The 144,179-nt window shown below is 48.7% G+C and overlaps 1 protein-coding gene across 1 annotated transcript; it reads right to left on the minus strand.

The window, feature by feature from the left end:
* Nucleotides 1-2,319: 2,319 nt before the first annotated feature.
* CTIF (cap binding complex dependent translation initiation factor) lies at nt 2,320-118,716 on the minus strand. Its single transcript, XM_059833637.1, has 11 exons — nt 118,537-118,716; nt 113,317-113,400; nt 98,237-98,310; nt 97,253-97,357; nt 93,516-93,591; nt 66,867-66,943; nt 42,569-43,010; nt 40,198-40,497; nt 19,720-19,875; nt 4,601-4,654; nt 2,320-2,565 (listed from the first exon to the last, which is right to left on the minus strand). The coding sequence occupies exons 1-11, from the start codon at nt 118,714-118,716 to the stop codon at nt 2,350-2,352; spliced, it is 1,764 nt and encodes a 587-aa protein (XP_059689620.1). The 3' UTR covers nt 2,320-2,349.
* Nucleotides 118,717-144,179: the final 25,463 nt, after the last annotated feature.

Here is a 144,179-nt window from a genome sequence, read left to right on the forward strand (position 1 = left end):
GCACGCTGCAACGGGTGTTAACCCCCTTCTCCTCCACTCCCTGAGAAATCAGGGAGCAGGAAAAGCCAAGAGCAACGGGCGCAACCCTGAGCCTTATAATACTGATGGGCTTTGCCGCCTTAATCAAGTTCAGCTGCTCATTAATACTATCAAACCCCATTGCTACTAACGAAGCTGACCCAACGCAAGGCGCCGTCACCAGGTGAAGCTCCCGGGCTTGAATCCATGAAGCAGAACCAAATTCTTCCAGATAAGTCCAGCGCACCCAGCAATAATTTTGCTGCTTTCTGGGTAGACAGGAAAATTGAAGCTCCTGTTTCCAGCTCGCTCCTCTTGCTCCATGTGCGGATTAGAAACTGCATCAGCAAACAACCAGATGAAAAGCCAAATAATATTGAACCGCAGCATCAGGACTCTCATCTCCTGCAATGCATTTTCTGCTGAAAATTTCTGCCCTTTAAATTTTGCAGCAATAGCTTCCTCCCCATCGCGGACAGACCAACACATTCATAAGGCACCCGAGAACATACTGCACATCCAAAGAGGTTGGGGTGAAATCTCTCTTCTCTACAAGCCATCAGAAATTCAGTGTTTTGCTTGGAGAAATGCATTTGAGCTGCTGAGTTCAGACCCAGCCTGCCTGGTCTGGGTTCTGTGCATGCCGGCGCCACGGCATAAACTCTCTTCTTATCACCGGGAAAGGAAAGTAAATTGAATAATGGGAAGAAAACGGGATGGGCTGCCAGCATCATGCCTTCCTTGGCTCCTCTTCCACTGCGCAGATGGGACAGGGCAGCTCGCACCCCCATTAGGCTTCACCGAAATAAGCACCTGAAGTGATTTAGTAAGTCAAAGCATCACTAGACAAGCAAATAAGGAGACCACCAAGTCTTGTTCATGATTCGAGAAGCAATGCAACGGCGTGGCACGTCCCTCCGTACCAGCCTCCTTGTCCTCCGGACATTTCCCTGCCCAGACGGCATCACCCCCCGCAGCTGCCCTCTCCCTTGTGATGCTCCAGCAGGGAGCAATCCGGGGAGCCCCGAGCAAACTCTCCCCCTCCGAACACATCACCCATCCTTCGAGGACACGGTGCCACTTATACCGACCACAGGACAGAGCCGTTCCTGTACACCACGCACCTAGAAACACTGGATCGCAAATTCAGCTAGTTAGAAGCCAGGCTCAAAACCTCTACTTTTGGCTTTTCCTATTCTTTCCTCTTCTTTGTATCTCCTTTTTGCTATTCACATCTTGTCTTCTCTTTCCCAGTCACCAAAGAACATCATCAAACCTTCATTTCTCCCTTGCCCTATACATTATTAGGCCCGACTACAACAGGCCTGGATTTCAATGTATAATTACAACCATGACAGTAATTACAATAAAGCACTCCTTCAATGGAAACAAAAAAAATTATTACAAAAAAAATAAATGGGTTATAGTGGCTGAGGGATAACGGCGACTTGAACAGCAAGAGCCGCAGAATCCCCTGTTTCTTAGAGCTCCCAGCTCAGAGCACACGTTTCTCAATCCACCGAGGAGGTTACTGGCAAGACGACGGTGGCTACGTTACTTCTGCAGTGGCTTTTGGACTCCTTTAAAATACTCCTTCTGCTTCAGCATCTTCACGTAAACCGTTAGTCAGCTCGCGGGAAGGCATTGCTTTCCCTGTCCCCGAGCTGCTCGCAATTGTCCGTTCAACGATACAATAAAATAAGAACAAAATACAAATGCTCGAGAAAAAGAAAACCCAGTGCAAATAAGAAAGTCATCCCGCTCTCCGATCCACTTCTGAAGGGCTGGTGAGTAGCGGGGGGGACACACAGAAAGTCAAAGACAAGAGGAAGGGGGGGGGGAAAAAACCTAACGCAAGCCCCACTCGACAAAAGCCATCAATTATGAGCGTCTGGTGTAGTGTGTGTCTGGCTTTGTCCTCCCGAGACATCTGCTGCCTGCTGTCTCCTGCCAGTTGGCCGGGGCAAGGCAGGAGGACGGCATGAAAACAATACTAGCCCCCACTTGGATTCATGTTTTTTTTTTTTTCTTTCCAAATTCTCTGTCTTCTTTCGAAAGCCAAACAATAACCCGGCGGGATGCGTTGCTGCTGCTTGAGCCATGAGTTCAGAAAAAGAAACCCCTAAAACAAAACCACGGCAGGGAAGAGGGGTGGCACTTGGCGACGCGGCTGAAAAAGAAACATGCTTCTCCCTCCCCACCCCACGAACGTATTCTCGAGCATGCTGGGGTTTGGTCTGCTGGGGGATTTAAATCGGAAAAGCTCTTGCCGGATCCCGTCAAGGTGCATGTCTTCTTCTCGTCCCTTCCCACCCCACCTTGCCCTGCCCCTCAAGCCGTCAGTTTTTGGATGGTCTTGTTGTAGTACTGCGTGATGGTGGGCGTCAGGGGGTTCCAGTTGTTGGCGTGCAGCTCGATGACCTCCAGCAGCAGGGACCGCGTCAGCATAGACTCGGAGGGACACAGCATCTTGTCACGTGCTATCGCCAACAGCTCCGTCATCATCTCGGGCAGCTGCTCCTCCAGCAGCCGGCCGGTGCTCTGCAGCTGTCAGGAGAAGAAGAGGTCAACCATGGCATATTGATCCTTAGGGGTCCCTTCCAACTTGAGATATTCTATGATTCTATGATATTAAAACACCGTGCTGGCTTTTGTAGACACCCTCCACCCTTCCAGTCCTCCCCTGCTCAGTGCAGCGGGGCGAACAGGCAAGGTTAAAGGCGTCGTGGCTTTTGGAAACCAAAACCACCCGGCAGCAGGCTCCAAGAGCCGAACGTGAAGGGCGAGGTTTTCAAAAGCATCCGCGCGGGGCTGTTGGAGGAGTGAATGCTGCAGCTCCCACTGACTTCAAAGGCGGCAACACTGGATTGCTTTTGAAAAAAAATTAAAAAAAAAATCCCACCTAAAAATCATGCTATTGTCAAAACAAAGTGCAGGCTGTGATGTGGTATTCCTGCCTTCTACCTGGCCCTTCATTTACGCGCTGATTCACAGCTGTCAGTGACTCCCAGTCATTAATCGGAATAAGCAGAGCCCTCCTGTATGCATAACAAATCCTGCCCTGCCGAGATCTGCATTTCTACCCGTCATGCCACTTCTCTGAGGACAGCCAAGGGTTTTTTAAAACAATTACTCCTTGGAGAGCCTCCATGGAGCAGCATAAGCCCTGGTTGGTCCCACAGTGGAGAAGGTCCAAGCTTGGAGTGGACAGCAATGAGTCCACCATCGCGGAAGGCTCGTGGGGCTTGAACGCAGCGCTCCCCAAAGTCCTAACCTTAAAAATGCGAGCTCTCCTCCTCTGCTGCCTGTCGCTTTGCTGAATTTCAGCCATCCAGGCTGCAATTTCAACTGCTGTCTGCAAGGAAAGCATCCATCCCCACAGGCCAATCAATTCCCAAAAGCAAAGTTAATGTAACTCTGCTATACTTCACAGAATCACTAAGGTTGTAAAGGACCTGTAAGATCATGAAGTCCAACCATCACCCCAACCCCACCATGCCCACTAAACCATGTCCCGCAGTGCCACGTCCACATGTTCCTTGAACACCTCCAGTGATGGTGACTCCACCACCTCCCTGGGCAGCCTCTTCCAGTGCTTCACCACTCTCTCAGTAAAGAAATTTTTCCTAATATCCAGCCTGAACCTCCCCTGGCACAACTTGAGGCCATTTCCTCTTGTACCAGCATTTCTCTGTAAAGCTGCTGCTGAGCAGAGCAAACCTCTCCGTGTGAGCCACTGGGCAGCTTTTGCTCCAATACAGGTGATTTTTGCGCTTAAAAAATAAATGCAGGGTGAGATTTGAAGGAACCAGGATGATACAATTTTGTGATGGGACTCCAGCTACCAAACTTTTTGCATCCATTTACATGTATCAAAAGTCCAGTGATAAGAGTCTCAAGGGCCATCTCTTATCTCAAAGTGATGTCTTTTATCTACTCCACTCTGGTGAGACCCCACCTGCAGTACTGCCTCCAGCTCTGGAGTCCTCAGCACAAGACAGACATGGACCTGTTGGAGCGGGTCCAGAGGAGACCACAGAAATGATCCGAGGGCTGGAACACCTCTGCTGTGAGGACAGGCTGAGAGAGTTGGGGTTGTTCAGCCGGGAGAAGAGAAGGCTCCGGGGAGACCTTCTTGTGGCCTTTCAAGACTTAAAGGGGACTTAGAAGGAAGATGGGGATGGACTTTTTAGTAGGGCCTGTAGCGATAGGACAAGGGGGAATGGTTTTAAACTAAAAGAAAGGAGATTCAGACTAGATAGAAGGAAGGAATTGTTCATGACAAGGGTGGTGAGACACTGGAGCAGGTTGCCCAGAGAGGTGGTAGATGCCCCATCCCTGGAAACCTTCCAGGTCAGGTTGGACGGGGCTCTGAGCAACCTGATGTGGTTGAAGATGTCCCTGCTCACTGCAGGGGGGTTGGACTAGATGGCCTTTAAAGGTCCCTTCCAGCCCAAACCATTCTATGAATCTATGACTCTATAATGCAAAGAGGCAACACGGCTGCTTGGCACTTGCATAGCCAAGGACACAAGGGGCAAAGCAATGAGGACCGGGGTGGGTGGTGCAGGTACTTCCCTACCTCCATGGAGCAGCAAAGCACAGCGTCTTCCTTCACATCCTGAGATTGCAACAACTGCAAAAGAAAGAAAACAGAGGCGGTGAGAAATGCCTGACCTCCTCCTCCCTTACGACCTTTCTTCCATCTCTTCGTCCAGCTTGGCTTTTGACACTTCCAGGAGGAAAGGACAGAAAATCAGAAAGAGGGGAGGAAAGAGATTACCAAAACAAAAAATTTAGATAAACAGTGACAAAACACAGGCTAAAGGGTATCACCAGCGTATCCGCTGGTGAGAGCCAGCAAGCGGGGCAGAATATAGAAAATCTAGATTAACAGCTTTCAGAATAAATTTTAGTTAGGTTACATTGCTTTTTTTATCCCACAGCAGGCAATGAGAAAATGCAATGAGAAACGAGTCGTTTCACATACACAGCAACTAAATACAGCCATCAGATGACAACGTTCAAGCAGCACAGCCCTGGGAGCGGCTGTTTGGAAGGGAAGGGCTCTGCCTGACAGGCAGCCACCCACCACCGAACCTCTCCGTCCCTGTGGGGACACTTCTAACAGCCACAAAATTACCTGATGGGAAAGCGTTTCATCCAATACACCGTAATTAATACGGCTCCTTCTAGACTGATTATATAGTGGTGCAAGTGCAATGGGTTGCAGCGAAACTATGGTGTCTTAGGTGCACCAACTCCAACCCTGCTCTGCTCTCCGTGAACTTTGTACTACAAACACGAGCTTGTAAGCATGAGCAACTTTCAAGAGAGACCCAAAACGTTGCTGTGCATGGCATGGGACGGTGAAGGAAGATGCTCGCCACTCTCGGTTCAGACTCAGGGCGCGCAGGGAGGGTCAACGGCTCTACTTGGCAATGGCAAAGCGTAGGAGCTCAGCACGTCTCACACCACAAATCTTGAAACCATGAGCAAGGACCCTTGAAATCAGATCAAAAATACACATTTTTCTTTGTTTTCATCTGTACGACCTTTTTTCACGCACACAAAGATGCAGTTTCAGGTATTTTGCTAAAACCACAAGAGAAAGCACAGTTGTTCTAGTCGTGTTTCAAGTAGATAAAATACTGAGATTCTCAATCAGCCAACAAAGATAGATGGAGAGTTATGAAAAACACTGCACCATGAGGTGGCTGATAAAATTACAAGTGCTGGCAACACTTGAAGCTATGCCCACTTCCACTCCATCACTTTGGGTTGAACAAGCCCTGCTGGCCCTGACCTAATCCCTGCATAGAGCAGGGAGCTGAGTGCATGCACTAAACACTGAGAAAAATGAGAAAAAATGGGAAAACTTGGGCTTCATAAGTATCTGAAATTCATCAGAGAAAAGCAAACTTTGGAAAAGTGGTTGGACTAATTAAAACTGCCCATATAAAAACGGCTCAGTGTAACTTAACATGCTCCAAAGTCACATCCTTTAGTTCAAATCACAATTCTGATTCTCAGCCTTATCATCTCTCCTTCCCACTCTCATTTTTTCCTGTTTCCTTTGCTTTACAAATAAACGCCTATTTGTTTACCAGCTCCACAACTGCTGGAAAATAGCTAGGAAAAAAAAGAGGTAATTCAAGGAATTATCATTGCTCTCAAAGTTTTGTCTTCACCCTCTCCTCTTTTCGGCAGACAGCAGTTTGTTTGCTTTGAAGATGATGTTTACAGCATCTCGATGAGCATGCGGTCCATCAGTTTTTATCTCACATTAGCCAAAGGTTCAGCCAGAGTTTTGAAGACACGCAACAGTTCTCCCCCCAGTTTATCTTTCTGCTGAGTTGTTTGGAAAATGTTAGTTAAGCCCAAGCCACATGCTCTGAGATAAGTTCTCACAAACAGTTCACAGATTCTTCGCAAAAAAACATGAGATTATTTTAAACCCAACAAAAACAAGGAAAAAAATATCAATTAGGGACAAATACAAACAGGCACTAGTCCAGAAATTCACTCCTGGGGTATTTAGCTTGTGAGCATGGCATGAAGCGGGGCTGCAAATTAAATATATATTCACCTTCCCTATTTTTGCTGTTCTTTAGTAAAGAACATAACATGAAAATAAAAGCAAGAAAAGTTACGATTGATTAGGAAGGATCTATGGTGGCCCAATTCCAGCCCTTCCTCTGCCATGGTCTCCTCGATGATCCTGTTCTCTGCCAGGGATACGTGATCAGGGGAACGTTGCAACTTCACCTGGGCTTTCCTCACCCAGCTTCCCACCCCCAGAGTTGGGACACACTTCCCTGCTTCAAAAGGTGGTTGTGAAGGTGAATATGTCACTGTCAAGTGCTCAGATATTTGGCTAATGAGGAATAGTCTTACCTGCCTATGATGAAACAGAGACTATATCCTACCCCTAGATTTGGGCAGGCACCCTCTACCTTCACGCTGCCCTCCTGGACCTCATCTGTCGTGACTTGACTGAACAAGGAGAATGCATGTGCTCCATCTTGTCCATCAGGGCACCATGTGCTCCACCTTGTCCACTGAGACACCATGTCCTCCACCTCGTCCATCCAGGCACCATGTGCTCCACCTCATTCACTGAGACACCATGTGCTCCACCACATCCATGCAAGCACCACGTGCTCCACTGCTCCATCGAGGCACCATGTGCCCCACATCATCCATCCCGGCACCACATGCTCCACTCCTCCATCGAGGTACTAAAAGACACCAGTTTCAAGGGCCACAGTTCAACCTCTGCGTGTGATATGTGGGTTGGGGAAGCCCACAACGTGCCCACCAAACCCAGGCACGGCCCTGCACAGCACAGCAGGACCCAGCAAGCAGATCTGCTGGTGCTCTGGGAACCAGAGTGCAAGTCCATGCCCACAGACGGTTGTCAGCCACCTGCATCAGTGCAAGGGTCTGAAGCCAGGAGGATCAGAAAGATGTCACTGTTTCTCTACATATTCCCAATCATAACTGTGTTTCTAGAATGCTGGAGTGGGGCTCTGGAGCTTCCCTGGGGTGTAGGCACCAGCTATCTGCTGCTGACCCCCGTATGCGGGGACAGGAGGAGATCAAAGAGCCCAGTTTGCTCTCCCTAGCCTGGCACGGGCACTGAACTGCTGCTGAAGGCAGACAGCAAGGGTTCCACTGCAAGGACCATGCTGTCTGGGGTCCTGCCATCGATGTCCTCACCCACTAGTGACGCCTTGCATGCATTTCTCAAAGGGTGCTTTGTCCCCACCCACGGCTGCCTCATGTGAGCACCAGGCACCCCAAAGCAGCGGGGTGGTTGCTTTAGCAAAAGCACAGCGATTCCCAAAGCTCTTTGACCCCCATGTCAGCGCTGATGACACTGCAAGAAAAAATGGTGGAAACGCTTGGAGACGTCCAGGGAAATCACAACCCTGAAGTACCGGCACTTGCGTGACCATAAACCTGAACCCAACCAATTGCATTCATCATTTGCAATCTAATTCATATTTACTTAAAATATCTTAACGTAAACACGCTATACCCATTAAATTAGCACTCCCACATTGGAATTATTATTTATTTAGCTATTTATAACTGCTCCTCCCTGCTGCGTGCATCTGCCCAAATCCCACCATGGGCACCATCCCATCCCTCTCCACCAGGTTCCCACATGGTTCAAACCGGTTGATGAATGTGGACGAGGGAGTCAAAAAAGGAGCGCAAGGCAGACAACAGGGCAGGTGAGCCGAGACTCACACGCTTCTCGGTTTAACCTGTAATCATCCCCCGGAGGCTGGGGCTGTCTGCGAGAAAAACTTCCCTTTGCTCTCCAGCCGGTTTCCCCCGTATTGGGCGAAGCCAGGCAATGAAAGCAGCAGTTCCTGCTGGAAAGCAGACAAAGAGTCTGCTTGATTTCCTAAGAGAAGAGGCTGCATGCCAGAATCTGCCCGGCCAGTCATATAATACCCAACCTCGGTTGCGAAAGGCTTCTCACTTTTGTTTCTGGTGCTGGACTAGCAGCTTTGCAGCCTGGTGGAAGGTATTGGTCTCCTCCTATTCCAAATGTCTGCGTCTTGCTGAGAGATGGAGCACTGGGCAAGGTCCTCTGTGAGGCCAGCATGCCCGGGTGGGCTCCAGGTGCTAAGTATTTTCATAAGCAACCCAAAATAAATTGTAGGGTCTGCTCCTGGAAGTGCTGCGTGTGGTGGGGGAGCTGCAGTGCCTTGCAGGGTGGCTTTGGAGTGCAACTGGTTTCCGTGGCATGCTACTGGTACCAGTAGCCTCCGTGGCCCCAAAACCTGCTCTTTACATCTTTGCAATAGTAAGCATCATAAGCCCCATGAGGTGGGCATACAATGGCGGTTGACAGAGCAAAGAGCCCCCAAAACCACAGCTGTGCTTCATCACGGAGAGAACCAGCTTGGTCTTCCTGAACAGCAATGGATGCACACGCATGCGGTGCGGACCACCACGAGCAAACCAGAGAGCTAAGCTGATGGGATTCACATACCCATGAATATTTGGGTTTATTATCTGCTTTCTGAGATCATCTGGGCTGCTGAGAAGCTAAAGTGCTTACCTGGTATTCTCAGGGGTGCCCACGCCACAAGCAGGACCGGAGAACCTGCCCCACCGTCCCTTATCACCCAACCACGCAGGTTTAATTGTGTTCTTCAGCAATTCTCCCCAGGAGATGGAGTGGGAGCAGCCCAACGCATACATTACCCTTTGCAGCTGCAATGATGTATCTCCTGCAAGGCACAGTACTAATTATTGTGTATGATATCGCTTGCAAAATGACATATAAGCAACGCTTGCCACAAACTACCTCTTAGCATGCAGTGTTTTCTGATGCTTTGGTGATGACTCCGGTGTGAAAGCACAGAAAGATTGAAAATACCCACCCAGAGCCATGGAGAGGTTGGGATGTCTTTGAGACCCAGTGAAAGCTGGACTGACCGCAGCCCACGCACCGCTTGCCCTGTCTCCCCGACGGGCATCTCGGGTTCATCCATCCAGGTGGCAACACGCATGGACATCCAGACAGCCTCGGGCATGAAGCTCCAGCCTCGCAACCGCTCTGTGGTCCCTGCCCACAGGTATGCTTTTCATCTAATGCGTAGGTCACGAGGAGGTGCCTGCCGGTATTCCCCCTGGGGAGCATGGACCACGACCGCAAAGGAACCAATGCCTTGCAAATGCATCATCCAGGAGTAGCAACCAGCTCACTGGTGTAAAACGAGGCAATGGGTGAAAACGGAGACATGTTTCGATTAGGAAGAAGGAAAAAAACAGCTGTTTGTGCCACTCGGAGCTTAAGCAGAATGAACATACTGTACTCGAAAGGGTGCAGGAGAGATGGTGCTTCCCAGTCCTGTTTTTAACCAGAGGAGCCCTTCGGAAGGGCCGTGGTGGACTTTGTCCTCAATAAGATGGATCTGTTCCAGCTCTGCGGTTGGGGTTGTCATAGAGACCCCCTTGTAAGCGGGCTTAGAAGAAAGATGGGGATCGACTTTTTAGTAGGGCCTGTAGCAACAGGACAAGGGGGAATGGTTTTGAACTAAAAGAGGGGAGATTCAGACTAGATAGAAGGAAGAAATTCTTTACGATGAGGGTGGTGAGACGCTGGCACAGGTTGCCCAGAGAGGTGGGAGATGCCCCATCCCTGGAAACATTCCAGGTCAGGTTGGACGGGGCTCTGAGCAACCTGATGTGGTTGAAGATGTCCCTGCTCGTTGCAGGGGGGTTGGACTAGATGGCCTTTAAAGGTCCCTTCCAACCCAAACCATTCTGTCATTCTATGATTCTATTATCATCCCCTACAACCAGGAGCGCTGTTAAGGCGCAGGGTGTGCTGTCCTGCTGACACGGCTCTGCAGGCACTCTTGGTGGTCTAATGGATCACAGTTGGGGAACTCCTGCCCCAAAAACCTCCTGGAAGCCCTGCGATCTGCTAGACAGGTCCTCCTGGGAGCACAAGCCAGTTCTGCTGCACTTCACAGGCTCTCCGCAGAAAGACATCAATAGCAATTTTCTGTTTTTCCAGCAGCCCCTTATCGACCTACTGTCGCAAGTGTTCAAGGAAGATGCCCTAGATAAGATCCATGGGCTGCTTGGCTGCTCTGCATGGTGAGAGTCACGCACTTCTCTGAGCTACAAGGAATTGCTACAATTCCACTTTTCTTATTGTCACAAGGCACGGGGTGGTGAAAACAGCCAAGACTGGGGCAAATGCAAAGTACAAACGAGGGTGTGGGGGATGAGTAATTACAAAACACTCCACCAGCAAGGCCAGTTTCAGTATTTCTACAATCTGCTCCCATTAGAAGCATCAGCTCCTTGACCCAGGGCATCAGAAGGTCAGCTGGGCTGATCCTGCACCCACCAACAAGCTGTGCCAGTGCCACCCTCTCTAAAGGGGTACCAAATCCCTCTCAGGGCATACCCTGGGAGCTAGGGAAATCAGGTGAGACCTTTCCCTAGAGAAGAAACAAGTGAGCACTTGGAAACAGAAGCCCTTTAGAAGTCCACAGGCATAAGTGGCATCTTCTCTGCTCAGCCATTTGATGCTGAGGTTGCCCAGCCACCAAGTTTTGGGGCAAACCTTTCCCTTATGGAGCTGCCTGTGCTGATCTCTGCACGAGGCACAGGCTCTGCCATGCTCCAAAACATTATTTGTTGGGCTCCAAAAGCCCAGCTGAGCTGGGAGAGGCAGGCTGCGTCAGGCTGCATCCTCTAGTAAGGGTGTTTCTCTCTGCAGGGCCTTCGGCTCACGCCTCTCTGGGGATCTGGTGAAGTCTTCAAGCCCACTTGAAGATGCCCAAGATGCCACCAGCCCATACATCTCATGGAGTGGTCCGTCTTCCCAGTTCCCTGACTGGGGGGGGGCTTGGTCTCCGCCTGGGTGAGAACATGCTGACAGTAACTCGTGCTGCTCCGTTAGGAAGAGGCCAGCAGCATGGGTCACTGCTGGTCCCACAAGCAGCTGCCCAGAGGAGGTGGCACAGGGCGGGCAGGAGCTCTGGGCTGGAGCTGCTCGTGCCGGCACAGCTGTGTCGAGAGCTGTGTCCATAGGAAGCACTTTCCCTAACATATTTTGGACAACTTGAAGGAGTTTGTTTGGTGGCACCTACTCCTTTTACAGTGACGTGCTGCTCTGAGCTGAGGAGGAGACTTCTGTTCTCCTATTACCCAACCAGGACTTCCTGGGAGGATGGTAAGAAGAGATTAGTTTGTTTATTGCGTCGAGTAAACCAAAATGTTGGTTATCCTCCTTGTCAGGCTCCTGAGGAACTCAGAGATACTTAACAGCAAATTGAATTAAGGCCAGAGGAATAAAACCCTGTACCCAGTCGTGGGAAACTCCTCCTACTCCTTTCCACTGTAGACAAGGGAAACCATGAAACATGACCCTCTCTCCCCGGGTCTGCAACAGCAGAAGGGATTCCTGTGAAGATGGAAACCATTAAGAGGTAATTACTGGAGACAATCATGAAGAAAATCTGGTCACTCATCAACCCCGACAGTGAAATCCAACAGTAGCCTGGTGGTTACACATCCCCTGGCTGGAGGTGGACCTTCAGGACCCGAAGGTGGGTGAGACAGATGGACAGAGCCACCCAGTCTGTGTGCACAAGGAGACCGAGCCACCCAGACGGCCAGCTTCATCCTGCCCGGCCGAAGACATAATAACCCTGGGAGAGGAGGATGTGATCTCATCCCAAGGGTCCCGGGGAAACACAAAACATGGAAAGAAACAGTGGTGAGGCCATCGCGCTTGATTGCGACGGGCTCCACCCTGGCTCGCCGGACGCTCTCCGCTTTCCTGGCTCTGCGGAGGGAGAGAGCGCATGGCGGCAGACGCAAATAGTTGTGTTTACATCCCATTGAAAGGGTTTTTGGGAACTAACAATGCCTGGTACGGAGGGCGAAGGAGAAAAACAAAGCCACGCGAGGAGGAGGGACCATCCTGTGAGATGGTATCTAGTTTCGTTTCTTTATCTGCCCTAATTGCTTCCTCTGCCTTCTTCTTGGGTCGCAGAGAAACAAGGATGGCATTTCCCCTCCCCTATTTAAAATACGCCATTATGGTTTTAATGCTGGGACTAAAGGAGTCCCGTAGATTTCCAAGAATATATGTTCCTGCACATAAAATACTCAACAGACCAGCTGGGCTCAAAGGCATGGCGCAGCCCTCCTCATTTTGGTCTGTCCTCATCCACTCCCAAATAACACCTGATCTCCTTCACCTTAACTCTGCCCTTTGACCAAAATGATGGCGATTAAAGGGAATTTTTTTTTTCCCATACAGCTGGGTTCACAGGAGGGTTTTTGCCAGTGCAGCTACAAGGGGGTCTGCATGTGCAGGAGCTTTTTGCCTGGCTATTTATTTGTTTATCGCACGACAGGCACGGAGGCACGGGGACATCCACCCCTGCCGGGAGCGTGGTCCTACAGACACGTGCCCATCCCTCTTCTTTGCAGACCCCTGCTCCTGCATGCTACCTCCTGCCACGGCTCCCAAGGTCCACATCACCCCACGCATCAGTGTACCCCGCTTGCTCCAAATCCCAGACTCTTCTCCAGCTCTTCCAGGTCTTCAATCCTCCTCTTCTGGATTCCCAGGACATTTCCCCATGCGTTTGCTCTCCCCATTCCTCCTTTCTTCCCGTGTCCCTGACCCCCAGTCTCCTCTTTCTCCTTCCTTCCCTGGCATCCCTTCCCTCCCATGCCCATATCCCTCATCCCTCCTCCATCCTTTCCCCTTACAAACCACTTCCCAGTTTGTCCCAGTCCCGCTGGACTGGAGACCAAACCACTGATTTTTGCAGAACCAGATGGGGGGACCAGAAAGGGACTTTTATGAGGAAATAGGTCCTCTTCTTCCTAGCAGACTTATTTTCTCCAGTCAGATCTGGCCTCATGGAGATACCTGGGTGGAAGGGTGGTGCAGGGTCAGGATCTGGCCCCCTTGGTGCCTTTGCTCATTCGATAAAGGAAAAATTCTGTCTCATTCTCTGACTAGGAGAATAATCTTAAAAATCCTAGCATCTCATTATACTGTCAAAGATCCCTTTTTGTCTCAAAAGGTTGATGTTTTTTAAAAAGTGAGAGTGATTAAGAAAAAAACCCCAACTCGTTAAAAGATACAATTTTCTTTTCCAAACAGCACCACCCTCCTCGCTCATCTGACTGCAGCCGGGAAGGCTTTCCTCTCTCTTCCTCTGAAGGAGACAGTGAAAAGGCAGTGCCCTCTTGAAGTTCAGACGTTAATTACCGTGTTAGAATATTTTGCTAAATTACACAGCATGGCCCCAGGAGATAACAGGCACTAAGAGAAGGGAGGGGAGTGGATACCCGTCTACATGCTGCACCGCAGACTCAGACGTGGGGGAAAGGCAATTAGACGGGGAGTATTTATCCTCCCTGCACCACCACCCCGAGGCTTTCAGTTAGCAGCGTGTACCAAGGCAGGGAAGCGATGGGAGCGTGCCAAGATTTTAAACGATGCTGAAATGGGACCGTCTCTGCCAACCAGACTGGAGGTAGGAGACAACTCCTGCAGAGGAGCAACTGTCCTGCCGGCTGCCAGCCTGCTGGGTCTGCTCCCCACTGCCTCTGTGGGGCTGATTGACCGCTCGCGAGTGCTGCCCTCAGTCCCCAGGGATGGTAATAAGACCATAAAAGCATCTGTCTTGGGTCAGGTCAATGTCTACATCTCCCTTACTGGTGGTGATGCTCTGGGTGATACCCCCAGGGTACCCACCCAGCCCCAGCAGCAATAATTGGTGAATTGGTCCTGCAGCCACAGCCTCCTGCACGAAGGAGTTTTGCAGTTTAATTAGTCTCTCTGTGATGAGCTGCTTCCCGGGGTTTGCTCTGAACCTGTCCCAACAGCCCCGTTCGATGCACCTGTGGGTGCTGAGAGTGGGTCGGTGCCACAGCAAGTCTGCTCCCTGTCACCCCTGCACTCCAATCCCCTTGTATCCCAGGTAGGACATCATGGGTGGACAACCAGACATCTAAAAAAAACGGTTGGATATTTGGGCTCAGAGGGCTGTAACTATTGGGTTACAACCCAACTCTGCCTGGAAGCCAGCGATGAGGAGTACTGAGGCATCTATCCTGGGACCTGCCCTGTTTAGCATCCTTACCCATGACCTGGAGGAGGTGAGGAACACGCTCTTGTGAAGTTTGTAGATGATACCAAGTTTGGGGGACCACTCAATGTGCTCGAGGAGCAGCCATCCAGAGGGACCTCAGCGGGCTGGAGGAAGGAGTCAAGAGGAACCTTAAACATTCAACAAGAAACAAGCCCTGCGCAGAAGAGCACAGGGGCATGGGTAAGGGGTGGGAGAGAGTTATTTTAGGGGGTGAGAGGGGGCAGAGCCCACCCTGTGTTGCTTGCCCTTGTGGGTCCCCAGTCGGCGAGATGCCTCGAGGGGACCACAGTGACATCGCCACCTGGCATCTTCTCCAGCTTTAGGTCCCGCAAGCCAGTTTTTCCACCTCCTCGGTCTGCTGCCGTAGGCAACTGCTCAGGTTACCTGGCTGTAAAGCCAGGTCTGACTGCTGAATGGCGTCATAAAAATAAACAAATGCATCCAAAGCAGCACTCGACACCAACCACCTTGGCTGGAAGCGGCTCCTCCTGGCAGAGGGCTGGCAGGAAGGTGGCAGCTCCCAGGCCCAGAGGCACCTCCTGGGTTGGCGTCCCAACAACATCCGCTGAAGATGAGATCGAGACACAAGAGGAGCCAAACCTCCCAACACCACTCCTCTGTCCTGGCTTCTGCGGAGCACGACTGTGGCTCCGAGCTGGCTACGATCCTTCCTTCCCTGCAGACCTCAGCCATCACCAAAAGCCAGGCCAGGTCCCTCAGGACCCAGTCCTAATGCTTCTCCTCCCCAGCAGCACCACGGGATGAAGGAGGGAGGGCAGCAAGCTGGGCTGGCCCATGTCACCCCCGCCGAGACACACGCAGCCGTGGGCAGCACAGAGCTGGATGAAGAACAGCCAGCTCAACCATGCTTAGGAAAGAGTTAGGAAAGGCAAAAGTGGTGATAATCAGTGAACAATCGATGGCAAATAATATTATTTATTATCCCTACGTCTTCAGTAGCCACAGGGCACTTGCTGCACCAGGTACAGGGCTCCTGCCCCACTGATGGTTCAACTGACATTCGCTGGTCCCTGGTCTTAACCCATTTTCTACATTTTGCTGGCTCTGCCGAAGGCCACAGAAAAGAAATATGGCCAGGCTGCAAGAACCAACGTCCCTTGGTTGTTGTCCTGGTTTTAGTTGGTTTTGGGAGACGTGCAACGTGAAGTATTGTTGGAGCGGGGCTGAATGTGGTTCTCGTGTTTGGGCACGGGGCAGAGGCTTTGGGCAGTAACAATGTCAGCACATTTGCTCCCCACCATCCTGGAGGGGCAGAAGGAGATGTACAGGGACAAATTTGGCATGGTTTTGGGAAATAAAGTGAGGCCAGAGTTGAGAGCACATGGGCTGTAGGGTTGGGAGAAGACACAGAGACATCCCTCTTGCTTAGACCATCAAGCGCAGGAGCCAGAAAAACTTCCTAAAATTGCTAGAAGTGTTTTCATTGAGCCAGATAAAAGACTCATGGAGGGACGTGGTCATGGAAGATGCCACCACTGGTCCCATGTGAGGACAGCCAAGGATGGAAACAGGCAAGGGCCAAGCCCGCGGTGCCCTGGCTGCAGCACAACTATACCCGGGGAAAGCCTTTCCCCGGGAACAATGCCGTCCTCCAGCTCGCCCTCGATTCCCCGAAGCACCAAGGGAAGAATAGGAGGAAAGCTCTTTCTTTTATTTCTATTTAACTTCTCTGCTTTGTTATTCTTTTCCCAAGCTCCCCAGATTTGATGGCTGCAGTAGTCCTGGGGTTTTCATCTGCAAAGGGGGTCTCCTCTGCTCACCGTAAAAACGCCTCCTTACCCCCGACCATCTTCAATGCCGATCTTTGGGCTGGGCTTGGGCATCCCATTTCCCTTCTCCAACTTAAACTAGGCACTATTCCAAGCAGCAAAACATGTTTCAATCTAAAGTACCACCCAAACTCACCGTGCTCCAACAAACCATTTTAACGAGAGCTGAACCCACCTTTTACTTCTCTTGGCAAACCATCTCTTTGCCTAAAATCCCAACGTTGACCTCACCAGACCTTGCTGTGAAGACACCCTCTGTCTGCACAAATCTCACCCCAAACCCTCAGAAATTAAACTTTTTGATTCCTTGAGGATCCGGCTCCTGGGAGAGGCAGTCACCATGTCAGACATAGACCCTTCCTTCTTCCCCCACCCTATTTTCCAGCAGGCAGCTCAGGCGATGGGCACAGAGGAGGATGCGGCAGAGCCCCCCGGGACGGGTACTCAGCATGGACCACGTTTGTGCCAAGAGGCACAGCCACTCCCTTGGCTCCCAAAACGCTGCCCGGGTGAGGCGGCAGCTCTGACCCAAATTTCCTTTGCCGTGATTAAACACCCATTCCTGTGGCTGACATCAAAACGCAGCGGTCTGCCTGCTTCCCCAAGGATGGTGATGAACACTGGTTCGATTAACCAGCAAACCCCAGCATTTATCACTCCAGCCTCGCCTGAAATGAACTTCTCTTTTGATTTTTTTTTTTTCCCCAGCCCACAAAACCAACCCATCCACACCGCTCAATAAATAACACTGGTGTTGCCACTCGATGCCCCAGCCACGTCCCCAGATCCTCCTCACAGGACTGCCCAGCACTGATGTCCTCGCTGCCATCCTCGCTTCCTCCCACCCGGCCCAGCTCCACAACTGATGACGGTGTTAATAAGCTTTTATTTGGGGGGAAAGGAAAGGAGCTGGAGAGAGGAAGCTTTGCAGGGGGAAGGGAAGAGACATTCCTGCCTCAGTCATCAGGCAACTTTCCCCTTCCTCTTGCTCACTCCCTCGCTGACCTTTGGCTGAGTCTACCAAAGCTATAAAGGAAAAGGGAAAAAGTTAAAAAAAAAAGAAAAGAGACAGAGAAACTAAAAAGCAAGAGGAGCTGAAAGGACAGGCAGAGGCAGAGATGTTATCTTGCCTCTGGTAATGATTTATCCGTCAAAGGATGGGTGGATGGAGGCAGAGGGAGCTAAGCATGATTGTGGGCAGCACGGAGGGGCTTTGCTGGGGTATGCCCAAGGGGGAAGGAGTTAGGGGCGAGGGGCTGAGCTTGTACACGGGGACATATGTGCTGATCAGCAGGAAGGGGAAAAAACCCATGATGAGCGCTACGACACCTTGTGAACCTGTCCCAAGGCAAGCGGAGGTCCCAAACCCTATAGGCCATGGTGACACCCCCTCCTGCCCTGGGACACCAGCCCATGTGCTTCATGAAGCTCACCAAGGGATGAGCACTCTGCATAATTAGGGAGTTTCCAACATCTCACGGAGCACCTGGCAGGGCCAGGCATCCCTGTCCTCTCCTGGGTGCAGCTGGAAGAGCTCACCGCCACCTCCTCAGCTGCGTCTACAGCCTGGCTTTGGCTCTGGCAACCATCTCAGAGCCTGGCACCCTATCACTGCTGATAAATAGGTGCTCCTGTTCTCCTGGGTTGGCCCTGTGTGTCAGGATTAGCTGACGGCAGCAAAAAACAGTGGCAAGATGAAAACCCACCCCAGAGCCATGGAAGAGGAACAGCGTGAGTCAAGGTCACAACCCTGCAGAGCGAGCAGTCAGAGATCAACCATTTTGGGGCAGGAGAGCTGGAAGACTCAGGCTCACCCATGGCAGCTAAGCTAAGAGTCTTCTCTGACAAATGACACCATGGGGACAGAGCTGCCCTGCTAAGGAACAGAGAGATGTATTTTTAAGAAGCAAATTTATGCATGACGTCTTGATGTAATTAGTAAAGGCTTTTTATGGAGCTGCCCTGTAGCAAAAAATATCTGATACGAGAAAAAAATATCCCTGATACGTGAAATTCACGTCCTTCCGCGCACCTCTAGATCACCACTGTGTCCCCACATACTGGCAAGGCAACAAGAGGGACCATGATGGCACGGTGAGGGCAGACAGGAGTGGGCAGGGAAAAATCCTGGCAGAATCAGGGCTGGGCTGTGTCATGACTGTGATGGGAAGTGGAGGGGAACAGGGACTTTGCTAGACGCCGGGATCTTCCCCATAAGGTGACACATACTGCTGTGGGCAGAGATTTTGGGGAAGTTAGGCTATTCTTAGCATCCCTCTCCCACCTCCTCCTCTGGATATGTATGCGTCGTCACGATGCCTGGACTCTTTCTCACTGCTACAGTCACCGTCTGTGAACCCTACCCACCATATTACTGCGAAGACAAAATGTTTATGATGTGTTTGCATTCAGAGAAAACTTCCCATACGTGTAAAAAAGTCATTGCTGGCAGTTTCTTTATCCTCCTCTTGCCCAAGGACTAGCGGAGAACTTACATTACAGCGAGTTATTTATGGCCCGACAGAAGCACTACTGACAATTTGAGATTCACAGCTCCAACCCCGGGCAACGAGGCAGATTTTTCTGAGAAAGTCTTCTACAGATAGCAGCAGGAGACAAAACCATCTTTAAAACAGGGTGGGGGGAAAGCCCTCTCCTGCTCTACTGAACATTAACGCTTGAGTTGCCTTTTCTGTTTGCCCTCACCGAGGTTCCTGCCACCACCCCGAACCATGGGGAGCTCAGGCTCTGAAATGAGCTCATCAGGAGCTCAGGTTCTGAAATGTCCCCAACCCTGGTGGCAGGGCTGGGTGTCTGCTGCACTAGGTGGGGACATATGGGACCTCACCTCTCTCCCTCTTTCCTCCCCTCAGTCTGTCTCATCTATGCAGGCCGCTTCACCTGCTTTTAAGAAGCTTTTTAAGCCCCTTCGGTGGGGATTTTTGCAACATTGGGATTTGCAAACTCAAACGTTGGGTTTGCAATCCCAACTGTTGGGCTTTGCAGACCCTTGGACAAAGGGGTCTTGCTTGGAGCATGTGCTTTTAATTAGCAGAAACACAATATGCAGGAAAAGCCAAGCATCACCTCCAGAAGTAGGTACTTTTGGGGTCAGAAGTGTTGATGCTGGCAAAACAAACCTCTAGGAATCAGAGAGCAAACATCCACGAATCATGGGCACCTCAGCACTGCCACGCAACAGCCTGGCCCGCAGGTAGAGAAGGGCAAACTCTGAAGGCATTTACCTCCCTGAGGCAGGTATAAATGGGGCAGACAAGGACTCGAAAGGGCTCTCCGGTGCTGCTCCTCATGGTGCCGAAGACTTCGCAGAGAAAGGTGATGAACCCCAGCCAGCGCTCCACGTCCCGCTGCTGCAACTCCTCCCGCATGGTGAAATCCTTCTGCAAGAGGGACAGAGACAACAGGCTGCATCAGCAAAACCGCATCGCCATGGGAGAGGCAACGGCTGTCTAGAGGGAGAATTAGGAGGAAATTGAAACTCAGGGTGGGGGGAGGAAGACAGACAGACTGCCTCTTTAGTAACAGCGGGGAGATTACTCAACGCACGCGGAGTGGCTGGAATTTCAACACAGCAAAGCCACCAGAAAGCAGGTACTGTAGAAATATCACCAACCCCTGCAATAACTGTCACGGCTTGCGCTAGAGACGGCGTCCCCCGTGCCCTGCCCTCCCCCTCAGACAGACACAGGGACTCTTTTCCCTATGCACAACCAAGATCGACTAAAAGCAGCAACAAAGAGGTTAAATGAAACGCAGGGGAAACGCAATGATTGCTGGTGGCCATGCCAGGCTTGGTGGTCCAGGTGGACCTGCCCAGCCCATTCATTCCAGTATCTTCAGCAGACACAGTGTCCGGCCGGGGGCATTCTACTGGCCTGGCTGCTCCCTGGGGTCTCGCTAAATTACAGCGGAGACTGGCTCCCTGCCCGACCAGAAGAAGATCAGGGCAGCCTGGGCTTGGCATTAAAAGGTCACCCTGCTCCTGAGCTGATGGTTGCCATGACCAAGGATTATCCGAATGACGTGATTTATGGAGCAACATCAGGAGGAAGCGTGCAGGGAGATAGCTGCCTCCCCATCAGTCCTCCAGCTGGGGAGAAAAAAAGGGGTTTGCCCGAAGGCAGGATGTGAAAAGGGACGTGTGTGTTGGGAGTGTGTGGCAAAGAGCAAGGGGGCAACACGTAAAAGCAAATAAAAACTTTTCTAGAGGATGGCACAAGAGAGTGCATCACACTCAGAGCCAAGAGGGCTTCCCTGGGCTCTCAGCAATGCTGCAGAGCTTCTTGCAAGATGTCCCACGCGACTCTGCTTGTCTGTCTCCATAGTGACCTTTCCTCGGTATTAAAAATCAGTAGGCACTAAGTAGGGGAAAATTAAAGAACAGGACAAGTTCGTTCTCAACACCGTGTCTTCCCAGTGCGGGTTGCACAACATTTAAAATCCAGCAACTAAATAAATTATCTTCGATCTTTTTCATCTCGGTTTATTCCTGCTACCTGAGACAAAGGGCTTTGCTGCTGCAAATGCTTCAACCTGCAGCTGCACTCTGCAAAGCCAGGGAGATATAAAAGCCACCACACCAAAGATCGCTCTCATGCCCCGGACAACACACGGGAGATAGATCTTTTGAAACAAAGGTAAGTAAAGCAGCTGCTACAGAAAGCCAGGCAAAAGCATGATGATTATTTTCATGACACAACCGTATGCATACAAGATCCAAGACAGGAGCTATTTATATGTTTCATTACAAAAGGAAAAAAAAATAATATATTTGCATATGCAGGAAAAAGAATTGTAAAATAACCGAGGCACTTATTAACCAAACAGTGATGACTAATTCCTCTCTACACCCATTTCTATAAGGCAATTGCCCAACTGTGTCTGCGACTCCGAAGTCAACCTGCAGCCAAATCCTGTTGGGTCTTTTCAGACTCTCCGGGGGAGTTTGCAGAGTTTGTCCTTTCATTACCCAGCCAGTCCCAGGGCGGTGACGGAGGAGAGAGTTATTTGCCAGCTCAGTTTATCACCCCAGGGTTACCGAATTACTCGTTCTGGAGTTTTCACTCGAATTTTAATAAAAAAAAAAGTCAAAGAGAAATGACCTCTTGACTTTTGAGAAATTAAAAAACCAAGCGAAAGCATCGCGTGCCCCTCGTCTGTACCAACAGGGACCTCCACCCTCGCCTACCCGTAAGGTCACCCACTGGCCACCTCCGCCCTGGGACAGAAAGCACCCTTTGAACCCTGGAGCTCTTCCTTGATGCCCCAAGACCTCTCCATCCGCTGGCACTGAGCTGCCTCCTGCATCTCACGCAGCATCCCACCTGGCTCCGGCCCCTGAGCCATCCTCCCCCTCCCAGGCTGGATGCCCCCCAGCAGCCCCCCTGGCCTGCCCGGGAAGGTCCACACTGATGAGCCCAGGGAGCCGGGCCATATTTCAGGATCCCTGGGGCACACTGGGAAATTCCTAGCAGCTTGGGATAACCGTGTGGGCTCTGCGGTCCCAGATTACTGGGAAAGAATAAAAACCACCACAGGAAACTCTCCTCCTTATCGTTCCTGCTTCAAACACATCGCCCCACTCCACAGCCTTGCAAGAGAGAAAACTGAAACTTCAATATTTTCTGTTTAAAAAAAATATTTTCTGTAAAAAAATCCACCAAACCAACCAACCAATTTCCATAAAACAACCATCAAACCAAACCAAACTCATCAGGCCTGGGATGGGAGCTGGGCAGGAAGAGATGCCACCACCCAGCACCCTCTTTTTTTCATCCTACAGCACCCGGTGGGTGATGCCACCCAGCAGCAACATCAATGAACACTCTGCCCCCAACTTTGCAGCTGAAGAAGACGACCCTTGCAAAAGAAAAGGGACTGGGGTCCTCTTCTCAGCCCCCCAAGTCACCAAAAAGTTTGTGCAGACTTTGATGGACGCCCATGAAGGACAGGAGTGGGGGACAGAAAATGGGATGGATGCAGAGGTCACCGTGAACATTTTGACCCAGAACGTGATACCGCAGTGGGAATAATTTTGCTCTGTTTGCAGCCTCAGTTTGGGCCAAATTTTGCTGGTACCCACGGAGCAACTCCCTGGGAGCAAAAGGAGATTGTTTGCATGTACTCTGCAAAAGGGGGGGCTGATACTGATTCCTTCGACAAAGTAGGAAAAGCACCTTGCCAGAGGTAGGAATTATGGTTTTTGGACCGTGCCTGCCTACAGGCAAGAGTTGGGCTTACCAGCAGCTGAATCTCCACTGTAGCTGGACTTCCAGTGCCAGAGCTGTCCTGAAGCATCCTGAGATACACATCTGCTTTGACCCCGCAGCGTGGTGCTACACCAGTGTCACGGTGGGCAGGAGGAAGGTGGCACAGGGAGCTTTGTCCTTAAATTTGGCCTTCAGACAGCAGGTTTGACCAGTACCACGGCACACGCAAACAGGCAAGCCCACATGAATGCCACCCATGCAGAGGTGTCCCACCTCCCTTGGGGTGTCCATGTTTGAGGAGACCACTGCTGTCATCTAGGTAATTTGGTCAACGGAGTTACAGGTGCGATTCATCTGGCTGCACGTTGGCTGTGCTCCCAGCAGGACCCATGACCCATCACGCTGGGCATGGAGAATGTGGAGAGCAACTCAATTGCTTCTTTAAAGGGTTTGCAATCAAAACAGATGAGCCAGGCCAAGAGCGTGGGAGAGGTGAAGACCTTCCCGGCAGCGAAGAGCGGCTCAATGGAGAACAAACCCCATGTCCCGTGTGCCCGGGGCACATCCGATGGAGCCGTGCCCTGACCCGCAGCCCTCCACACTACCAATGAGAAGCCCTGAGGAGGCTGAAAAGCGCTGAAACCGGACGGCCGGGTCTCTGCCCTGCCCAGTGAACTTTATTTGCTCTGGAAATGCCTCACAGAGTTATATAAAAATAACCTGTGGATTGGCTTGCCCCATGCTTAGATGGTGATGTCAGGGCAGTAAGAAAATTATCTTTCATCAGTTTGGCTGTATTTTTAAACACAAATTGTATTACTAATTTGGGGGTGCCCTGGCCTGCAGATAATCTGGGTGCGTTTACTGGATGACCTTCCTCCAGCGCTTATAGTTTAAAATAACATGTATTTATACCAGGTAGCAGGGTTGACCTCCCTTCTCTGCCTGGTTTGGGAGAGCAGTTCATTGGGAAACCATGCAGCAAGTGGGGAGATGCCAAGAAGACCTCTGAAGAAGTTTCACACAGGACAAAAGTTTGGGGCATAAACCAGAAGATTAAGCATCTTCATCATGTTGGGCCTCACCATGTGCGATGGGTAGGTCAGGGGTGTTCACGGACAGGCACAGGCAAGCATGCCACAGCTCAGCCCACCCTCTGACATCCCCCGTTGGAACCCTTCTAAGCATGGCAAAGACTCCTTGAGCTGAAGCTCCTGCTGAGCTTCTGCCAGCAATGGAAATAGAAAATGCCTTTGTCTTGGGGCTCTCCACTCTTGCAGCCAAGTCAAAGCCCACTCCTCATCTCCGTGTAGATGCAGCTCACGCAATGCTATCCATTCTTGGCGCAGACATGAGATCTCTCCAAAACCAAGATCAAGCCAGAAGAACCAAGAAGACTGGCCACTCGATGGGAGAAGAGGAAAATCCCTCCTCTACCATTTTTGGTGGGCAGCAGAGTCAGGCAGGACAAGAAGCAGCATTCTGCCATCAGATCTAAGCCCTCGCTCCAGCCCAGACAGCTGCAGCTGAAAATTCATCCCTCGGGGGTTTGCCACACTTTTTTTTAAGATGAGTCCCAAATTACTCTGCCCCAGATCCGGGCCCACCAACTCATGGCTGGCTCTCTCAGCAGCAAGTTAGAGGGCAAGAGTTTAGCATGAGATAAAAATGAGTGTTAATTTAAGCGTCGCCACCTTCTGATGGAAAAAAAAAAGACACATTTGGGCTTGTTGCTCTGTAAACACAGGGCTCTTCCTCTGGCAGCTCTGCTGTTTACTCAGTCATTGTCAAGGAGGCAGGAAATACTGAGTCAGAAATACTGCACAAAAAGAAATATATAACGCTTAGGTATCAGTGCTAGGCTCTATATAAAAAGCTGAGAGAGGCTGTGCTAAATACTTGATCTTACTGGCAGTGTGCTACAAAAGGTTGGAGCCTTAAATGGCTCTTTGGAAAGGGCCTGAGATAAATAAAACAGGTTGGAGGAGGGAGCTGGTGAGTTGGGGCTGCGACTGCATCCGTCCCTTGTCACTGTCCTGGAGAAGCACACGCTCCGCCTGCTCCCTCCCCAAACCCTCCTAGAAAGGGCTCCGATAAATGACATTTTGCACACTTAACATTGCTGCATTATTCCCTGTTTATAATTTAAACAATACTTTTATTTAGGTCCTGGCTTGGAGGAGGCTCTGGAGCGTAGCTTTGCTTCCTGGGGAGTATAACCCAGTGAGATGAGTAGTTTATAGCACCGGCGTTCAGAAGCAGCTCAGGAGGTGCTGGAGAAATCTGTGGCAGCACCAGGGAGTGATCGAACACCTCCACCCATGGATGCTCAGGGTCTCACCGAGCTCCTCCAAAGCAGAGCTGTCACCCACAGCTTCATCGGGAACATCTCACTCCACATGGACACCACTACACAAGCTCCTGTGCTGTACTAAACCACCAGAGATGGTGGGACACCAGGTGGGACCATCAGCTCTTCCATGGGCTCTGCTCTTCTTCCAAGCACATGCAGCAACACTCCAGGCCTCTCTGCCTGCACCCCGCTGACACTCCCTGAAGACCAAACCATACCAAGATCCCACCGCACAACCCCCCCATGCTACTGCCAGCCTGGGGACAATAAGACAAAGCAGAGGAAGACGATGATAGAAAACCTGCTTTGAGCCAACAGCTTCCATGCAGGACTGGGAACCAGCAGCACAGGAGACTGAGATTTATTTCCAGACCTGTGTGGGCTCCCATCACCTCTGTACCCTTATTTCCCAGCTTGCAACGGGAACGATTTACTCATCTTCCTCCACAAAGTGCTTTGGGGCGTGTGACCGAGACATGCAAATCACGGCAATTATTATTACTCCAACAAAGGAGCTATTGACAATTAAAGCAGATAAAACTTTTAAATTACAGATGACACCCTGTGCCCAGCCTCGCAAAGGTCCCGGCTTCACCCAGCCATGAGGCATTTCACTCCCACAGACTTTCATCATGCCATTTCCTCCAAGATGGATCTGCACCAGATGAATGTGCACCGGCTTCTTCTCGGGGTGTTCTGGCCACTTTGGGAAGAGTAGCAAATCCTACCAGTGGCCTTCAGCATGGACCTGGTTTCATGATGGCCATAGTTCTTTGAACATTTCTAATCACAGAGGTCTCCAAAATGCATCGCATGGCAAAGGTCCAGGTTACCAGGACTGCGACCACCACCCCGCAGGCACCTACCACTCATCAGCCGACCACCAGACAATATATACCTTGCATTAAATGACACCAACCAATTCTACAAGAACAACTCACCAAAGATCCTGCAGCCAGCGGACAGACACAAATAGTGCTTACTCCTCTCAAAAGGATTTGGGCAGGAAGGGGAAAGTAAGGTCAGAAAACTCCTGGCTCTTCTAAAGAAGATGCTAAGCAAACTCCCAGGATCAGGAACACCCATGAATTTAAAATTCCTCAGGTTTGGATAATCGAGGCAGCTGCTAACCAGAGCCAACAGGAGCTGTGGGTACTTCCCATGTCTCCAAACACCCTGAGGTGACCAAGTGGGTGGTCACTTGAACCTCCTGCCCCCAGTCTTGCCATGACCTCTCCGTCTGGCTCCAAATCCGGGATCAACGGCAATTACCCACCTGACGTGGGCGTCTCATGGCTTGTCTCTGTCAGCGATGTCTCTGAGGTCCTTGGGGGCCGCAGAGGTGCAAGCAGTTAATTATTGATTCAGTTGAGGTTTAAATCACCCAGGTGGGAACGTAATAATGGATGTGCAAACAGAAAAGCATTGCTGTTAATGAGCACTTGCTAGAGATGTTGGAGCACTGTCTCAGTGGACACTCCGAGGTGACCAAGAGAGGGAATTAGCATGGTCTGCACACCATGACCAGCAAACACCATTTTGTCCTGGTGTGAAAATCTTCCTTAATGACCCAGAAAAAGCAGAACGGGGAGAAGGGGCAGCCCAAAGGAAATCCCCTGCTCTCCTGTTATTGCCACCTTCTCTCTTGCAGAGGGAAAAAAATTCAGAATTGAGATGTGGCCATGTCCTGGGAAGACACCGCGTCCCACGGGTCAGCAGAGCTTACCGCTGAACTGGAGCAAATCTCATTTCCACCAGAACACATTCGCCTCTCTGCTGAATTACCAAGGCTTATACCATGTTATCGCAGGAGTGTTTCTCCAAATAGTTTTCAAGTGGGATAATGCACAGAGGAGAAATAGTCTGGAAAAGAGAGTGGGATGCTCTGGGAGCCCTGGTTGCTTCACCAGAGGATGTTTGCCAGCACCTCCTCCAGCGGTACCCAGGTGACAGAGTTGTCTTCCTTGTTACTTAATTTTTATTGCCACCCTTCCTTCCTAGCACCTTTCTGGTTTCCCAAACACATGCCAGGCTATCAGCTCAGCTGGATAACAGCAGTTTATCACTGCTTTAAAGCCCTGTTATCCCATGAACCTGGACACAAACACACAGCAAAATGGCAGCACCTGCCCCAGCCAGACCTTACAGCGAGCAGACGGACATGGACGCACGGACATAGGGAACCAACGATACCTTTGAAAGCCAGAAGCCAACCTCTCAGTCCTGTGGAGAGGGACTGGTGGGGAGACAAGGGATTGCAAAGAAATACAAACAAATTTCCTTGCTGGGTTGTTGTCAGAGCAGTCAGGACGCCCGTTTGACCCAACCCTGCAGACACCCCATGGCTGTAACGCCCGGAGGAGGCAGCTCCCGCTTGGCAGGCTTGCTCCTCTGGAGCGTTGCAGAAGATCCTCGTTATGTTCGTTTAAGTCCCAGTGCTGCAGGAAACCTGAGGCAGCGACGTGCCCTTTGCCTTTGCAAGCATGCGTGGGAAAACCTTGGGTTACCTTTGGATGGTGGGAGACACTGCGAGTCCTCTCCTGGGCAGCCATTCCCTGAGATGGGAACAAAGCATCCTTGTCACCAAGAGCATCCCGTCCCTGGGCCAGCAATCCCCTCCCTGTTACACGGAGGTGGCAGAAAGAGAGAGGATCAAGCACAGCGGATCCCTGCCCATCCCAGCATCTGCAGCAGCACTGGCACCCCCACTGCATGGAAAAATATCTTAATATAAATCTCCCAGCCCACAGGCAGCGTTCCTCAAAGCGTGAGCTCAGTGTAAAACCATTCTGGTTTGAAGAAATCCCCCAAGCAAGTGTATAGGGGCTATTTTATATGGGTGGGGATGGTTTGATGGACACTTTTCAAGCCCTTTCCTGCATCAGGGCAAAGTCTGAGCCCCAACACCATCCCCAGCATCTGCTCAGAGGCCACTTCTGTGCCTGAAAAAACACCCATCCCACACCCAATGCCAACGTGGGGCGATGACTGGGACCTCAACAGAGGCTGATGGATGGATCCCGCTTGCAAATGCCGCAGCTGGAGATGCCCAGCCTTGCAGCCCCGGGGGATGCACCAGGGACAAGCTGGATTTTACCAGCAGGCTGCATTCTTATTTTAAGCTCTGCACATGCAATGTGTCCTCTTTATAAGGCAGAGGTGCTGAGGGGTCTATGGGGATGGGCCAAGTTTGCAAAGAGGGATATAAGAGGAGGAAAAGTGGCTGTGGAAGTAGGTGCTGCTTCATCCAGGCACCGTGGTTAGAGAAATGCAGCTTGCATTCGAAATGAAGCTGCGCCCATTGAAATTCCAGCCAGCCCGCAGATGAATGAAACCAGGCAGGGGAAAAAAGCAGACAGCTAATCCCGTTTGCCGTCAGGAGCTTTTCTACACAGGCGCTCCTGGTTTACACCAGCTCAATCCTAGGAGGGATTTTCCTGGCTGCCAGGGAGCTGGCAGCAGGATGCTTTCCCTGCGGGATGCTAAGACCTTTCTAGTGAGTACGTGCTTGGTGGTCCTTCACCATGGGGTGGGACCATCGATCTGCTGAGCTGGCTGTGGAGTGCAAGACACTGATGCTCAACCTTGTCTTCTCTGCAAGCCAGGACTGATGGAAGAATGAAGCCCCTGTGATGGAAATCCCCGAGCTGGGCAGCACAGGGAAGCAGATAACCTTGGGATGGACCTCAATACACACAGATGGCCACACACAGGTCCAAGAGGCATGGGGCATTATAGAATCCTCATAGATTCATAGAATGGTTTGGGTGGGAAGGGACCTTTGAAGGCCATCTAGTCCAACCCCCTGCAATGAGCAGGGACATCTTCAACCAGATCAGGTTGCTCAGAGCCCCATCCAACCTGACCTGGAAGGTTTCCAGGGATGGGGCATCTACCACCTCTCTGGGCAACCTGTCCCAGTGTCTCACCACCCTCATCGTAAACAATTCCTTCCTTCTATCTAGTCTGAATCTCCCCTCTTTTACTTTAAAACCATTCCCCCTTGTCCTATTGCTACAGGCCCTACTAAAAAGTCCATCCCCATCTTCCTTCTAAGCCCCCTTTAAGTACTGAAAGGCCACAATAAGGTCTCCCCGGAGCCTTCTCTTCTCCCGGCTGAACCACCCCAACTCTCTCAGCCTGTCCTCACAGCAGAGGTGTTCCAGCCCTTGGATCATTTCTGTGGCCTCCTCTGGACCTGCTCCAACAGGTCCATGTCTGTCTTGTGCTGAGGACCCCAGAGCTCCATTATGGCCAGAAATCTTGGCTTTCTCCTTTAAAAGAAAGCAAAAAATAAGAAAGATGGATGCGCGAAAATGTGGCGGGTGGGAGAGCACCAGGGGTCCTGCAGGCAGCCGGCCAGATTCATGGTGGGATGGGTTTTCCCTTCATCTGCCCAGAGAGCGAACTGCACGGACAAGTAGGGAACCGGAGGAGTTAACAGACTCCCAGCCAGAGATATTCGTGGCACCCAGAGTTCGTGTAAAGTTTCATACCGGGACCCTTTTCTAAATTCTTTCAGTCATGGGAGAAAACATTGCAACTGTTTAGTCTGCAGGGAGGTGGTGGCTCTGGCCCAGCACTCAACGTCGCTGAGCAAACACGCTGGAAAGCAAAGGGGCTGACAACCCTCTTATCTCCTCCGCCTGCTTTTCACCCTGTCTCTCCCACCGCCGTGGCCAAGCATCTGACGGGCATCGGGTACTGGTGCCGGAGCTCCTGGTTGGAAATGCAGCTCCAGGCTCCCTGCGATGGGGACAAACGACAACCGAAAGCTGGGACTTGGAGCTGAAGTACCAGTCCGCTAAAAAATGTTACGTAGACAAAAGAGCTCAGAAGATCTTTCTCAGGGGCTAATATTTACAAATCCTATGAAGCCAGGGAGCTTCTGCTATAGCAAATGTTGTATTTTGGTATTTTTTTTTTAAATGGATATAAAAGATGCATTAATCTTTTCTGCTCAGCCCCTGAAGCATGAAGGTATGGAGCACCCTACAACACCTCCGAAGCTGCCCATCCATGCTGGAAAAGCTGAGCTTACAGAAAAGAGCTGCAGAAAACAACATTAACCTGCAAAACCCCTCGATCCCTCCAATCTTTCTGTCTCTAAAGGGATGCTCATGATTACCATGGCATATTTTGCAGCATATTGGCAGAGCCGCTGACTGTGAGCATCACCGTGTAAGACCACCGGACGGCATGGGCTGGAATATTAAAGGGATGCAGGGAAAAACACCTTACTCTTATTAAGGAAGCAGAAATGGAAAAGGTTTTGTTTTTCCAGCCTGACACTATTTCCTTAGCCGGCGCATGCTTTGCCCTCAGTTCCTGCTGCTCCTGGACTGGAAGGGATATCGCTGGGTTTGGGTTCCCAGTGCTGCCAGAGATGTTCCTCCCACACCCTCTATTAAAAAATAATATGCAGAGCAGTAGTAACTAAAAGAAAGAAAGAAAAGTGGAGGAATTTATCACTGGGAAGGGAAAAGGAAGCACTGGTTTCGGATGCTGGGCAAGGGTGGGACCCCAGGGGTGGCAGCACTGCTGATGAGAGCAGACGACATGTCACGATGGGGTGGCATCGTCCAGCCACACTTCGTTTGCTCCTGTCCTCAAGACTCGGATGCTGTGTTTCGCATCGGAATCAGCCCTGTTTGCTGGCCAGGCGTGGGACAGGGACCTGAAACACTCCTCCTGCCTCTCATTTCTCACGCGCTGCGTATCCTCCAGCTCCTCCACTCCTGGGACTCTTCCCACCAAAGCCACTTCACGTTATCATTTTGCATTTGCTTGTTTAAATGCCAGCAGCAGGAAAAGATGAGGATGTGCAAAATGATACCGACGAGGGAGGTAAAGGGGATGCAGACCTCACAGCAGCATTGATTCTCCAAATCCAGATTCTGACAGGTAGGTACACATGAAAACATCCAGCAGTGAAAAAACTGAGCCTAAGCCTGGCCAGGGGATGCTGAGGATGCCCACATTGCAACACCCACGCTGCAGGTCCCACCGGACCGTCCCTCCGGGGTGCCACCGCAGCAGGCCAGCTGTAAAACCCAGCCAAAATCCGCTTGGGGCAGCCTGTGCTTGAGCACGTCAATCAAGCCCACTCAGCTAGAAACTGAATTTGCTACAAATTCTTGTGGCTCAGCTAGAGATCCTTAAAAAAAAAAAAAGAGATTTCCTGCTGGCGAGCACAAGAGCATCCCCCTTATCTCACGTGCCCGCGGCTGAGCGATGCCAGGGATGGGCAAAACACAAGCTATCCCATTTTCCCCCCTTCCCAGGAAAGAAAAAGAGGTGCTGCCCTCTCCAACATCCTTCTACCCAAACCCCAGCTCTGGGCTGATGCTGGGACCTGCGTCTGCTCTGGCCTTGGCTTAGGAGGTGACGTCCCTGGCACCTGCATCTCCAGCGTGCTCTTCATCCCCTAGCAAAGCGAGTGGGGGACGTGGGGGTTTGCAGGATGGGTCCCAGGCAGAGCCAAGCACCGCAAGGTCCCAGTGAGCCTCCGAAACTCCTGTCCCCAGGTGAGGCGAAGGGAACCAGCTAAGAGCAGGGCTGGGGATAGCAGGGCGGCTGCAGGTACTGGCAGAGGGGATCTTCCAACCCCGCAGCATCCCGAAATCCCCACCTTGGGGCAGCTGCAGCAGCCTGAGCCGGATTTATGCTGGAGCAGGCAGGAGCAGATGGTCCGGCAGTAGGGTGCCTTAGGCTGGCTGAGTCCCTGGGCTGGCAGGAGCGTGCTCCCGCATCCCAGGGTTGGATTTGAGCCTTTCAGGAGAAAACGGAGAGCCGGAGCTGATGCCGGTCCAGCCCGGTCTGAGGGGATCTCAACGCTTAAGCAAACCCCCTGCCTGGAAGGTAGTGGGTGGATGGGGCTCCTCGGGCATTTATTCACCTCTCAGCCAATGGATAAATGGCTTTTGAGGGTTGTTTTTTTTTGCTGCCTCTCTAACCAAAGCCCCAGAGGGACCCTGCATGGCCCCGAGCAGCCTCACCCACCAGCAATGGCTGGGAGCAGCTAGAAGCCCACCCCAGCGGTAGCCCGCTGCCTGGATCTGGCCCAGGGCTGCAGGCAGGCTGCAGGCAGGCTGCAGTCTCCACCTAGAGCCCGGCGCAGCCTCTGCTCCCCGCTGCAGCCCACGAACAAGGGTGCGCACAGGTCCCACCACCCAAAGCCCCCCGGGGTTGAACTTGGCTGGGCTTTGAGCGGGCAGCGGCAGCAGCAGCTCAGCCAGGGACGCTCCCGACGTTGCTCACCGCCAGCCTGCGGGACCAAGAGGAACCTCCGCTGAGTCCCACCACCACTGGGAGATGCCCAGATAGGTCAGTGGAGGTGACCGAGTGCCAGCCCTGAGGTGACGCCACACGCCGGAGCAGGGGCTGGACCCACCGGGCAGCCTCGGCCCCTCCAGGGTGAACAGGAGCCAGGAGAAACCACACACACCTTATTTACGGAGTAAAGGCGATGGCTATTTTTTCACAACACGCCTGAGCACTGCAATATAAAATCTTACCAGCACATTGAATTCATGTCAGATATGCCACTCTTTAAACCCTAAGGCTTTTTTTTTTTTTTTTTTTTTTTTGCAACTTAGCCTTGCTTCCCATCAATCTCTCACCTGCATGATGCCCTGCTACTCAAAACTAAACACCTTCCCTGTGCAGAGCCATGAGCGTGGCTGCGTCGGATGGACTCCAGCCCCTGGCTACCTGCAGAGCAATGGGGATGACCCCCCGGCAGCCCCTGTGATGCCCACTGGTACATCAGTAGCCCTGTGGCCACCTCCAGCTGCGACTCAACTCCCCGAGGGGCTGCAAGCCCCAACCCCATCCCTGGGCTCACGCTAAGGACTGATGTGCAGTGCAACCCCACAGCCAATTTAATTCGGGGCCCGGCTCAGCTATTCCCAACTCGGAGGCTTGTGGGTCACAACTTCTGTCGCCATCCCCTCCTTCCTGTCAGTGGGAAATTGTTGCCTTTTTTTTACCTTCCATTAAAACCCCAGATTTTGGGTTAAACCCCTCTTTGTGCTCCATTAAAGCCCCCCTCATCTCACCATCAGCCTCTGAGGAGGTGACGCCCAGCGCTCCCTCGCCTCTGCCCCGTTCCCCCGTCATCGAAAGGCTGCGAAGGAGCCGGACGGCTCCTACAGCCACTGCTCCGCTTGGGAAAAGCGGCAAGTTTAAAGCACGCAGCTTGATATTTAATCCGGAGCTCTCCAATAACTCACAGACCCACACGGGACCTGTCTGCCAGCGGCTCCCGTAACCTCGACGGCAAAGCCGAGCGAGCGTTATTACTACGGGCAGACGATGATGGCTTGGCCAGACTCACGGGTAACGAAGGGGCCAGCTCTAATTGATGCCCGGCTCTGCCCTTCACCTGCCAGTGCGGGCAGGGTGCCAGCCCTCCCCCCTGGCTCCCTCTCCTGCCCGCTGCCGCCACTTGCACGGGTGACGTTTGGCCCCGGATGACTATGCAAAATAATAAAAAAGTAATAATAAAATAATAAAAATATAAAATTATTAAAAAGAATAAATGAAGAAATAATAAATAACAGAAATATAAAATCATAAAATAATAAATAGTAATAAAAATAAAGCAATAAATTCTGTTACAGAACTACAGAGCATCTTCAGAGACACAACTGGGGGCAAACGAGAGGGAACGTGTCTCCTTCCCAATCCTGGGCGTATAGAAAATAAACCCCATCTGCAAAGCTGCACTCCGCTGGTGAGTCCCACCACGGTTTACAAAACCAGGACAGCACTGTCAACATCAGCCCAGAAATCTAAGGAAAAAGGTTTCCAAGCTCTGCGAGTTTCTGCGAGACCCCAGACGAAGGTGTTTATGCCAGGGCAGCATCATTTGCTATTTCCCTGGCAAGGAGAGCCCATGACGGCAAAGCCCATGGGCATCAACTCTGAGGTTCACCACCAAGATGTCCCTCAGCCTCCCAGAAGATCCGTGGCAAGCAGCTTGAGCCGAGGAGGCTTTCCCCATTGAATCACCACCTCACCTTGGGAAGAGCTCATCGAACTCTTCTGGAAGAGAAACCAAAGGCAGTGACGTTGAGCTCGTGCACAGATCAGAGATGGATGTGGTGCTGCTCCGTGGAGCTGAGCGTGCAAACCCTCCCCGCTGCGGCACTCAAGACACACATTTTTCTGGCCTTGGGGTTTGCTCCAGGGACCTTGGGACTTTTCTTTTCCCCTTAAATGCTTCCTGTCTTTCAGTGAAACAACCTCTCTGATGCCTCCTGGGCAACGTCTTTTCCGAGACAAGTGGTACCACTGTGTTTTCTGTGCACCAACTGGATCATCTGTAATTAAATTAAATTAAAAACAGCCACAGAGAGAGGACCGATGGGTTTTGCAGTCAATGCTGGACATGGCATACAGGTCAGATGCTCTCCAGCCGCCCTCGGATCCTCCTGCCTCCACCTCTGTCAAACCACAAATTGTTCCCCACCAAAGACCCAGACCTTAATCATGACAAGGAGGAAAAAAAATCCACCTTTCAGCATTAACCATGTGTATTACTTCCATGTCCTAATTCCCACAGTATCGACTTGTGTTACCATCCTCGGTGTCTTCATCCTCAGAACCCCTACGATGCAGGAAGGGCTGCTATCACTGGGAGGCTAAATCATTTGCTCAAATAAAGCAGCAGCCTGTGGGAAAGGAAGGAATTCAGCTCATTCCTCCCAAATCCTCATGCCTAGCACGGTAAACACTTCCCTTTGCACCCCTGTTGATTCTCCAGGACCTAATGCCGCAACATCTACATCCCAAGAAGGGATCCAACCTAAATTTTCCTCTTCCATCCTCCGCTTGGGCTGACAACAACAGGTTTTTGACCACCTTCCTGGTTAAGCCCCTCCAGAAGTGGTCACACCGACCACCTCACACCCAGCCGAGTCCACCGAAACTCAAGCGCGACCTCTGCCAAAAGCCATGGGATTCGACTCAAGTTTCTACAATCAGAGCGAAGCACAGCACCGAACCAAGGAAGGGCCATTCCTGGGGCACCGAGAGATTAAACTAAGATGAAGAAACCCTGCATGGGTATGCGATAGGGTATGCAATAAGGTACGCCATAGGGTATGAATTAGGGTGTGCTGTAGGGTAAGCAACAGGCTATGTATTAGGGCATGCAACAGGCTATGTATTAGGGTGTGCAATCAATAGGGTATGCCATAGGGTATGCATTAGGGCATGCAACAGGGTATGCTGTAGGATATGCATTAGGGTACGCAATAAGGTATGCAACAAATAGCCCTTCTCCACTTGCACCAAGGCATTTCCAACCGCAGGGACGCGCCAGGCGCTGGCTCTGGCTGCACGCCGGCGTGCGCTCTGCAGCGGGCTCTGCTGCTCTGTGTCGAAATGTGCATTTCGTGGTGATTTTTTTTTTTTTATTAAAAGAAGGTATCAGCCTTCTGTTTGATGTGTTGTTGGCTGCGGTTGCTAAGGGGAGCAGGGTACAATTACAGCCCCAGTGATGTCCCCTCTAATAATACACTTGGCTCTGCATAGCTCAGATGCAGACACAGCTCTGCTATAAAGAGCACGGCCATTTCAACAGAGGAATACTCCAACTTATGTTACATGTGAAGGGTTTGTGGCACATTGCTTAACACCCCCCCACCAAAAAAAAGCCCCCCCACAGCCTGGACATGCCAGTGAGTGAAACTATGACAAGCAAAAACCTCTTGCAGGAGACTTACTTTCAATTTATTAATTAAGAAGGTATTTCCGTAAGGGTGAAGAAACCATACATGTGTCCACCAAGATCTTCTTGCATGCCTCCATCCGCCCAAGCTCCCCAGGCCCAATTTGGCCATGTCCAACCCAAGGGCTTGTGCAGCCCAAAATCTCTCCTTGTACCAAGCACCAAACCAAACTCAATGAGCAGAAAATCAAACACAATTGACCCCCCCCCCCCAGTGCCGAGCCCTCAAAACGGCAGCATCTCCCCAAGCTCAACCAGCCGCCCACCCCATGACTCCCCTTTATGCCTCTCCCTACAGCATCCCGCAAGGTTCGCAGCACCCAAATTCAAGACTCAGCCAAGATTTGGGACCAAAACACAGAGTGAGGGAGAGATTCAAACCAGAGTTTGCCCGATACATCCCCTTAGAGCCTGAAATGGTGCAACGCCAGCCGGGGGGATGCTCTGTAGAGGAGCTGCCGGCAGGGAGGGGGATGGCGTGACAGCATTCCCATGCTGCGGCACTGGCATCTGTTTTGGGATCAAAACAAGTCCCCTGAGATAAGCTGCGAACATGTGCAGCCCCCCGAGCACGAGCACCTTGTCAACAGCTGAAAATATAAGAGGAGCCAGGTTAGAAAGACAGTTTATTCAGTTTATTGCCTGCTCTGTGGGAAAACCACTTGCTGCTTGCTTTAAGGTCCGGCGGGGTATAGGGATGCTCTCTATAGGTACCGGGATAGTGGTAGGGCGGCTCAACGGGTTAATGCATTCATTTATGAGATCCTCCGGTGGGGCTGAGCCGTTGCCATCACAGTCCTGAGAGAAAGGGACAAACAAGGCCCTACAAAACAGAAGCATCTGCTGGGAGCAGATGGGGGGGCGAGCGATCCAGCCCCAGGCGCCAGCAGTGCTGGGGGGGATCACATTGATCCCGATTTATCACACCCCGGCAGAGTAATTCCCCAGCTCGCCGGTGCCCGGCGAGCCGAGCTCCTTACGTCCGGGGATCAGATTAGTCTGAAAGGTGCTAGAGAGACACAAATCCAGCTCTGGAGCAAGCATTTTATTAAAGTGGGGATTTTTAAAATTAACGGTAAATTATCTACAATGGCTGATGGAAAATACCTGACGGTGGAGGGGCCAGGACTGGAGCTGGGCAATGTTACATCGTCAACCATATATCAATATATCATATTGATATATCAATGTTATACCATCAACCATATATTAATATATCAAATGGATACATCACTGTTATATCATCAACCATATATCAATAGATCATATTGATATTGATATATCAATGTTATACCAACCATATATCAATATATCCTATTGATATTGATAATATATCATATATCAATACCATCAACCCCTTTATTTCACATCAATGCAGCTGCAATGAGTCCTTAGCGCTTCATATCTGGGTCTGTCTCCAGCCAGGGCTATCAAGCCTGAATCCATCACAAAATTTCCCAGTTTAGGGCTGGGCCAAAGTATTTCATGAATCATGTGAATGCATCCAATTATTTTGGTTGGAAAAACCCCCTGTGCTTGGAGAAAGTCAAAATCCTTTACGATCAGAAAGGAAATGTTAGATTACTTAATTTCACACGGCTCTTTGCTTTTGACCTGTAGTGATCTGTCACCTTTTGCCCCATCAAGACATTTTTAAAAGATGCGCAGTTTGGGGACAAGCAAATCCCTTTGGCTTATTTTTCTGTGCTCTTGTGCATGAAATCAGTCACCCGCACACCCTGCTCACCCTTTACATTTAATTTCTTCCCAGCTTTCCACAACGGACATTACACTCCCATCACACCGAGACTGGCTACATGTTCCTGGAAAGCACTTGGGAACGCTCTGGAGATATGAGGTATATTATTTACCCTGCATTCATGCTATGAAGAGCTTAATATGAAGCCAGTTATTATTGCAGATGACATTGGAGTATAAATCAGTCTACTGGGTCTGTTGGTAGGGGTGGAAATGCTGGGCCAAGAGAAGAAAGCAAGTTGCAAAAGTCCTCCCTAACCCAGACGGACTGCCATCATCCTCAATTTTTAAATAATAGCCTGATGCTCCCTGGCCATCCTTCCTGAACCTTATTTTGGATTTCTTAGCATCACTCAGCCAAATGGGGGAAGACACAAGAGTGACCTGGCATGGGAGGAGTGAGATGCTCGGGTGGGTTAGAGCCCTCTCCAGCCCATTGCTGCTAAACCTGGGACTGATGTTGACCACAATTTGTCTCCCACTGCTTTGTAATTGCTTTGGAAATAAATGAATCGGGAAAAAATCACCGCCTGGTACACACGATGGGCAGATGTGTGCTGTGCCCAAGGGCTTTGCAGTGGAGAGCGGAGAAGGAGTGGGCACGGGGAGAGATGCTTGGTTTGATATGCACCCAGGGCAATGAGAAAAAGCAAAACCGGACCAGTGACTTTGCAGAATTTTCCTAGTTTATGTTAAATATTAATTTTCATTATTTTATTTCACTCCTTATATCCCTGTTTCCCATGTTACTGAACATTATAATTATCCAATGGAAAAACCACGCGGATCCAGTCCGGCGCAGCTGCTGTAGCTGTTTGCTGAGCATCTCCTGGCTGTTTCAATCACAAAAAAAGCCCAAACAACGCAAGGACAGACTGAATCTCAGGTCTGCTCTGCCATTTCTAACACCTCTCTGGGCAGGTACCTCCTCCCAGCCGTCCTTGGGGCTTTGCCCTGCCTGTGTGCAACGTGCCGGCACAAAGCTCTGATTTTGGTTGGGATTGTATCTCCTTGGACCTAGGCTAGGCCAGATCCAGGTGGACTTTCTAAACCTGGCTCTAACATTACAGCTACACCTTGGTTTGCTCCAGCCTCCTGCACACCTCTGCACGTAGCCCTGGCATGTGGACATCTCCCTGCCACGGCATCGCGAGGGGCTGAAGCAGAGGGAGACGGGAAGACGTGCCCAAGGTGAAAGGCTGATTGCTCGCACAGCAAACCTAAAAGCCCTGAATCTGGTAGATACCCAAGCCTACCAGACAACTGGCTATCACCTTCCCTCTCATTTCCATAGGAAAATCCATTGCCAGAAACATTTTCCTGAAAATATGTATTTCTACGCCAAGTTTCCATTTCAATCAATTGCCATTTTCTGGGGAAAAAAAAAAAAAAAATCCAATTCCCAATATTCCCAGCGAGGACTGCTATTCTGGATGCTGCTGCCCACAGACAGCAACGTTGGAGGTGGCAGAAGAAGACAGTTTCTTCTGTCCCATCCCTGCAAATACGAGCGGCAGCCCTTCGCCTGCTGAACGGACATGAGAAGGTGTCTGGAGAGCAGGAAGAAACAACAATCTCACTGCAAGACTTCCTCCACCGCAGGACCAGAAGCATGGGTGATGACCACATGTGGCTTGCCAAAAAGGTGACTTGGCCCACACAAGGCACAGCATCCAAGGGAGAGGACTGGCAAGAGCAACAAAGTCAAGCAGATGTGCCAAAAACTGGAGTGGTGCTGGGCACCGAACACGCGCAGAGAACAGAGAGACAAAACAAGAGCTTTGTATGTGCTGCAGATGACACATGAGGGAATGGCCAAACAGAAACGCAAATTGAACTGATGGAAATTCATGGTTTCAGCTCTACGTGTCCCGTCTCCAAAGAGGAAGAAAGGCGGAGGTCCATATGACACCGTCACCAGACAGCAACCCCCCTTGCATGGCTGCGGTACAGTAAAAGACGCTCCCCCCAGCAGATCACGGGCAGGTGAGGACAGTCCTATTTCCCCATCATACACCATTATCATGGACCAGTTATGAAAGCCACTGCTTTTTTCTCTCCACTAACTTTGCGGTCGCTGATGGTTTTGAAGCAGAACAATCAACCAGTACTTCGTATACCAATAAACAAATCCCTCAGAATAATTAGCACACACACAAATTATTTCTGTCTGGATTGCAATCAGAAAGCAGGAGTCAGCCCTTCAGCCAGGCGATGCAACCAACAGCCTACTCAGGGACCATGACTTAACTCGATATCTCTGGTGCTGAGATGGACTACAGCCGAAAAGAGCGGCAAAGACCCTCCACTGTAAGACCCTCCAAGTTGACATCTCTTCACGCCATGGGGCTGCTGCCATAAGCAACCCACTCATTTCACAGACGGGCCCTGGTGTGAGATACCGTAATTCCACATACAGCTCATTACATGGGAATGAAGAGCAACTTGACAATGCCCTCAGTGCCACGTTATCTACGGTAACCATTAAAGACGTGCACACACAAAATTGCAGGTATGCTTCTGTTCTCCCCTTATCAACTGGCTTCAAAAGGAATTTGCTAAGAGCTCAGCTCCTGTCAAATGCATGGTAAGATCAGGTGGAGTGAAGTTGCAGGCATCTAACCAACTAATTTTATCTCATTACCTGCAACATGTTGAGGAGCAGACTCCGGAATTTGGTTCCTTCCACCATGAAGAGGGCCATTTTGTCACAGAGCTTGGCTGCTGTGGAAGCAAAGCTGCGGTCCGTCACTGCTTTCTGGTAGATGGTTTTGACTATCTCCCCCAGCATCTCCTCAGAGTTGGTAGAGTTCTGCGCTTCCTCCATGAAGGTGGTGAGCTTGGAGTCAACATCACTGCTGTTGTTTCTCATGCTGTTGAGGATTTCAATTAATTTGTCCATTTTGTTCTTTTCAGGATTGGTGGTTTCCACCGTGACTTCGTCCTGGTCCGTGAAAAGGGAAAGACAAGGCATCTGTTACACAAGGAAAAAACAGACATATCAGCCCTTGTCCTTCCACAAACAGCAAAGGGGAAAGGGGATTGGGGAGATATAAACAGACATAGAAAAATCAAAGCATCTTTTAGAGGCACAATGGTCTCATTTCAGCATTGAAAACCACAAATGAATGAGTTCTGACCCAGAAATGTTCTCTTTCCCCATTTCCTGCAATACTCAATCCCAGAATCCTCCCCCTCGGCTCAGGCAGAACATGTGCTCGAGGGTCCTGAGCCAGGATGCCAAGGTCACACAGAATCACATAGAATCACACAGAATGACAGGGGTTGGAAGGGGCCTCTGGAGATTATCTAGTCCAACCCCCCACCAGAGCAGGGTCACCTGGAGCAGGTTGCACAGGAATGTGTCCAGGCGAGTTTGGAATATCTCCAGAGAAGGAGACTCCACAGCCCCTCTGGGCAGCCTCTTCCAGTGCTCTGCCACCCCCAAAGGAAAGAAGTTCCTCCTCAGGTTTAGGTGGAACTTCCTGTGACCAAGTTTGTGCCCGTTGTGCTCTTGTCCTGTCGCTGGGCACCACTGAAAAGCTCTGACCACCTTCGGCATCTTGGACAGGTTTCTGGGGGTGTCTGGAACATGGTGATAATGGACATTTTTTTGCCTGTATTTTGAAAGTGCACTGACGTTTGCAAAATGCTCAGATAACAATTCTACAAAAATAGCTACCTTTTAATATATATTTAACGATCTGAATTGAGATAAAATATGTCACCTGATCCTAGCATTAGAAAAACTCTTAACTTTTCCATCTCTTGGCTGTTAAACTTTTCACATCGTGTCATTACCATAGAATTTATTCCTTCTGTTCAACATTTAATTATGCATTCGCCCCTTTCCCCCAGTGTACGGCATGCATCCTGCTTGCTCTGGTCTGCTCCCTTCACCTCCTCTAGTTCAGTCTTAAAACACGCTATTCAATACAAACCCGTAGCAATTTTTCAGACAACCCCAATGCCAATCAGCAGTTGGAGTTGTCCAAAACTCCCATCGGGAGGCCAGTTGTGTTGACAACACCCACCCAAGAGTGGGTACTTATGTGATGTGTTTCTTACAAGACTATAAATTCGCAGGGAGAGCATTAAAAGTAATACTCTGAAAGTCTCTGCTATACTCCCATTGCTTAAAGAACATAAAAATAACTAACAAAATCTATTCCTCCCCCTCATGCCACATACATAAATAGTAAATGCACATGCATTCAAAGGTATACATTTCCAACATGCACTCCCGTGGAATTGTATATGTTCAGGTTATTTTTGCTATGTGCTTTGGAAATCTCATTGGAGATATCCCCACAGACGCATTTTCCAGTCTGACAAAAGAATCTCAAGAGAAAGAATCTGCATTTCACAGGGGGCAAATGCAGATATCATCTCTGAATTCCTCAGAAATCTGCGGCTGAATATTGTTTCCAAAAAGGACTTCTCCGTCACTTGTATGCAATAGTTTTGTTATTGTTGGGTTGTTGAAAGGAAGGGGGAAAGATAAGGGTGTTTCAATTCATTGCCGAGATAAATGGATATCAACTTTTAAGTAGCTGACTCCAACTGTTCAGCACTTAAAAGTCAAAGCTCTGTAATTGTGGAGACAAATTGCAATTTTTAGACCTGTTTGCAAAGCAGATGAGCTCTGCAGACTGGGAGGCAGTCAGCTGGGATCAGCTGCTGGGGAAGGAGCCCTGACGCTGCAGCTCACGTGTGTACCAGCCTTCCCCAAAGGTCTTTGTGTGGGTAGAGGGAGAGTTCCCAGTCCTTCTTGGAGAACTCAAGCTAGTAGCAACCTCAACCAGGAAGTCAAACTAAAAGCCTTAGCTTTGTGTCAATAAAAGGCCTCCTGAAGAAGCATGAAGACACTTCAAGTGTTGACACTGGGAAATTAAGGTAAGTTGGGTGCATTCATGGAAAGGTTCCTTGAGCCCACCCCACCCTTTGTATGGAGAATGGCCAACAGCCAGACTCTTGGAAAAAGGAAAACTCAACGTTTCCCTAAGAAATAATACCTTTTCTTTTAGTCTCCTCCGCAGCCTGTCTTTGGAAGACTGAAGCAAATTGATCTTGGGTCTTTCCCCAATGCGCTCATGAATACTGTCTTTCCTCTTGGTCTCTGACTCCTGGATGTACTGCTGAGACTGCTTCTCCACAGCCTCCGGGCCTCGGTGCGTCTCCACGGGAATATGCACCGTGCAGACAGAGGTGTCCTCAATTTTCAAATTCTCAGTCTCTTTGGTGTTTCTGTGCGTTTCTTTGTCGTTGGGTGAGTGCTTCTGGTTGTGGTGCCATCTGCGGTTCTGGCTGTAGCCGTGGTGGCCCGTCCGGCCTGAGGAGTGAGGGGCCTGGCCTCCTTGGTAGAGTTTCTGGTGGTCCCTGTTGTGTTTGGTGCCACCTTGTTGATGATCTGTGTGCTGCTGAGGCTTGTTCCCACCGGGAAGTCTTTGCTGTCTCCTGGAAAGTCAAAGGAAGTTGTTAGTCCAACCTTTCCTGCATGGTCCTGTTTCATCAACACATCTGTCCCACCAAACAGCTTGGCCCTTGGTGGGTGGGCTGTGGGTCCCCCTACCACAAAAGGGGAGCCAATTTCTTGGCATCTAACGCAACCTCATACCAACTCATGCCTCTGAATCTCTTCCAATAACAGGCATATTTCAGCTGAAAGTTTTCATCAACAGTTAGATAACATGACTTTGATTCCCAGGAAAACCTTTCCCAGGTTTCCGTGTTTTCTGCATTGCTTCCACAGTAAACCAGGGAAGACCTGGTTAGTCCCAGCTCAGCAGTGGGAAGTCAGGCAGGCAAGAAATATCAGGAGTTTGTTTTTTTTTTTCTGAAGACCTAAGGAGCTCCTGATACACCTGGCCTGCAGCATCGCTTGCTCCTCTGGCTTGCCACCTCTGCTGTACCAACACGGCATACTGCTGCGTTGGTTTGCAGTGCACCATTTTAAGTGTATCAGGAAATTCTAAGTGGGGAAAAAAAAAAGCTAAAAAGCAAATTACCGAGTAAAAGAGGTGCCCACACCAAATGGTTTTGTATGGTCTTTCTTCATGGATGTCCTTCACTGTTGCTACACCAGGACAGGACGTGTGCATGGATGAGGAAGCTGAGAACACGCTTGGCTCTGGCAGCACAGGGAGCCCAGACTATTACCTCCAGATAGGAGGCTGAGTGAATATGGCTCCAAGTGGATAACATGGAAATTCAGCAGCCACAAAGAAGAGGAATTACTTACAAATGGTTTGCTTGAGAGACTACAACGGCTCAGAAGGGGCGAGCAAGCCCCTGTGTGCTGGCCGTAACGGGCAGCCAAGATTGCAGGTCCCCAAAAAACAAACGGTCAAGTGGAAGAAATGCTTTGTCAGCCTCAGACATTTCAGATTTCCACGCGGGCTGCAGCGTGGCTGTCCCGAGGGGAGAAAGCAGAGCCTGAATGTCATCATCAAGGATGCAATTGAGATGGAGATGGTCCTAGCATTGACTACCTTCACCCGGGACAGGGCAGGGTTAGCCCTAAGCACGGCAACGGCTCCCTGCCTGCTTGCTGCCTTTTTAACACTGAATATTGGCTCTGAGAGCACATAGGATGCTTTAATGCTCAGCTCCTTACAAGGCTGCTGGGAGCCGCACTGGAGGCTCGCATGGGACATCTCCCCAGCATCGTCCCCCGAAACAGGGCAACAACTGTGAGCGCTGCAGTGACCACAGCAATCTGCATCCGTACTGGTTTTGTAGCCATTATAATCCCCCTGCTCAGCCTCATCCCTTACCCCAAATCCCCACCTCCGTTCGGATAAATAGCAGCGCCTGTTTTAAATCCGTCGCATAGCAATTAATTTTATTTTCATTATCTGAACTGCTTGGCTAATGGTGCTCGGACGAAGGAAGTGGCCATTCACAAATACATTTCAATGGTCAGCAGCTAAACAGTCTCCAACCCTGCCTGCCAAAGCCATCTGCCCATCAAATCTGTATTCCTTGGCATCCCCAGGAGTTAAAACCTATTTTCTGAGGCCAACTGGCTCTTAACCATAAAGAACGAGGGCTCGTGTTTGGCGAACACAGGACGAAGAGGCTTGTTCGTGGTGGCAGTGGAAGGAATTTGTGTTTAGTCTCAGACCACCGGATCCGGTTTTCTGAGATATTCAGATATTCAACGTGGTGTGTGTGTTTTTTTTTTTTTTTTTTTGCAAGCTGAATGGCAGAGAATTAAGAAAAAAAAAAAGAAAGGAGGAGATGGGGAAGTTTTCCTGTTTGCTGGAGCTTACAAGCATTTTATGAGCACAGATTCTCCACATCAAGTTTTCCTGGCATTTCTTTGTTTCCTCTCAGTAACGCAATCACATAAACCGCTTTGTAAAGAGCAACGCTTATTAAAAGGGGAATGTCAAAATAAAAGTTAGTTAAAACCCTTATCTAGTACTGAGCCCTCACATGCTTAAGCGTGCAAGAGTTTTGCTGATAGAATTCAGCGTTTGCTTTCTGTGGTTTTGCTCCTCTCTCGTCTCAAACATGAGTTTAACTGTTTGGGTGCACTTTTAATCTTGGGTTATTAGCCAGACAGGCTGCTACTGTATTTAGGTTGTAAATATTGCACAGAAATGATAAAAGTTGCACACAGACACAGCTTTAATTTAAGCAGAGGTAAGGCAAAATGCCTAGAAATGAGCTGGGAACCAACCTCTGCTGTAAATTCCTGCTAGAAATCTGTGCAGGGACATTTTTTTCCCAAAGCCATAATGATATTATAACCCAAGCCATTTCTGTTTAAGGGCTGTGAAAGAAAAAAAAAAGATTTAAGATTAAAAAAACCACTTAAGCCAATGTGGAATGTGCAAGATTGTTCGGTTTGGGGATTTTGCAATAGGACAGGGAGCAGACAGGCAGCTCCATCCCCATACAGGACAGCTAAAAGGCAATATCCCCACGGCAGAGCAAACACAAACCAAAGCTCTGCAGTCACTGACCACAGGACGGAAAACGCCAGAGTTAAACAAGTTAGCAAAAAAAAAAAATTGCAAGAAATAAAAGGCAAAGGAAGGAGAATGGCAAACAAGAAGCAACGTCCGTGACTTGGCAGCAGGCAGGGGTCTAGACGATCATCCAGCATTCAGGCAAAGACTCGTTGTGTGCTTTTATCTGCCCAACACCCCAGTGAAGAAGAAAAGCCAAGAAGAAATAGGACTCTGCAGCAAAGAAGAGCCAAAACAGGGAGAACGAGGCCCAGATCTTAAAACTTTTTTTTTTTGATGGCACAGCATCGCAAAGCCCGGGAGGTTGGGATAACCCATCCTTGCTCTCAGGTGTGACCAAAGTGCTGGGGACACAGAGGGCCCCACGAAGGGGCAAGACAGGGACCAAGGCACCCCACCACACACATCCACTGTGGGTCAAGTTGATGGAAACAACCTCGTGCTTGCGTGAGGGCAAGAGAGCCGAGACGGTGGCCTAGGGTGACCTGCCAAGCTTAGGGAACCAGACCATGGAGGAACCCAAAAGCACCTCCCAGCCCACGGTTTAGACTTGCGATGCCAAAGGGAGGAACAGCTGAAGCTTGAATCGCACATCTCCGAGAAAAGGAAGAATTCACCCCAGAAAAATGCTTCAGCTACTGGGAAATCCTTCTTCTGCCCCTCTCTGCTCATGCTTTGCTGTAAGGACACGGTGCCTTGCAGGGGACCCTGCTTCAGCTACACAAAAAAGTACCTACAGAGCACACCAGTCTCTCATCTCTCACTTCTGTTTAAATAACTATTCTCACTTCAAAGGACAAATTCCGACCCAGCTCAAAACTCCCCCTAACCTCAGTGGGACCGGGGATTTGGCCATCTGTCAACGTGGAAACTTAAAGAGATGTTCAGAGTTACAGAGAAACTGCAGAAGAACTAAAAACCAAGGGGAGACAGTCAGGGTTGCCAAGCTAGAAATAGGATGGTATCGCTTGTGCTATCATTTCTCCACCGATTTTTTTATTTAATTAACTAAATGAGATACCTTTCAACAGAATTTAGATCTGACAAATGTCTGCTCTGTCAGAGGAGCCTACGCAAACAAATCTAAGGCTTCAGCTGTCTCGGTGATTACCAGCCTACATGCTCAGAAATACAGGATTCCTGCAAGTTTTTACTACATCGTTTGCTCCCAACGAAAGGGGCTGGAAGGCACAAGGCTGGGGAAAATAACTCCAGACACGTGGACAGCTGTGGTCTAAAACACAGTTGCTCCGTCCCGTCAGCCCTGCTCATATCCCGCCCCCCGAGCGAGACAAGTCCTCCGAGAGCCCCCACCATTTGTCTGGCATGTGGAGAGCCAGAGGACAACGTGGGGTTACATTCTCCTGGTGGTTGCACGGAGATTTGGCTAGGCAATTCTTACAAATACTGAGATGTAAGGAGCTACATCTCCAATGGCACTCGAGACATCTATCCCACGGTGCAGAGCACCCCATACGGCCAAACGGACCGAGATCCCATCCGTGGGCTCAGGAGCTGAGTGCTCTGGACATCCTGGCTCTCGCTTTTGAAGAACCTGCCTGAACATCAGGCTTGTCCTCGATCCCAGGCAACTCTCCCACGGGACAAACCATCCGAGGCACATTTAGCTCCTCACAGGGGAGGGATGCTGGTTTTGTCCTGCTTTTGTGCAGAGCCTGATACCCGGAGGGCACAGCCAGGGCCACACAGCAATTAACAACTGATATGGACTTGCAGCCACTCGGGCAAGAAGTTGAGAATGAAGAGTGGTGCCGTGGCCAAGGTCAAACCTTCTGTGCCCCCTTCATCCTTCTGGTGAAGGAAAACATTCCTCACTGCATTTTGCGGACAGAAAATTTCTCTCCATCCTTTCTCCTGCCCAGGCAGGATCTAATCTCTGTGTCAGCATCAGGACCAGGAATATGATGCTAAGTCTCAGGAATATCTCACGATCAGCTTTGCTATGACCATGCCTGCAATTAATTAGCAATTGCCATTGCAAGGGATAGATTAAGATCTGATGCAGAAATGGACTCTGTGGGACCATCCACCCCCATGAGGACCCCAGATGCCACTTATTCATGGCACATCCCAAAGCTGGAGGAGCAGAGCACCCCCAAGGCACACAGCGACAGCACCTGCAAGCAGAGGACTGGTGGGGCTGGCTTTGTGGGATGACCTCTCCCCACCTTCTTTTTGAAAATCCCACGGTAATTTTCCACTAAGAGGGAGGGAAATTAAATAAAACTCTTAGAGTCACCACTGAAAGGGTTAAATTCACAGAGATTGATAGCAACTGGGCTCTACAGTTGCTCTATACAGCAACGGCTGTACTAGCTAGCTGCCCAGGATACTTGGCCTGAAAAAGGAAAGGGCAATAAGAAGCAAAGTCCTCTGAAACATCCCCTGAACAAACCAATTTCTCCAGGCACAGCCTTTCTGCACTAAGCATATTCCAGCCAGACCAGCTGCTTCACCTTGTGTGATGCAGCTCCACAAACAACCGGACCGGCACCCCCGAGCAGGCGTTGCTGGAGGGGTTTGGGCATGGTAGTGCTGCTGCAGTCAAAACCACCCATCATCACTTGCTTTGGGCACCTAAGGGACATCGTGGCCCAAACTGGAGGGCCTGAAGGATCTCAGTTAGGAGCTGGTGGAATTGTACAGCGTCTGAAACTGGACCTGGAGATCTAACTCCGCACTGGGAGGTCAACGGGAATATTGCTATTAATATAATGAGGAGGAAGGTCTGAATTTCTATTCTAGAGGCCTGACTTCCCCCAAAAGTATTCTTCACCAAGCCTACCTCCAAAGTCCCTCTGATGTTTTACGTGCGTGTATAAGGATAACGCAGCACTGCTTTAGTGTAGGGAGCATCACAGCTCTGCCACGGCCATTTTCTATCCTTGCTATGACTGAGTGGGAAACACTCAAATAAGCTTGACGGTTCCACACAATTTAATCAAAAACCTCAAAACCCCACAGAAAGCAACAACCACCAGCTCCAAGGATGAAGAACACAGGACTTCTGTGTGTTTTCCCTTTGGCTTTCTCTCTCAAACTGGTTTCACTTGGCTCCAGTTTCATTTTTGTTTGCATTTTTCTCAGATGAGAAGGGAGCAAGATGTCATGTTCACTCCTGAAAACAAAAATGAAATTATTCACACTTCTTTTATGCCTTTCTGTCACTAGGGTTAAAGTCTATCCTGATCACTAGATGTAGCCCACGCGTCTGGATGGACACAGCATTTTGGAAGTGTACAAAATACACCTGTCAAAATGGTGGTGATCAGGGTCTAAAATCATCTTTGAACAGTTGATATGTAATGTGTGCTTTAGGTCTTACACATACGTATCCTTGAAAACATACAATGAGCTCCAGAAGACAAGCGCAGCCAAGAAAAACAATCCTATGAGGATAGAGATGTTTTCGATGAGGCTCACAGCATCTGGCTGCTGAGAAAGGCATTATGAAAGCTTCAGATGAGCCACCTACCTGGGAACAACTCCTCTCATCATCACCTTGGTCTTGGGGTACAGCTGCTGCAGACAACCATGCCTTGGGCCTGGACATCACATCTGTCTTTCTTTGCTAGAGGTGATTTTGTTTGGCCTTTACAACATAATTAGACTTGCTATAAACCAACAGGGCAGCATTGATTTTTACGACGAGGGTGGTGAAACCCTGGCACAGGTTGCCCAGAGAGGTGGGAGATGCCCCATCCCTGGAAACCTTCCAGGTCAGGTTGGACAGGGCTCTGAGCAACCTGATGTGGTTGAAGGTGTCCCTGCTCATTGCAGGGGGTTGGACTAGATGGTCTTTAAAGGTCCCTTCCAACCTAAACCATTTTGTGATTCTATGACTGAAGGGATCCACATCGAGACACCCAAGGTGCTCGCACAATAACACATCCAAAAAATGGATGTAGGACTGACACAAAGCATGGTTCATCATGGGACACACCATCTTCTACTATGGGATGCTGACTGATTTGGCCTTTCCAAACACAGAAACAGACCTGATTTCTCCCTGTGTCTTCCTGCAGCATCACTTCACACCATCAGTGTCCACTACTCCTCCCACCACAGTGGTGGACACCCCACGCACAGGACCACCAGATGAGCACCCAGTCTGCAGGCTGTGCTGCAGAAGCAGAGACAGTGCTGCTGGGCTGAAAGGACACAGCACAAAGTCCGTCGGAGCAGACTCAGCAAAGCATTGAAGAGCAAACTTGTCTACTACTCGTGAAAGTCCTCACATACTGCAATGCTTGGCTGCACAGGCTGCCTGAGTCAGCTCTTTTCTTCTAAGCTTCATGGAAATGAATCTTCAGGAGGAATTTAAGTAGCTGTTTTGCAACACCAGCTTGGGAAAGACATCCCAAGTACAGATGGCATGTGAGATAGCTCCAAAACAGCTCTTTAAATCCTTTGCTGGATCTCCCACAAATCATTAGGGATGTCCAGATGGAGGCCCTTGTTGCACAGACCAGGCAACCGGCTAGGAAGACACCCCCCTGGACTTCAAGGCTGACTGCCCAGACCAGTGTAGAAATCACTGCAGTGATTTCATGTAGAAATTGCTTGGAAATGGTTCTCTTCATAAACTACATTGCTTGGAATTATGTTTTTGGATTCTCAGCATACTGTAAACATGACTGCAAAAATTACATGAAAACCATAGGAAAATACAGTGACAAGGAACTGAATCCAGTTTAGTCAAAATAGTTTAAAACTCAAAGACCCAACCACAGTACACGATGTTTCCCAAAAATCTGCTGAGCGCAAATACACATGGATCCTGGGCTACTGGTAAGAATGCGAGTTGAATGAATATAGATTAATCTTTTACTACTTTGCAATAAAAGAGCTTATATCACAGACTCCAGGCTGCCTCCTTTAAAAATACACCAAGGCTGATCAGTTATCCTGAGATCTGATAATCCTCCAAGAGATATAAACTTTAAAGCCGTGCCAAGATGCACAGACACAGCCCACCACCATCCCTCCGTGGTCCTGTCCCTCAAGACACATCCTAAATAGTACGTACGAGCCCCCACCTGCTGCCTTTTTGTTCAGCTGTCTTCCTTTAGACCTCTGTGACTGTTTGACCTGCAGCAAGGAGACATCCTAGGTTTTTTTTCCATCTCCTATTTATACCAGTGCTTTCTAGTGAAGAAATAAATGTCTTTCCCGTAGAAGCTAAGGCAAGATTTGACAGGATCTCCCAACAGCTGTCCAGACACATGAGCTGACCCAAAGTCAACGGCAAGCAATTACTTCCGACACAGGGATCTGGTAAAACACCAACTCGAGGAGCAGAGATGCTTTGGACTTATGTGTGCCAGAAGCCTTTCTCAAACATGTTAAATAAACTTCTTTAAAAATGATGCAGCATGCTATAGCACTTAGCGTAGAGCTTTTGGAGCTAGGATCGATCTGGACATTGACTTATTGCAACCCGGTGACAGTTTCCCAAATGTTTACCTAAGTCTATCCCACTGTCAGAAGAAGAGTTGTCTCCTCTTGACCCCATTCCTGCCTCCTCTCGTGCTACCCCTAATGCACACATGGATGTGCTGAGCTGTGCCAGGGTCAGATCCACTCGAGAAATTTACTATCTCTTGGATGAGTTTCCACTCATCAGTTCGGATGGGAACGCGCTGCTCGGGGGAGACAGAGTTGGGTCACCTTCTGCAGCTTCAGTGCCATCTAGCCGCTTGGGGACCGGCACCCCCAGCTTTAATTGGGAAATTGGGATGATCCATAGCATCTGCACAAAGCTGGGAATGGATGGAGCAATGTTAGTTTAAATGAAATAAAGAAGCCTGTTGTCCACTCGTGCCCCGGAGGCTGTCACGCTAAATAAAGACATTATCAGAGAAAGAGCAGATACTCAGCGCCTTCATGCCTGTTAATGACCTCGTCACCTTCCGAATCAATCTAGGGACTCTCTTTCCCACAGATGGTCCCTTGGAGACAGACTGCTGTGGCTTTAGTAGGAATAAATGGAAACAAAACAGTTAACAAATAGCCAAAAATAGAGCGTAGTTAACTTTTTTTTTTAATATGGAGATGAAAAATCCCTGGGTGATTTACGTGCCAGCAGAGATATTAGCCACATATAATAGATGCAATATTTTTAATACTAATATTTTGGGCTGAGACAAGAGCGGGAATGGAAAGTATTTCCAGTGCCTTGACTTCTTTATTTTGCAAACATCAGTTGCTAACCGGGGTCAGACAGAAATATTGTTTCTGCAACAAGAGCCCAAACAACTCGAGCTGGCAACTTCTTCACAGACTAACCATGCCAGGAGGCCCTGCAGAGCTTAAGCACATTGCTCCCTCCCAGGTCTCCGGGGCCAATGTCCCCAACTTGGGCTTGCAGGAGAAGGAGCGGGTGGTAAACACTTGCCTGCAGAGAGGGTGGCTACTTGCCGTGGCCAAAAACTGGACGTCACCACTCAAGATGTGCAGCCACGCTGCTGAAGTGCTGCTGGGCTTCTTCAAATGGGCCAGGTCTCATGGAAAGACCTGGTGTGACACAGGGGATGCCATAAAACCTTTTTTTACCCATCGAAAGCATCAACCTCTGCTTGCCCTTACCTCTCAGTTCAGTTGCCAGATAACTTGGGAGAGCAACCTGGCAGCAGAAAGCCCTCAGTGCTCGTTCCAAGCAATCGCCAGCAACGGCTCATTTATATTCAAGGATTGAAAGCAGGAGAAAGAAATAAGTTACTTCACTTTATATTCACTCCAGCAACCCAGCTGCTGACAACACCTCCATGAACTTACGCTGGAAAACAACGTGTAGATGGATAAACCCATTTCCAGAACTGAGGAGCCATACCGGAAACACTCCACCAAAGAGAAAGCCATTTCAATAACAGATCAGTTTCCTAGTGCAGAGGAACCTGCCGCTATATTTCCTTCCCTCAATTCTGGCCGGCTAAAATAGCATCACGTAGACAGTTGTGTTTTGCACTACATGACACTAAAAGAACAGCCTTGAAGGACGGTCTCATGGGTGACGGGGTTCGCACATACGAGGACCTGGTGGCCACGGGTTCACTGCAAGGTCTGCGGTGGGGGAAGGTCCAACCACAGCCCCTTCCCTCCTTTCTGCCTCGGTTTCCTCGCAGGGAAAGGGGGGATGCTGAGAGCAGCCCTCTGCCAAAAAGCACTTTGAGCTTGAGGGACAACAAAACATTGCAGCGTTGTTTCAGCTCTGGCTGTCTTCCCTGAGGACAGCTCTTGCATTGCTTCCCCGTGACTCTTCCTACAGCTGATTGACCCAACAGTACCCTACAGTTGCCCACACGGTGAGGACTTTCCTGACAGGTTGGTTAAAAGTAAATAAGCCACATCATCAGCTACCAAAGCAACACCAATACAACCAAGATGACCAAGGTGCCCTGGGTGGAGGGCCACAAAAATGATCCGAGGGCTGGAACACCTCTGCTGTGAGGACAGGCTGAGAGAGTTGGGGTTGTTCAGCCGGGAGAAGGGAAGGCTCCGGGGAGACCTTCGTGTGGCCTTCCAATACTTAAAGGGGGCTTGGAAGGAAGATGGGGACAGACATTTAGTAGGTCCTGTAGCGACAGGACAAGGGGGAATGGTTTTAAAGCAAAAGAAGGGAGATTCAGACTAGATAGAAGGAAGAAATATTTTACGATGAGGGTGGTGAGACGCTGGCACAGGTTGCCCGGAGAGGTGGGAGATGCCCCATCCCTGGAAACCAACAGGTCAGGTTGGACGGGGCTCTGAGCAACCTGATGTGGTTGAAGATGTCCCTGCTCGTTGCAGGGGGGTTGGACTAGATGGCCTTTAAAGGTCCCTTCCCACCCAAACCATTCTGTCATTCTATGATGCCAGAGCAGGCACTGCTGAACGCTTCTGTTGATGGTCTTGCTTTCAAAATGGCAAAACCTGTTTTAAATGCTGACTCCCACTTTGCTAAACACAACTGAAGAGCTAAGGTAGTGTTCAACGGGCACTTAGTCTGCAGGCACAGCCACCTGAGCACTTTAACTCTCATGACATGAAAAGAAGGATGGTTCAAAATAAGCAAAAGGAGGTATTTCTTCACATAATGCACAGTTAAATGCTATAGGAGATATGAGTACCAGGAGTTTACAAGGGTTCAAAAAGCACGTTGCCGAATTCATGAAAGGAAAATCTATCAGGAGCTACTGGACGCAAAGGTGAGCAAATCTGGTCCTGCAGATCCTCAAAGTATAAATTGCTGGAGAATCATAGAATCATTTCAGTTGGAAAGGAACCTTAAGATTGAGTCAAACTGTTAAGAAGAGGAGAGCACTGCTGGGAAGCAGCATTACATGCATACCCTGTTCTTCTCACTCTCCTCCTGGTATCCATTGCTGGTCACCAAGCCAAGTGGTCTGGTGTGACCCATCACAGCTCTCCTCCTGCTCTTACTGACCTCCTGACCAGCTCCAGCACAGCACTAGCACATCTAATTGCAAATGAAAAACTCCTGCCCCTCTGCTGATGCAGGACAGCATGGCAACCATAAGATAAGGCAACTTATCTCCCAGCTGGGTGGAGGGGTTGCAGCATAAGGCAATCTGCACGCACAGCCAGCGGCACGCGCAGGCAATTACCGCCGCCCAGCTCACGTGCCATAATTCATTAAGCTGCAGTAACGCAATCACCCGGCTGAGCCCTTTTAGGAACAAACCACCGAGACAATATTGTCCTCTGGGGACCTGCAGTTCGGAGAATTAATTTAGTGTAATAACTCCCAGCAATGTTGCGGACAATCAAACCGAAAGAAACAATGATCTGTCTCTAAATTGCCTGTAACCAACCCTTCGGCTGATGCCCTGCTCATCGGGGACCACCGGCTCTGCTCAGGCAGGAGGGGCAACTGCCAACTGTTTGTTCAGGACTTTCATGCATATGAACACTTAATCCTTGAGGAACCTCATCATGAAGGACCACCACTCCAGCAAGGAGTTCTTCACCTTGTTCTGCAGGGTGCTCAGCTCGAGCTGGCTTAGTCATGTGGTTTAGTTTTAGGTAGTCCTGCAAGGAGCAGGGAGACAGACTTGATGACCCTTATGGAATCCTTCCAACTCAAGATATTCTATGATTCCTTTCTGAGATGCACTTTTAGTCTGGGTGTTCCTGAAAGCTATCCTTCACCATTGGTTCAGAGTTTCTAAATCTTAAGCAGGACAGCGAGTATTATTTTAACAGCATCTCTGCTTAGGTGCTTTCAGCTGCCTAGAAGAGTTTTTTGCATCGTTACAGTCTAAACACTACAATTTAGCTAGATGCTAGTATTGCTACTCATCATTGCAGGCAAGTACACCACCAGAGACTTATTTATTGGTCCTGAGTTTGCTCGGGAGAAGAGCTCTCCCACAAATGGCAACTTTTCACAGCCACCATTACACTAGCTCAACTTCTCTGCGCCCTGCTCAGCGTGGACAGCCAGGACATCCCCGGTGGGTTTGGGATGTTCCCTCTGCACCCCAAAAGAGAGTCTCCGTGGTGGCTCCAGCAACCCCCATCAGCTCCCAGGAGGGCACGGAGGAGACAGAATCATACGGAAGAGGATGAAAACCTGATTTCCAGATGCTGGTCCATGGGTTCAGACCCATGTTAAACCTAATTAATTTGATTTGGAAATCCTACTGAGAAGGAAAAGGGTGTTTCAACCTTTTCAATTCCGTGCCTTCCTCTCTCCTTCTTCTGTTTCAACACCATTTGTTAAGTTCACTAAAAGCACTGCAAATCATTTTGCTCCATGCTAGTTTTCAGCAAGTACCCAGTCCATCCGAAACATTTCATTTTGTTCCAGCTAGGAACAGCACTTCGGCACTAAAATAACATCTTGATATTGTTGCTTTCTTTAATAAACATCCTCTCTTCTCACTGCAAAGACCTCAATAAATGGCCCTGGAAGAACAAAAGACATTTCTGTATTGTTTTAAGTTCTCTTCCTTTCTGAAAAACCTCAATTAAAATGGTAAAAAAGCAAACGTGTCGCTACTATACTCTGTAATTATGAACTCATTTCTATTCACTCGCCCAGCAGGAGAGGTTTGTCCCGGTGACCTCTGAGAATGGGTTTATAAGGCTTTTCCAAAATTTCATAGCCTTAAAAATGACATGTTCATGTCAGCTGTAAAACACGTTCACCTTCACCTTCACCCAAAATAACCTGCAATCTTAAAATCCAGGGTGAGGGCCATTCCTGTGACTATTTTTATTTGTGAAAGGAGTCCTAGCGCTGGCCATGAATAGATCAGCATGGGAGCGGCTCTGGAAATAGTGCAACCCTTCAAGACAGCGTGAAAATTGCATGAATACGGGCTGTCAGCTTATTGTAAGGAGTTTTCAAATAAATAGCTTGCATGGCACACTCCTGAGTGATAGTTGGGCTTTGCTCAGCAATCTTTCCAGCACAAAAACTATCTGGCCCAAAGAGGACACATGCCAGTGCGACCCCAACCTCTTGACTTGCCCATGAGATGCTTGCAGAAATGAGCAGGGGGGTTTCTTTTGGTAAAGGCCCACTGAGAAAACATTTTGTGAGACAAAACGCTGGGACAACTTGGTTATATCTGTATATAACTTGGTTATATATGCGTGTGTATGTATATATCTTTAAGCAGAGAGTGAAAGATAAGGAGGGTAAACAAGAGGGAAAACCACTTTTTTATAAGAGATGAAACAGTGGACAAGAAAACGATGCCTGAGAACTCAGAATCAGATAATAATGAATGCAGAACAGCAGATTTTCATGTAAAATAAAGTAATATTGTCCTTTAAGCACAAGCTAGACAATAGCTTTAAAATTCACACACAGGACTACAAGCCACACTGCTTTAGGTTCCACTCCTGACTTTGCCAAGACTGCACGTGCCCATGACACACCTAGGTCTATATATTTCTTTTCTCTTAACATTTAGGACCAAATCCAAGGGAGCACATATACATCCACAACACAGCTTAAGCAGAGCTGAGGATCCTACAGCTCTCATCAACCAATTCCCAAAATCCCACCCAACCCCAAGGGTCTGGGATAGCTCACGTTTTGTCAGAAATGTAAGTGCCAAAAGCATCACTGCCACGCACATCCTGAGATGCCACCATCTCCTCAGACATCCCAGTTCAGCCAGCTCCTGCCTTAGGACATACCAGATTCATCAACTGGGCCTCCATCCACCAGCTCCCTTCTTGAAGAAACCTTCTAGAAGAAGGTGCAAATTGTTAATCAAAGTGAAAACGAGTTAGGGGTTGTAGTAGGAGTTGGCAACGCCTTTAAGGGGCTCAGGGCTAAACCCTTCCACCTGTGATGACAACAGTTTGCTCTGTTGACACCTGTTTATGAAAAACTAAGGGCAAAAAAGCCAACTACAGGCTTCACCCAGGCTGCTGAAACACCAGTGACTGGTGTCAACTCCTGCTCATTAGCAGCACCGAGCGAGCTGGTAGACTCAGGTAGGGTCTACCTACCCAGCTGATGAGTAAGGAGGGCTCGCTCTGGCCAGTGAAGCCAGGCAGCCTCAACAAGGGGTCGAGCTAAATGTGGGTGAGGGATCTCATCAGCCATGTGCATCTTCCAGGTACAGACACAAGCCCATTTTCTTCAGACACCAGAAATACTTATGGCAAGTATGGTCTAAAGTAGAGACTCCTGCCTCCAAAGCTTCTCGAGAAGTGCCAAGGTGGCACTCTCTGCCAGCATGAAAATGTCTTGGTGGAAACCCTTGCTTTCCTTGGTTGAGAAGAGATTTCTCCTCCATGAGATGGGAGAGAACGGGATGCCCACTCTCAAGTCTTTGTTCTTGCTGAAGAGAGCCCAGAAACAAATCCCTGTGCCAGTGCTTCCTCTGGCATGAGGTGTTTTGGCTCAGCTCCTCCCACTGCTCTTTGTTTTTCAGATTTCCTTGGTTCTGGTCAACATGAGAAGGCAAAATAAAGCAAGGAAACCTGTTCTCATAAGATGGCCAGACCTATTTTTCTGGTATGGGGGACAGAAGATCTCGGTGAGAAGCTTTACAGGGCTCTCCAAGCACCTGTGCTTCCCACCTTTGGGAATTCCCACCTTGTCCCAGGGAAAGGGGAATCCTCCCTCCTCTCCACGCAGCACTGGATTATTAGGGTGGCTCACAAAGTTCAGTCTCATGCAAGACTTTTACCAGAGTGCCACGGTGGAGATCCTCAGGCCCTGCGCGTAAGTGCTTAGCGTACAGAACAACTGCTTCCCAAACAGCTTACAGCAGCAAGATGATTTAAAGCATGGAGAACATAGGCATGGGGAGGGGGTTACACAGCATCACACAGAGGGTGGGTTCAAATTGCCTGATTTTAGGTGTCTGCGATGTCAGAGGCCAAATGTGAGGTGGGGATCTAAACTCCATGGCAGCCCACCCAGTACAGGTGGTGGACTGGAGAGGGAGTGACCTGGCCAAACGATGTTGAGGTGAACCATCCTCCAAACTCCACTGACTGCATCCCCTCTGAGCGTAACGGGAACTTTGGCACCCCGTTCATATCTGGTCAACATAGTTATGGACACATACAGTGGGATTCAGATGGGGGTGTCACTGGAGCTATGCTCTGTTGCATCTTGTCTGGCTCCCACCCCACTTTGGTGCAGGTTTCACAAGGTCTGGTGTCTGCTAGCTCCTTGCATGAACTTCACGATATGCTAGGGCATCTGACATAGCAGCTGTGATCATGGAGGTGAATCCCAGCAGTCTCTGATAAAGGTGAGAACTGAAATGAGGTCTCACATGTCCCCCCCAGGACCTTGGACACAAGAGCAGTTGCTTTGCTAACCTTCCTAGTTGTACAGCCACAAGAATGGGCAGTGAAGAGCTGTCGGTGCCAACAACTCACTGTCCTCCAGCCCAGGAGAAGGATACCTAATAACTACTGAGTTTTGATGAAATCAAGTGTCCCTCCACCACAGGCACATGCTGAAGTTCTCCTGGATTTTTTGCTGGAGCAATTATTTTGCTTTCTGTGAAGTAACATCCTAAGACCCTGAGCTTATCCAGCAGGCCATTACATTTCTATTGAGGTTTCATAACAGTAAAATGTTTTGCCGGTGGTACATAAAGTCTTTCAATCAGCTGCAGAAATGGAGAAAAACAACCTGCAAAAGCCTCCTGATGCCATAAAGTCTACTGGCAGCTTGGCAATTCAGGTTAAATTTAGTCTGCAGGACAGGGGTCACTTCAGTCGCCAAGATCATAAAAAAAAAAAGGGAATAAAAAGTCTTGTGTTGTTCTTGAGTTTTTATGTAATGACAAAGCTGCTCTCAATAGAGAGGTGGCAACCCTGCAGCTGGGAAATGCACCCGGCTCTCTCCTGCCACTGCCTCCTGGCATTAAAAAAAAGGAACAATGAAAGGAAAGGATTAAATTTGCTTAGATGAGTATCTTTTAACCCTTCTGCACCATGCCTTTAGCTAGGCACACAAGCAGGACGGAGCAGATATGGAGAACGGTAATGGATATGCATCTCCTGAAGTCCTGCTCATGTGGAGCGTGTCCTGTTGAACTCACAAAGGTTTATTTTTCTCTTTACATTAGTCTTGAGGCCACAGAGCGCTCTGAAATTTACAGAAGTACGTTTTCCCTGCACCACATGAAATGCAAAATCCTTTTAGTTGCTGCTAGCGTCAGGAAAGGAGCTGTAAATACGGCATCGCCTTTCGTGGTGTGTTTTGCCGGCAGGATCGCAGCCGCACCATCTGCCTTCAGGGGTGACTCACGACTGGGCATATTTTCACTGACACCCTCAGTGCGTAAGGGCTTAGCGCTGATCGCAACGGCAGAAACTAGAGCAGCTGGGTGGAAAACCCCTACTCACCCCGCCACAGATTGAGACACGGGTGACAGGCAAAACAAACTCCCCAACGGATGCTAAATACCAGCTGCTCCACCTTACCGCTACTGGTGTTTCACATGGACCGCTCGGCTAATGGGAAGACCCTATGTGTGCAGCTCTGGGGACGGTGCTGGGGCAGGCAAGTGGCTCTGAGATGAGCCAGTCTGGGACTGATGCTAGATATAAACGTGGTTGAACTTCAGACGGCTTCTGCAGAGGGATTTGATCATCTGCATCCTGTAGGTACCGGAGCTGGGATTACTGCACAGGGATGGTGTTGGACTATTACAGCCCCATGCCATGCTGTGTCCTGTTCACTGAGCCCACAGCACAGTGCAAAGGCAGCAAGGGGTCTTGATGGGGCCAAGCCACCTCCAGATCTCAGCTCCAAGAGGTCCTTCTTGACGAGAAGCTGCAGTACCGCCCAGCAGCTCCACCCGCTGCTGAGTCACCCGCAACCGGATGCCCGCGGGACGTCAGGAGGCAGCTTTTTGATCATTCAGGGACCGCTCCTTCAACGGAGAGCATGGTGCAGTCTTTGTTCTCAACAACCTCCTCCCAGGAGCAGGGTCCCAGCACCATGACCCCTGGCAAAGCCTTCTCCTCGACGCCTGGAAGGAAGGGCAGCGGGGCTGGGCGATGCCAGTGCGTCTGGCCAGCGCAGCTCTGTGGGTAGGAAGGGACTCCTGCTTGACCCCTCCTGATACCATCTCTGCCCCGCTCCATCACTGCTTTGCCCAAAGAGCAGAGCTGATGGACTAACCAGGTCTCAACGACACCAGGTCTTTGTACGGGTCTACCCGACAGCCTCGCAAGAGGGTATGGCAGTAACTACAAACACAGGGACGAAGGACCTTGTGCCACTGCAAACTTCTCCAGTTCCCTACATCTGTTACTCTCTGGGCGGCAATCAAGGCAGACCTTCCTCTGATTTCCAGTCTTAATTAAACGGCCAGTTTTATCTGCGTGCTGTTCACAGCAGCGTGTTTCTTCAGCAGAAATAGCCCTTCTCCCCCTGTGCCTTTACCCCCGGGTACCTCGAGAGCATCCGCATCCGCTCCCCGCCTCTGCCAGGCTAGACTGAACCAGCCGACATGTGCGAAGCAGCATTTCCTTCTCTGGGCTTTCAAGTTTATTTTATTCTTCACTTCCCTGGGTGGCCCTGGATCCTCATATTAACAAACAGCAAAAAAAAAAAAAAAAAAAAGCAGACAACTTTTGCTTTACCTCTCATTTAATCTCAAATCCCCCTTGCTAATGGCTCCATCTCACTCCAGCATCATGCGGTCCTGGAACTCCCACCCAACCCCATACCTCCTCCCTGAATGAGGAGATCTTGCCCTTGAAGGAGCAAGCTGGGCAAAGCTGACTCCTGTGATGTTTTATGACAGGGTAAAGTGGTAGAGTGCCCTTTATGGTGTTTTGAAAGGAAATTGTACAGGAACAATGTGCCGAGCAGCGTGGCTATTGAAAACCCTTCACAAAAGGAGTTTGCCACAAGAGGAAAAGCAGCTTAATCAGTTGAACTAATCACTGTAGGTGGTTGAGTGTCCCTGAGGGTCTGTAAAATCAAATATAATGGGAAAAGAAATATATCACAGCTTGCCTACACTCCTCGGCGGAGCCGCCGGCGGATCTGGGACATTCCCTGCTTGGCCCCGAGCCCGCCGTGACTGTCCTTTGGGCTGTCCCTATACAGGACCATGCTCGCCTCCGTGTGAGACCCTGGCCGGGGCCACGTAGACCAGCTGGGATGAGCCCTGGGAGGTCCCTCAGCAACGTGCTGGCCCATCGGGATGAGCTAGGCTCCGAGCAGGGAGGCAGGACAGGGGTGCCCGCCCCCGTGCATTCACCCCAGCTAACCCGCTTTTCGGCGTGGGCGCGAGCAGGAGAGGTCAGCGGTGCTTACACAACCCTCCTGCTTCAGGAAAAGGAAACCGTCCCTGACAGCCACCCGTGGCTCTCCAGGGAAGGAGGATATTTCTGCCTCCCCCAGCTCTGAATCTAATTAAAAACAGAAAACAACACCAAAAAAAAAAAATATCCAGACTGTTTTTTCCTGATCATTTAAGTGTAAAGCCAAGTTAACGGTAGGAAGCAAATTGGGACAACGCAAGAGAAAACTTGGGGACATTTCTGTAATCCTGTTGTCAAAAGCCACAGGTATTTGGGGCATGCTGAGGGGAGATGGGGAAAGCACACAAGCCTCTTTGCTCCCACCCCTTCTCTCTGTGTATGAGCCAGGAGGACCTACAGAGTCTCCTGCTCCACCTCCTGAACTCCACACAAGGGCTTTATGAAGGATGGATATCCCAGGTGCAGAAATGCCCCCCCTAAACCCTCATCCAACAGGATAAGGAGGAGATGACATGAAGCTCAGCCACAGCTAAGGGTGACGGTCCTTCACCCAAGGCCAGTCCTGGTCCCCAACAGCCCTGGCTGGGACAGGCAGAGCAAGCCCTTTGTGGCTCTGGTCATCCCAAAGCCTGGAGATACCAGCTGCGCACGGAGGAAGCACAAGGGATCCACACCTTTTCTATTGAACAGAGGAATTCAGATGCCTTTTGGAAAGAGGGGATTGATCAACTCTTAGGCTTTTACTCCATTCTCTCCAAGACATGGGGCTGCACTTCCCTCTGTAATCCTCTCCTGTCCCACAAACTGACCACCAAAAGCCCCACGAGATACCAGACAGCATCTACGCACACATGAGGATTTCCTTTTGGTAAGGTATGCAGCGTGATTTGACTTTGGAATCCAACAAGATGTGATTGAACCAATGTGATTACAATGGCACAAACTTTTTAAGACTTCCCCAGCAACCTTTTGCTGGTCCTCACCAAAAGTGTCCCCTTCCTTAGGTGACGCAGAACAATTTCAGTACTCTATTAACCAGAAGACCAAGAAGTAGGGACAAACTCACCTGTCTTAACCCGTTGCAACTCCATATATTCCTTGTAAATCCTATCTAAACTGGACAACATTTCTTATCACTCCTACAAGGCCGGCGCAAGCCTCTGTGCATGCATCTCCAGGCCACGGGGTTTGGCCAGCTGGACCCTCCATCCCAAAACACATCATACCAGGCTGCCATGGGAACTGGAGAAACCCCGTGCAGCACCAAGTTGACTTGCAATGCTTCAATAGATACTTAAGCAATGGCATTTTTGGGAACTTTTTGAAAATCAAGGGGCCAAACTCAGAGCCCGCCTGCCCAAGGAGCCCACGTCCCAGCACAGCTTGTGCTCCACTAGGCATTGGGTTGGGAAGGGTCAGAGGAGAGGACTTGAGAAATGGGTGCCCCATATCCCAGCGTATTTTTTTTCTCTCAACTGCTTGCAGGAGAGAAGGGCCGGAGAGGTCCTGCCACCGCCCAGGGAAAGTCCCTCCTTCCCTAGAGGTGATTGCCTATGGGAGGTCAAACCAAGTTGCCTTTGGTGGTATCTAGGTAGGGTGGGTCTTGTGTGGCAGCAAACAGTGGATTAGCGTTTGGGACAGTAAAACCCTCGATGGCGTTTAACACTTGCTCACACGGACATCTATGAAAAAACTTGCCTCTGCTGCTCTCCTCCAATGATCCCATCAAACGGTGATGCCTTCCATCACACTCATCAGGAGGTGGCAGTTACTCCTCGTGTGTCTAAACCAACAACGCAAACACGAGGTGCGGGATTTCTGCTGGGTAAGATGGGGAGAGCAATACCTCTCCCTGGTCTCCTGCCCTGATTATAAGCTCTTTGCAGGAAGGACCTCACCACCTCCTGTAGGCTTTTACAACACCTTGTGCAACCAAATCCTCTACCTGATGTGGCTCTGATGTTGATTGCTGCTACTGAAAATGTGTCCAACAGACCCAAAGTGGTCCTTAATTGGGAAAGTCAAAGCCTGTTTTAATGATACCTCTAATTTGCTCTTCGTATCTATCTTATGCAACAAATGAAGCATGCATCCCATGGAAAAATGACTCATGGGATGTAAAAACATACTGTATATGCAAGGAGAGAGCTATGGTTGCACGCCCATAGGGTTGCTTCTCCCCAGGGGAGTGAAAGGTGCACGGCAGAGACCTTAGAGTAGGTGAGCTGCGCTCCTCTGCAACGTGGTGACAGAATTTCCCGAGGAAAGGTGACGGGAAGGAAGCGGGGATGGGCGCTATTTATAGCACGGCCGGATGCCAGCGTCGTTTCGCATGAGAAACAAAAGGTGCTTCGCTAGCCCAAGACGTGGCCCCTTCTGAATGTCACCCCTTCTGAATGTCACCGTCAGGGAGGGGAGAGGAGCCCGCACACACTCTGGGGGCGGGGAACTGGTATCATTTATAAGACCAGCTGAAAAAAAAAAGGCAGATTTCTGGATGCCGATGTGCTTTATCAGATCTTTTATAAAAGCTGTGTTATATAAAGTACCAGCCAACCTGAAGGTCAGCTACAAGCAGCCAAGGCTAGCTGGACCTATGCATCATGCAGAGGTCAGCCTGGGGGTTGACTCCCCGACCCAAGCTGGATGTCCACTTGCGAGCAGTGACTCCTGCACACGGCAGGAGGATGCCCACCACAGTCACCTGGGATATGTCATCCTTCTCGGATGAGGCAGGTCCGGGACGGGTAGAGCCGGTGCACCATGGACAGGCATTGCTTGTGAGGTCTGGGGCGCTGCTTAGTGCCAAGTGCTCACCACTGGCAGAAGGGGAAAAGCTGCCCGATGAAAACCAGACCCAACTGCGCCAGGGCTTTGGGGCCACACCTGCTTCTAACCAAGAAAGCAGGACATCTTCTTTTCTTCTTGCAAATCCACTGCATGTCAACCCTACTCCCATCCTTGGCTGCTACCAACCCCTTTCTAAGAAACCAGCTCTTCTTTCCTTGGGTCTGGGCATCCTGAGCTGCTTCCTAACCCCGCTCCCAACCCATGCACCACCAAATGGCCTCTCCCAAGCCTCGCTGCCTCTGATGCCTCACCTGTGGTCTTGCAGTTTTGGGTCTCTCTATATCCAGATGAGGTTTAAAACAAAAAGCCCGTAACTCCCAGCTGTTTTGCTGGCCATAAAATCTCATCCTAACGGAAGTTTATACCACCTGTGTGGCTCCATCAGCTCAGAAATGAAGTTTTTCTCCCCCAGAATGATGCCCGGGACATTAAGATAATAGCACTGCAATGAAGTGTGAACAGCTTTGTAACCTGTTTGTGCTCCAGTACAGTCTGGGGTTTTTTCCTATTCCCTTTTTTTCCCTATTTCTACCCATTTTTTCCCTATTTCTACCATGTTTTTCTCATAAAATAACCATTCTAAGACCTCACTTACTGTTAGAAATCAATTTTAAGGAGCAAGTGCTCTCTGGGAGCATCTCAAGCAGCACTAGAAGAACTAAAACTCTCCTCCTAGTCCTAAACGCACCGCAGAGGCAAGGGGACCCTGAAAAACCCCAGCATCAAACCGTGCAGCGTGGGGAGGGGAGGGCTGCCGAGGTCCCCAGCCGAAGTCTAGGGGGTGGGACCATGCCTTTTCCGCTTAAATAATGATTTAAGAGACTGTTGTTTCACTCCACCCCCTCAACCTGGGCTTCTTAGCTTTTTGCAATTAAAATAAGTATGTTTTTCTGTCTAAGCTTTGACACCACCATGGATGTCTGTGGAGGATTTGGGCAGGAATGCACACCCTCTGCTCTTTCCATTTTACTTCATTCATGACTGCTTAGGGCTGAAACAGCCACATTTCCTCCTGCATGATGCCATATCAATTGGGTTTTAAGGCTTCTGTCTCTCCTCCTGGGATATCATCTCAGTGCTCCTTGGTCTGGGCTGTATCTCACCCCACGATCTTCCAACCCCAGCCCAAGGCAGTTTCTTTTGCTATCTCTCCTTGCCATCTGTGCGGGAGGCGGGGATGCCCTGGGGGGCTGAATGCTTCTGTCTACTGATGGTTTATCTGAAGGGACTAGAAAGAAAAAAAAATAGAAATACACGTCTGGCGTGATCCCTCCGACCGGCTGTTTTTTTGGATGGGAGGGAAGAACCAACACGTAGTTCCATGGCTCTGGTCCAGTCCAGCTTTGGGCATGGGGCTTCAGGCAAGAGACCCCTTAGCTCTACAGATCTCCTCTCCCACAGCACCATGCACTCTTTGGATGGCAGAGGAAGACCCGCTCAGTGAGCTGGGATGGGAGGAGGATGCTCCAACCTCTGCTGTGATTTCTCGGGGATCCCAGCCCAGCGCTGCAAGGAAGCCCACCCAGTGCTCTCTTGCAACACAAGCAGACTTCAACTTGGTTTTAACCATGTTTTGGTGATCACAGGGCTGCAACCCAGCTGAAACAAGCCCTTTTTTTTTTTTTTTCCTAAATCACAAGACAAAATTGTCTTTTAAATTGCATACAGGAAAAAGGAGGGAGCCCCAAAGAGAAAATGGATTTTGCTGCTGCTGAACCACCCTGCCCACAGAAGAATGTTTCTAGAATGCCTGAGCAAACTCTTCTCAGCTGTTTTTTGGTCACTGGGTAAAATTTGGGAAAACCAAACCAAGCACAGAATTAACTACATCATGGCTGTTACGAGTTGAGAAGTGATGGGAAGATTTGAGGGGATGTTCCAACAACTATTACAGGCATCTGTAGGACTCCCCCGAAAATCCCCCCGTGAGGCATCGCAGCTCAGACACAGACTTCAGATCGCTCCAGGAGAAAACACTGGCCACTTTTTCTCCTGTTAAATAACATTAACCTTGCAAACTCTTAGTTTTAGAAACGCTTTATTGCCCTGGTTGTGTTGTCTCAGCCACAGCAGAACACGCCGGCAGAAATAAAGCTGCATGTACAACTAACTCCCTTAATTCCCCGCTTATTTTCACATTTAACCATAGTCACGATTCCTATCAAGGACTCTAGATGCCCTCATATAATTAAATATGCAATTTACACAATTAAATATCCAATTGACCCAATTAAATTAACTCAATGGATTGAAATCACCAATGCCACAGGAACTCAGCTGCCTATTTAGCACATCCCCTCCTTGACGCAGATGGGCATCCAATGCTGCAAACCCCTCTCAACCACACCCACTTTGCAGGTGACCCTGAAAGTCAGCAAGTTTTGCTTTTCAATAGAAAAAGAGGAAGCAAATTGCAAAGACTCAAAGCTTTTACAGATAATACCTTGCCAGCTGCCTCTTCTAATACAAGTGGAAGGATCTGGCTGTGCTGGAATAAGTATAAGGGGAAGAGGAGGTCCTTAAGATACTGGAGCAATATAGGACGTACCCCAGATTTCAAAGACAAAACAGGGGGATGGACAGACCCTGCATTTTCAGGATGTTAGTGCTCAAATAAAGGTTTATGCATTAACCCAACACTGGCAGCTGCTAAACAGCAGTATTGTCCAAAGAAACTCCATGAGACAGTGGGGGAAGATGTGCAATGAAGAAGAGAAGATTAAAAAAGACATTAAAGAGGTTCACCTACCTCCGGTCGTTTCTCCTCCTTCTGAACAGTTTTTTGGTGTGTGCGATTTCAGCTTCATGAGGCAACGGATGGTAACCCTGTAAAACAGAGGGAAAAGCAGCCATCAGCTCCAAGATACAGGAGGCATCAACATGGGAGGGGTCAGAGTGAGGCAGAGCCGCACACTCAACGTGTAGGCACGATAAAAGAAACAGTTCCCATCCAAACATCCTTACAACATCTCAGGCCCTATCATTGCAGGTCTGGAAATCCACAGTATTGTTGTACACTCTCAGGGCCGTTGCAATGAGCAGGGAATTAAGTTATCTGCAATTTCTGTATGGGAGAAACCACACGGGGCAAATAACTGGACCACGTATGGATGGCTCCCAATATACACCATCTACAGGGAATTCACCCACTTCACACACGACACTGCTGATGCTGGTGCACCTAAACCATCCACTTTCACTGGGTTGTTTCCTTCGGATTTATTTATCTAAAACCCAGCTGTAAAAATGTCTGTATGGGGACGATGCTTAGCAGCATTTTGAGGATACTGGAGTAAGCAACCATGAGCCACAGCTGGCTGGTCTGTCGGGGCTGGGCCCCCATGCCGTTAGCCAGTCAGCAACTTTGTCATGAGCATCTTGCTGCGTTCACCCACTGTGAGCTCGTCAACCCAGGCCACCCCTGGGGTAGGGACGGGTGGCACCCACCTACTGGAAACAACTGAGATGACCGGGACATTAAATGATTTGCCTCGGTCACGTCAGTGGAAGAGCTGTGTGTGTAACTCAAACTGCTGCCTTGTCCTCTCTCCACTGAAGGTGCCGACTCTCTGACTTAGTATGTTCATCTGATAAGGCGGATGCTGTATTTACCATCCTACTATGGGCATCGTGAGGCTTCATTAACGTGAGGAAAGAGCTCTGAGGTTCCTGGACGAAAGGCACTATGTAAGTGCAAAGTATTATTTATTTTCCAGGGACTACAGAGCTGTCATAACCATAATGATTTTTATTTATGCAGTATTGTACTTCCCAGGCTGGCAATAAAAGCCCTGTAAAAGTCGCTCCTTTTATTTCCATCGCAATCTATCTTAGCCTCTGAGCTCCAGCCGCTGCTGGTGAATCACCATGCGTGAGGGGCCACGAGAGAGCAGCCTGGGCAAGGGCAAGGGCTGGGTGGGAACGCGTCTCATCGGGCAGCAGCTTTGTCACATTGGCATGACAACATAACACACCGACTTCAAAAAAAAGTCCCTCTCCGTCTGCGTGAAGAGCCTTAAAAATAACAGTTAATTTTAGTAGCAGTTACTGAGATAATAATATTTCGAGTTCCTCTGGTGGAAGATGTAACAGAGGGGAAAGGTTGCTGGTGATGGTAATGAATTTAGGTTTGCAGACCAGAGAAGGCATCCCCGAGTCCAAGACCAACAGGGTTTATTGCAACCATCCATCCTGGCCATCCGCAAAGAGCCTGGAGAAACTGCTACGGCAGCAACCCTACAGCTCCCATGGCAGCTGGAGCCTTCCACTTTGGAGACCTTTGCTCTTTGAGACTTCAAGCAATGAAGAACTCACCCAGCCCCTGGGTAAGTCCTGCTGCTGGCTAGCACGTCCTCATCCAACTCTTGCTTTGGCTGCAGTCTTCAAGTGTGTTTCCTGAGAAGGTAGCTTCCCTTTTAACTTTCTTCTTCACTATTAACTCTTCCAGAGAAAATTGGATATGCCATGATCATATGGTTTAGCACAGGCCTTAGAAAGCATGTTCAAGAGTAGTACCCACTCTCAGTGACCGAATTATCCTTCTCTCCCACTAAAACACCCTTACCCAGAAGTGCCGCACGAGCTGCAGTATCCCACACGATCCCTCACAGCAATGGTACAGAGGCCATCGTTACATGAAGTTGCCTTAGCTTTCTTGCAGATCTGCTCATCCAGCGAGGATCTGGTTGAGGTCGAGGGAGGTTATCAGGTCGAGGGAGGTTACCCTCCCCCTCTACTCTGCCCTGGTGAGGCCACATCTGGAGTGCTGTGTCCAGTTCTGGGCTCCCCGGTTCAAGAAGGACAGGGAGCTGCTGGAGAGGGTACAGCAAAGGGCTACGAAGATGATGAGGGGACTGGAACATCTTTCTTATGAGGAAAGGCTGAGGGACTTGGGTCTTGTTAGTCTGGAGAAGAGAAGACTGAGGAGGGATCTTATCAATGCTTATCAATACTGAAGGGGTGGGTGCCAGGAGGATGGGGCCAGTCTTTTTTCAGTGGTGCCCAGTGACAGGACAAGAGGTAACAGGCATAAACTGGGTCATAGGAAGTTCCACCTAAACCTGAGGAGGAACTTCTTTACTGTGAAGGTGGCAGAGCACTGGAAGAGGCTGCCCAGAGAGGTTGTGGAGTCTCCTTCTCTGGAGATATTCCAAACTCGCCTGGACACATTCCTGTGCAACCTGCTCTGGGTGACCCTGCTCTGGTGGGGGGATGGACTGGATGATCTCCAGAGGTCCCTTCCAACCCCTGTCAGTCTGTCATTCTGTGTGACCTGCTCAGCGATGCACGCTGTTCTGTGGACCTCTGCTCACGTCCCTGCACCCAGCATCAGGAAGAGCTCTCCTCATGCTCCCTAGATCTCATCTCACTGCTCAAACATAGCCCTTCTTTGACTAAGAGGAGGTAGTTTGGCAGTAGGGAAAGCTGGCAACCTGCTCTCCTGAGGCTGTGGTTGGGTTATCACATAGTTAACCAGATCTGACTTGGGCTTTTCCTGCGGCCAAACATCTCATGGTTAATTCTGTGTGGCATCTTTGATGTCTAATATCTTAGAACCGTACTGAACCTTCTTCATTACTGAGGGCTGTGGTTTGAGTCTTCCTCATCACTTAATTTCCTGATCGCTTATTTTCATTGAATGCATAGGAGGAGCTTAGTATCTCTGAGATCTCTGTTCCTCTGAAATTTGCTTGAAATTGGCCAATCGGTATCAAAATGAATAAGAAAAGGAAGGGAGGGAGCAGACACACGCAGCCCAATCACATTAGCTGTGCTAGTTTAGGAAATCAGGCTAAAAATAGTACAATACTCAGTGAGACTGTTTCCAATGTTGTACTACCACAGCAGGCTAAAGCTTGGGGTATTCTTAAGAATTTAAGCAGCACTGCAGACACACATGCAAATACAATTACCCTGAAAAAGGAAACCATCTCTGCAGGACACAAGGGCCTAAAGCACCGATTTCCTCAACGTGAAACCTTTGTTAAGTCTCAGGAGTTGTCTTTTTGCTCTTTCCAACTAGAAACCGTATGTATGGCGGTGCATTGCTGCGTGTCCTCCTTACAGAGCATCCCTGCGCTTCCTCAGACCTCTGCCCACCAGCAGCAGACAGCATCGGGGTGAGAGATGGATTAATTACACGGGAATAAGGCTCCTAATCCAAGGAGCATGCCTGTGCCTGAACAGAGGAGAACTTCGTGTCCTCATTAGGAAAATCAAGGGTCTCCCTTCTCCAGCCGAGCAGTTCCCTTCCTTAGTCCTAGTCATGAAACACTGTTTTGGAAAAAAACAGTCACTGGTCCCTACTCTTGTCTATTTTGGTGCCTAAACAGAGCTAAATTTGGAAGGGAGAAAAGTCCACTTTTTTTGGGCAGCGAGCTGATGTAAAAGGAAATATCAGCAGCTTGCAAGAAGGGTGGAGTGGCTGGAGAAGTCTGAGGGTGCTGGGTGGGTGGGGACGGGCCAGAGTCCCAAGGGCATGGTGAGCGCCTTTGATGATATGGCTCTTGGAATTGTCTGGAGGCTGCTCCCTGCCACGGGTCATGCAGGACAGCGATGGAAGTGCCTTCAACAGAGCTGGCTTGCTGAGGACAACGTGGATCTGAAATGCAGCTCTTCCATTTTTCAGTGGATGCACTCTTTATGAAGCTGAAATCCCTGAACGGAGCCAAAGGGAAATGTCTTGCAAGGCAGAAGACCACCCTCCACTCCACAATGGTTCTACAAGAAGACCTACACTAGAGGGATGGGTTTTGCTCCTGCTTGGGTCAGAAGACACCATCAAGCCCAGGTGATCATGGGTTTCATAGGCAGATTTGCAACTTTTCAGTGGGCAGCAAAATCACATTTGGTCTCTCTTCCACATGGGTTTTATTTTGTTATTTATATGCCGGTAGCTTGAGGAGAACATAACAAACCAAATTTTAAAGCTGCTGGTTCTGGAAGCGAGGGGTGTGGGAAAAGCAAAGAAGGAGGAGCCCATGGTCTCAGGAAGAATTGCTAATAGGGGTCATTTTCAATTTTGGAGCTAAACACTCTGCGGTTTACATGGTGGGAAGCTTGGAGCAGAACCTGAGAAGCCCATGGGACTTCTAATGCATGTACACGTATGTCAAGTTTAAATCATAAACATGCACGCTCGAACAAGAAAGGCCAACAGCTCTGGAAGAGAAGGGGCATTCGGGACCAGTCTGCTCTCCAGGCCAGTCCCCTAGAGATCAGCTATGTTGTGATGTGCATATTCATTTTTAGATGTCTCGGGGAAAGCAGCTCTTGAAGAAGGGAAGGTGATGTCTGGCAAGCTTAGGTGAGTGTCATATGGCCAGCTAGCATACGCCAAGGGAAATCTGTCATCTACCAAAATTGCTGCAAACAGACGGCAGAGGGGAGCAGGTTTGATGCCCACGTGCACTCTTTTGTGCTTTACCTTCCTAATGAAGGTGTCTGCCCAACTCTCAACCCCTTCCACCTGCCCGTGGGAATCCAGACAGCCGGCAGCTGCCTCTCTGCTGCCCCAGACCCATTTACATCAAAGTTTAATGAAAGAACAAATAAAAAGCTTTCAAGATCTTGTTGGCAATCTGCAGCAACCCAAGAGCCTCCGCCTCTCACCCCACTGATACCTGCCCTGCCCCAGCAACATCCCTCTCCGGAGCCATCCCACCCCACATCTCAGCCCAGTAACCTGCGGGGTACTGGCCTGGGAGGGACACGGGGAAGAGGAGCAGGACCAGAGGAGGGAAATGGTTGGTTTTAGAGCTACCTTGCTACGAGCAGGAGCTTTGCTATCGTTTTTCTCATGCCTCCTCTGGAGCAGCATCAGCTGAAGAAGTTGGAGGGAGGCACCAGCTTTGCTTCTTTTACTGGTGATGGTAAATCACAGGGCAAATCACAAGGAGATAAGCAGAAATGAAGCGGGGGTTTTTGCTGCTGCTGGTCCTTCTGTGACCACCCTTAGGTAGCAAACCCCAGGGACTCCTTCAGCATCTGACAACAACTGCCTTACAAAAGGGATGGTCCTATTTGGGACCAACCTGCATCCTCCCTCCTTCTCCTCTACTTCTGCACTTCTCAAGTGCAACTGTTGCCTGGGAGGGCCAAACTCATGGGCATTTCACAAAGACTCTGGGGGGTATGAGAGGTTGGGGTTCATTGCTTGAAGACCCTGTGGTCTTCAAGTCTAACGCAGCCTGACTTTCAGATGTGAAACCTCACCCCACAGAGCGACTGTCTTCACTCACACCCACTCATTCAGCCTCTTCCATAGACGTTCCCCATGCAGCAAAAACACTTCCAGCCTGTGATGGTCAAGCAGGTGAAGATGCTTGAATGCCAAACAGCGACACAAACCTCAAGAGCAAACAAAAGGTTAAGAAAAGCAACTGGACTGATGGAAAAACCCAACGCTGGGGTGATGAGAGAAGGAAAAGAAATGATCCAGCCGTATCACAGGATCAGTCCACACGAGCTTTATCTCAAGAGCCTTTTGTGCCCTCAAGAAACATCTCCGCCCTTGCTTATCTTAAACAAATGGTTGCAGAAGGCCTGAACTGAACAAACAGGTTATTAGGCCTGTGGTAGGCACTGGGAGTTTCGCTCAGTTTTATTGCACACAAAGTTCAGGGTGGGATCTATTTTCTGGGGAGGTGGGAAGGGTGAGGTGGGGCTGGGTTCACAGCAGCCCCGAAGACGCCCCATCTGCCTGCACAAAGGCAACAACAGAAATACCGAGGTTGGAGGGAGTGTAAAAAAAAATAAATATATTGTGGTTCCAGAAATGATCCACAGAAACCAATCCAGTGAGTTGCAACACCCCGCGATAAGGCTTTCATCTGCCTATAGGATGGATTATCCGTGGCAGGGAAGTCCGGGACAGCACAGAGCTGCAGATGTATTTAACTTTTATTGTGCCGGTCCCACACTCGTGGTGCCTATGGGGTTGAATGTGCAACCATCAGTACAACCATCCCAGCCATCTAAGTGCACATGAAAAACATGGCAAAGGCGCCACTATCTCCCCGCCGGCAACATCCCCATCACCTCTGCTAACCCAAGGCCAGCATTTATCAACACACATAAGCCCTGTGGGCACCTGCAGCAAAGCCATCTCCTTGGAGGCCACTTGCCGTTGCCTCTTCCCCTTCCAGGAACTCCCATGGCACTGGTCTGCCACTCACCCTCCTCTCTTACATGAGGGGAATTTTTTACCTCTTGAAAGGAGAGGGCTGAGGCACAAACCAAAGCCTTGACCTGCTTTGGAAGCCATGGAAGAATACCAAACAATGTCAGGAAGCCGCCTGGAAATGATTTCGTCTCTGTTAAAATTCAAGTGATAAATCTGTTCCTTCAAATTGCAAGCTATTCATTTTTCCTGGAAGGTGCTTATAATAATAGTTGCTTCTGTATAAGGAATCAATTGGTGCTCGACATCAATGGAATAGAAAGTGCAACAATTTTACAACATACTCCTCACCCAAGATAAAAGGCAGGTAAATCCTTATAGTGTTTCATGGTTGTGGGTCTCCCATCACTCCTCACCCACATGGGTCCTGGCCACCTCCAAGGATGCTTTCTTCAACCTCAATCATTGGAGGCAGCACTAAACTAAACTACAGGGTTGGCAAAGAGGACTTAGTTTCCAGCCACCCAGGAGCTATGAAAGGAGCAAAACTCCTCCAGCTTTGCCACCACTGATCCAACAAGTCCCTTGGCGGAGGAGGGATGCTCCCTGGGACCTTGACAGTAGGACGTGCTTGCCCGATGAATCATGGCATGGCGCAATATGCCTCAAAGAGGAGGCATAGGAAGTTGTTTCTTGGGAAATGTCCCGGTTTGGAGGATTTCCTGATTAACTGCATCTTTGGGGAGCGCACCATAAATTGTCCATGGCCAGCAAAGTCTGAATGCGTAGCTGCAGCACACGTGCCTCAGTGATGAGCACTTCGGAGAAGACTCTTTTCCCGAAAAAACGACAGAGGCACAGAGGAATGATGGCTGTGGGGGTGAACAGGACTGTCACAGCTAAACACCGCTCTTTCGTTATTAAAACCACTGTCACTATTCCCTATAGGCCCTATAGTCTGCCCTCCCATGTTGCCCCAGGGACAAAACCTGGATTCCCACTTGCTGAGCATTAATGCTGGTCTATACGTCCCCCCTCACAAAATGGTGGGTGTTTTAATGAATTACAGACTCTACACGTGCAGTCCCAGACCCAAAGAAGTATCATGTAGACCCCTATCTTCCCATCGCCTTTCCTTGGCGTTTGCTACCGGCTCCCAGCAGAGCGCAAACACCCAGCTAGAGGGAAGACAGCATTTCAAATGGCATTAAATACTTGGTGGCACTAAATACTTGGTGGCAGCTAAGCTGTCCCACCTCAGCCCACTGCAGCCAGCTCCGGGATGAAACAAAAGACACAGAGAATGGCAGAACAACCCAGCGTGAAACTCCCCGTGCGGGGTGAAGGATGCAAACGCAATTAAAACATTAGAATAATTAGACAAAGCATCCCAAGTGAAACGTACCCTGAACCTTCCTCAATGCCTTCTGCTGATTACTAACAGCGAGTTTTCCGGGTCTATTTTTAACTCTTGGTCTCTAAGCTCCTGAATTATACATAATTCAGAGATAATAAAACTTCAAAATCCAGGACAAAGTCTCCTAGGAGGAACTGCCTCTGCAAACACACACGTGCACATCAGTACAACCATGCTGGGCAGGAAGAAAAGCCCAAGCAGTGCCACCAAGCCCCGGCTAAGCCACCGAGATGGGGACAGGCTGGAAATGCTGCTCCGGGCTCCCCTCACTGTTGCATTGAGACAGGGCACTCCAGACACACCAACACAGACATGCGGTGCCATAGGAAGAGTATAAATAACAGACAAAAGAAATCCCCTTTTGTTACAAGAATCCGCAAATCCAAAATCAGTTACAAGCTGACTTAGGAAACGGAGTTTTTTCCCATGTTATAGCAAAATGGGAACAATACTTTGTGAGTGGAAGTAACTCTAATTGTTTTAACTGATGTTATTTTAGTGTTGTTTAGGTTTATTGTTTATTTGTATGTATTTCCTCTACCCTGGTCAGGCTTAAAAACAAACCTTACTGTCAGCAGTAAAGTCTCTCATCCATAAATAAATACATTTATCCAGTAAATATAGATATAACCACACCATTGCTTGGAGTCCTTAAATGCAGAATATTTAAAGAATCATTGTGAATTATTATGCATTGGTGGCCCGGGTTTGCTTTCCCCTGGAAAAGAGAGCTTTTTCCAGCTAATATTGGGAATAAATACCGCCCACATCACTTGCGACCAGGAGGCACCACAGCTAGTATTTGGTTTGCGGTCTGTCCAGGTAGCTCAAGCTCATCCTGAGAAAGGGCTGCGCCCCTCTGAAAAGCTTTTCCTACATTTTACTTGGCTTGTGCTAGTTTGGGGCTGAGGGAGGAATTGTTTTAGCTGGGACTTACAGTGTTATGAGGTTGCTATGGGAATATTTGTAACTCAAGCTATTTCAGCCCCTCTGGGACCTTGCATTTCTTTAAAATATACTTTTCCTCTATATTTTTCATGTTCCACTGTCTGGTTTTCCCCGTCTCTTGTCCCCTTCGAAGGCTGCCAGCCCCTGTTTGTATACCTTGATGTGCCATCTAACCATGCCTCTCCAGCCAAGATGAAGCGGGCAGGTGAGATGGGAGGAGGACCCTTCATTCACCGTCCACCCTCAACACCTCCTCACGGTGCCATCGTGGTGGATGGTGTCGTGAGGAAGAGACCCACAGGCAGAATAGGGACCTCCCCGATGAATTTTTAAGGTGACCTATAAACAGACCCCATAGGACATCAGGGAGTTTTGGACCAGAGCCCAGGTCATCCTCTAAGCTGGAGGGTCTATTGAACCTCTGTGCAATCCTCAGCGTCAGTACAGCATCCTCTCGCCGGGTGTGCTCACCTTGAACCTCAGCATCGCTCCCAGCAGGAGGTAAGGGCTGTATCCAAATTTATTTTCATTTCACCCTTATTATTAATAAAAGATTGCCAGTTTTTCATGTGCATTTGTGCAATCCCCCAGAACCAAGCCCCCACGTATCTTCTCCTCTTGGGTGGACTGGAGCTTCAGCCCGCAGGAGCTCCAGCTCATGCCAGCTCCCGGGAGTTGGGACAGTCCAACACCGATGAAACCCCTTATTTGCAGAGTGATAAATTCATAACCTTACAAACAAGAGGTGGCTTCTCTTTTCTTTCAACATGGATAGATCCAGAGGCGCTAGGAGAACTTTCTCACCACTCAGCCCTTGGCACTTCCCGTTGGAGGCCTTCCAAGTGCATTGTTTCACAACACCCTAAGATCGCAGGCAATAGTTAGTAAGTCAACGAGCATTTTTTGCCATGATCCGTATCATTGTGATCCATACGTTGCGCCACCAAAGTCAAAGGGAATTTTGCTATCAACTTGAGTGAGGTCATGGTGGTGGCAGCCCCTCTTGGTCCACCAGTGGACCTTTCTCATAGACCTTCATGGCTGAAGCAAGCTGTGCAGAATATCACCATCCTTTCCTTCTCCAAGCCCCTTGTATTGTGCTGGAAACATTTTCACACAACAGATATTCTTGTTTGCAGTTCGCTGAAGACACAGCCAACACATTTTCCCTGGGACTATACCACAAAGAAATGTTTTTTCTCCTTTCTGAAGTTTCTGCTTAGTCTAGCTCAGCCCAGAGAGAGCAAGTGAGGATCCCACGTCACAGCCACCCTAGCTCGGAAAATACCCCAATGTGCAAACGCCAATTTAATCCTATAAAAGCCTCATTCTTCCCTTTAAAAAGTCCCATTCCTTTTCAGGATTGTGGGCTGTGCAACACAAGGACTTGACTTTCTCCTTGCCAGGTTACTGGCTGTTGGTACCTGGGTGGAAGAAACTGCTTCTTGAGTGTCCGTCTGCTCCCTCCCAGGATTTTCCTTTTATGCATCGAGGACTAAGATTCCTTCTGCTGTAATGGGTTTTAATGCAGGGATAAGCACAGAAAACATTATGCACTTACCACAGAGTATCAATCATATCACATCATATCTTAATTATGCTGGTGGTTTTTCACTGGTGCTTTGCAGACCTCTGGGAGCCATGGACTACTTCAAACAATAAAATGAGGACGAGTAAGAAAAGCAAGTTTGTAGCTGCTTTACAGCAGTCTCCAAATATGACATTTGGAAATGGGTCTGGCATTTCTACCAAAAAAAAAAAAATCCTGAAAAACTGCTTTTTATCCAAAAGTTGCTACAGGACAGGCAGCAAGATGGTTGTATCCACTCTCCTGTGTCTTGCAAAGGCTGAACCTCAACCACGACAGCTCCAAAGACACAGGCATCATTCAAACATCAGCTTTCCTGCAGTGAAAGCATGTGTTACGGCTGCTTTTGTGATGACTGCCAGGAGCTGGATGAAGGCCCTTCAATTCATTTCACATTGGCCAAGAGGACACACCTTCAGGTGTTTCACCAGAACCAAGTGGCGACAAAGAAGAACCAGCAACAAAACTCAAAAAAACCCCCAACTCCTGGATATTTCGTGTGCCAAGCGACCAGCACCAAAGACCTTGCTTACTCAGATGTCTCGGGTCACGTTGCCCCTCCTTGCTAGGGCTTTTTTAGCTCCTTTCTCCTTTCCTTGGTGCCCTTCTTGCTGGTAGGATTGTGCCCATGTGATGGGCTCAGCTCCAGAAGCTGGGAAGGGTCTGAGATAGCCGTCACCGAAAGCAGCAAGGGGCACGATGGGAAAACCGCAGATGCAATGCATCACAAGCAACTCGGAAGCGGCCGTCAAGCTGCTTGCTACTAAAGAGACGGGAATTTTGGCAAGCACCACATACCCCATGCCTGCTCAGCCGGCTCCCTTGTCAGGCAGGATCCCTGCCCGCTGCCGGCAGCACTGCAGCCATAACCATCCTACAGATGCTAATGGTTACGCCTTCACGGTGGCTCTGAAGTCACGCAGGGACTCGACGGCAGCCCCGGGATGCGAAACGAGGTCTCCCACGCTACACTCCTTGCTAACCTGGGTAGGTCTCCTGTGGGTCTACCTATAGCTTACATTAAGTAGCCAAGCACGTTACCAAAAGCGGTTTTAGACATCCTCGCCTGCATATTGCTCTTTGCCCACTGTATATAGTTACGCCCAGTTACACCCATGTACAAGATGCTAAAGGCACATGGGGTCCTTCCTCCTGCCTGCATCTCTGCTGGGATCGGAGACAACCTGGAAAGCTGGGATGGCTCAAGCCTGCCCTTCCCAAAACCAAGTCATCAGATGCCTATGCCTCTGTGCTTGGCAGCCTCAGCCTTTCTCTCCTTATCAATGCCAAAAATTATTCATTTAACATCCATGGCCTTTCGCCAGCGAGAACACCGTGCGAGGACCAGACCCGTCTCCTCCGCTCCTCTGACAAACCGAAGCAACAAAAGCAATGCTCTTCCTCATGCAAAAAAAAAAAAATTCCCACCAGCTAAGAAAAGCTGGAGGTTAATATAAATTCCATGGGTTTGAGGGGGAAACGGAGCTGCATTCAAAGACTCGATGGCTAACCACGCTTCCTTCGTCTGGCAACTGCCCGCTCCCCCAGCAGAGTTATTGAGGAAGTTAGGCGAGCGCTGTATTTGTTCCAGCTGCAGATTTCCCTTAACCCCTGGTAGTGGTGTTTTTGAAAGACACAAATCTTGTTTTCTGATGGTGGCTTTTCATTTCTGTGCGTGCCATGGCTACAGTTATTAGCTTTAAGCGCTGTCATCCATAGAATAAAAATAAAATATAAAAAACATTTGCCATTCTAAGAAGTCCAGGCTGGATGAGCAAAAGGGGGATTAAAAGAAAGCTTTCAGGAATTAGCTTGGAACAGGAAAGAAGAATATAAAGCCATTATAAAAGCTGGTGCTAATACAGGAGTCCTTTTTGTTGTAAGTGTTAATGCAGCCACACAAATTCCTATGAAGATTTATTAGTCAGGTCATATAATCTGCTCTCCTTCCTCTTCTGATGATAAAATCAAGGCTATTTTCCTCCACTAAAACGTTCCTCTCTCTCAATTAAGAGGAAAAAAATGATACTTTTTTCCAAGACTGTGTTTGTGACATACACAAGGTTACCTGATGCCTTCAAAACAGCGAAATACAGACACTGAAATTAAGGTGCCTGTTTAGAGACTACACTGGTAGGATGTTCCCCGTAAGGTGAGCACAGCCCCAGGTCCGTGGTACCCAACACCAAATAACCTAATGGAACTGGGATATGCGAGAGGTTTGCAGCACCATCCCCTTCCATCATCCCAGACCTGCTATAGCATCTGCTGTCCCATGGGTCTTCAGTCCAGTAAAGCATTTACTTTATGCGAATCTGCTCCTAAGTCCACTATTTGCCTTGGCCCTCAGCCAGCCAAGCACTTAGGCACATGCTTAAAGTTAAGCACAAGAGTAAACAGATTGAAGTCAGGGGGACTTAAAATTAAGCACATATTTCAAGGATTTGCTGGATAAGGGCCTTAACCCTGGTGTGCGGCATTTAACTGGGATGATTCCCAGCTGATTAGCTCCCCCCTTTCCCTGACCTCCCCTCCATCGGACCAGGCAACAAACGGTTTCTGTTTTGCCACCATGCTAAAGGCTTGGCTTTAAAGAAACCTTGTCTAGCCTCCAGGCAAAGCACGTCTTTCTTTAATTATACCTGCCTGTGAAATACCTTCCAGAAATCCCCACCCAAACAAAGCCTCAGGAAAGGAAATAACGGAAATTCTTGATGGTTTCCACGGGGGAAACAATCCTAACCAGTGAGACGAGGCGCACGTAAGATGAGGCTGATGACTGTTCCTACTGTACATGGCTCCTAACCCAGAGAGACTCCTTAAAGCTCCAGCAGAAACCCCCAGCTACCACAGTCCTCACCTCCCAGGGCAGGAGTCTCCTTGGACCTGGCCCCTGGATGTGCTTCTCTGCACGCGTTACGATCTGAAAAGCCTTTTGGTGGACGCGCTGGGAAAGAAGAGACATGTAGCAACACAAAATCCATGAACCCACTATGCTCTCCCTCGTGCATCACCCAAAGGGGAATCTTCCAAGAGGCCACATGGCTTCTAAAGGGCTGGAGGTCACCTGCATGGCGCTTTTTTTTTTTGCCTTCCATGCCCTTTCATATGGCCTTTTTTACTTTATTTCTATTGCATTTATCCGTGCTAGGATCTTGGTGGCTGTGGGCACGTGTGCAGAAGATTGGAAACCTGTACACAGAAGATGAAGATTTGCTGTTTATTTCTCCAGAAACAGGATTGCTCTCATCAAGGAGCAGCAACTTTGCCCAGACTTGACAGTGGACTAATGGAACATCACCAAGTCCCACTCCCATCCCTTACCCATCCCCATCCAACTCACTTCTACCCATCCTCTGCTGCGTTATCATCTGCTCCTGAAGAGTCAGTCCTTCCCACCAGGGTGTGAACACCTGATTTGCCTCTGCTATGCATAGCAATGGCGCTAAATAACCAAATACTTTTGGAAAAGCACCTGTGAAAGATGCCTGGATTACTCCATACAAACTGCAAACCACTCTAGGCGACAACTAGATCATCAATTTCCACTGCAGCACATGCAGAAAGACGTCCGCGACGCCAAAACACCTTCTCTTTTGATCCAACCTCATGTCAGGAAAGCTACCTTAGACCTCCCAGAAGGGCACAGCCATCAGCTGCTGCACTGCGGCCTTGCCCTTCCTGAACCAACAACTCTCAGAAGTTGAGGACCGGCAGAATAAATTCAAGTCCTGTCTTGTATGCAAATCACATCATGAAAAGACATGGCAAGTACGAAGCCGAACAAGGCGATCTGCTTCCACTTCAGACAGGAATGGCAGGATGGTCAAGTAGTCAAGGAGCTCCACCTCTAATGTAGCAGGCTCCCAGCCTTGTGTGCAACCCTTGGAGCTACTTGCGGTATGTTCTTATGGCCTCGCTGGGCACCATTTCCTCTTCTAGATAAGGAAGAGCAGCAAAGGAGCTGTATCTTGGAAGTCTGTCACACTTCACCTGCCCTCCACCAAGGTCAACATAGCCCACGTAATGATCATTTATTACCTGCGTAGCTACGCTGCTCGGTAACACCACCGAAATCCTGGAGCTAGACGCTGTACGCAAGGATCAGAAAGCTGCTCCAGTACCGGGAGAAAAGCAGCATAATACCAAGGCTGAAAGAAGAACTCACAGCTTGCTTGCTTCTACCTTCAAACACAGGCATTTGTGAAAAAAATGAATTTAAATAGCAAATCCGTTTACCTAAGTGTTTCTAAATTGAACTAAAAATAGTTTTTCTTTCATCTAAAGGACCCTTGCAGTGTGTGTAGGCCCAACACGGTGGCACTGCAAGAGGGGTGGGTGTGAGACCCTGAATTTCTCCCTGGCCTTGAGTGTTCCCATCACGCCCTCGGGATTTCAAGCAAGACATTGGACCATTATCCCCCAACTCCCTTGCCAGAGTCCTGGTCTCTGATAGTTTTCCATAGCCAGGTCTGGGCTTCCTTCAGCTCTCAAAACATTTGCAGAAGAAGAGGAGCTCCCACCCACCTGCACTGACAAAGCGGACGAGGGGAAAGAGGAGCCGCCGCCGCGCTCTTCAGATCATGTCAGGTCGCACGTACATTTGAAGTTGGCCACCCAGTCCTCAGCAGCCAGGAGCAATCTCGTAACGGCTACTTCCTCCACTGCTCGCAGAGCTGGCCTTCAGGAAAGCTCTGTAGTGCGAGGAAATCCTGACCATCACCACCAAAGCATTATCGACACAGCAAGGAGATAATAACGACAGGAACTGCCTTACGGCAAAGTCACCATCGTGATTCATGCGCCTGCTTGGTGCCAAGGTCCAACAAGCTAGAACACAGCGAGAGGAGGTCACACATGCTATTAGCTGGTTATTGTGTTAAAAAAAAAGAGGTGGGTTCCTACAATTTGATGAGCATCATCCACTCTCCCTCTGGCAAATGAATCGAGTCTTCAGCACATGGTACAGCTTACTGTATTGAACTCTCCTTCTCATAGAAGGCCACAGGTCCCACCTTCTCCTTTGGGAAGGTAGGTGGTATCTAGCCTGGCAGATACCAAATGCCATGGCTGGCCAGTTGACACCTGGAAGAGGTATCACCATTCACTGTTGCAGAACCCAGCGTGGTCTGCAAGTTTTGTGACTGCTCTGGATTCACAAGAAGTATCACACAAACCACAGCCCTCCGATCCATGTACAACCTCCCCCAACAGAGAGATGCAGGCTGCCTTGATGATGGGCGGGACCGGTGGGCAAACCACCATGGGTCAGGCCCCATAGCACTTCTCCAAAGACCTTTTACTCCAGGGATTGGTGGCTCAGACCTTCGTGGTCTGTGATATGCATTTGAGAAGCAGCGGGCACATCATTAAAGGTGCCGGCTTGAAAACCTGGGTGCTACCAGATGGTGGTCAAACCCTGGAGCAAGCACAACATGGCAAGCAGCTGTGCCTCCTTCAACCCTATCCTTGCTGGAGACAACACACCACCAGCACACAGGCTTTGCACGTGCACTATGAGAGCAGCAGAAATCCCCTATCTTGGACAACCAGAGAAAGGGAGGAGGTCAAGGGCTGGTGAGAGATGAGGGCTCACCTACCCTCTGTAGGGATTTGGCCACTCGCTGAGTAAACACTGGGGAAGATGCTGCTGTGGCATCAGGGAGGAGCACCTAGTCATGGTAAGGCGACAGATTTCCCCCCACCATGAGAAACACCCGCTGGTACCTTCTCCAAGCACAAGACTACACCAGAAATAGAGCACCCCAGAGACTTCATTTTATTTTTTCTTTCTTTTTTTCTTTTTGCAGCTCAGGATTACTGAGTTCGCAGTCTCTCTTTAATGTCACATGTGCGGCTCAGGTCCCTCAGGCCCCAGCAGAAGCGGCCTGGGATATTTGCACAGACCCCTCACAATGGAAGGAAGAGGGTGTAGGAGGGAGGATCAGGCTGCTGACCCCTTTATTGTTCTTGGGCCAGAAGAAAGCTTCCTCCTGGCTTAAGAACCACGGCGCTGAAAAAGTTTTCCAGCCAAAACGAGTCAGATGGAGTCACTGGGTGGTGTTTTGTATTTTTTTTTTTTTTTTTTCTTCTTTCTCCTTCCCCTGCCTCCCCCTTCGGTCAAGCGACAGGGAGTCACAGGGTTGTGCTCCATTCACAAAATACCTGCTGCATATCACGTAGTCCTTCCCCCCGACGGCGGGGAAAGGCGCTGTAACCCAAGCAAACGAAAATAAACCTTTTTTTTTTCTTTCTCTGCAGATTTGGAAAAAAAAAAAAAGAAAGGAAGAAAGGACCCTGCTCCCAGACTGACGCCTCCAGCGTGCGCCCGCTGGGGAAGGGGTAGGCGGGGGGGGGAACAAGACGACGATATGAAAGAAAACAAAACCAGCAAATTCTGCTCCAAAAGGATTAAATGGAGGTTTTCCAAAAAAACACCCCACCATTATATAATGAGGCTTAACTTGGAGTCACTGGGGTCACACGATGCAGCAGACTGGAAAAACCAAAGCGCAGCGTAGCCTTTTAATTGTTAAGCCAACTGGAAAAAAAAAATAGAAAAACGATATTGTGATTGTACGACAAGGTGGTTGCTCACACACTAATGGTCGGGGTATTTTTTTTTTACCCTCCTCGCTCTTTCTGGCTGAAATACCATTTTAGTATGAGTTTGACTCCTTGCCTTTCTGCCCATCGGGGGCAGTGACCTGTTTTGCCGGGATGCTGCTGCCGCCAGGCAGCAATGCCATGGCGAGCACAGGCACTGCACCAGCTCCCAAAGCCATAAAGCACGCGGGGCTGATTTGCACCGAAAGCAAAATAGAGCACAAGTCTATTGGTGGAAACTTTGCCCCAGCAATCCAGGTACCAAAACCCATCACTGGGTTTCCAGATCAAAATTTGCACGCAAGGAGATGATTTTTTTAGCACGCTGGTTGCATCTACAAGCCCAACCATAATCCATGGTCACCTGCCTAGTCCCCAAGTCCTCTCTGGTTCTCCATAGCCTTTAGGTTGAGTTGGTTGTACAACCACAGGCAACCCTGAAGCTCCTCCTTCCTCAACATGTTCCAGCACTGTCTTCACTGGAGGTCCCATGGAGCTGAGCTGCGGGGCTGAACAAGCTCCATGGACTCAGTGGCGTGGACGGGAACAACCCAAACAAAAAGAAAGTTTTAAAAAAGCCCACCCTAACCCTCTGCTTTTGGAAAACCAACCCTTCATTGACCATGGGCACAACGGCCGGAGCTGACTGGCCACAGCATACCGAGGAGGTGCAGCTGCAGGCGCAGGACCTGCCAGTACCATCAGGCTGGAAACCTGGGCATCATCCTGGACTTGTGTTTTCTTTTAAATTACAACAAATGCAAATTTGTTCTTCATATTTGACTCAAAAACTGGCTTCGGTCTAGATTATCATTGCAGAGTGACCACCAAACAACAGGACAGAGCATCTCATTTCTCCCACTGTTGCTTCAAACCATGTCCATGCAACTACCAACCCCAAACCTTCTCATTCTTACCTAGTAAACATGCAGCAACCCAAACTTGAGGAACACATATTTTTATGGTTGTATTTACTCACAGCCCCAAGAGGAAGGCTGGCCAAACAAAGGCATATGCAGCCCACCAGCTTTATCAAATAATGTTGCTCACAGGCGTGTGATGGAGTGAGCGTCGGCGGCTCCCACCCCAGGACCAGCGAGCAGAAGCAATCCATATCTTAAGCGATACCTGCTTATTTTGCCCAGCCAAGGGGAAACAAACGGCTCCTATAAGCATACATATTTTCTTTCCGTTTGGACAAGGCGCCTCAAAAGAATATACAATGAGAAATGAAATAATCAAGCAGGTCACAAAAGCAGGAAGAAACGAAGCTTTATCATTCTCCAGTGGTTTCTCTGCTCATACATTACAGGAATTAAAAAAAAAAAAAGAATTAAAAAGAAAGCAAGCCAACAATGATGAATTTCTCTCTCCACAGCAGTACCAGCAGGTGAAGGGCAGAGCAGAATAACCCTGGGAGACATGGATGCTGGGGCAGCATCATGTTGCCAAAGGCACGGAGACCATGTTCCTCTTGCTATTTCTATTAGCCCCGATGAAACCTTTCAACCCCACCATCTAGCAAAGGCATTTTGGGGATGGCACAGAGTTTTCTTTCACCGATCATGCCAGCATGCTCACCTGCCACTTTCAGAACCAGCAGAAAAATTCATGGAGTATCTTAAAAAAACCCAAACAAACTCTAAAAGTATTTTTAAAGTCATAAAATGAGGGACAACATGAATGCGGGACTAGAAAGGACCTCTGGGTTACAGAGCTTGGTCTGCTACCGCAGGCGAGGACATCATTTAATTCCCGTCATAAACAGTCTCTATTTTCCCCATGGAAGAGACATCCAGGCGTCGTGTGCAGCAATAAATTTCCCACTTAAGGGACAATCTTTGACCAAACCACCTTGGATTGCAATAAACACTTATCCTGCCACTAAATACCTATATTTACACCCATAGCTATATATACATCTCCCCAAGCTGGACGGGATTCACTTACCTGCTGCCTCCGGGCAGGAAATTCGCATTTTAAGAACTTCTGGTCTCATTTATTGTATCAGTTGCTATTTCTATAACATCAGAGGAAAGGCAGCAGAAAGCAGTGGGGGAAGAGCATCTTCTGGTTAAGAAGAAATTTTTAAATGTGACAGGAAACATTAACCTCATATTTTGTCAGACAAGGGACAAGGACATCCCCCATTAGCAGGATTTTTAGAGCGCAATGTGTTTCTAGGCTCTGTAGGTCCTCCCGCCAACGGGGATGTATGCACGTCTCTCTTCTCTGGTCTTGTGGTATGTCTACTTTTTTTTTTTAAGAGAGAAATTCCTTCCTTCCCTTTATTTTATTAAAAATTCAGGTCTTTCACAGAGAGCGGGGAAGGGGATTAGGATGTGGAAATAGCCAAGCCAGCAGAAATAGCTGCTTGACCAAAGACACATTGAGTTTTTATTCGGGATCTTTAGAAATCTGGATTTTTTTTTTCTCTGCTACTTTTAATAACTTTTTTTAACTTAATCATTACTCCACAACCAGCTTCAGGAAAATATTCAGCAAATTCAAGGGAGTGCAGCAAAAGCCCTCTCGTATTTCTAATGAATCCTCTGGGAAAACAAGGGAGAAAAAGATGTAACACTATTCAGAAGTTAAAATTCAGGCAGGATTTGGAGGGTGTGTGTGTTACAGTCTATAGAAAGGACTGGGAAAAAACCAAAACAAAACCTTTCAGGCTTGCTTTGGATATTATATAGCTGCACAAAAGCAAACCTTTTTGAAAGGGAAGTCAACTGTAAGGCTAAGAAAAGCCCGTGTTGTTCTCCGGTGTGTTTAAGCCAGATAGCAACGTGGTGACATTTCTGAGCCTCAAATACCTATCGAGTTGTTATTTATACTCCAGTACAAGTCACCATACCCAAATCAGTTCATTCGGCAGTTCTCAGGTCTAAAACGATTTGTGAACTCCTTAAAAGCATAATAGCGGATCTTTCTTCATCATCCTCCCAGGAACAGACTTACCCATCCAAGCTCTCCCATCCTCTTCTCTCATCTCCTTGTGGTCCCTCATGGTGGACCTAAAACCCACCACCTCTTATTTGTAAGCCCAGCCTAGTCCTGCCACTCAGCCACTTCGTGTCTACCCCTCCATCTGCCTGGCCCAAGGAAAAGCTGCAAAGCAGCCAAAATCCCATTATTCATCTTTTTTTTGTAGCACAAACCAGTGCCTGGCAAACTGGGGTCTAAGGAACAGAAATGGTCCAGCAGTGGACACCACCATGGTCTTCATCTCCCTCCTGCCAAGGCTGGCATGTCCTTCAAAGTGGCGTGGGGACAACAGGGTAGATGGGGGACAGGGACAGACGGACAAATGGAAACGTGGGTGTTCAGAGGAACATCCTACGTTTGATGGGGCAGCAGCATCTTCCGGAGAAAGGGAGCACCCCTCAGCACATCTGGCACCTCTCCTTGGTGTGAGGAGCATCGCTTCAGACTGAGCCCTGCCAGAGCATCCCATAGGAAATACGCAGAGCTGAGGATTACATTTGCAAAAGTGAGATTTCCAAGAGGAGTTGGGGAGGTGTCACGATGCAAGTGAGGGAGACCTGGGCTGTGGGGCATGTCTAACCCCTAGGCACCAGCTCCCCTCAGGGTTGTGCTGCTTGGACAAGGCAATGACAGGGGGTTCACAGACATGTTCAGTTTTAACATCACTCTGCTCAGGGCCTCTATCTGCTTTGAGGCTCACGACGATGCACAGTGCTAACCAAATTCAGTCCCAGGTGCAGAGGAACACCCTCCCTCTCTTGCAAGCCCCAGGGTCCCCCATGCTGAACATGCACCCCAAGCCCCAGGTGGGCACAGTGAAACATAGAGCAGCAAGACCTGGGGCGGGAGGGTGTGAGACACAGCCACCGTGGAGTGAGGTTTCTGCTTGGAAAAAGCCTTTAGAAAAAGCCTTTGGAAAAAGCCTCCCGTTTCCTCTGCGCTGAGCCGTGTTTCAGGGCTGTGCAGCGAGGCCGCAGTGCCCTCTAGTGCTGCAGGGCTCCGCTCTGCCACCAGCCCTGTCCCTTCAGCCACCAAGCCAACCTTCAGAGCTGCAGCGTAAGCCACCCTTGTCCTTTCCACCAATCCTCCTTGCACATCCCAAACCTGTGTCTGAACCCAGCCGACCCAACGGCGGTGCGAGAGCACCCCAATGCTTCCTATCCTGGCAGGAGCTCGTTACAGGTCTACCGCTCTCCAAACAACAGGACAGCCTGGCCCCAACCCTGCCCAGCTGACCATTACCAGCTCCGGGAACGACAATAATAAAGGCACCTCCATGCCCACCAGGTTGGGAAGACACCCCCAAGAATTACAAGCCAAGATTGCTAAGTCTGCTTGAACTGGGTGACAGCCAGAAAAATAAAACTAGCCCTAAGAAGGGAAAGTCCATCTCATTTGTTACAATCAGAAACCAGCTCTGAACCCTAATAATAATAAATAATAATAATAATAGTCGTAGTAATAATGGAAACATCAAAGCTCTTGGCCATTTCCCTGGAGTTTCCTTTGTGCAGTGAGTAAGATGATATGATATGGAGGACCATCATAATCTGAAAAACCCACTGGAAGATCTCCCCTTTCCTGCATGTCCAATAAAGACCATGGGGTTTAAACCTGGTTGAGGGCTCACAGCGACTGTGCTCTACTGCCAGAGCCCAGGCTTGGACCTTGCAAGAACCTGTGAGCTGGTGACCTGCGTGGAAGATAAGCCAGCCTTGGTCCAGACCTCTTGTCTCCGAGTGCTTTGGAGATGACAACGGTCTCACCTGCCTTCCTTGGTCAACAGTGGCCTTAACTCTAACATGGAAGCGATGACGAAGGGGTTTAGAGGTGACCATGGCAGTTTGCCCTCTCAGTCCAAGGAGATGGTCATTGTCAGTTGGGTGGAATGCAACAAAAACCAGGCCACAGAAAGTCCGTAACTTACTGGAAGTCATGGCAAAACAAAAGCTTTTTACTCAGCAGTGGAGATCTGACTCCCAATACGTTGTGACCTATACTCAAGTAAACCTTGGCTCTTTGACAGGGACTTTCCACAGTGGTTTTAACAGTTACAGTATTGGAAAGACCCTTGGGATATGGGAAGCTGGCTTGTTAGACTAGAAACCTTCTCTGAAAGCAATGCCATGCTTACATGCTCTGGATAGAGTCCAGCAGGATCTAGGGGCAGGGAGAAGAAATCCCCCTAGTTTGGGGCTCCTAGGGAGCCACCTCAAGTTGTTCTTAAGTGTTTGGTGGACACGTAAAGGATGTCAGGGTTAGACCTCATGAGTGGCATGGAGGGACATACAGCACATGGGGCACACCACACGGACCAGGTCACTCCCAGTGGAAGGAGTGCCAGAGGGATGAGCCCACCCCAGCTTCACCAATGCAGAACAGTCTGCTGAGAGGTCAAAGCTGTTGTGGCTGAGGTTCTGAAAAAGGAGGGATCTGGGCTGGCTTACAAGCTGACTAACACAAGAACTGCCCAACCTTGTAGTGCAGAAAGAGCAGGCAAGAGAGGACATGGAGAGGATGAGGACTCTTTATGGTCATAGTAAGTAACACCACCCCACCAAAGAGATGTCCCTGAGCTCCAAAGAGACCTGTCCTCCTGCCACCACCACCTTGGAAGCATCAGTGATCTGTAGGGTCCAGAAGCAAGCCCTCATGCCAGTGCTGGACACCGACCTCCTCCCCTCGCATGCAGAGGGACAGCAGAGGGGATGCTCACCCACCATCCACCCTATTCCTCCTGGACAGCTGGGTTGGCTTCATCTCTCTTAAGAAACCTACCATATCTGAACAAATCCACATGTGAACTGGTCCCTTTGGGCTCCCTGCAAAGCTGACAGGGAAAGGACATGGGTATCTTCAGATGGGAATCATCTGACCTTCTCTAGACCTCTATGTTGAGATGCAGCAAGCCATGCCCCAGCATGTCTATGCCTCTCCTACGGCAGGAACCCCAAGTGACCAGCCCACGCTCAGGTCCTGCTTTTACTCACACGATCTCTGCACTGAATTGTAAGGTCTGACTTGAAAGTACTTGTCAATGAGGAGGGGTCCCAAGGACAGCGTGCAGAGATGCCCATTAGGTGCCTAAACTGAGGTGGGATCCCAGCATGGCCAGGAATCCTGGTGCTTCTAAGCCTGTTTGGACAAAGTCAGGAATACAGTGGTGCTAAGAGGAACATGAACAACTTACAGAGTCTGCCTTTCTCCTAAGGAGCTGCTCCCTTGTTTCTCATCCAACAAGGAAGCTGGATGACAACTGTAGCCAGAAGAGAAACAAGCAGTTTATTGTAACTCCAAGCACAAGGGTCAAAAATCAGTAAGGAAATGGAAGGAGATGAGCTGCGAGGCAATTATGATGCCAAACCAAATGACATCAATGCTGTCTTCCAAGTTTATCCCACAGCACCAGTGAAAGCCAGTACCCCTTTCAAAAGCACCACATAATTTCTACCTCTTAAAGCACAAGACAAGGAACAGCTGGCCAGCGAAGGCATAGCCATACCATTCGGAGGAGGGCAGGCCCATCCTGAAGGCATGATTCCAGCAAACTGAAAGCCAAAAACTGCAAAATGCCAGTCCAGAAACCATCTGGGATGTGTCCCAAAACTCTCTGCTCGTGTCTAGCAGCATTCACAGTATGTCCCTGTGACATGCAGCCTCCTGTACCCTTCATGAGCTACAGCAGTTTCACAGGGAGGATGGTGGGTATCTTGCAGGACATGACCCCTTGGGTTGTCTTCTCCAGTAAGTGTAGAGTTTGCCAAGGGCTCGAGCCTGAAGACCGTACCTAGGACTGGTGCATTCCACTGTGACACATCCAAGCTTGAAAGCCTTTCCAAGCGTTTGCCAAAGGGAGCAAAAGCAAAATGAACTGACTCAGCCCTCCCTGTGACATCTTCATGATGCCAAGATGGTTATGTGGTCTCCTCCAACAAACCAGCTGAGGTGAAAACAGTGAGGATGATGAAGACTAGCTCTGCATCTGAGCTCTGCCTCTCTAAAGCAGCAGACAACCGATCCTCCCTGGTGTGCAATAAAAAGCAGATCTTATGAATGGGGAATACTTATCTTCAAAAGATTATTTTCTTCCAAACTCACTTTTTGGCAGCACTTAGGTGAATCAGTGCCCAAATCCAACTACAGACTCCTGTGAGTAAGGAGAGATGAAGAGGTTACGGCTCTCGAGCTGAGCCAAAGCAATGACCTCAGGAGCTCCTAGCCATGAAGCTTTCAAAACAAAGCCTATTTACCTGTAGAAACAAGCATCCCATCCGAGCTTTGAAAAGACTGGGCAGGAGAAAGCTTCAAAATCCCAGTTGTCGCAGAAGAATTGTGCCCAGCGCCGATGCAGAGCCAGAGTCTCCTGCCTGTGCGTGTCCACGAGATGGCAGAGCGCGCCGTGCGGGGAGCCAGCCGAAAGCATCTCCAAGGACCGGGATGCACACATGCAATTTCAAAACCAAAGGCTGGTGACAAGCATTTTTCCCCTCAGACAGCTATGAAGAAAGAGGGGTTTGGGGGAGGTTGTTTTGGGTTTTGTTTATTTTTTCACCTTTTAATTGCCAAATAGTCATGGCTTTCCTTGCAATATTTTGTTAAAATACTATTGATAGATTCCAGCAGCAAAACTCATGTATATATATTAATGTTAGATATCCAGAATATTCTGCTTAACCCATTGGGGGGGGGTCACTGTATCTCTCTGTAGAGATACACATACAGACCTGGATGTATACTGGAAATTAGTTTTAGATTGATGTCTTATGTCCATCATACTTTACCATCAAAGAAACCCAAATTTCCAAAGCAGCCTGCAAGTGAGAGTCACTACCTCTCTCAAACTTGGTGCTCTTAACCCTACTATAGCCGCTGAAGCACATTCAGCAGCGAAACATTTGCATCTGAGTTGTGCTGGAGGTTGCTCGGACCAGCCCCTCCGCCCATGCATGGCTGCCATAAGCAACCCATGAGATCTTAAACACAGACAGAATGAGAGTTTATGTACCTCCAACCTGAAAAGCCTCTTCATCATACGACACAAACGTAACCGCAATGTGGGAAAGCCCCATGGAAGGTGAAATATTTTTCTTCCATAGGCTCACACGAATATTTTCCCTTATGACCCCATGCACTGTGCTCGGCAGAGTCATTTAAAACAAGAGATAAAGACCAGGAAAATCACTGTCTGCATTGCACGATCACATTCAAATCCAGTTAACAATGGTATGTCAGGATTAAACCAGCTGTCTGCAAGTATTTCACTTGTCAACGCCGAACAAGATAAATCCTCACCCAGAACTCCCCGGCTCCTCTTTCCTACAGGCACATATGACTGTACATGCCTAGGTAAGCGAGTCTCCAAAATAACGTCGTACTGCATGAGTCTGCCCAGAGGCACAAGCAAAACACCAAATCCAGCATTCCCACTAGATCTTCCAGCTTAGAGCTGCCACACTAAGAATTAAGCTAGATATTAAGGTACATATTGGTATCAATTCACTGGAGTCAATGGACTCAACCTGGCGTTACGACAGGACGAGATGACAACCAGACCAGGAAAACCTGGCTTATTTAATAGCTGTCAATTATAAAAAGTTAAACGCTGAAGAAGAACGTCAGCTCCTCACACCAAAGATAGTTTGATTCCTCATTTCCAATTATTCCCCAGGGAAAATAACCTTATTTTTCAGAATTACTGAGGTCTGTATCAGCTGAACCTGATGTTTTCTCCCTGTGACCTAAAGTCCAGACATACCAAGCATGGAAGAAACTGAGCAGAAAGCAGCTGCCGGCAGCGTTCCTCCCTGCCAAAGTCAGCAGCAGTTCTCCACTCTTTCCACTGGTTTGCATATTTAGTGCCAGCTAGCTCACCCAAAAGAAATCGTAAGATCATCACATGGTTTGCAGGATGAGCAAGGCTTTTCCTCACATGATGCATGAACAAGAAGCCTGGCGAGGTCTTTGCTCAGCACTGAAAAGGGTAACTCTACCACAGCACATGAGATCTCTCCATCCTTCCCTCTGGAGGCAAAGGGGAGACTTCAGCAAAAACTTGCTGAGCATCCTCAGAAACTTGCCCAGCCCAGGACACTCAGCTCCTTTGAGGACTAAGGCTCTGGAAAGTGAAAAATTATATGATGCTGACAAATTGACCTATTCAATCGGACTTTTTAACTGAGGGTCTCATCTTGCCACTCCCGAACATCTGAGCATCAAAGGTCATTAAACCAGAACTATGAAAACTGGGCTGTAAAGAGAGGTGTGGAGAAGGAACAGGCTGGAGAAAACATACAAGTGGATGACCACTGCATATAAACGTACACACAACCCATAGGGGAAACATCTGGGTCAGCACACCATCACTGCTGGCTTATTTTAGAGCTGTCAGGAGGCTTGGTGCTTTTCAGAATCTCCTTTCCTAAAATATAGGAGCCCTGTGTCCACGCGTGTGTATAGATATGTATATATGTATGTATACATATACTGTCCTCAACATTTCACCTCCCAACGAAGTCTCTGTGGTAACTGCCCTTGCCCAGCACTAAGGTTCACAGCAAGGCTTGCTGAAACCACAGGCATAACTCTCCATCACCAACCCCAAAGGACCATAGCTGAGCGCATCCAGCCCAGGCTTTCCCACTTCTGGGGAGGGTTTCCTAAGGAAAGGTAAGGCAGGGAGCTGCTGGTCTCCACTGTACCATGGGCAGGAGATGTCCTCATCACCTACCTGCCACACTGGAAGAACCTTCTCTATGTCATTCAAGTTGATGCTGTCACCGTCCTCATATTTCCCTTTTCCAAGCCTGTGGCAGGAAGAAAACAAAATAAAACCAAGTGAAACCTCGCTGGAAACGAAGTTACTTTTCTATTATGGCACATGGGGAAGATTAGTTCTTACTGCAAAGGACCCTCATGAAAACAAAGAGGCTCTCCGAAGCGAGTATGCTGTGCCTCCAAAACACTCCCACGCGAGCACAAAGCCGTTAGTACAAAATTAAATGTTTTTCTCAGTCCCCTCCACCTGCAGCATCCGCCACAGCATTCAAACGCTTTTGGTAATCGCAGCAGTGAGAAAACCAAAGGCAGTTCTTAGCGGTAGCGTTGGGTGATTCAATTCCCAGGCCAAGCAAAACCGAAAGCACAGCCCACCTGGAAAAAACCCCATGAGGACACAAAAATGTAATGAAAAATGTTTCCTTTGAAGCACTGCTCATCTGTTGGTCTCCACAGGAGCTCCTGTTCCCCTGCTGAGAAAGGTGTCATTGAACAAGCACAAACACACATCTCAGACAGCAAACAGCAATCGATATAAATACAAACATACAATTTGAAACACAAAAAAAACTGGGGTGAGAAACCAAGCACTGACAGACCAAACACATAGCTGGCAGCTGAAGGACCTTCTTGTATGAAGAAAGGAAAAAAAACAATCCAAAGATAATTACTAGCTGGATGCAGAGAGTTTGTAATGATACAGAAGAAGAAAAAATGGTCAATAAATATCATCCTTCTGCATTTATGAACAGTTAGGGTGATCTATTTTTATTATGCAAGAATGATAATGTATTTTTTAGTCAATTAGTGGCAAGATATTGTTAAATAACATATATTAGACAGAAACTTTGATAGCAGCAGGTCCAAGTAATCAGTGCCTGGAAGTCAGAAAACAACAGATCTTGGTGGAATTACAGCAAATGGGGGAAAAAAAATGCAGAAAAATGGAACGTGCTAAAGCACCAGGCTCGAAAACCAGCAAGCTGAATGGAAACACTTAATTTAATTAACACCCTAAGTGATTGATGGGAAATCAGAGGTGTTCAACAATTGACTTGCCCTCATAGATAAAATAGTGCCTTTGACTTACAAAGGCAAAAATAGTGTGTGTGTTTATATATATACAAAATATATATATATGAAATTTTTTATATATATATATATATATACACACACAAGAAAAACCAAGTCAAACATCTGGGGACAAAGAATACCAGTTGCAGGCCCAGAACAGGCAAACGTAATAGGAAAAGGTCATCTGAAAAGGAAGGGGACTGTCCCATGGTGAACGTCTGATGCTGGACTGTGGCATAAAGGCAGGGGATGAGGAGGCAGGGATTAGGGGGATGAAGGCAGCTTTCCTCCACAGGTGGCACGGCTGAGCCTGAACTACAGGACTGCAGGCAGCTCCGGCAGTCAAGTTTCAAAGAGGTGGTAGAGAAGTTTCTTAGGGTAGGGGAAAAACTAAAGTGATCCACTGGCTTGGGAGATACTTGGAATGAAGAGAAAATATCAGCTACAAAAGGCTGTTTGAACTGGAAGAGCAAAAGCACAGCAAGAGCTAAGGCTGGAAACTGAAGGCAGACAAATCCAGGTCAGAAACGAGGTACAGTTCCCTGGTTTTTCTTAACCACTCGGCTTTGATTATTCAGCATACCACCAAACTCAGTATCTGCAAATAAAATCAGATGTCTTTCTGGAGCAAAACACTTCAGGCAAGCAAAAGACACTTGAGGTCAAATCAACTGGATGCAACTACATGGCCAAACTTGGGCAAATGATCAGGAACAAAATGGTCTCTTTGGTACTTAGAGTGTAGAAAACATATTCTGAACAGCATCTTTCCCTTTTTTTCTATTAAATTTTTCATTGCACAGCTAGCATGTTAAGAAACTTCACTCAAGCAAGAGGGAAAATGCCTACCTAGCAGGTGGAGATTCTTGGAGGTTCAGCCAGCTGAATCGCGCTCAGCACAGATTCAGCATGGACAGCTGATGAATGCATAACAGCGACAACTTGAAAAATTAAATTTTATTTAAAAAATAAAACCAAATCTGTCTGTGCTCCCTCTGTTCTCATGTGGATTACTTACATGCTCTGAATTTTGGGAGACATACCACTTGTGCCGACAGCATCTGTTTAACTTTTCTGCATATACACTAATTATTATTTCATTTTTACAGCTGTAATATTTAGGAGTGATTAAATATCTCACCTCCACACTGCCTTCTCTACCTGTTTGCACCCTGGGCATTCACAGTACACTAGGAACCAGAGGCAGACCGTAAAGCAGAACCTGCTGCATCCTCCCTATATGTGGCAGGTAGCGCCAGTAGGATCATCTGCCAAGTGCCATCAACCATGGAGCACATTATATCTTATTTTACAGAGGCCCCTTCATCTCATTTTTCAAAACCATCTGCAGAAATGGGAGCAAACATGACTAAGGCATTTAGTGACTTAGAAATCTAGCGTTGTTCCAAATATTCTGAGAGTTGCTGTTTATATACCTGCAGTAAATACAGCGCAGAAAATAGCCTTATACAGTTGTGTGAGTCTCTGCCTGTCACTATATGGTACAGGAGCCTCCTGCAGATGTTGAACCTGGGCTGGGCTGGGATTGCTAGCCCGGTGTTTCTAAACAAGATAAGCCCAGTGAAGCCTATGGCATTGGCCTGTACTCTGTCAAAACCAACTGGTCAACAGAAAAAAACTTACTCAAGAGAGGGTTTCCATCCCTATGTACAACATGGCAATGAGAAGTCACCCACAGTCTTCTCAACCCCACCTTTTACACCCATTCTGATTTTTTTCCTTCCTCTATGGGCAGGAAATGATTAATGACTAGGAAAAAATGACAAAAATTTAACACGATAAAATGTGGTTATGGACTTCTTACTCTATTTTTTCTATAGCAGAGATTTGCAGTAAGTTGCATCAGGGATGAGTTGAAGCCTTGTCATAACTTGGGATAACAGGACAGGTAACGCTGCCTGCAGCCCTGAATTGCACTCTTAGTGCGTTAAGCACCAGCGTGAAACAATAAGGAGACAAAAAACCAACCTGCAGAGAAATGGTGATGTCCATCTAAGCAACATCAGTGAACCACTTCATGCCAGTATGCATTTATTTGGTTTGACCAACCAACAACCCAAGAGGAATCCAGCAATACCATGGAAACCCCTGGAGGCTGTCACCACCAAAAGGAGTTGTTTAATATTTTCACAGCTAGCAGATACTTTACTCCTAGCAGACAGGGGATGAAAACTTGGATCTACATTCATCATGTTGATGCTCTCCTCTTCCCTAAAGTCTTGCTGAAGAGAAGAGCAGAAGCCCTATCACTTGTGGGAATTGTAACTGGGATCAGCACTAAGCCAGGATCTTTCCTCCAATATTCAGAGATGTTTACATCTAGGAGACTTGGATCTAGAAGATTTGGATCCAGCGTGGTTTAAAGATTGAACTCTACCAAGCAATGCAAAATACAGTGAGCAGCTCTGCTCCAGCCCAGAACTGGATGATAGAAGAGTCAGACAGACTGATCATAGCATCCGCAAAACCCGTACGTGGTCCAGCACCTCTTTGCCATGTGCTCTACATGAGCCACACCACCAAGCTAGCATTCTCTCTGCAAAGGAGAAGTTAGAGACCTTGCTGAGAGCATGGTATCGCATGCACGGCACTCACCCTTCTCTGTCTATGTGAGGCAGCGGGTGTTTGGAGGTGTTGCGCAGCTTCCTGTGAAATTGGGTGAAATCTAGTTTTTCAGGCTGCAAGTCCCATGTCGCGCCACTAGGAAAGAAAAAACAGGGAAAGACAAAGAAAGAAAGTCCAGTACTAATTAAACACCACTGAGCTGAAGAGCAGAGGGCACATCGGAGCCTGCAGATGAGGAAAGCGGGTACTTCTGGAAGCAACATTCCTCCCGCAGAGCACACGGATGCGGGCCTCCAACCTTCAGGCTGCTGCATCACATTTCTTTTCATGTCTTCTATTTTTTTTTTGAGATGCTGAACTCCTGTTGCTTGCACTAAACCCATAGCTTTAATGTATGATGCAGCACACACCTTCCTAGCTATACTTGCTCTCTGCATCAGTGGGGTATTGCAACAGGTAGTGGTCTGGTCAATGCAAGGGAGATGTTCTCCGTGGTCCTGCACAACCTCCCTGCTCCAATGGCCTGGAGCAAGTCCCAGGTAGGAACCCAACCTCTGCAGACTCTTGCAGTGCTCCAGGCACACAGAGATAGATGCATAAAACTGGACGGAAAGCATATTTCACCACTTTCCCCATGCTGAAGCAGCACCTGAAGAGCTCTTCTCAGATCACACCGCCAATTAATGGAAGAAAAAAGTTCTGGAGCAGTAGCTCAGAGCTGCCTCAAGTCTTGCCTGTGCAGCTCGCAGATGATTACGAGTAATCATATCAGTATCAGTTTCAGATGTTTGGACTGCAAACCCATCCAGCGGCCTCTCCTAAGCTTGTAGGATGCTTTAAGTAGATTGATTGCGCTTAGTGCCACAGGCTAAATGGGGATGGGAAGGAGGAGGAGCAGCGACACAAGTACCGGCAGCATAGTCACTCGTGCCTGGGTACTGGCAAGACGGACACGTGGGCAAAAGCTAAGAGAGGGCACAGTCCATCTTTCAAAGTGTTTTAAAACTGGCTTACCTGAAGGAATCAAAGGTGTTGGCAGCCCAGATGTCCGTGCCCAGCATGTCAAGGGAGCTCTCCTTGTTGCCGTTCTAGGAGGGAGGGAAAGGTGGTTACTTGCCAGAAGGCATGCAGTGCTATCCGGACCATGGCACAGCCCAGCACAACCTCTCCCGCCGCCAGCCACCGAGGTGTCCTGGCTCTGCACATGGGCTCCTCCACTCTCGTGTGAATCCACGCTCACTGCAACGCCGAGTCCCCTCGCCTGCTGCAAAAGCGCACCATGAAGGCAAGGAATAACAAGTTTCAGCCTTGGGGACACAAAGCTGTGGACAACACTGTGCAGACAACACGTAGGCTCAGCTCTGACTCCAGCCCTGTCCTCCTACCCCACCATCCACAGCCTCCAAGACCCACCAATGTCCAGTGGGCAGGTTGACATCCCAGCCATGAAGACACCCAGCTTCAGAGTCACAGACCAGATGAAGTGGGAAGGGACCTCTGAAGCTCATCTGGTCCAACCCTCCTGCTCAAGCAGGGCCACCTACAACCAAATGCCCCGGACCACATTCAGATGGCTTTTGAATATCTCCAAGGATGGAGATACCCTTCACCAGCAGCTACCAGAGCCTGCTGTCACCAATAAGGATGGGGAAAGCCATACTGCTTCTTCAAGGAGTCACGGTGGCATGACTTCTCCTTGCTCTAACAACAGGCAGGGGACGTAAGAACCCTGCACTGTGCCACCTCTGCCATGCAGACCAGCAGATGAGTTCACACAGTTATTCTGGTACATATCCCACCAACACTAAGGTGACGGTTCCTTCCCTCGAGAAGCAAAAACATCATGGTTTAATCAGGTGCGAATGCTGAGAAACCTCCAGCAAACTGCAAAGCACCTTGAATTTTGCCGTGCAGCTGCTTTTGGCAAAATTGTCGACCTGAAGCAAGAGCACCTAAAGCAAAGACCTCACACCCATCCTTCCGGGTCCCTTTACAGTCATCAGCCTACACATGTCCTCCCCACAGAAAGAGGGCTGCCCTCTCCACCCTTTACGGATGAAGAAGCAAAGCAGGCTGGATTTTGCCAGGACCATTCAAGAAATCAGACTTGACTCAGACTCATATGGGATGCACATGTAAATGCTTTATAAATAGGGAATCCCAGATTACCAGTTTTCCCCCAACATATCTTACACATACTCAGATTATTCATAATCTTACACATATTCAGATTATTTAAGTATTTCAGCCCCAGTGGTCCCATTCTGGTGAAACAAGTGCTGGAGGAGGTGGCTTCCCCTTCCTGTAATTTCTGCCATTTTCAAATATTATTAATAATAACAACTGAGACACTAAAAACTCATAAAAATGTGGCTATTTCTTCATCAAGTCCCAGACCTCAGTCTGCCCATGCAGTGAGCAGTCTTTTCCCAATAAGCATGACACGCATCCTCGGTGTAGGCTACGGATGGTTGGACTTCACAGCCGTTCCCAGCACAACTATCAATTTAGACCAGATACTCCAAACACACCCACACTGCTCCATTTTTTATCTCTTCCAAAGGGTCTATGGATTATGATTTTAACCTCTGGGGATCTGCAGGTCAACATGTCTCTGCACAGAAACAAACTAGCAGAAATACATAAAATTCTCATGATCAGCTACGGAAGCAGAGCTTTTTATTTAGGCAAATGTAAGCAAAATTTTCTCCCACCAAGGAGACAAATTAGTTTTCTAAATCCTTAGAAGCATCCTCACGCAGTATAATGAAAATACACATGTGCAGGTCTTTATAGCTATCACCCAAAGAAGAGATACCTCTTCTTGCAGACAGATCCATTTCTCTCTCCATTTCCTGTGGACATGGGATGTTTTAAGTACCTTTCAATGAGCCAGCTACAACAGGATTTCCTACGAGTAAAGTATTTGGGCTCAGGGAGAAAGAACGTGAACATGTAACCAGTTGCAATGAAGATGAGACAAATCAGCAGCAAGGATATTAAATAGCAAAAATTTAAGACCAGGTGGGTTCCTAATGCAACAGGTTGAGTCCTAAATTTGTTGCCCAAATTCAGCTCAGTACAGGGCTTCTGAAGAGCCCCGTCTTGAGCCCTGAAATAAAGTGCCTAGCAATTACCATCAATGCTCCGCTTGAAATCTGTTTGGATGGGGAGGGAGAGCCTTGGCACCAACACTTCCTAATCCATGGTGTAAGTGGAGGCAGCACAAGCTGTCCCACCCAGCTCCCCCGCATCTCCTCGGCGCAATAGCTCATCGGTGCTCTACCGGTGAGCATAGGCAGGTGAGCCCCAGCACTAATCCCAGCAATTAGGGGAAATCACAGTGACGGTTCAGGTGGTGCAGGAGGTCAGACGGGTGCAAGCTTCTAGGCAGCAGTTGGACACTCCCATCCAAACCAGGCTGCAGCTCCTGGTCCTCCTAGACGATGTTCCCACAACCTCTCAGAGACACCCCAAGCATTACCAGACTCCATAAAGACGGCGCCGGGGCCAAATGATAACACACCTTGTCATTAAGTCGTGAGTCACTACGGTCATTTCGAGACGTCCTTTCGGTCTTCGATGATGTGTCATTATGTTTCTGTCTCGACTCACAAGGCAGGGAGCGTGCTTGCTGCCCAAGGGAACCTGAGCTGCAGGGCGCTTGCTAAAATGCTCACAGCACAATACCAAGACTTAATAATAAGACTTCAAAAAAGCCAATTCCAAATTCCAGGGACAAAAACAAATAATTGCATGTATTTAAGAAAAGAAGTGACTTGCTCTCAGTTCCCCCAGGACTGCAATTATAACGATAAGCAGTTTTAAACTTGAAGCTCCCAATGACCCAACCCTCAGCTTTAGATAATAATTTTCACCACGAAGGGGTTAGTACTGCTGAAATTAATTAAGGCACCAGGAATGATGACTGAGAGACACACTGACGAGAACATAAATACCCAGAACGATCAGAGATCCGGTAAAGCTGATCCTACACCCAGTATGGTTTAAATGCACGTCCATAACCTCTGTCCTCCAGCTCCTGTGAGCCCGCATCATCTCCATCCGCCGTCGCCCAACCCCTGTAGCTGCCCACACAAACACAGGGATGCACCACGCCACCGGCCACGTGGACTCTGACTGTTTACCCATGCATGCAGCTTCAGCAAATTCCCCACAAAGTCAGCATTTGCATGCACGCAGCAGCTTTTCAAAGCCCAGCTCAGCATCCCACCGGTTCCTCTCGCCGCTCCTCATTACCATCCTCCAGCAAACCACTATAAATACAAAATCACGCTCTTCGTCACACGATTGCAACAGTGTTAGCTCATCACTGTGCTTAGCATTAATGTAGAACAATGCCAAGTGGTCATCTGAGTCTGTGGTATAAATTCAGGGATTATCCTGTGTCATGTGTTACTTCTTAAGCATTTTTCAGTTCTACCTTTGACAAGATTCCTCCACCTTTCCTCCTTCTCAGCTGCCTACAAGCCCTGGCTGCACTTTGGTAGAAAACAAAAAAGATAGATAGATACCAAACTGTCTGAAAAGGCTCTGATTAAAGGTTTTCATGTTGGAAACTGCAAGGTTTTGTAAGAAAAATATAGACATTTTGAGGAAGACATTGTTATCCCTGCTCAAAGTAAAAAGGATATGTTGAGTCTCGCTCCTACCAGAAAGGACCATCACTTTCCAGCAGTGACACAGTTCTGCAGGTCCTCTCCCACCACAGCATGGCTCAGGAGGACAGACTATTTCCTCAAGCTCTCCAGGATGGATGAATGGACCAGGACTTTGACCACTGGCCCCAAATCTCCCAGAGTCCATCCTCCGCTTCTGGCACAACCAATGCTCACATGTGCAGAAGTAGAGCAACTCCAAGAGGAGGGAGGAGGACAGAGGCTGATTAAAGCACGCAGAAGAGGTCCCTAGTCTGAGTTCAAGGAATGGACCTAAAACCAAACCAAAAGCAAATTCTTAAAGCCTTTTGCAGGGCAGGAAGGTAACTCCCCATCTAGCCCTGCTGACTGCTCCCATGGAAAGCGGCTGGACTCAAGGTCACCATTTAACACTGTCTATGTAGTGTCCACTCATATATCAACTTCTAAGGAAGGCTTGCCAAAAAATAATTACAGACATCTCTTAACTTCCCAAAATCAAAATACTCCATGACTTCAAATAAAGAAAAAAACCTGATTTCCTTTGCACTAAACCAGCTGACTAGGGACTTGTTTCCCAATATTAAGGCACTCAACACACCTCAACAGACATCTTGAGGCTGAAGAACAGCTACAGCCCTCAGCAGCCAGGTCACACATTATGCGTGAATTAAGTAGGTCTCTGAGGTGTCCTTCATAATGACATGCACTCACACCCTACGGGTAGACACACACACAAAACACATCATTAGGATGCTTCTGATAAACAGCAAGCAAAGGACACTACTTCAGCACGTCGCTACCAGGTATACCTTGGTCGATTGCCTGAACTGGCTGCTTCTCCCGCGGCTGCCAGACCTGGATCCAGACCCACGCCTGGGGCCCAACCCCGGCCAGGATCCTGTGCTCCCACTGCTGCTGTGATCCCACTCTTCCTGGAAACAACAAACAGCTCGCTTTAGTCAAGGGCAACGCCATCCTGCACCCACAAAAACCACCGACCCGGTGAGCCAGGAGAGCTCCAGCTCCCAGACCACACGTGCAAGCACCTACAAAACCATGTCCATGCATGGGGCCATCTTGGAGTCCTTTAACATGTTCTATTTACACATTGCAAAGTGATGACATTGTGGGAGGCTTCAGTGAAGATAAGATTTGGCTCTAGTGCCAGTCTCTAGGCTATGCATGGGGAAAAATAATACTTACCTCCTCTATCTTCGTGAGGATTAATTACGCATATTTAGCAACGCCACATCCTCTAAAACTGCTTAGATATCCTTAATTCCCCTCCCAAGTCCAAATCAACTTCTCAGTCAGTTCTTCCCTCTGCTCAGTCCACCGCTAGAGTCCAGCTACTCGCATACCTGAAAACACTTGGAGTTCACCAGAAGACACATTACACACATAACCATTTTTGCCTATTAAGGAGCAGTCCCCAATGTTCTCCTTTATCCTCCTAACACTTGTTCTGCTGCCAAGCAACCTGCAGGTTTCTTGTTCAGCCGGCAGCCCTCAGGGCAAGATGAGTCATCTGAAAACCAGAATAACTCACTGGACCAGCCCTATCTACCCAAACATCCCACAAGGTTCTTGGGGAGAAAGGTGGATATTGTCAGGGTAATTGTTCCAAAAGCTTTGCTCAGAGGCTTGGGAAACACCTTTGAAGTGACCTAAGATGATTAAAAAACCCATGAAATCACAGAGTGCAGAATATTCAACGCTTTCAAGCACTCTGAAAAATCTGGGAAATACAAAGGGGAGCATGTGTTTCAGGACTGGTGGGAGAGCTGACACTTAAAGAGGGCTTCTCATGTCTCAGACATCCTTGAGCCTCTGCAGACACTGCCACAGGCTATGACAAGGGCAAAGCCACCTTGGTCTTCAAGAGCCAAAAGGACTCATCAGTAGAGCAAGGCATGAACTCCTCTTCGCACACAACAGCCACATCCAGGTCACTAATTTGGGGGCACAGACCAGGTCCCAGCTCCACCACTGCCACTGTTGGATGGGGCAGCGACACAGCTGCACAGCAGACCCTAAGCTACCTAAGGTGATGCTACCCAGTTGTCCAGCAAGGACCTTAGTGCATGTGAAACATGTAAGTATTTACCCAACACAAGGGACTGGGAGCAAAACGTATCAGCAGATTTCTGCGTTGCTCCAGGTGTGCGTTCTCCATCCTCAAACCTAGCAAGCCTCAAGCAAGCTCAAACATATTGTGGTTGCTCTAGCCTAAAATCAGTACTGACTTCAAAAGGGGAGGTCAACTGGTTTTCAAGTTGTATACAGATGAAATTTGAAAGGTTGTGGTTATTCCCATGAGATGTTACACCAACAGCAGAAAGCACCTTCTTCCCTCCTCGCCACACTGTGACCTGAATCTCCCGATGGCTGAGAAATACCGAGTGGCACAACATTAAGGGAGTTGTTAAATTGTCATGGTGGGAAAAAAAACCCCACCCTTGATCGATGCCACTTGTGAGACACAGGCAGCTGGCCACTTTGGGAAGTCTTGAGGAAGAGCCAGTCTTGCAGGTGTCCTGAGAAGTGAGAAATATCTCATTTGACATGGGAAAGACGCACACCAACTGAAAAGGTGGTTGGGAGAAATGAACCTTCATCACCTAGATGTTCGAAAGACTAATTACCATTTTACTGAATGTCTTGTTCATCTACGCATGAAAAATTTCTGTGCCAAATGCTACAATGGGACCAAGGCAGCATATGCCCCCTTCGCTTTAGAAGAGACATGGAAAATAAAACATCACCATCCGGTTATATTCAGTTGACCCAACTTTTGGTCATGGTTGCCTGCAGACAACCTGAGGTTATGCAAATTCCAGAAGCATGGCTGGCCACAATAAAACCCTCGTGAGAAACAGGGATATTGCTACCACCATGCATCAACGTCCAAACTCACCGAGATAAGCCAGTGGATATGGCATGAACCAGTTAGATAAAAATCATGGCTACCACTTTCACGAAATCAGTTTGTCTCCTGGCTCTAACTCATGGCCTGAGGTCTTTTCTCTCTTCAGGTTCCTTATCTTTATCATGCCCTATTAATATTTATATTTTAAAATAAATTGTTTTAAAATAAAAATTGTTGAATTAAAAATTGTTGAAACTGAAACAGTCCAACTGAGTATGGCCTAAATACACTCATGTTGAAACTCACCAGCACAGCCAAGCTCAACATTTTTCCCTAAATTTCTGACTAATTGCCAAGATGAACAACTTTTGACTGCTACCAAGCCTCTGGAACAGAAACACCTCCACACCAGAAACTCTCCCAGACATTTCTGGTGGCTTTGTGTCCTCTAATAAAGCCCTTTCATGCTAAAATGAAACCCCTCTGCAGACCTCCTTTCTGTAGGAGCAGGGAAGCTCACACCAACCTCATGGGTGATGCTGGAGGAGCGGGCAAGCATACGCAGGTAACGACCGTTCCTCAAAAAACAACAACTGAGCAGCAAAAACCCTCCACCAGCATCCTTCCAAAAATCATAAAAACCCCATCCCAAACCCATACGGGCATCTGGACTTCAGCAGAAAGCTGAGGCTCTGTGGCGGTGAGACACGGCACTGCTCACCCTCCATCCCACAGCATGGCCACCTACATGTCTGCCACACAGTACTCTTGTTAAATTAATTCAGCATGTTGCAGGGACGGATTTGTCTGCAGCTTTGACAAAAGCTGAAGAAACAGTTGTAACGGCACAAAGTTCTCCACCCCATGCCCTTGCCTCCTGCCAGCCTAATCGCACATCATCTGGCCCCGTTACTCTCTGCTGTGCCTTCAAAAGACCAAGACTCTCCTAGTCTCTCCCAACACCCCAAACAACCCTTGAACTCTTGTTCCCAGCTCTTATTTGGGCTCCTCCACCTACCATTCATGGTCGACACTCACCGGCAAGAGATGGGACCTCTGAGCTACACTTTGGGTCTTAGAGGGAAACATCACCCCATCCAGAAACTGATTCCCAGCAGCTGCTCTCATCCATGCCAATCCTTCTGGCCAAGCTCTGCACCCTCTTGAGAACAGTGAGGCTTGTGCACATTAACACCACCAGCCACCCTTCTTCAGAAACTAGCTGTCAAATCTAACATTTGCATTTTAATTAGCAATAATCATATGTTTCACTTACACTGCAATTTTCACCTTCACAGCTAGCTCTTTGAGGCATGAACTAATTAATCCTGCTCCCTTTGTCAGCTTAAGAGGTAATACTTTCTGCTGCTTCAGTGCAAGTTTGAAAATCCCATTTGCAGAAAAAGGAGATAACCCTCCCCGATGCGCAGGCAATAAACGGAAACACGGTGACCCCCTATGTGGTTGCTCTTAGTGATAATAAGTATGGGTGAAGTTGGCTGTGTTGATAGAGGTGTAGACCAAGCACGGCAATGCCACTAGCATTAAGCGGCCTGAAGACATCAGTGGATTCTTGATGGGATTCATGTTCAATTGTATGTAAAAAAAAAAAATCTCATTATTCAATGTACAGCATTCACAGCCTAAGGTGGGCCAAAGGAAAAGGAAAGACAACGGAAAGCTAGAGGACTACTCAGGACACAAAAGCCTGAGATACCCCCCAGCATTAACAACTGTTCCACCATGGCACCTACAAGGAGCTCCCTAGATCAAGCTGTGGGCTGTCCTTCAAATGACTCCCAAACTTTGAGCTTAATCCCGGTCAGAAGAGAAGACAGCTGTCATGTCAAAGGTCCTTCTTGAGATTTTTCCCACAGCAGAGGCTTTCATGTGCTGCAGCTAAATCTTGCAGTAACGCAGAATTTTGACAGCAGACTCCAAGAATTTAATGCAAAATCTCCCTGCTCTTCTAGACCTATTCTAGAACAACCACTCCAATTTTTCTATGGAAAAATAATTATTTACATTAAAACAATTATTTTAATAATTTTAAAAGTACCTTTTACAAAAAAATATAAATTACTCTAAACATTTTAGTAGGGACAAATTTCCAGCTTCTTTCTTCTCAATGTATTGCATAAAGCTATAAGAAAAACAGAAGACTTACCCTTATAGAAATATCATGCAGAAAAACCAACCACTTTGGCTCTGCTCCTTCCCTCCCCAGGTCCATGTCCACCTTCCCCACCCCTCTCCAATCTGGTACCGTACCTGCTCACTGCTTTCGTGAAGGCACAGCAGAAGGGACACCAAACATCGCTTGGAGCTCTTCTCCCACCAGGAGAAGTATGGTTTTACCTATACCTGTGCCACAATACAGGACCAAAGGACCTGATGAGCTTGGAAGCAGGAGGTTAAGCCTACAAGATCTTTCTGGACACCCCATGAAAGGGCCCAGCCTGCGTGGTTGTGTTGTCTCCAGACAACATCAGAAGAGACATGTTAGCCAGCTCATTTATGTGCATGGATGAGGATGAGAAAGGGCACTGAAAGTACCCCAGAACAGCACCGAGAACTTCAGACATGCCATGGAAACCCAGCAGCAAGCCCCTGCCCAAGCCTTGAAAGAAATGGCTCAGGTCATCCCTTCCCTGCCAAAAGCTTTGGCACTTGTTGACCTATTCAACCAAATCTGGAAGAAGAATGGAGACCTCAAAGGTAACTCAGCTACTGCAAGTTTCACGGAACTAGAGTGAGGGAAGCTCTCCCTTCAGCAGGCAGACAGGCATCACCCTGTCCGCTCTACACAAATGGAAATGGAGAGTGACGATATGTCCTCCCACGTAAGTCACTAGTGACACCAGGCGTAGAAGACACCTTCCTCCATCCTCTGTAAGCAGCAACTGTTCTCCTAAATCAGGCAGCAAAGCAGTGAAGCATTTCACTCCCAGATCTTCAGACACTATGGCAGGTGTCTGCTTCACGAGGGGCAGTGCTGCTTCATAAGGTATATCCTGACAAGAAGTCACAGAAAAAGTTAAACCTATATATTAGCTAAAGGAGTTGATTTCTTTCTCAGCAGTCCTCTCCGACCGCAATTGAATGGGGCTGCATTCACTACATGAAGGGAGTGTCACCCAGCAATTACAGGTAGAAAACCATTAAGTGACTGGTTTTCTCAGAGCTGCTCTTTGATCATGGGCAGGTCACCCCACCTAAAGATTTAATTTCTTACTCCGTCAGGCAGGGCTACACTAACCTGTATTCACTGGCAAAGCCTCAAAGTAACTCCCTGTCTTTCACTTTTTCTTTGGGAAATGAGACAACAGTGACTGCAGCATCTGCCAGCACCCACTTCTCCCAACAGATCTTCAGCATGGTGGCCAACCTCGACCAAATTCAGCATACAAACTGGCCCTGGGCTATGATACAAGCCGGTCGGTGCGATGAAGAACCCCAAACTGCCCCCAGGGATCATCCCTCATGTTTTGCTGAGCAAGAAAATCACTGCGCTTCAGATCCAGACCCAAGGATGGCTAAAGCCAGACACAGGCTGCCTAACCAGCACAGGGCAGCGAACTACATCTTCGGTTGGAAGATCCTGCCAGCCTCTTCACAAGCAGCACACACCCACTCTCCAGCACTGATCTGGTTAGTCAAGGATTTGGGGTATTACACGCTGCCTGCTGATGTCAACCGATTTAAGCCGGCAAGCAGACTTCACTGCCGACTTGAGAAGTTTATATGATGGTGGTGCTGGTCGCAGGAGCCTCAGGTCCAACTCTGGACCTAGTGACGTGGCCACTGCCCCAGACCGTGATCCCTTGCCACCTGCCTGTGCAGCATCCGTCGGGGAAGATTTCCTGGTGTTTGACCCCAGGCAGTCAAGCAGCACTGATGCCTGCAAAAAAAATCTCTACAATTGCAAGAGAAATCTGCACTGATACTTTGGTTTTTCCACTTTCTATAAAATTAAGTTCCACTGTGCATTGAAATCTGCTGTTTCCCAAGAGACAACCTTCACACATCGCCCCATCCCTACTAATACCTTTGCTTTGGCAACGTAGCAGCTTTTCTAGCCATGACTTCATACGGTTGGAAGCCAAGTGCTCATCATCAGAGAGGGTTCTGAGGTTCAGGTGAGACACACAAAAGAGTGACCTGAAAGGTTTGAGTGGATCTGCCCTGCTCCCTCCCCATGCACAGCAGTCAAAGACACCTCCTCCAGCTGCACCTCCTCAGATGCAAGGCAGGTCAGATGTCCTCTGCCTACAGTCTGAGCTCACACGACGCGAAGCATCTCCTGCCTAGAAATGTTTTGGCACTAGCACAGCACTGTGCTTCTTTGAGTCATGGAGACATCAGAGATAAAGTTTCACATGATATTACATTTGATTTCATGTGAACTTCCCATGCTTTCCTTATCAGCAATGCCTGGGCTTGGGTTCAGACATCCTTTGGCAGGACGTGCCAGGCTCGGCGACAATGGCACACAGTCCCTGCAAAGCTCTCTACATCTCCATGCTACCGAACAGCGCAGGACACTCAACATCTTCTGCTGTTAACTTGACAGTGTAGCCCTTGGGATGCTCTTGACCTGGGCCAGCTAATCATCTCCAACCAACGCCCAAGAGTGGAAACCCACCACCTCTGCCTGCCACAGGCATGCTGCAGTTTCTACTGGCTTAATAGGAAGGCAAACCAAGTCATCTCCTCCACCAGCAGCTCCTCGGGGAGGACAGCAGAAGGGTGCTACCAGCAGGGTGTAGGATAATCCAGATGTGATCCACACACCCTGCCTGCTCCTTCACTGCTCAGTAGATAAGCAACATGACCATCAACTGGAGAAGCCTCCGAGGTCCCCAATCACGCAACAAGTCCCTGCTGCACCTGGTGGGACATGGACACACATGCAAATAAGCAGTAAAATAAATTGCAGTCCCATTTACTGCCAACAACACAGGCTTTTGCTTGGTGGCGATGGGTGACAGCCAGCCACCGTGGGGGAAGGGATGGACTTGGCCAGGAAGGAGGATTTTCAGCTCTCCCTCTCCCACCGCCTGGAGAAATGGGACAAACCCGCAGAGTTGCTCTGGTTTTTGTTAATGCCCTTTACGTAAGGGGAGCCTGGGATGGAGCCGCTGCCAGGCCTTTCATGTACCAAGAGCTCCGCTGGCTCTCTAGATACATACCATACCAGAAGTCTTTTACTTAATGAATTGCTCTCAGAAATATATCAAAGAGCTTCCTACTTGCAACAGCCTCACAAGGGGAATGCAAATAAAGTATTATATAAAATCTTCCCACTGGGTCTTTTTAGAAAAAAGAAATCCAAACATGGGAAGATTTTAAATGATTCCATTATCTAAACTTCCCACATGTATAGAGGCAATACGGTGCTCAGATAGTATCTTGCGTACGTCGATGGAGTGGTCTTCACCCCAGAGGCTCACATGGTGCTAGCAGACCTTCTGAGGGGTATTGCTCAAATGCGACAGGGCTTGGCGGAGCACAGCAATGCCATGGAGCAAATGAAAGTGTTCACATCGGGCAACAAGGAGAATTATAGATGAGCTGAATATAATTATGAAACCGGGATTTTCCCAGCACACCAGGAGTTCACAAAATTTATGTCATGAGATCTTCCATGAGCAAACTGTCTTCTCGCACCCACCTGCCCAGAGAACTAAAAGACCAGAGTAAAAGGTTTCCAGGAGAAATATTCTCCATTTTTAAGCCACTGCACAAGTGCCAGCCTACAAGCACTGACCCCCATATAGTCTCCCCCAGCTGCTAAGCAGATGTCTTACCAATGAGCGCAAGAGCAGGGCAAGTATGGGGTGGTCTTTCCCAGAGACACCCAACAACGTCAGAAAAACAGCAATTCAGGAATATCCTGGACTGCAGGTTGCATCAAGACACCTTATTATTACCCTTAAATTGCACATTATCCAGGAATTGCTCTCAGCCCCACACTTATACAACATCCTGTGGATGCTTATATACACACACATATATAAATGTCTATATAAATACATATTACACCTACACACACAGAGAAAAATAACTTCCTTTTATTTGCCTTAACCTTGCTGGATCCTAGAGACAAGAATTTCAAAGGCATCAGGTACTTAGGGATGCAAAGGGGGAAAGTCAGCTTCACTGTAGGCTCCCCTATATCCTTTAGGAAGCCATTTACTTTTGAAAATGGGGCCCTGGACTACTCTGCCTTCGCAGAAAAGGAACCAGATGCTGAATATATTTCCAGGACTAACCTGAATTTCCATATAAATGCCCTTTCTGATCATCAGGTCAGAACCGTGTGAGGCATATCATGGTCACCGATACATAACCCACATTTTCACAGTAGCTGAAGCCAGCAGAAATCTCACATCCAAGTATTTTTCAACTAAGACCGGTGCGTATTGCACAACTGGCAATGCAAAAATCTCAGCTGGAAATAAAATAGGAAAAACAGGAATTCAATTTTCTAAACAAACCCCTCAATATCCATAAAAAATTGCAACAAAAAAAAACCCTTAACATCTCTTGGGAAATAATTAGCCATCTTTTTCCTTAGCAGATTTGACGAGTGATTGATAATTTACATTCAAGACAAACACCTTATTAATGAATTTTTTTTTTCCTAATGTTTAAAGCTATTAGTGAAAAATCAACAGCCAGACACAGTAATAAACTGAACCTAGTCCTCACCAGCAGCGTTTCACTCATATATCAGTAACAGCAAGAGAAAACGCTTGCCTGGACAGAAGAACAATAGCTTGCAGCTCCTCTTTGGTGCCAAGGAAAATTTGTTACTTGCTGTTAAAAAGGAAGCCCAACATGGAGAGAGATAATTATTAGCTCCGCTGCAGGCTGGGAGAGAGCACAAATGCAGTGAAAACAGCTTGGGCATCAGTGAATGTTATTTGTATATAGAAAACAAGCTCCGTGCTGGAGGAGATCAAATAGGTTTAATGCCCAGGAAAAAAAAAAAACCAAAACCCAAAACAATAAAAAACCCACAAGCTGAAACAAAAGAGAGCACAGCACAAGGTAGATGGAAGATGACAGGGCTGCGTTGATTGGAGTCAGGAAAGCATCACTTGTGTGCAACTCCTGCAGCCTCCTGCGGTACCCACCAGAGACTGGCACGTCAGCTGAGTCCTTGGGTGAAGAGCCAGGGACCTTCTTCCCCAGGGGAAACGCCCGGTCCTGCTAACACCCCGAGCAACCCAAGGAGGCTCGGTGGCAACGGCCAGCCTCCCAGCTGAATTTCAAGCAGCCAGCTGCGGCAGTGGGAGGGAGCCCAGCCGGGGTTTTGCTGCTGAATATTTCAGAGCAGATCAAAGCTATAATAAATTAAATCCACAGTTCCGTCTGGCACCTTTAGAGGTTCATCTGAAGCAGCGTCTCCGTACAGCACGCACCTTCCTACACAACAAGATTTTGCCTTTGTTGTGTGCAGGTGTTTGTATAGATGCTCTCAGCATCCTTGCATCCAGGCACACGGCAGGGAGGGGACGTGTGAGCCCTCATCCCGCAGCCCAGCAGCTTCCAGCACGGCTCTGCGCAAGAAGCAGCCATGCCCAAAACGGGATGCAGGAGCTGCAATACGCACTGCTTAGACCAGCACATCCTCTTGTACCACCCTGCAAGGGGCTCCCAGGCTTTTTCCTGCGGCAGGGGCCAGATGCCACACAGGGGAGGACATCAAGCAGGGCAAAAGCACCAAAACCACCAGCCTGAACCCCCTTCTCCAGAAGGGTCATCCATCAGCCACAGCAACTGCAAACGCCGCTTCACCCTTTCCTGCAGCCGGCTCAATCTCATCTCTCCTTGGGTGAACGTTGCTTTTACAGGGCTGATGGTCTCATGGTGGCACAGCAGCTCCTCAACCAGGTGACAACGGTCAACCCATGCCTCCGCCCTTGCCAACCTTCTCCCATGCCAGCACTCGCACAAAGGAGGGAGAGCCACCTCCAGCGATGCCAGCAGCGCTTGGTAAATACTCTTCACCGATGTTCACACAATGTACAACCACCAACACCAACTCACACCTGGCTTCTGTCACTGCAAACCCAACACAGGCTCTCAGCACATGCAATTTTGCTGCTTCTCCCAGTTCACCCTCCCAACTATTTAATCCTCTTTCCTACAACACCACTGCTGTGCTGCAGCACATAACCAAGAAGCACACCTACACAAAGATCCCTCATCCCACCTACATCTCATACTTCCAAGTCAGCTTTGATGCTCCAAATAGGTCCCTCGCACAGGTGGCAATAAGAAGCTCCTCAGGAATAAATGGGACAGTCTGTATTTTTTCCCCATTATCGCAGAGCAATAAGCTCCTGGTCAAAGTATCCATCCGCACATCGGGATGTTGCCCATCTCCCATGGTTTCAGTGGGAGCAAGCTTTCAGATGCCAAGCAGAGGGACATCTCCCCTTCCACGGGAGAGGGAAAGCTGGCACAGCACGGGCCCACTCCCCACTGCCAGGCGAGGCAGTAAAAGAACAAAAGCAAAGGTTTGGTGAGGAAGAGCTAAACGCAACCCCTACCTGATTGTGTTCGTGAGACGATGAGCCCTTCCCTCGGGATGGGGAACAGCTGCCATCAAGCTGCTCGCTACAATCCGCTGTCCACTGTAAAAGGGATAAAAAAAGGGACTGTGTAAAATAATAGCCGGGCTGGGAAAAACTGCTGTGTCAGTCCACAGCACACAGCAAACACCGTCCGGCCACAGGCATTGCCGTGTGTGTGTGCCCCCACCCTTGCTGAGGATGATCCCAAAGGCTTTGGCTCGGAAATACTCCACCCGCCGATGGTAAGCAGAGGGAAGATGCAGGAACAATTGCAGGAAGGCACCTGAAACGATGCTTTGCAATAAAAACCATCCCCAGCACTTCCCTGTAGACTCCAACGGTGTTTGGTATCTCAGGCACGTGGTATGCACCAGGACAGCTTGACTTGATTATTCTTTTCCATGCAAAGCTGGGAATTTTCTGCTTTTCCCAACTCTGTTCACTTCAGGGACAGATATGAGTCCTGAGCTGCCAAAAACCTGTGTCTTTATTTTAAACAAACCAGGAAACAGAGCTCAAAGCTGCAGGTTTGGCCATTTCTGTATGCCACAGCTGTGATGTGCAGCCTGGACGGCAGCCCTGCTGTCACACCAGCTTCGTCCCATGGTGAAGGACATGGGCATCGGGGGACTTCCCAGCCATAGGAGGAGGTCAGCAGGACAGCACAGCCCATGGCAGAGGCTAGCAGCTGTGGAATATGACCCGCCATTTCCCCCCAAGGTTTGACAGCAAGGTGCCTCCACCAAAATAATTCAATTTGGGGGTTCCCCCCGCCCAAGAAATGAAGGGTTGCATCATACTGGGGAAAGTAATAATAATAATACGGCAAGCAAACATAAAAGATGCTGCTTAATCCTAAAGTCATTTTGTTGCCCTGCCGCAAAGTTGAGACTGAACCTTGGTGACCAGTTCCATTTCTGAGGTCTTTCATCCTGGTAGCACTTGGCTGCTCCAGAGACACTCAACGCTTGGCTGCCATCACCGAGGCTGACATGCCAAGAAAACTGAAAATTCAATTCCATACAAACAGCAACTACCTCAGAGTTTCTTAACAAGTATCGACGAGCCCACAAATAAGAGGAAGGGCCACCACTAGAACTGCTCACCATCCCTGCACAGCTCTGCCCTCATCGGAGAGCCCATGCTAGCTCAACCAGATGGGAAACATCAGCCTCACCTTCACTGAGCTCTTTAATGAGCTGCCCATTGCTCTCCTGCCACCTGTGCTGACCTACCTGAAGAAGCTCATGATGCTATCACGCTTGAGCGCCTTCTGCTAGACCTATGCCTACCTCTTTTAACAATTTTGAGTGCAACCACATTCCTGGAAAGGTCTCCCAAGGTACAGCTCACCCATTATTATGTCCACAGCCAAAAGAAAATTGCATTTTCCCTCTGACTTTCCTCTTCTTCCTGGTGGGAGCAAGGTTGGAGACATCCACACCATGGGAACATCCACACTTTGGGATTCTCTAAACTGGTGATGGATTCAGCTCCCCGGCTGAGTGGCATGGAGGATGAAGCAGCGTACAACGCGCCTTTCCTTCCTTCCCCCAGCATGGAGAGCAGTTATCCGGGAATGTGGTACCAGCCGAGCATCTCACACACATGGGTGAATGGATTTATCCTCTCTCAGGCAAGGAAAACATTATTACAGCCACAAGGAAACAAAACAGAGAGAGATTAAATAACTTGCCCAACATTAAAGATTAAGTTGCCAGCAGAACCTTGCAGTTAAAAACAATTTTCTTGGTCTCAGTCCAGAGCCTTCCCCCTAAACCCATCCTTTTTCCTCCAGCTCTCATTAAGAGGGAACATGCCACCTTCAATCAGGCTGGCTTCCACCTAGTTCCACCAGGCGAGCTGCAGGATATGTGCGTGTTTATTCCTTGCTTTGGTAAGAAGTGATCAGGAAGGGAAAACCAGAAATAAAAATTCCTGATTATTTGTTATACTAATTTGGGGTATGAGGTGGGAAAATTAATATCTTTGGGAGACAAGAGAATTCCTTCTTAATGCATCCCTTAAGACATGACTCGATAAAAGCAGGTGACCTATGTAAAAGCCCATCCTTGCTTCTTGTCCTATATACAGCCCTAAAAATACAAAATACTGCATTTTGCTGGAGTTTCATATAGAAATCCTAATTAAACTTATACACCAATGGTCTGGGGTACAACCACATTTAGCTGCTTAATTTGAGATGCCTCTAAAAGTGGTTTAATTAAAAGGTTCAATGTTCAGATCTTTCATTATTATTCATTTTTCTTTTGAAATAAAACCTGACTGTCTTTAAAGACAGCATTCCCAGAACTGACATTAAAAACCCAGCAGCTCCTTTTTTTCCAGGCTAGGCCAGGGAGGAAAGCTAAAATCCCATTTCCACAACTGGATAGATGGGTTTGGTTGTTGCAGCCAAGGATCTTAATGCAAAAATTGTACATGGGCTGCCACAAGAATTAGCAGGTTTTGTCCTTAAGAGGCAGAGGGAGCCCGGACTTACGGGCGGAGGTGTGGACAGGCTGCATGTGGTTGTAAAACTTTGACTATTAATTTATTTCTAATTCAATAGTATTTCTAAACTTGGCATGTTAAATAAAGCAGCACTTGTCTGTTTGACCTGAAGCCCCTCCAAAGCATCACTTCAAACACAGCCATTTTCCAGCCTTAGGTTAAAAAAATGCACTAAAGTACTTTGGATCACTTGATTTTTAAATTTATTTTCTCCCACTTCTAACAGCTTTGATCCTCAAATTGTAAAAGACCTCTTCAGCAAAATCTGTTCTTAAAAAGGTTCCTTTGATTGGTAATTTCTTTACACTGAGCTTATATATAAAGGGTCCAAAGCTCTGGATCAGATCCTTGGCTCCAGCACACCTGCATAGCTCAGATAAACATTGCTGATATCAGATAAGGATCAGATCCTTCATGTATAGAATACCAGAATGGTTTGGGTGGGAAGGGACCTTTAAAGGCCATCTAGTCCAACCCCCCTGCAGTGAGCAGGGACAGCTTCAACCAGATCAGGTTGCTCAGAGCCCCGTCCAACCTGACCTGGAATATTTCCAGGGATGGGGCATCTCCCACCTCTCTGGGCAACCTGTGCCAGTGTCTCACCACCCTCATCGTAAAGAATTTCTTCCTTCTATCTAGTCTGAATCTCCCCTCTTTTACTTTAAAACCATTCCCCCTTGTCCTATCGCTACAGGCCCTACTAAAAAGTCCATCCCCATGTTCCTTCTAAGTCCCCTTTAAGTACTGAAAGGCCACAAGAAGGTCTCCCCGGAGCCTTCTCTTCTCCCGGCTGAACAACCCCAACTCTCTCAGCCTGTCCTCACAGCAGAGGTGTTCCAGCCCTCGGATCATCTTTGTGGCCTCCTCCGGACTCGATCCAACAGGTCCATGTCCTTCTTATGTTGGGAGCCCCAGAGCTGGACGCAGTAATCCAGGTGGCGTCTCTGGGAGTAGAGGAGAACCACCTCTCTTGACCTGCTGGCCACGCTACTTTTGATGCAGCCCAGGATATGCTTGGCTTTCTGGGCTGTGAACACACATTGCCAGCTCATGTCCAATTTGTCACCCACCGGTGTCCCCAAGTCCTTTTTTGCAGGGCTTCTCTCAACCCATCCATCCCCCATTCTGTGCTGATACTGGGGATTGTCCCGACCCAGGTGCAGGGCCTTGCACTTGGCCTTGCTGAACTTCATGAGATGCACCAGCACATGGGGTGCACGAGGCAGGGGACGGGAGAAGCGGGCACCTCCGGCAGCTGGCAGGAGAGCGCCTTGCCCTCTCCACCCCAACCACTCCTCCCAATTTAAAGGCAAAACAAAGACTTAGGGAGGCAGGGCCTCATCTGTAAGCAATTAATAGACTTGAGCATGAAACAAGAGACAAAACCTGCAACAAAACTTCTCTGCATGCTGGAGGAGGTCATGGTTCTGCAAGAACACAGCCCGGACTCTGCCCTTCTCACCATCATCGTACCCCCAGCTCAGCTTTGCCACGCAGTCTTGTTAGCCATTAAACTAACATTAAGGCTTAATGTGAAGTGGTCAGGGGAGCTCTGCTTGGGATCAGTCTCCCTTGCACCTCATCTATAGAGACGAAGACCCAAATCAGACCAGCAGACCCCTCCAGCAGCTCAAACACACCTCAGCTATCCAACGATAGCCATATCCTTACCCTTATGACTCTTCAGCCTTATTATTCTTACTTCGTCCTCATAACCAGTATGTAAGTGGTCTCTAACCTAAATATTTTATCATACCGGGAGCCCTGTGGGGTAGGAAAGCACCTCTATCACAAATGGAGGATCACAGCAGTCTTACAAGCCCAAGGGCACAGACCAGAGCTCACCACTCCCTGCACCACAGGCTCCTTATCCCTTCGACAGTTCCCATCTTCAGCATGCATCTGGCACCAGAATACAAACGATTTCCCTCCGAACAACAACAACCGTTCAGGAGGTTTCACTTCTCCTTGTGTTGGACCTAAAATGTCCATTTTAGGAACAAACCTAACTAGGACCATGTCATTCCTAATGACAACACCAAACCACATCCCTGCTAAAACCACCCCTCTGTTTGCTGGATAGTCCCATCCTCTGAAATACAGCAATTTCCTTCTCTGATGTAAGAACCATGAAGCAAGCAAACAGGTTATTCCATATATTAAAATGCCCACAAACCCCACACTTTTGGGGAGCATTTGGGGCTTTTGATTGACCTTCTGGTCTTGGTTGTTTCACTGACACCCCTGTGCACATGGATGGGAGTACATCTCACTAGCCAGCATCCCCCCGCTGCAGCCCCTCCAACTCTTCCCAATCCCTCAAGGATTTTCCCACCCTGGTGAAGCAGCATGCTGTTTGGGGTGGAGAGAGGCACCCTTCACTTACAAATAAGATGTCCTTCATTTATAAATGGGAACCTTGGAGAAGTCACAGAGCTTCAGGGCACACATCTTGAGACCGTGGAAAAACAACCCAGTTGGCAGGAGACCTCTACCAACTGGCTGGAGACCTCACATCTGGCTGAACAAGCAAGCTGCCCCAAATCCAATCTTTTATTATCTCCTGCTTTACACCCCAACACTCAAAAAGCTGCTTCAGCTGGACGTGCATCCCCAACCCAGGCGACAAGCCACCAGCATCCCCCAGCCCCTCTCCCACCCCACGCTGTGCCCTTCGCCCACCTGCGAGACGTGGGACTGCGTCTTCTCGCTCTCGCCGTCCCCCTCCGTTTTATCCGTCAGCAGCCCCTGGACCTGGTACTCCAGGACGTAGCTGTCGATGAAACGCTCCAGCTCCTCAATCTCCTGAGAGCGGCTGCTCCCCGCCTCTGAGGAGGCTGATGCCACCGATGAGTTCTCCATCCCTTCCAGGGAGACGCTAAGAACGGAAGGGGCCTGAGAAAGTAAAATAAGAAAAGGGAAGAAATTATTTCTGAGTAATTATAAAAAGGTTAAAAAAACCAGTAGCCAAAGCCTATCAGTTACCACAGGCAGGACGCTTTTGCTGTACATCCAATAACATTTATAATAGTCCTAGGTGGTCACATTTAGGGTTTCCATGCATGCACTAACAAAAGAAGTCACATTTCTGTAATATTCCTACATCTAAGGACAACAACGGACACTTTGCTTATCCTCCTTCTTAAAACCCAAACTACCAAAAACCTCCAGAGGCATGCATGAGAGAAAACCAAAATTAAAAAGCTTAATTTAAAAAGCCCACAGCATTAGCTGTGCTGGATAAGGGTGATAAGCTGGGGATGATGGACAAGAGTGTGAAGAAGAGGATGATAATTGAAAAGCTCCTCTAGATCAGCAGCAGTAAATGATGCTGAGTCAACGGCGCAACTGTAAGCGGTCTAGCGAGGAGGTTTACACGTGGAGGTAAAACAGAGATCACACCAGAATCTATTTTTAAAACCTCTCTCTCTGCAGGAGAACGGCTCTATAGAAGACGTAGGGGCTTTATGATGCTCCCCCTCCTTCCTACTTCTCCATGGCTGAATGCCAATCACACCTTAAAGGAAAGAAACCATCAGCTCCTGTACCTGGCCTGGGCACGTTTGCACATGAATTAAGCTTTGGACCAGCGTCTTGTGGTAAGACTCGTACACCTCCTTCCCTGCGGTTGGGAGGGAGAAGACACGGGAGCTCCCACCACATTGCAGGATGCCAAGACTTCATCCCTCACCCTCTCCTTCACTGGGAACTGGTATTTACAGTCCATTTTGAGACAAATATAAAATTACCAAGCAAATTCAGAGTGACTCACATGCCATCCGGAAGGGAAGAAGGGAAAAAAATAAAAAATCTGTTCCCAGCTCGTGTAGTTTCCAGCTCCTGAACTATTTCTCATCTGTCACTTCTGAACAATTGTGGCTTCATTTGGAAACTGCAGAGAACGAGCAGTTCTGGCCTAAGGATTTCATCTGCTCAAGGAATTAATCCCAAATGTGCCCGGACTGTCAAAAAGGCTCATTATGTAGATCAATATCACACATTAGCTTCTGAACAAAAATCATGTGGCGTATGAAAAAGGAGAAAGAAAAGAAAATAGACAAGAAAAAAAAAAGAAAAGAGGAGTCCCAGAGAGCATGGAGCCCTGGAGGAGGGCATGCTTCTCCCCTTCTAGATCATTAGTGCCAATTACCAAATGGAAAGCACCAATTATTAAATGGAAAGTGCTAAAGAAAGAGTTGGGAGAAAGGTGGCTGCAATGAATCGTGGAGGGCACGACGGCATGGGGAGGTGACCGCGTGAGGAAGGGGACGGCTGATACAGGTGGCATCACTTGGGACGGAGCAAGCAGAGTCAGAGGGTATCCTCCATCCCCTGGGGCCACACAACACAAACCCAAAAGTTTTTTGCCTATTTTATCTTATTTTGAAGGTGGCACTGGAAGAAATCAAGCCTAAGGCTCTGCCCTGGGGATGCTCCCCCTTGAACAGCCCTGACAAAGCATAAAGCAGAGCAAGGGCTAACACACACGACTCCACTTTCGGGGTGCTCACCCCACGCCCAACCAGCATTTTGCTGAGTAGCAACAGGAGAGATAGTGGACTGAAAGGGAATGGGTTTGTCAGAAGTCACCAGGTCCAGCAAATGAGCACAAACAACGTATTTGAGGTATTTATGGGTCTCTAATAGGAAACTCTAAACCCAAGTCATCTTGCAGTACCTTCACCTCTCTCTAAAGGAAACCAGAACTTAGCAGGAAGAAAACTCCTCTGCATTTAATGGTGATGAGTTATCACATACATCTGAGATTGGATCATCGTTGTACACCAAGATCCCTAGACCAGATGTCCAGGCATGGACAGTGAGTTGGCTGACATCTAACCCTTATAATAAGATAAAAGACTAACAAGTCATGGTCTGTAATCTTCTTTATACGCTTAGTCTGCACCAAGTCGGTGTGAATCACGTAATGACACAGAGACCGGCTGCCTGATGTGGACATCCCAGTGTGCCAGTTCTGCTGGGGCCACTGCCAATATGCCACCATCATCCAACCCAGGGTGTCAATAAAGAGGCTCAACAAGCAGAGGAACATCTTGACTTTGTGCCATCTCCTGGCACTCCCTGGTAGCGACCAGCTGTGGGTTTTCTGAATTTGTCCTTTGAATTCCCCTTCTGACCACGCTCCCTTCCTATACTGGGGTTCATGGTTAGGACCACATGTGCCTGACCACTACAGCAGTGGGGTAATACCCAAACTTGATGCTGGCCCTGCTTTGGGCAAGCGGTTGGACTAGAGACCTCCTGAAGTCTCCAACCTGAATGGTTTTTTGATTCCATGAGATGATGTTCAAGCACTTCATCACTTTAAGAAAGCCTCCTCTGCTCTCTCAGGCTACTTTCCATACTTCATTCTGAGCAGTCTCTCCCAATTTAGGTGAGTCTCTCCCAGTTATCACACAACTGCCCTCCCCACTTCCACCAGCCTGCCCAGAGATGTCCCAATGCTCAAGTGAGGGTTGTTTTGGTCACCATCCTCTAGAAGCTTTTTCAAGGCAGAGCTTTTTCGGCTATTACCCACTGATATTCAGTGTGAGATGCACATATATAAAATGTGCTTGACAAAACAAATCACAAGTTTACAGAGGCCCATTTGCTGGGTCCCGCAAGCTGGTTCCTGGTCCCAGCAGCCTGGCCCTTCAAGAGGGACAGATATCAGAGCTCAAACAGTGGACCTTCTTCTTGGCAGGAGGCACCTTGGGAAGGGAAGCTGCCAACCTAAATTCAGACCGATTCAAGTCCATCCACAAAGGTTTAACCTCCACGCTGATGTCTGACTAATGCTAAACCTTCTCTCCCTTTTCAAAATTAACCCTCTCCGCTGGGAAGGCGGAACGGGCTGGATGGCTCCTGCTCTTCTTCATGCTGCATGTCAGGAAACCTCTCTGCCTGGAGCAGGTTTCCCACCTCGCCTCGCCCTCAAAACATGTACAAACAAGAGTTTTTCAAACAAAAACCCAAACCATATTTGAGCATCAAAGCGGTTGATGCCTTCCCAAACTGAGCAAACACATGTTCTTAAGAGCTCTTCAGGGAGCAGTGATCCCTTGGATCTGTGTTGGCATAGCGCCTATCACCAAGGATTCCCAGACCCCAGATACATTCCTTAATGATAATTAATAGAGATCAACCTCAAACCTGTATTTTTTTTTTCCTGTTTCCCCTTCCTCCCCCTACTTTATCAAAGCACAAAGTCTGTAAGTTCTGGGGGTCTGAAAATTACCTTCCAAACCTTTCCTACGAAGCTCATGCCATGCTCATTACTATGACCATAAAACAAGGAATCAGCAGTAGAAAAAGTCAATAGATGTGCAAACTGCTTATTATAACTTAGTAATTATCAGCATTACTGTAATGTATAATTATTATTAATAGCTCTTATTTTAAAGAGTGATCTAAACGGGGTTCTTGCTCTAGCAAGATTATACAGTTTATGGCAATTATACAGTTTTACCCTTAATCAGCAAATGAACTCCATAAGAACAAGCCTTTTTTATGACATTTGTATGTTCATTCCCCTTCTCCCAAAGGTGCTCCAGGATTGTTGAACTTGTGGAACCAAATGGTGAGTCTGATACAGGAAGAGCAGCAATGGAGAAGGAACCCATTTTGGGCAAGATGGGTGGGAGGCAACAGCACAGGGGAACTTGCAATCAAAATGATGTAAGAAAAGGTGAGTCCATGATGCGAGGAAGACAGACATGCAGGGACAGCAATGCATTTCTATCAGCTCAGTGCAGTCTGGGTGAGAGGACTGCATACATACACCCTCCCCCAGGGAAGATGCTCCAGCCATCCTCTTTCCAGCACTCCAAGAAAAAGCTTCTCCAAAACCTGGACTGCAGCGGCCTGGCAGTGCCGAGGCAGCACCGCAGGGCAGTCACAGCTCTTCCCTGGGGATGGGACCCACCTGTGCCCCAGCCATCCCAAGGGAGCAGGGACTCCAGCCCCACACAAACACCATTCCCTGAAGTGAGGAGCAGGGTCTTTTGGTCCAAAACATGCTGACATGACAACCTTGTCAGCAAGACTGCTGCCCAGGAAGAGATCTTCCTAAAACAATTCTTGCTCCAACTCAGCAAGACAAACCCACCGTTAAGCCAACAACCACACACCTTCTTGCTCCTACTCAAGGTCCAATCTCGTCAGGCATCAGCAAAGGAAACACAATAAAGAGGTCACTTTTGCCATTTTTTTGCTGCCATTGGATGGATGTTGAAAGCCTAAAACGCTTTCCCACACATGACAAGTTTCTTTGAAGGTTGTGGCCTTCAAAGACAAGAGAACCAGGAGCACCACGCTATCACATGCGCCCAAATAGCGAAAAGTTGGAAGTGGCTTTACCACACAACTACACTGCCAGGAGTTAATGCTAACACCTAGGTAAGATGACTGGAAAAGATCTCTAAAATACAGAGTTCAGGCAGAACTGCTTAATGCAGTGCTTAGAATCAGGCATCTCCAGATTTAGGCACCTGTATCAACGTTCAATTATCAAAAGGTCCAACGATCACCAAATCCTGACAAATGGCAAGCGCCCAGCCCATCTTTCCAACCACCTAGCTTCAGCTGTTTAGATATGGCTTTAAATGACTCACTTAAGGCATCCCAGTTGGAAACCCCATGCCTCTTCCTTACTTATCCTCCAGTTAAATGCTGAAAAAGTTCCCATGCCAATTCTCTGTTCCTCTGCGATTCCACGCAGGGCAGGAGGAACGCAGAGCAGCCTCTCTCTGCAGAAGATTCATTCCCCAGAAATGCCACCGCAGGCCAGCCGCCGGAGAGGCAGGCTGTGACAGGTTCCAGAGCTACCCTGACAGATCACTGAAAGCCTTTTTCTTGCCATTTATCCTCCCAGCTTTTGCTAGGAACAAGAGATGCTTCCTATAAAAGGCAGCCACAGTGCTAATTCTTCACATACCAATGCAGCCACATCCTTCCAGAGCCTTCTGTGGCAGGACATCCAGCGTCCCTTTTGCGTTCGCTCTCCCTGGGGAGTTTATAATAAACAAATTTTAAATACTGCTGTGATCCAGCAGGTCCCTTCTGCTCTGAGACACCTAGGACATGAACCAAGAAGCACCCCAGCAGCCCACAGATTTATTTATCTGTGCCGGCATGGGATGATGGTAAAACCAAACTGAAGAGACCCTCAGTGAGAGACTCCAGCCCAGCCCCAGCCAGCAGACACCACATCCTGCCCCATGAGCAACCAACATCAAGTTTCACACCTCTTGTCCAGCCTCCAAAACCCACCCTACTGCTCTCTGCTCCCTACAGAAAAGACCCGTTGGACATCACCTCTCATGGAGATGTCACCCTCCTCTGCTCGGTGCCTCTCTGAGGCTGGGCAGAGAGGAACGGCACATGGTCAAACCCTCCATCATCACCTCTCTCTCACTGCTTGCCCACTGTCTTCTCCAATCCGGCCTTTCCGAAGCCACTGCCAATGTGCACAAGCAAGGAGGTCCCTTCAGTCCCAGACCTGGGAGGTGAGGAATGCTTTGACCACGCAGACCAGCTGCTGCAGGACAACTCTCCTACTTCTTATCTGCTTCTTATCAGCACCTTCAGGTCAGGTGAAACCCTCTGCACGCTTTGACTCTGCAAATAACTGTCTGCCAGCTAACGTTCTGGCAGCAGTACAGGCAGAAGGACCTTTGACCGTCTGCGTTTGGGGTTTGAACTCCTGCCTATCAGCATAGCCGTGGCCGGTGGGCAGCCGGCTCGCTTCCCAGCATCTCCTTTTAATGAGCTCCTTCAGCAGCAGTATTTTCTCTCTCCTAATCCCGCACATTTCCAACAACAAGTAATTAGCAATGTGTCTTTCTAAAGCGGTGAGAGCATCTCAGTGAATGAAAGGAGAAGTTTATCTTTATTGCCGGCGGCCAGCTTTTGTATCCAGCAAACCGTAGGAACAGTTACTATGGAAAATGAAAGCAATCGAGATGAGCCATGACTCCCCGCATCCAGGTATCGCTGCATCTCCATGAGCACAGATGAAGCATCGCGTGTCTGGTTTGGATTTGCTGCTCCACAGCCAGTATTTTTCCAGATGCCAAAACATCAAGTGCAACAATGTAAATTATTATATTCTGGATCTGACCCTTTTTGAATTAAAACATAAACACATCTGAAAAGTGACTGCTGCTGCATCTAGCCTTGGGCTTTTCAGATACTGATACGTCCATGGCTGGCTGAGAATTTTACATATTTCATCACCCTTCCACTCTCAGGTCTGGTTTCTGGTACCTGGTGATGCAGAAAAGCCCAAGTGACAGGACAGGACCCCAACACCTACCACGTTGCAGTGACATCCACGCGCCTGGCGTGCCACAGAGCCAGCGAATGCCACAGCGCATCGAAACAGAGCCATTAAAATGAACACAGAAATAAATAGGGAGCGGGGGAGGAAGAGAGAGCCAGGAGACAAGCAAGTGCACAAGGCCACAGAATCCAACCCAAAACACCCGCCTTGACACAGTAATCCAGCCAGGAAGGGAGAGGAATAACCAGAAAGCCAGAAATCCCTCGTTTGCACCCGGACAATAATTTATTACATAGCTTGCTTCACTGCAGTAAGGAATTTTTTGTGGTTGGGAGGTGGATTTGGTTTTTTTCCTTTTTAAACAAAACCAAAGCCTCATCACCTTTAGAAACACAAAGTCCTTTAGTGTGTCAAACCTGTGCACGAGGTTGGAGCAGTTTCCCACCAGATGGGCTTCCTTGCCCGGGGAGGGGGAGACGTTACCTTAGGCTTGTGATGGATGTCGCCAAGAAAAACAAAGAAAAAGCAGCACACAGTTACTAAAACCACTGTCTCAACTTCAGGAGGTGAATGGAGGTGGGTTTATGGCCCATCTGATGGACATCGGTCCCACACCATAGTGGGATGCTCCACTACGTGCGATGCCAGGGCAGGGGGTCCACTGGAGCATCGCTCTGGCTGCAGCACAACAGCAAGGCATGCTCCCTCTCCCCTGATTTTTACACAAATTCAATCCATGGAAATACAGCAGTGTTTCTAGAAATGAAACCTGAAACAGGTCATTAAACCCCACCCCTGAATCAAGAACAGCCTATTTTATAGTTTTATAATCTATTTATACATCAGCTGATACTACAAACTGTGACTTAAGTTAGACATAATCCCTTTTCACATTCTCCTGCTTCTACTAAAAGCAGGAACAAGAGCCCACATTACATCTTATCCTTGTTATTTTTCACCTTTCCAAAGGAAACATCACCAAATAAAAATATTTGGAGAAATAGGAAAAAAATGCAGATTTCACACATGCTCCACTATCTCCGCTTAGGAGCTGCACTGTTTCTCCTCCAAGAGCATACAGCATTGCACCGGCAGGCTGGATAAGACATGATGGTTGCAGGAATTATGCTAGAAGACATGAACGAGAGATGTTCTCCTGCCAGGAGAGCTTGCACAGGTACACCGTGCACACACGTGTGCCCCCCTACAATGCACGCAGCGGGTAAGAATCTTCAGGCAACCAACGCGTGTATTTTGCCCAGCTCCTCGGCAATCCCGGGGGATGAGCCCTGATCCCATGGAAGCAGCAGCAGCCAGGGTGCAAAACTCCCCGCGCAGGCAGCGCTCTGCAGGCAGAGAGCACAGCCCACGTCCTAAATAAAAGCATTATAATAACCAGCTGATCCATACACTTTGCAATAGCACGTTTTGACTGTGTGCTCGCGTGCCAGCGCTGGCTGCCACGTACCGTCTTTTACAAATAGCAGAAGGGAAACCATTATCAGAAAGTAAATCTTTTCTTTCCAGGCACCCAGGCAATATAATGGGCACTTGGGCTGTGAAAAGCCCTGTAAGCCTAAAAGACACATCCAACTCTAAGTTGAGATGTCAACCCACTGAAGTAATCCATCCCACGGGTTGGGAGGGATGGGGCGGGAGCGGCATCCCTCGGTCAGCAGCAGGGCAGGCACGGAGAGTGCTTAATCCCTATTAAACCATGCCTGTAGTTTGCTGGCAAAGAGCATTTTTGCATCCGTACGCCGGCTTTTAGCAGCATTCAGAGGACATACCTCGGCCGCCAGCCAAAATGCTGGGGCTGCCACTCCGGATGGATGGAGGGGATTTTATGCTAGGAGGAGCCAGCTGCTCCTCTCCTCCCGGGAATCATAGAATGGCTTGGGTGGGAAGGGACCTTTAAAGGCCATCTAGTCCAACCCCCCTGCAGTGAGCAGGGACATCTTCAACCACATCAGGTTGCTCAGAGCCCCGTCCAACCTGACCTGGAAGGTTTCCAGGGATGGGGCATCTCCCACCTCTCTGGGCAACCTGTGCCAGTGTCTCACCACCCTCGTCGTAAAATATTTCTTCCTTCTATCTAGTCTGAATCTCCCCACTTCTACTTTAAAACCATTCCCCCTTGTCCTATTGCTACAGGCCCTACTAAAAAGTCCATCCCCATCTTCCTTCTAAGCCCCCTTTAAGTGTTGAAAGGCTGCAAGAAGGTCTCCCCAGAGCCTTCTCTTCTCCCGGCTGAACAACCCCAACTCTCTCAGCCTGTCCTCACAGCAGAGGTGTTCCAGCCCTCGGATCATTTCTGTGGCCTCCTCTGGACCCGCTCCAACAGGTCCATGTCTTTCCTGTGCTGAGGACCCCAGAGCTGGACACAGTACTGAAGGTGGGGTCTCACCACAGCGGAACAGACAGGCAGAACCACCTCCCTTGAGCTGCTGGCCACGATTCTTTGGAACACGCTTGGCTTTCTGGACTGTGAGTGCACATTGCCAGCTCATGTCCAGCCTTTCATCCACCAGTACCCCCAAGTCCTTCTCCGCAGGGCTGCTCTCAATCCCTTCATCCCCCAGCCTGTATCAATACCAGGGGTTGCCCCAACCCAGGTGCAGGACCTTGCACTTGGCCTTGTTGAACCTCATGAGATTTGCATCCTCTTGAAATCTTGCCTCCATCCCCACCGATTGCTTCCTTTCATCATGGCTTTCTTCTTTCTTGGAAATGAAGCTCTTCTGTGTGACAAGGCTGGGGGCAGGAGAGCCTCAGGTGCCCCCCATATTCAAGGTCTTTGAAAGATGAAAAGGGAATGAGGAAGCAAGATGCTTTTTGCAGAATCAGCCACTTTCTACACCATCAGCAAGGGAGAAAAACAAATCATCCCTGGGTTTCTACTGCTGCGACCAAGGGGAAGAATCCTTCCCGGCCTTGAATCGAGTGATGTTTGGGCTTGGTTACATGAGCAAAGCAAGGAGCAGATTTCAAGGAGAGACAGTTCCCTATGACCCAAGACTGGCTTGCTCATGGGGGATCCCTGTGCATTCTGCCTAACATGAGCTGCTCAACTGGAACTGGAAAGAAAAAATCATCCAGTAAACCTCTGCCATTTTGCAGAGGAAAGGGAAAATAAACAACTTAACATGCCCCTCTCTGAGCTAGTTAAACTCATCTGAAAGACTCCATGCACAGATAAGTATATTCAGAGATTTTCTGAATCTTTAATTACCTTCAGTGCTAAAAAAACCACCTAAAAAAACCCACTCAACAACACCCACCAACAAACAAATTTCCAAAACCTGCCTCTGGATCCTGGACCCCCGCTCTTCCACCGCATTCAAATGTTCAAGTTATAAATAAGCAGCAGATTGGCTTTTACATCACAGCCACCCCGGGAGCATCAGTCATGGACCTTATCAGTTCCCATACAGGCAGCAGCCACGGCACTGCCATCGATGAGATCTTCTAAATATTCTAGTGTAAAAGAACAAGAATTGGGGAAATTGGCAATTCTGTACATGCAGAAGGATAAGAAGTCCCTTCCTCATAATGCTTCTGATCTAATAATAATAAATTAAGAGGCGGGGAAGCAAATGAAGTCCTGGGGAAGCACAAGGGGACAGAGAACCTTGTGGGGTTTGTGTTCAACACCACGTGAGCAGGTCCACCATAGCACAGAACTGTCTAAGGAACGGCGACATCAGCGTCACAAGAGCTGAGCTTCCCAGGACCGCTGTCCCTGCTTCTGGAGTCTTCCAGACTTAAATATACCAATATAAGAGCCACAGCCGCTTGCAAAGACAGGGAAAAAGCCACGAGCATCATCTCGCATGTCCTACCTACTTGTTGAACCTTTTGCTTGGGAAAGAAGGACACAGCCCAGCACAGAGTCCAGGAAGGCATCTGACCCTCACACATTTAAGGACAGGTTTTTCACCCAGGACTGAGTCGGTTGCCAAAGCTTTCCCTTCCCCTGGGGCTGGACACAGTGTCCTCCTTAGCTCCTGCTCCTGGCCACATGGACTGGATGTGGTCCAGACAGTGGGTTTCCATCCAGCAAAGTGATTGCATTTTGGAGAAGTGATTCTCACTCCAACCAGGGGACCATCCAAATTAAATCCGACTCCCTGAGACAGCTGTGGACAAAGGGCATCATCTAAGACAGATCTCACAGCTTGGAAGATGCCCTTGCAGACCCTAAATCCATTTTTCATCCTGCAAGGATCTCCTGCGTGTTCTCCCACATAGTTTCTGATGGCAATTCAGAGAGCACATTTGATACCCAAACGGACCGAGGTTTTGCACTGGGCTCCTGATAGCTGCTCTGGGAAGGGATGTGACCCAGCGCAGACACCGCAGCGCCGGCCAAGGGTCCCGCCAAGCCGAGGGATGCTGCTGCGTGGCAGGGATGGGCTCCAGCTCCCTGCAGACCCACCACCCCACCGTGCTCACCAAAGCCACAGCAGGTGATGCTCAGCCCTGGATGGGTGGGAATCAGACTCTTCCCAAGCTTTGCTTCGCCCCAGCAGCATGGACCAAACCCACAGGCTCAACCCTCCTCTCTAATCCATCCCCAGCTTTTAGCTCCTTCCAGCCGCTCCTGAGACAGCTTGAACCAATTCACTAGGATAACACCTCCTTTAAGGAACTAGCCCCGCAAATACCAAGCAAAGCGCCTCCCCAGACAGGAATTTTCGGGAATTCCTGGCCAGCCACCAGCCTCCTTTTTGCGGCTTGAAGTGCATTTTTTTCCACAGTCACTCCCAGACTATTGCTCTGCTCACTGGATGCTCTGCAGCAGCAACGCAGCCGCACGTCTCCCCAAAAGCCCTTCCTGGGCGGCCCCACTCCCCCTTTGATTATTCCCCACCCTAAATCACAGCAAGTGAGAGGTGATAAGAAGCCAGCGATGGGGATGGGAAGAAAAGCAGCCTGCTGAACCACAGGTGGTAAAGATGCTGCAAGTATTCATGCAGCTACATTTATCACTCAGGGGACCGCTGGGTTTGATTAATAAGAGGTAAATGAAGCAGCTCAACTCAGCCGAGCCCCAGCAGGCAGGAGGAGGACAGGGAGGTTTTCATTAATACAAAGCAAACAGGGAGACAGGTACTTCCAGGACATGATAGCTGACCTATTTTGAGATGAACATGAGATCAAGCGAGCTTTGTGAGTGTCTATTTACCTCCACCTGCAGCACCGACAGTCTAGACAACTGGCCCAGATCAAGACAGCTGATGTTCAGCCTTGGCATGCACCAACCCTACGTCCTAACGTGCCCTGCTGTCAGTGGCCTTGACATCAGGCCCTTCTGCAAACCCCAGGTCTTGGATGTCCCGCTGAGCCCCAGCATTGCTGCCGGTGTATTGGGGACAAGAACCTCAAGTTCATCCCAAAATGTCCTTGAGCTGCTCCTTGTGTCCAAGTGCTCCAGCCACCATGGACCCAAGTGTGCCATGCGCTGCACGTGTGATTGGGCTGTATCGCTGGCTCCTCCACCGTGCCTCGCTTCCCTCTCTTGTGAAATGAAATAAGCTCTGCTAGGACTTATCTTAAATGCTTGGCTTTCCCTTCTAGCTTAGGGAGGAGGAAAGAGGTCTTGGAGCTTCAAGGTGTTACTGCAGGGAAGGCATCACAGATCTAGAGGGTCTTTGATGAACACCAGAAGTTTGGCCTTAGTTTTCAGAATGCCTCTGGGGTGATTGTACTGAGTAAATACCCAGCAGCTCAGGAAAAGCAGGCCAAGATGACACCAAGAGAAGCTTTTTCTCCACAAACACAGCCTGGTCAGAGATAGTGCCAGAAATACTTATTTTGGTAAGTTTGCCTCCTGACCCAAAAGGAAACACTGTACCTACAGGGCTGGATGACAACTGGAGGACGCAGGACCACCTGCAGACATCAAAGACCACCAGGATACATCTTTCAGGACAACTGTGTCCACCCCAAGACCCCACTTGCAGTGGAAAACCAACCAGCCATGCCTAGGACTGACCCCCCACAGCAACGGGGGGACCTGCAGACATGAGGACAACCCAAAAGCACACCCACAAACCAGTTTTACACTATTTTTTGTTCTTTTGTTGAAGGGTCCTTCATGTTCATCATGAAGGTCTTCCCACGACGACCCCCACCACGTAGCAGCCCCACCGAATACAGCTGCAGGGACCAAAGGAGCTCATGCGATACCACATCAGCATTTGAGAAAGTCCCCTGCCGCACTTCCCTGCACCAGCCAACCTCTGCTTACACCCAAGGGATTAACAGCCCTCGAGTTAATCATAATGAGAGCATGGGGGGAGGACTGTAATTGCAGGAAAGGGGAGCAGCACCAGCAGTCTCAGCAGAAACATCATAGCAGGACACCTGCCATTCACGTACCTTTGACCTCAGAGACACAAATAAAGAGCCCAAACTATTTAGCTTTGGGAAAAAAAGAAAAGAAAAGAGGTAAGGGAGAATTTGATTAATCAAAAGACTGTATAATGCTATAACCCCAGATTGTATCCCACATTAATGGGCCTTGCAGGTGGAAGCCCATCGTTGCCGGCTCTTGGATGCCTGTACAGTGCAGGTCAGATGAGGGCATATGAGGGATCTTTATGACCCTCATAAGTAGCTGAGCTTAACAAGGGACTGAAAAAGGCACTTCTGGAATAAATTATACAATATCAATGATCAGGAAAATAAACTCCATGCCTAGCCCTGAGTTACTGCAAGCACTTGGAGACTTCAGAGGAAGATGTAACCACTGCTAACATAACCACAAAACACCGGGGCGTGGGGCAGGCTTTCCCCACCCCCACTAGAGGTTTTTTTGGGGCTTCTCCCTCCCAGAGGGAACTTGAAGAACCTCTGTGCTTGCTGAGGACCCCCGGTCCATGGGGACACCCTGCTGCTGGTGAGCATCCCCACGTGTCCACGTCGTCTAGAAGCAGCCCAATGACTTCAAGCACCAGGAATCAGAGGTGACTCCTGGCACTCAAGCCCCACGTGTCCCTGACTCCGGCATGGGACAAGGGCCATGTTCACAGTCACCTGAGCAACTGAATCCACCTTTGCAGAAGAATAAGGCTGAATCCATCAAATAATAATAACAACTATTATTATTATTAGTTAAAAAATCACTTGTTTGCCAGCAGACCAGCTTTGGCTTGGTGAATTTTAAATAGTTTTGGTCAAGTCACAGAAGCCAAAACACTGGGAAGATAATACTGGAAAAAGTTCTTTCAGCTTTTTTTGAGGGTTTGGTATTTTTAAATAAAGGATTTTTACTTTTATTTCATGGTGACGTACACTAAATTTCCACAGCTCTCCATTATGGTGCAACATACTTAAAAACAGATTTCACTTGGGATTGAATAAAGCGCCTTTGACTTGACATTATTTTGTTCCCCGTTTCAATGAAATAAAACTATCTATTCTCATTGACCCCAGCTAAAAATCCTCTTATCCCCCACAACTATCCTTACTACCACGATTTTGCTACAGCCTAATTAACTGGAAAAAAATACAGTTACCATCCACTGTTTGTTCTGTGGGCTGATATTTAGGAGTATTCAGAATACCTAAGGATAATTTGGGGTACCCACCCAAAGGATGCAGCAGTGCTCCAGGACAGAAGTGGTAATTCACATATATATTAGAAACTAATAGGAACCTCAGTAAAGTTCACATATATCACTTTTTTTTTTCTTGAAAGAAGAGGGAAATAAGGAAAATGGGACACCTACATCCCCCCAAAGGGAGGGCGAACTGCTGCAGCCCCAATTCTGCAGGCAAGGTGCAACACGAGGCACAACCCCGGTGCCAGCCCTTTTGGGCTTTATCCTCCCAGCAATGCCTCTGCTTCGGCTTGTTCCCAACTCCTCCACGGGCTGCTCTGCCCCAGGAGAAAATATTTACTCTCGGGTGACTATCGGCCATCACACAAGATAACACCCGGGGCTGCAGAAACCCCAACACAGATAAAGCCTCGCCAATGCTCAGATGATGCCTTGCTGCATCCTCTCCCACTCCCTTTCACGTCACACTGGATTTTGTCCATGACAAGGGGATAAAAAACCCAGGTTTTCAGGATAATGCTGCTCACTTGCTGTTTTTCAAACCCTCTGCCACCAAGCCCCTGCGGTACTGCTAACCTCTGCTGATCCCATCAGGTGGTTTAACCGGGGAGCTTAGCGGTAAGCCCTGTCCCTGCAAGCAGGCACCAAGTTATATCAGGTTATTCTCTGCCCGACGGGGACCGCAGAGGCTTTCAGATAGCACAGGAACAATTCCCAACTTCAATTTTCTTCCTGAAAATTGAAGTTCACGAATGGAGGGAACTCACCCCAAGATGTAATGTTTTGTTGTTGGGTTGGTTTTTTTTTTCTCTCCTAGGCTTTATTTTATTTATGCTGAAGTGGCTGTTAAATCCTGTTAACATGCTGCAAATCCCTGTCTTGCTGGAAAAAGAATTTGACACCTTTAGAAGGTAAATGGCCCGTATCTGTACCCAAATAAACCCCTTATGGAAAGGAAAAGGGGCAGGTAGGGAAGGCAGCACCTGCAGCAGGGAGGGAAGGGCAGCAGGAGGGGTCTGGTAGAAGGAAGGAAAAATGGGATAGAGAACAAAAAACAGGATAGGGAACAACAAAAAAAAAAATGAGAGGGAACAAAAAAGGCTGAGGCCACCAAACCCAGGAGGGCCATTGCAGCAGGAAACGTAGTTCACAAGTATTGCGCTATGTCTGGCTACAAATCTTATTCTCTGGCTTTAACTAGCCCGAGCAAATGAATAATATTATTAAAAGACAGACAAGAAATCAAACAGCAGCTTGGAGAAGCCAGGGAAGCCTCCTGAGAGCCAAGGAAACCTGCACTATCTAGGGAAGAGTGAGATTAAAATAATTAGGTCAGTTGGCGATAAGCCTTCTCAGTGCACATAGGCACACACACGCTGCTGCCTTGCTAGAAAGTGGTGACGTCCCCGAGGAGCTGAGAAACCCAACAGCAACATGCCAGGGGCATGGACAGGACTGGTAGCAGAAAGCCTTCTCCAGTTGCAAACCACAGCAGCTGCTCACTTCAAGGTCTGAGGATGGGTAGCTGCAGCATGGAAAACTCTGATGGGATATAAGAAAAAAAATATTCCTTCACTGTGAGCAACAGATGGCCCAAGGGGGTGTGTGGTCTCCATCCATGGAAACAGCGTCAAGAATCAGCCGGATGAGCCCCTGAGCAGGCAGGTTTGACGTAGAAGCTGGCCCTGCGCTGAGCAGAGGGCTGGACCAGAAGACCTCCAGAGCTTATTTCAACCCAGAATAACTCCAGGATCTTGCCTAGGGGACCTTCCCTTAGCCCAGATTTCCAGGACAAAGCCACCCGGTCTGACCTCCAGCTTAATCAAAACCAGAATGAACTTCTTCCCAGCGGCAAGTGGCCTGGAAGTCCAGGCTGACCTTTAGGAGAGGTAACAGAGGTTGATGTGAAGCTCAAATATACAACCATCACTCACAGCAAGCAAAGCCTTCTGCTCCAGGAGGCAAAGAGGATGGTCTCACACAGCAAGTGCTGTACAGGGTACGTATGCACTTCTCCCTGTAAAAAGGGAGCTGGAGGCTTTCTATTACCTATCGCTTCCTTCCTGGATGGTCTGACATCAGCTCTGCCCATCCTGTCAACATCTTGGGCCTTGAGGCTGAAAGAGCCCCAGCTGCAGCCCCAGAGCAGGAGCTGGACCGAGCTCACATCCAGATGTTTGACACCAGACCAAGCAAACAGGAAAGGGAGACCAAAGAGGAGGATGTGCTCACTGCCCTGACCCCCCCTTCTCTCTTCCTCCCCATCTGTACCATGCAAGAGCCATCATCTGTCTCCGATTTGGCTGTCCAACACCAGGGCCCAACCTCTAATTCAGAAGACAGAAACCTATTGCTAGGGCTTTAGGGTATCCCTCCAGATGGTGGCTTGAATCAAACCCCCACCTTCCAAAAGCCACTTGCTTTTGTTAACAGTGGAGGCAGATAGTTCTTCACCAGTCTCTCCAAAATTTTTTCTAAGCTGCTTCTTTGTGAACACCTCACCAATATTCCTGCTTGCCCATACAACCCACATCAGCTCCCTGGACAGCTCAGGGCAACCCACACACCAACTAACAGTATGAGATGCTCTTCACACACATAGAATCACCCAGAATCATTAAGGTTGGAAAAGACCTGTAAAATCATTAAGTCCAACCATCAACCCAACCGCACCATGCCCACTAAACCATGACCCGCAGTGCCACGTCCACACGTTCCTTGAACACCTCCAGGGATGGTGATTCCACCACCTCCCTGGGCAGCCTCTTCCAATGCTTCACCACTCTCTCAGGAAAGAAGTTTTTCCTAATATCCAGCCTGAACCTCCCCTGGCGCAACTTGAGGCCCTTTTCTCTTGTCCTGTCACTTGTCACTTGGGAGAAGAGACCAACACCCACCTCACTACAACCCCCTTTCAGGCAGTTGTAGAGAGCGATGAGGTCTCCCCTCAGCCTCCTCTTCTCCAGACTGAACACCCCCAGCTCCCTCAGCCGCTCCTCATCAGACTTGTGCTCCAGACCCCTCACCAGCTCCGTCGCCCTTCTCTGGACACGCTCCAGCACCTCAATGTCCTTCTTGTAGTGAGGGGCCCAAAACTGAACACAGGATTTGAGGTGCTCTTGTGAAGCCTTGCTCTGTCAGACCACATAGCTGTCCCTCCTGCAAGTTGTGTTGATACCAGCAAGCTTTTCCCACCAGCCAACTTCCGAGTACTCCACCAATACACGAGGTCCTTCAGGACATGAGTACTTCACTGGTTGATTGATACCAGTTAAACCCAATCTTCACACAAGAGCAGCATCCTACAGACTCAACTGTCCTGTACATGCTTCATGCAACCATGAAGTTCCTGCAGTCACTACAGTTCACTAGCCAAAAACAGCAGTCCCCCTTAAATACACACAAATATTTTTTCCATACTCCTAAGTCACGCAGAAGACCTCATGCACGATGCTCACGTTCAGCCTGCAAACTCCTCTCGTTAGCTTCCCGACCGGTGCTCTCACTTGGGGATGTACTCCGACCTCCCTCCAACACATTAGAAAACAGTGGCTACAGTTTCTCATGTACTTTGAATCAAAGTTCACTGCTTTTTTGTTCAAATAATTGGCTAATCAAACCCATTGCTTCCAAGCTGATATTCCTCCTAATGCTTTAATCAATAGACAGAGATGCTCAGAACAGAGCTAATATGGCCTGAGCTGAGCGTAGGTGCTGTGAGGACAAGGCTACGGCTTTTCATTTGTGTCACTGGATGATGTGGAAGAGACCCGACAAAGAGCAAAGCTGGAAGCACACAATGGATGAGTCTACTGTAATAAAGTGGATAAACAGACAGAATTAAGGAAGTAAGTGGAAAAATTACAGTCTGAATCTTATTAACCTATGGAGAGGAGAGGAAGGCTTTACTGGCTGACACTTCCCGTCAAGCTCAATGTAATGCTTGTAGACACATGGAAAAGATGGGAAACATTAAGGGACGGAGAGGAGGACTCGCCAACGGATCCACCTCTTGAAATCCAGTCAGACAGATCTGAGAGTCACACCACCAGATGCTTTACAACCACCACGCTGGTTAACTAATGGCCTCTGACAGGTCATGGTTTGCTTGGATTTCTTAAAAGAAAAAGAAAGATGAACACAAGCAAGTAAAATCCAGGTTGGGTTACTGAAGCATTTCTAGGTGATGACCAACTTCAGAGTTCCCAGCACACCCTGCACCTCCACGCAAACATTCACCTCAGCTGCTAAATTTCTCCAACTCCTCAGTTACGAGTTTTTTCACAACTTCAGCCACCACCTTACCATGAAGCAAGTTTAAAGCACTTCCCATAAAACTTGACTTTAATACCTGTATCGTCTCACAACAGCCAGAACTGGACGGAAAAGACAACACGATGCCCCCGGGCACCCACGCTCCACCTGCTGCAACAGGCTGGCCCAAGGCAAGGGCCAAGAGACTCAAGGAAGGAGGAGTGTGGTCTGACATGGGTATTACAAGAAGCAATAGGCTTTGTTTTCTGGGGTTTCTTGTAAAAATATCTGGAAATTCTCAGAGTTTACATTTACTTACTAGAGACAGCTTAACCACCAGCATCCCCATCAGTGTACCACCATATTTGTTGACTACCAGACCAAAGAGATAACTTCCTTACAAAGTGCCTCTTTCATCTTTCCAACAAGACTCTTTCCTTGTGTATTTATGGTTGGCAGTGCCTGGAGAGAGCCTCCTCCACACACCTTCCATGGCAAACAGCTCCTCAAGAAGGTAAGTAACACGAGGGGCAGGTGAAACCTGCCTCCTGCAAGGTTCACCACACCTTCTCCAGAAACATCTGGCTGAACCGGACAGGTCTGATTCACCAGAGATCCCAATAAAGATCAGATGTAACTTCTGGGTCCTGAGCTCTGTGCTCCTTACCCCAAGATCTTGGGCTAGTCAAGGTCCTGGTTTGGGGTACTGAACAAAATACCTTTGCTACCAGCAAACTGCATTCTCTGTTCAATATGAGGGCTCCCAGGTAGCCCCTACGTACTTGGAGGTACCTTAGAGGTGCTCCAGCCACACTGCAGAAGCTTGCTTCAGCCTTGCTAAGCAAACATAGTATTACCGAGCTATTAAAAGCTCTGCTAGCACCGATCCCACGGCATGAGACCACCACCCACGGTGCCAAAAGGCCTTGCTTTTCAGTTCTTCTCAAGCACCTGGCACAACAGGGTCTTGATGAAGGTCCGTATCAATAGCTACAATCCTGGGTGCCAAATGAGGTGTTAGTATACACAAGAAAAAGCTCGACTCTTGTGACCACCAGAGAAGTCCTTGCTCACAGCACGTGAACTTCAATAAGGCCATGTCTGGAGCTACCAATGTTCTACCAAAGGCTTATGGAACCCTAAAATTCATCACTCGCTGAAATTAAGCCACGTCAAAGTGGGATCAAACTCCGCTGCACACACCACGCAGACCAAGAGTGAGGGTTTGTTATGAAGCACCACTAGCCCTATTACCATAAGCTACTGGAGAAACACTGCCTGACCTTCCGCAACACACGCTCACGCAACATTGCTCACAGCCAGAGCCAACCCATGAGCTGAGAGACCACCCAGGAGAGCCGACCATCAGCAAAGGCACAGGACTTCTGCCACAGAGGCAAGATCTCCCAGCAAGGACCCCATCACATACAAGCTATTACTCCTGAGAGTAGTAATTTGAGAGACAATAAAATTTGAGAGAGGAATAATTTGAGACAAAGATCATTCCTACTCCAACAACTTTATAAAACAAAGGAGTAAGTGGTGTGTATTGGTATTTCCTGAGCAGATCAAAATTGCTTTCAGGATTTCAGTCTCTGGGTTTTGGAGGGGGAGAGGAAGGGTTCTGGGGGGCTTGGGAGTTTCTTCTTTTTATTTTCCCTTCTCCTCTTTAGGAAGAAACAGTTTGCAGCCAGCTGTGCTGGCTTCCAGAAGCAGAGAACAATTAACCTGAAAGTAAGGCACTTATTTTTAATATAGTACATGGCACGCCAAATGCCTGATATCACTTAGAGCAGCAGACGATTTAGTGACTCCCTCGCTGAGCAGCAGTGTCTGAAAGCCCTGGGGAGAGCAAGCAATGCTTCCTCCCTGGTATCTAGCAACCAGTTCAGCTCTGCCATGAAAGGAAAGCTGGCAGCAGTCCTGCATGGAGCGAGCATCATCATCCATCCATCATCCACGCAGACCTCTCCCATCAGTGCCTGGGTGAGCATGGCATCCTTCAGCAGTGTCAGTAGCACGACCAGAGTCATCTTCACTCTCCTCTCCCTGGTGAGTCTGTGCCATCAAATTTCATCAATTTTTTTAGAGTATGACTAGGCTAGCCCCCAAAATTTCATTTGGCTGGACTCGCCTGCCTCTCCGCAGACATCTGTGCTCACCGATGGGGAGCAGAGCAGGAGATCTGGAGCTGCTGCAGGTCTGGCAGCGTGTCCTCTTCACTGCCTTACTATCCTCCTGGCACAGGGAAAGCTCCTGCCGACGGCTCATCCTCCCCCGCCGTGCCCTTCCCCACTGAAACGTGCGGTGAGGAGGCAGACAGGCTCCTGCTGAATGAAGCGAGCATAACCGGAGGTGCTCAAGGAAAACCTCAGCAAAGCCAGCAAGGGATGACTGTGCAAACCAGAGCAGGGGAAAGGCTGAGTCATTTCCTCCCCCAGAGCCCTAAATAGAGAAGAGCGTAAGGAAAATCATTCTCCAAGCTGACAAAAAAGGAAGAGAATCCCCAGTTTAAAAAAAATAAAAATCAAAGTGAATATAGTGACAGCAGAAAGGGGAGGGACGGAAAAGGCAGCTTCGTGCTGCAGCTGTAATGGGAAAGGCAGAGAGGGGCAGAGCATCATCCCCAGCTCCTTTGGGAGCTGGAGGTTCACTGATCACTTTTAACAGCAGCTCCAGCTCCAAGGCAAGTTCATGGACCATCGATGATGCCAAAAAGCCACCATACTGCTGTCTCATCTCCTCCAGGTGATGCTGCCAGCCGCAACCTCAGTCTCGGTGGGAAACTGCAGCGAGCCTGGGCAGAGCCTGGCCAAGTTTTTGGGGACAGATTTTATCCATTCCCCAGCGTGCAAACACTCTACGTGAGCTTCAAGGTGGCAGCACGTGAAACATCACTATTAGGAACAGTAACAGTATAATACCCAATTATCCATCCCAGCAGGTACGTGGGGAAAAAGGCTGGAAAACCCTTTTGAACTGTGGGATACCGGTACGGGCAGGAGACTCTGGAGAGAAATCACCCACCAGCTTTTCACTGCAAGCTCGGGACAACAGTGTGGCAGCATAGAATAGAATAGTTTGGGTTGGAAGGGACCCTTAAAGGTCATCTAGTATCATCTCATCACACCCTCCCCAGCAGCATCCCTACAGCCAGCTTCTCCTTCCCCATGTTCAAGACAATTTGGGTTATTTCCTTAAAGAAAATTTAGTGAAAATTTAGTGAAGAAAGTACTTCCGAGTTAACCGACCCACTTGCACCCAGACATAACATTTAAGCTCACGATTGCTGCAGCCTCTCCTTGTAGGTAAGAAGAAATTTGGATTTCCCTTTTCCACCCGCTTTCTTACAGCCTGTAAGTTCTTATCTTTGAGACTGCACTCCTCTGTCAAATTTGGCTGAAATTAGTCCCCGGGTTAAAAAAGCTTCTGGAGGAATAGCAAGTGACAGCCAGTCTGAGTGCATAAGCCTCATTTCTGCTAATTAAAAAAAAACAAACCAGAAATATAGAGAAGAAGCTTCAAAGTGGCCATTTGCAGTCGATAAATAAATCTGTCACCCCATGTACTGCAAATATATTAAAAAAAAGCCGTGCAAATATCCTTTCTTGGAGCCAGTTCTGAGAAAGACGATGTGTGCTCCGCAGATGCTCCAAAACCTGGGAGGGAGGGAGAGGGCCCAGCACCCTGGGGTGAACCTCTGCATTAAAAGCATCCAAGTGGGGACAGATGCTGCGGCTCTGCTGACAACCAAGCGCTCCATAGGGCTACGACATCCTGCCCACCACTGATGCTGCTCCGAGCATCCTCATAGGCAGGAAAACACGCTCTGCTGCCTTCGCCAGGCTGGCAGGGGGATGGAGAGAGCAGGGATGCGGGGAGGAATGGAAAACTTGCCGTTCACCAGAAGAGCTTTCCAGAAGCGTGCATTTCATTGCAGAGCTGCTGTCAGATGCGAGAAACTGTTGGTCCCAAAACAAGGGGAAAAAGCTGTCAGGGAGAGCAATCCATCACCTCATTGTAGCTGGTCTCCTGCAGCTCTTCAGCCTCTTCATCCACATCTGTGGCCTCCTCTTCCTCAAGAGGCATCCGTAGCTGTCGTGGTGAGACCCCACAGCCCCTGAAAACTCCACCTAACTCATCTACTAGCTCGCGATGATGAAACACGCACGTGGCAAGAAAAATAAAGAAATAATTTCCAAAAGCACCCCGAGCCTCCACGTCCCACTGTGAAGCCTCCAGCTGCAAAAATTATTGCTGCAAGTTTTAGGATTGCCAGCCCAGCTTCCCGAGCCGGAGAACAATGTAATCAAAGATGCCTCCGAGCCAATTGCCTGGCTGGGAAGAGGCATTTCTTGGATCACCGATATGCCCTGATCTAAGGGAATACGGCTCACGTGGGTGCAGGCATCCACCTCCATCTCTTCTCACCATGCAAAGCAAACACCACCTTAAACATGAAACATCTCTCTGTTATTAAACTGCAGCTGACAACCACAGTGCAACCACAACCCTTCCTGCTTTCTTTTCCTCCAGATGGTATTTTTGACGGCACATTATTAAAATCCCCTCTGGCTTCGCCCTGGAGCCGTCCTGCCCAGGGGGTTTGCTTCTGGACGGGTGATGCAGGGAGATGCCAGCACCCAAAAGCAAAACAGCATTTGCAGACCACTGCTTTGGGCCAGTTTGGTTGGACCTAGACTAAACCACAGTCCCACCGGTGACTGCAGCACACACTTCTCTGCAGGACAAAAAATCCTTTAAAATTCATCCCATGATGATTCCTGCAAGATCCCCCATAAGCAAACACTAAGATGTGTTTTCACAGACGTGAACACCCTTCAAAGCCACCTGCAGAAGCTGGTGGCCCCAAAATGATGTCTCCATGGACCACGTAGCAGAAGGAGCAGCTCGCAGCCACAGCTACGGGCGAGCCCAGCTCTGCAAAGCAGCTGCCCCAGCCCTGACCTCACCCAAGGCTGTGCCATCCACGAGCGGCTCCGTGCCGGTTAGCAAAGCTCTGGCTTCACAAACAAGATGCTCAATGCTCGGTGATGGCCGAGACCCCTGAAACATCCGCAATGCATTTCTGTTCTAGCTCGAAAGCATTGTGCTTGCAATCACAGGCTTGTGAGACTTAATCAAACAATGCAAAACACTTGGGATCATACCTAGTTATTTGCAAAAGACCTTCCCAATGCTGGCTTGGGAGTGGACCGGGTGCCATCCCTGCTGCATGGCACGGCACAGCTGATCTCAGAGACCCGGACTGATGCAGCGTGCCATGCTGCCGTGATGCAGTCTCCCATGCCACCCTTCCCATGCCAACCCAGCTGCTCGCCTCCCATGCCAGCTATCACCCAACGCAACCAGCGGCGGAGGGACAGCAACAGCTTGGTTGTGAACACCAGCTTCTCCCAAAGTCCCGGTGAACACAAGCCAAGCACCACAGCTCCCCCAGGATTTCATGAGTTCAAAAGCTTTTTTCAGATTTAATTACAAACCCCGTTAACGGTTCCCTGTCGCAGGTGGCTGGGGCAGCTGGTGGCAGCTGTGTCTCTCCCTGTAGCTTCTGTTTCGGCACAGGGCAGGCTCCAGCAGTGGTGAAGCCTTCCCGGGGTGGCGCAGGCTGTACAAACCAGTCCCAGCGAGCCAGGTCAGCTCCAGAGGGAGGGGGAAGGTTGGTTGCAGTTTTTTTTACATTAGGGCCAATTAAAATTGCTGGTGAGAAACGAGAAGCTTGTGGGCACCCGTGTGCATCCTCAGGTCACCCAAGCATGACGTGACACCAAGGGATGGGGCACACCACACAGCTGCCCACCGCCGCTCCCCATCCCAGGAGCATCCCCACCATAGACACATCATCTCACCCATAACCCTTTCCATCCTGCCACCTGAGAGATGCAGATGACTTCCAGCGGCGTGGTGGATGCAACCATGCTGGGGAAGAAGGCGAAGCTGAGCTAGTGCTGGTGGCCACAGAGGAGACGCCCCTGACAAATTGCTGCACATTACGAAATACTCCTGCGGCAGGATTTGGTCCCGCAGTGACAGCAGATGCAGAAGTTTAGTTGTGTCACCATAGCTTCTCCTACCACCTAAGAAACCAGGTTTTTCTTCTCCTGTACCATGACTGCTACATGCCTGGGGGACAGGGGAGGCCAAGGGTTGTCTCTGTAGGACAGCAGACAGGAGCAATGGCTTTTGTGAAGCAAGCACGAGACTCCGCCTGGTCAACCTTAGGTCCCTAAAGCCTCAGAGGTCCATGGACTGCCTCAAAGGAGCCTCCAAAAGCTAACTTGAAACAGCAAAGATCTCAAATCCATTACAGACACCATCACCATTCCTGGCCACTGTTGCGGTACCTCTACATTGCCGAAGACCAACAATGATGATGCAGAGTTCAGCAAGCCAAGACCAACCATGGCATACCCCAAGGCAGACGTGGAAGAAACAAAAATCTGTCTTTTCAGCAGGAAAGTCGATCGTTAAATGCACAGAAGATTTGAGAACATCCAATGTCATCCCCATTTCAGTCTGAACTGAGCAGAAAACATATTTCTCTCAGGATCACCAGCAAGGCGTCTGTTGTAAAGGACTATATATATGGACACGCATATATATCAGCAAATAAAAATAAAATAGCCAGTTTCTCAAACAAACAGAAAATGATCGGTTAGCTACACCAGCCCTTTATTTCAGATGACTCAGTAATGCGCTAATTATACTCAGGTAGCAGAACTGCACCTTCTCCGAGGAGTGTCACAAGAACACCCCAAAGCATTTACGGAGATTACTCGTCCAGAAGCCTCAATGCTTCCAGATTTTCGAGACAGAAACTTTGTCCTTTCCCCAACATGATGAAGACCATGAGCTACCCCAAACAGAGAGGCAGACTGTTAACTCTGAAACTTAACAATGGCATGTGTAATGTAAATGTCTTAACACTTTTGCCAAACTGAAGAACAATGAAATCATTAGCAATATTTAATTGCTCCATTGAAATAATCAAGCGATATGCTGAATGTGCTCCAAACAGCTCCAGAAATAGCTCATCTGCTGCCCTCAGCTTCCACAGAAACCATAGGGTCTTGTTATACTTCTAGCTATACCTCCTCACAAGTACACGGGACCCCAAAGACTCACTTGAGCAGCAAGGACATAAAATTAAATAAGGTCTAGGAGGGTTTTCTTGCTGCTCTGCAGAGATCTATAGG

This window comes from Gavia stellata, chromosome Z (assembly GCF_030936135.1).
Source record: "Gavia stellata isolate bGavSte3 chromosome Z, bGavSte3.hap2, whole genome shotgun sequence".
Taxonomy (NCBI): Eukaryota; Metazoa; Chordata; class Aves; order Gaviiformes; family Gaviidae; genus Gavia; species Gavia stellata.

Bases quoted from the DNA above. Each gene is read 5' to 3' on its own strand.
- CTIF (XM_059833637.1), bottom strand. From the start codon at position 118,716: ATGGAGAACTCATCGGTGGCATCAGCCTCCTCAGAGGCGGGGAGCAGC. The intron at 40,498-42,568 runs GTATTATTTCTT...TTCACGGACCAG, and splicing joins GGAGGAGACTAAAAGAAAAG to GACGAAGTCACGGTGGAAAC. The intron at 2,566-4,600 runs GTAGGGAAGTAC...TTCTCCTGACAG, and splicing joins TGCTTTGCTGCTCCATGGAG to CTGCAGAGCACCGGCCGGCT.